General features: G+C 31.6%; 15 protein-coding genes, 1 long non-coding RNA gene and 1 other non-coding gene across 22 annotated transcripts; 8 read left to right on the top strand and 9 right to left on the bottom strand.

Moving 5' to 3' along the window:
- The first annotated feature begins 11,862 nt into the window (after positions 1-11,862).
- On the top strand, positions 11,863-23,982 carry LOC100808696 (uncharacterized). Its single transcript, XR_415839.3, has 3 exons — positions 11,863-12,756; positions 22,188-22,314; positions 22,404-23,982. It is a non-coding gene; the product is annotated as an uncharacterized lncRNA (long non-coding RNA).
- LOC100812454 (uncharacterized) lies at positions 14,491-20,515 on the bottom strand. The gene is made up of 7 exons (XM_041005358.1): positions 19,272-20,515; positions 18,928-19,125; positions 17,231-17,503; positions 16,855-16,957; positions 16,198-16,316; positions 15,737-15,913; positions 14,491-15,473 (listed from the first exon to the last, which is right to left on the bottom strand). Exons 1-7 carry the CDS (start codon positions 19,899-19,901, stop codon positions 14,724-14,726), a joined length of 2,250 nt encoding a protein of 749 aa, XP_040861292.1. The 5' UTR covers positions 19,902-20,515; the 3' UTR covers positions 14,491-14,723.
- A 4,242-nt stretch (positions 23,983-28,224) lies between the features above and the next one.
- LOC100781104 (meiotically up-regulated gene 184 protein) lies at positions 28,225-29,756 on the top strand. Its single transcript, XM_006586849.4, has 4 exons — positions 28,225-28,391; positions 28,510-28,561; positions 28,686-28,753; positions 29,029-29,756. The coding sequence occupies exons 1-4, from the start codon at positions 28,239-28,241 to the stop codon at positions 29,566-29,568; spliced, it is 813 nt and encodes a 270-aa protein (XP_006586912.1). The 5' UTR covers positions 28,225-28,238; the 3' UTR covers positions 29,569-29,756.
- A 21,712-nt stretch (positions 29,757-51,468) lies between these two features.
- LOC100806574 (probable polygalacturonase) lies at positions 51,469-54,686 on the top strand. Of its 2 annotated transcripts, none has more exons than XM_006586848.4 (6): positions 51,469-51,761; positions 52,278-52,645; positions 52,930-53,050; positions 53,148-53,322; positions 53,423-53,493; positions 53,640-54,686. In XM_006586848.4, the coding sequence occupies exons 1-6, from the start codon at positions 51,752-51,754 to the stop codon at positions 54,311-54,313; spliced, it is 1,419 nt and encodes a 472-aa protein (XP_006586911.1). In that variant the 5' UTR covers positions 51,469-51,751; the 3' UTR covers positions 54,314-54,686. The 2 variants fall into 2 exon arrangements, with proteins under 2 accessions (XP_006586911.1, XP_003533248.1); XM_003533200.5 differs by having other exon boundaries at positions 51,477-51,757; positions 52,334-52,645.
- Positions 54,687-57,013: 2,327 nt separating this feature from the next.
- LOC102664797 (major strawberry allergen Fra a 1.04) lies at positions 57,014-57,835 on the bottom strand. The gene is made up of 2 exons (XM_026123626.1): positions 57,652-57,835; positions 57,014-57,213 (listed from the first exon to the last, which is right to left on the bottom strand). Exons 1-2 carry the CDS (start codon positions 57,833-57,835, stop codon positions 57,014-57,016), a joined length of 384 nt encoding a protein of 127 aa, XP_025979411.1.
- A 2,709-nt stretch (positions 57,836-60,544) lies between these two features.
- Positions 60,545-63,356, bottom strand: LOC100306381 (SRPBCC ligand-binding domain superfamily protein). The gene is made up of 4 exons (NM_001251017.2): positions 63,095-63,356; positions 62,280-62,594; positions 61,483-61,644; positions 60,545-60,983 (listed from the first exon to the last, which is right to left on the bottom strand). Exons 1-4 carry the CDS (start codon positions 63,276-63,278, stop codon positions 60,685-60,687), a joined length of 960 nt encoding a protein of 319 aa, NP_001237946.2. The 5' UTR covers positions 63,279-63,356; the 3' UTR covers positions 60,545-60,684.
- A 1,909-nt stretch (positions 63,357-65,265) lies between these two features.
- Positions 65,266-69,608, top strand: LOC100798069 (melanoma-associated antigen F1). 4 transcript variants are annotated; one of them, XM_041005357.1, is made up of 8 exons: positions 65,266-65,402; positions 66,023-66,247; positions 66,376-66,426; positions 66,525-66,771; positions 67,862-68,014; positions 68,287-68,392; positions 68,507-68,621; positions 69,367-69,608. In XM_041005357.1, exons 3-8 carry the CDS (start codon positions 66,379-66,381, stop codon positions 69,400-69,402), a joined length of 705 nt encoding a protein of 234 aa, XP_040861291.1. In that variant the 5' UTR covers positions 65,266-65,402; positions 66,023-66,247; positions 66,376-66,378; the 3' UTR covers positions 69,403-69,608. The 4 variants fall into 4 exon arrangements, with proteins under 4 accessions (XP_040861291.1, XP_040861290.1, XP_003533239.1 ...); XM_041005356.1 differs by having other exon boundaries at positions 66,023-66,251; positions 66,375-66,426; XM_003533191.4 differs by having other exon boundaries at positions 66,023-66,252; positions 66,378-66,426.
- Positions 69,609-71,988: 2,380 nt separating this feature from the next.
- Positions 71,989-74,469, bottom strand: LOC100305867 (SRPBCC ligand-binding domain-containing protein). The gene is made up of 2 exons (NM_001250982.2): positions 74,139-74,469; positions 71,989-72,593 (listed from the first exon to the last, which is right to left on the bottom strand). Exons 1-2 carry the CDS (start codon positions 74,317-74,319, stop codon positions 72,298-72,300), a joined length of 477 nt encoding a protein of 158 aa, NP_001237911.1. The 5' UTR covers positions 74,320-74,469; the 3' UTR covers positions 71,989-72,297.
- Positions 74,470-88,724: 14,255 nt separating this feature from the next.
- Positions 88,725-89,973, bottom strand: PR10 (pathogenesis-related protein 10). Its single transcript, NM_001251351.2, has 2 exons — positions 89,659-89,973; positions 88,725-89,230 (listed from the first exon to the last, which is right to left on the bottom strand). Exons 1-2 carry the CDS (start codon positions 89,837-89,839, stop codon positions 88,938-88,940), a joined length of 474 nt encoding a protein of 157 aa, NP_001238280.2. The 5' UTR covers positions 89,840-89,973; the 3' UTR covers positions 88,725-88,937.
- A 3,880-nt stretch (positions 89,974-93,853) lies between these two features.
- Positions 93,854-95,181, bottom strand: LOC100500525 (putative pathogenesis-related protein). Its single transcript, NM_001248674.2, has 2 exons — positions 94,923-95,181; positions 93,854-94,346 (listed from the first exon to the last, which is right to left on the bottom strand). Exons 1-2 carry the CDS (start codon positions 95,101-95,103, stop codon positions 94,051-94,053), a joined length of 477 nt encoding a protein of 158 aa, NP_001235603.2. The 5' UTR covers positions 95,104-95,181; the 3' UTR covers positions 93,854-94,050.
- Positions 95,182-99,585: 4,404 nt separating this feature from the next.
- On the top strand, positions 99,586-102,882 carry LOC100779494 (uncharacterized). The gene is made up of 6 exons (XM_006586845.4): positions 99,586-99,983; positions 100,614-100,822; positions 101,220-101,496; positions 101,582-101,667; positions 101,781-101,875; positions 101,961-102,882. The coding sequence occupies exons 1-6, from the start codon at positions 99,708-99,710 to the stop codon at positions 102,200-102,202; spliced, it is 1,185 nt and encodes a 394-aa protein (XP_006586908.1). The 5' UTR covers positions 99,586-99,707; the 3' UTR covers positions 102,203-102,882.
- A 921-nt stretch (positions 102,883-103,803) lies between these two features.
- On the bottom strand, positions 103,804-106,440 carry LOC100499917 (uncharacterized). The gene is made up of 5 exons (NM_001251009.2): positions 106,291-106,440; positions 106,057-106,193; positions 105,567-105,644; positions 104,443-104,699; positions 103,804-104,130 (listed from the first exon to the last, which is right to left on the bottom strand). The coding sequence occupies exons 1-5, from the start codon at positions 106,355-106,357 to the stop codon at positions 104,022-104,024; spliced, it is 648 nt and encodes a 215-aa protein (NP_001237938.1). The 5' UTR covers positions 106,358-106,440; the 3' UTR covers positions 103,804-104,021.
- A 102-nt stretch (positions 106,441-106,542) lies between these two features.
- On the top strand, positions 106,543-106,616 carry TRNAT-AGU (transfer RNA threonine (anticodon AGU)). The gene has a single exon. It is a non-coding gene; the product is annotated as a tRNA-Thr (tRNA).
- Positions 106,617-110,477: 3,861 nt separating this feature from the next.
- Positions 110,478-113,117, bottom strand: COX2 (cytochrome c oxidase subunit 2, mitochondrial). The gene is made up of 3 exons (NM_001289280.2): positions 112,982-113,117; positions 112,116-112,487; positions 110,478-111,493 (listed from the first exon to the last, which is right to left on the bottom strand). Exons 2-3 carry the CDS (start codon positions 112,484-112,486, stop codon positions 110,734-110,736), a joined length of 1,131 nt encoding a protein of 376 aa, NP_001276209.2. The 5' UTR covers position 112,487; positions 112,982-113,117; the 3' UTR covers positions 110,478-110,733.
- Positions 113,118-120,011: 6,894 nt separating this feature from the next.
- On the top strand, positions 120,012-124,061 carry LOC100781087 (two-component response regulator ARR2). 2 transcript variants are annotated; one of them, XM_006586844.4, is made up of 7 exons: positions 120,012-120,481; positions 120,951-121,103; positions 121,189-121,563; positions 122,078-122,154; positions 122,310-123,204; positions 123,316-123,491; positions 123,578-124,061. In XM_006586844.4, exons 1-7 carry the CDS (start codon positions 120,319-120,321, stop codon positions 123,647-123,649), a joined length of 1,911 nt encoding a protein of 636 aa, XP_006586907.1. In that variant the 5' UTR covers positions 120,012-120,318; the 3' UTR covers positions 123,650-124,061. The 2 variants fall into 2 exon arrangements, with proteins under 2 accessions (XP_006586907.1, XP_003533222.1); XM_003533174.5 differs by having other exon boundaries at positions 122,310-123,491.
- Positions 124,062-125,626: 1,565 nt separating this feature from the next.
- LOC100778971 (COBRA-like protein 7) lies at positions 125,627-128,572 on the bottom strand. The gene is made up of 2 exons (XM_003534780.5): positions 127,826-128,572; positions 125,627-127,306 (listed from the first exon to the last, which is right to left on the bottom strand). Exons 1-2 carry the CDS (start codon positions 128,361-128,363, stop codon positions 125,892-125,894), a joined length of 1,953 nt encoding a protein of 650 aa, XP_003534828.1. The 5' UTR covers positions 128,364-128,572; the 3' UTR covers positions 125,627-125,891.
- A 7,234-nt stretch (positions 128,573-135,806) lies between these two features.
- On the top strand, positions 135,807-136,304 carry LOC102664553 (extensin-2). Its single transcript, XM_006587932.1, has one exon. The coding sequence runs from the start codon at positions 135,807-135,809 to the stop codon at positions 136,302-136,304; it is 498 nt and encodes a 165-aa protein (XP_006587995.1).
- The last annotated feature ends 7,261 nt before the right edge of the window (positions 136,305-143,565 follow it).

Below are 143,565 nucleotides of genomic sequence, written 5' to 3'. Positions count from 1 at the left end.
GCTTTGGTGATCAAAGGGGCACTACTTGATTTCCAATCTTTGTATTTCCACTAGAAAAGAAACATAATAATGACCCAATTTTGTGGCTGTGTATAATCTACAACTGTGATTGGAATGTAGTGGCAATGGTTCTTTTTCCATCTCTTGTCAATGGATTGGCAAGAACTGTGTCCTTGAAGAAAGACAAGAATTGTAGAAAGGATGGTGGAAGGAAAGTTTTGGAAGCATTGGCAAAGGAAGCAAGGAAAAATGAACTATTACTGACTTCATCTGGAATTGTTAAGTCTTCCAAGGCCAACAATGTTGCCTCTGTGTTCACTAAGAAGGGCCACAAAAGATTCAATCAAGATGGCTTTATTGTTTGGGAGGTATGCCATGCATATTTCCAACATAATAATATCATAGCTAGACTTATATGCAATAACCTTTGGCTATACATAATTTCTGTAACTAGGTACTTTAGGTACCATTTAATTAATATTTTTTTTGTTGATTTAAAAAAAATCATACATGATGTTTTGTGGTTTGATGATAAAGTAAAATTGTTTTACACTTTCTAAATAATATTTTTTTAAATGATTTCTAGATACGTATAACAAAGTCTCTTTATTTTTAGAACGCGAGCATCAAGGAGCTCTCATTAAGAAGAAACAAACAAGTTGAATATGTTTCATATATTTGACCATTTGGGACAATTAATAATAGTTATCAACTTGCATTGAACAAAAACAGTCAAATCATGCAAATTGAGCAACCCCAAATATATTTTAGTTAATTTTTAATTTTTTTATTATATGAAAAGTTTATTTGATTTTGGTAAACAATTTTTTTTAGTAACTTCTTAATAGTTTCTAACGATTTTTGAAACATTACTTGAAATGATATTTTTTAAAACGCTATCTTCTAGTTTTTAACTTTTTATATTTTTTTTTATTTTTATCCTCAATATATTTATCAAATTTCTTGATTATCTTTCGTATGTAGAATCATTGATACACAAAGAGCCAAAAGACACTTGTCTTATTGGAATCTAGGGCATGGCCGATAATGACAAGACAACCCTTGCAGAAGAAGTATTTAAGAAACTACAATCTGAATATGATGGTTGCTATTTTCTAGCCAATTGTTTACGCTGAAATTTGGTAAACAATCGCTAGTCTAAGTTAATTGCTTGCGAGATCAACTAGTGAATCTCAGGAGCATGTCATTTGTATGTTTGCATTTAAATGTAAAGCTTTGAATGTTCATCATTGCAACAAACATTCACTGGTTCTGAGGTTTACAGAAAGCAAAATTCTTTGAAAGAATCGAAATGCTGGAAGTAAATTGACAAGGGAAAGGTAAATTGCAGAATTAAAAGGCTCAACGAGTTCATTCGATCGAATGAACCATTTAAAAGACAGGAATTATAAAGTGAAGCGTAAATTGCATTGCATTCGAAATGTAAAGTTTACAGAAACTTAAAATGGTTCACAATCATACATTTTCCTTGCGTACTCGTTTCTCTCTGCGCTGGGTACTTTGAGTATATAAGGATTTTGTAGAAATGATTTGCGACCCCGAAATCTGACTAAAAACTGCTATATATAGACATTCGAAAATAAACTGTCCTAACGGTCGAACATTATCCTAATGCCAAGTGTCTTGCTACGTACACCTTGCATGCATATAACTGCTCTTTAGAACGGTTATCCACATTGCTCGAAGTCGAACTGATTTTGTGAAGTTTTGTCAGAAATTGTGCTAAGTCCAGAAATCTTGCTGCCTTGACTTCGACTCGACCATACACCAGTTCGAATCGCCCAATGGTTCGAAGCCCTCTTTCTTGTCTTAGCCTTATACTTCATAAATACTTCTTTGATCCCGTGAATCCCTTTCAATAAACTCTTCTTTCTTTTCGATTCGAACAGGATCTGACAAGACTCTTGCTCTTTAATACGCTTCGAAATTCAAGACGACATCTAATGCGTATTTAGAGCATATTTTAGCTCATCAAAAATATGGGCTAACACCAATGAAAGAGAAAAATCAAGTAAACATGGAATAGATTCTTTGCAGAAAGAAATTTTTTCTAGACTTTTAGAAAATGTTGTGAAAATAGACAATCCAAATGCATTTCCTATTGATGTTGATAGAAGAATTGGTAGTATGAAAGTTCTTATTGTTCTCGATGATGTTAATGATTCAGATCACCTACAAAAATTACTGAGAACTCCTTATAAGTTTGGATTAGGTAGTAGAATAATTGTAACAACCAGATACGTGCAAGTGCTTAACGCTAACAAAGCTAACGAGACAAACCAGCTTGGAGAGTTCAGTTTAGATAAAGCCCTTGAACTTTTCAATTTGAATGCCTTTAAGCAAAGTGATCATCAATGGGAGTACGATGAACTATCAAAAAGGGTGGTCAATTATGCCAAAGGCAATCCATTAGTTCTTAAAGTCTTGGCTCAACTTCTTTGTGGAAAAAATAAGGAAGAATGGGAAGGTATGCTAGACACGCTTAAAAGAATGCCTCCTGCAGATGTTTATAAAGTAATGAAACTGAGTTACGATGAACTAGATCGCAAAAAGCAATAGATATTTCTAGATTTTTTGGCATGTTTCTTTCTTAGAACACATACAATGGTAGATGTGAGCGATCTAAAATCTTTATTGAAAGATTATGAAAGCGAGGAATCAGTGACTTATTGGTTAGGAAGGTTGAAAGACAAAGCTCTTATAACTTACTCCGATGATAATATTATAGCTATGCATGAAAGTTTACAAGAAATGGCTTTGGAGATTGTTCGTCGAGAGTCTAGCGAAGACCCTGGAAGTTGCAGTCGGTTGTGGGATCCAAATGACATTTTTGAAGCATTGAAAAATGACAAGGTTAGAAAGCCTAACTAAATATAAACATCTTTTGAATAACATTTGATTTTTTTTTTTGGTGTGAGAAATGAGAATTTTGATGATATTTAAATTTTTTCTTCTTCACTGATGGCAGAGTCCTGAGGCCATTAGAAACATACTAATTCACTTGCCAACATTCATGAAGCAAAAGCTATGCCCTCATATTTGAAAAGATGAACAGACTACAATTTCTGGAAATTTCTGGGAAATGTGAAAAAGATTGCTTTGATAAACATAGTATTCTTGCAGAAGGGCTTCAAATTTCGGCAAATGAACTAAGATTTCTTTGTTGGTATCATTATCCTCTAAAATCCTTGCCAGAGAATTTTTCTGCTGAAAAACTTGTTATATTGAAATTGCCAAAGGGAGAAATAAAAAATCTTTGGCATGGAGTGAAGAAGGTAAATATGTCTCTCACTGTTATAATATTCTGTTAATTCAAGACATATGAAATTAACTAGTTTAGCTCATGTGATATATTCATTCTGCTTCATTTTGTTACAGAATCTGGTGAATTTAAAAGAACTTAACCTCACTGACTCCAAGATGTTAGAGGAGCTGCCAGATTTATCGAATGCCAGAAATCTTGAAGTACTGGTTCTTGAGGGTTGTTCTATGTTAACTACGGTGCATTCATCTATTTTCTCTCTAGGCAAACTTGAGAAATTGAACCTTCAAGACTGCACGTCCCTCACAACACTCGCAAGCGATTCCTGTTTATGCAGCCTGAGTTATCTCAACCTTGATAAATGCAAGAAACTTAGGAAACTCTCACTGATAACAGAATATTAAAGAGCTGAGATTAAGATGGACGAAAGTCAAAGCATTTTCCTTTACATTTGAAGTTGCAAGCAAGCTTCAATTACTACTTCTCGAAGGAAGTGTCTTTAAGAAATTACCTTCATCTATAAAGGATCTAATGCAACTGTCACATCTAAACGTTAGCTATTGCTCGAAGCTCCAAGAAATACCAAAGCTTCCCCCATCCCTTCAAATTCTAGATGCCAGAAATTGCTCTTCACTTCAGACTCTAGAGGAGCTTCCCTCTTCCCTAAAATTCTAAAAGTGGGAAACTGCAAATCACTTTACACACTGCCAAAGTTTCCCCGTTTCCTTAAAGTTCTAATAGCCCAAGACTGCACATCATTGAAGACTGTATTGTTCCCTTCAACGGCTAATGAACAACTAAGGGAAAACAGGAAAGAGGTTCTGTTCTGGAATTGCTTAAAGTTGAATCAACGATCTCTTGAGGCCATTGCGTTGAATGCACGGATCAATGTGATGAAATTTGCAAACTGAAACCTCTCTGCACCAAATCACGATGATGTTGAAAATTACAATGATTATGATAAAATAAATATAATTTTTATCAAGTTGTTTACGTGTAAGACAAGAAATAATTGTATAATTATTGATTTGTCTTCAGCTCCACCTTCTCCCCTGGAGGGCTTCATTTTCTGCTTCGCCCTTGGATAGTATGGAGACACAACCTTGGAAAGAATTGAAGCAAACAATACTATAAGTGATGGTGAGGGTGAAGGTAAAAAGGATAGTGTCGAAATGTACATAGCTCTTCGGAATGGCACAATTGAATCAGATCACCTATGTGTGATGTACGACCATAGATGTTCTGCCTTCCTAAATAGCAGAGCCAAAAATAAAAAAAGAGTTCAAAATCGAGGTTACAATGGTGTTACGATCTTCATCCAAAGAAATTTCTACACTGCCGCAGCAGATGTTTAAAGGATTTGGGATCAGCCTAATGAACACCTTGAGATGTAGCAGTTGCAAACAACAAATGGAATTGCATGACTCCATGTATTGATTTCATTAAACAAATGGAATTGGGTTGTGCTTCGTATCATCCCAGGTATTCCCTTTCCGTGTGGTTTACAACAAAATCTTTAGATTAGTAGAATGTGTATTATTTCATGCTATAAAAACCTAATTTGTTACAACATTCAAGTTACTAACGCAAGTTCTTATAATTTTGAAGTTATCAGATGGACCTACTAAGTTCTTAAACAAACAGCTGAGTAATGATTACTCAAAAGAAAATAGTATGCAAGCGTACCCCAAAACTACCAAAGAAGATACTTGTATGCATGTACTGTCAAAGCAGAAAGCTCTTACCTTCAGCATCACCTTTACCACTTACTGAAACACTTATAATAGCTTAAGCTGTGGCACTGGCATTCTTTTGAATATGGATTGATACATTACCTTGTAATGTTAATGTGTCTTCATGTCATAAATTCTTGTAAGTGGTAAAATATCCAGGAGACAAGTGCTCTCCTACCTTCCTCAAACCCACACTACAAAAGAAAAGTTTTGTTTTTACGTTTTAGGAGTACTATATTTCTTTCGTTGTTTATGCATTCAGAAAAAGGTATGATAAAAATATGATGATAAATGAGATATAAACAATTCAACATATATAACTACCTGCACCAGTTGTATTTTTTTTTATTTCTCTGTTGTTTATTCAAAATTCAAAGACTCTCCAGATGAAGCCATTGACTAATCTGATTTGGCAGGATACTGTGGTCACCATATTATTTCATCATCTCTTTCTCCTTTCTTGTCAATAGAGGACAGAATGGATTGTATATAATATATATTTTATAAACTAGCGTACCTCATTGCCCAGAGGCTCTTCGCTATGCGAAGGTATGAGGGAGGGATGTTGTACGCAGCCTTACCCTTGCATATAATATATATTTTATATAAAAGTAAATTTCGTTCCTAAAGATTTTGTTTTATTTGTTCATCTTATCATTTTCTTACTTTTAAGGATGGCTGTCAAAGTAGATCATGTGATATGGTCAAGTATACAGATTTAGCAGAAGACTTACGTAAGGCATTCAAACTCATCTATTCAATAGTTCCCATTTTTTCTTATCAGGTCAAAAGGTCCTTTTCAGGGAGTTCTAAAACATAATAAAGATTGTGCACCAGATTTTGGTTGTCAGAGTCCAGAGCCATTCCGAAAGATCAATAAAAGAAACAATAAATTTAGAATATGGGTTTGTTTGCTACACAGACCATAGCCAAATTCTTGCATGTACTAGTGCATAGAAAAATAATGGACAATAAACTGTAGTCGTAGGGTGATGGGAGAAAATAGTTGTATTTGATGGCCACCAAGTTACTTGGCAAAACCTTTTATAATTGCACCAAGACACACCCTCACTAATAATACAAGAAAGAAAAAGAATAGAACCAATTACAGATTATTATCCATATTTTCCCTAGTCTTGAATTAATAATGAAACAATTACGTGTTTGTTGATGACATAATTTGGAATGAGCAGAATATTTTGTTGGTCAACCTCTAAATTTGAAGAGATATACTAGATCTTAACCAGATGTATTGATCAGAAGTAGCCTAATGAAACAATTACGTGTTTGTTGATGACATAATTTGGAATGAGCAGAATATTTTGTTGGTCAACCTCTAAATTTGAAGAGATATACTAGATCTTAACCAGATGTATTGATCAGAAGTAGCCTAATTAAAATTCTTGTCACTAAAGTTTCAGGATGAACATCTCACTAAAGCAAATATTGACGACTCTAGGGCTGTTTTGCCAACAACTTCAGAAGATGGCACCTTGACTCCTCTTCAGCTTACCACTGACTTGAAGCCATATTTACCAAGTCTACGTTCTCTCTTACACACTCACAACATAAGAAGTGTTTGTCTTTATTGCAGAAATTTTAGTCTTGTTTTTGTTAATCTCTGAGGAGGCAGAGTGTATAATGCAAGGTAGATGGTGAGTATTTTGTTTGGAAGATGAACCAGAAGTGTGCAGGGTTTGGATGCCAAATGGTAACACCCCAGGACTACAAGTATCTAGAGCTTTTAGTGACTACTGTGTAAAGGATTAGCCAAATCTCTTTGCCAGATGTGAGATAAAGAAATTTTCATCTTTGCAGCAGATGGGTATGCACCTTATTTATTTCTTTTCCACATGTCTCTTTAATCATACAATAGTTCCTTTTATGGACAGTTTTTTACCAAAGCCAAAATGCAAAAGTGTATAAAAATATGTAATTGTTTCATGAACAGACCAGCTCATTGAATAGAGATCATGCTTAACTAGCAATAATATGTGGATCCGGCAGACCTGAAGTGAGAAACTCACTTTAGAGATTAAAGTAAATAATCTAATTAAGTCATTGATGAAAAAGTGAACAATTAGTATTACACGCATATGCATAATTAACAAATCTTGAATGTATTGAAATATCAATCGTTGTTTTTCTCAACGACTTGGATGGCTTTATTCTTCCTCACTTTAGAGGAGTCAAATCTAAATGATATTATAGTGAGCATGTCACTTGTTCATGTGATAAATTGGAATTTATTATTTATGACTATGATATAAGTGTGGAGTAATGTAATTACTTCTGTTTTTCATCTCAGGTATGGGATGCTATTTCCAACCAAGAAGCAGTGAAAATTGTAGGTTTGACGCCACATAAGGAAAAAAGCAACTCAAAGGATGGTGAAATGCGCCATGGGTGAATGGAAACGCTAAGAGAAGAGGCATTGCTATTGATGATATATCAGCTATTTGCCTCTTCTTTCACTCTCACCCCTCTCATCCACTCCACACCACTAAAATTGTCCAATAAGAATGGTGGGTGATTCAACTGTTCATGCATGTACACTTGGGATTTGTTGGAATAATGGCATTAAAGTGGTAATTAGTTTTTGTTTTTACCGTTCTAAAATTGTGCCATAACCTTTATACCATTCTGTCAAAAAAAAAAAACCTTTATACCAATTCAAAATGATTGAATGCATGGTTTCCTTGGTATATATATACGTGTTGGTTTCCTTATGGATTTAATTAGCCATTTATTTTCTTCATAAGTTTTAGTTTTAAAAGGCAATTAAAACTTTGCCAACAGACTGATCAGTTTGCATTATATAGGATAGCAACGTGACACTTAATAGAAAAAGAGAATTTCCTCAGCTTTCCATCTTTTCTCCATTTCTTATCTGTGTATTTTTCTGGGCATTGTTTGGCCTCGAGTGCAAGGGTTCATACACAATGTTGTGTAAACCTTGTGGAGCAAACCAGATATTGGGTTGCACCTGCGGTCCATCGGAATTTGCTTTTAGGGCAGTGGTTAGTGTCACGGCACAAACATTTCCTTGTTTCTTTCAACAGTTTTTTCCTCCTATTATTCTAATAGAGTTCTCTACCCTTTAATCTTTTATTGTTCTCCGGTGAAACATTTTGAAGGATGAATTCGTCTCCAACAAAAGTTCAGGCTTTTTCTGATTGTATGTACCAAGAATGAAACTTCGAGTTTAATATTGATTTACATTTAATATGTTAACAGTGTAAATTTTTTATACTATTAATTAATTATAAATCATAATAGATATATTTTTTAAAATTATTATTATAAAAATTAATAATCTTATCATATATAACAATGATTAAATGATATAATATATATAATATGAGAAAATTCATAGTGTGAGTATATTGTAATTAAATTCTGAAACTTTATATTAAAATATTGGATGATGGCTTAAACATTAATAAGGAGGAACACATGTGATAAGAAGGATGAGTGTTAATTAATAAGTTATCTCAAATCCCTGTAAGTTGTGTTTTTGCTCATGCTTTCAGAAACCATAATAAGGTTGAAGTGCTTTTTCTATTCAAAATGCCTTTTCTGTATTGTTTGTAGTTCCAGACTGCATTGCTCCCTTGTTGGCAGCTGATGCAGCTAATTCTGTTGCACCCTAGTGCTCCTTTCTTTGTTTCTTTCTCGGGCTTTAGCCCCTTATATCCAGAAAAAAAAAAAAAAAGATCTCATTTTTTCATCTCAAAAAATATAATCTCTACCAAAAAAGTCACAAGGTTGCACCGTTTTTACTCTACTAGCATTGCTGGCTTCTCAACTCTAACATGAGCAGAATCCTTGTATCTATACTGCTCAATTTTGTTAGTTAATGTGATTTTTAAGCTTTCGTTGCAGCAAAGTCTTGTCATGTCAGGAGCTACTTCCTCAATCTATTTCTTCAAGAAACATGCTTCAGTTTTGATCTCAATATGAGTATCAAAAATAGCCCTTGGATTGTAATTCTCATCAGATAGTCCATGCATCCAACACAAGGGTTGATAAGGTTGATACAGCTGAACTCACTTGATGTGGAAATTCCAACTGATGATTCTTTAGTTGTTTCTTCTCGCTTTACTGACCCCACATGCACAGTATTAGTGTAGAACCTAAAGTTCTATTACTAGCTACAGATTTCATGGGCATATCCATGAGATCTACAAATACACCGGTGCAATAAAATTTCAAAACTTTTGATTCTCTCTCTATTCATTCACATTGTGCAGGTATGTCTACTTTTATATCCTCCAGTGATGAATTCTTGCCTTACATTTCTGGTTTGTGAAATCTTGGAAACTTCCTTTGGCTCCAACTCCACCGTAGTGTTATCAACCACATAATCCTCAAGACGATCTTGCTTTTTGAAACAGTGAAACGATATCATATGTATTATATGAACTAAGGAATAGTACAATGTAGTAATTGTTTGTTTGGATTTTTATGATATTGAGATAGAAATAAAAATATGGAAAATTGGAATTCTGAATCAACGTCACTGGCAGTTCAATCGAGTCAACCTGGTTCAGAGAGAAGATGAATAATCAAAATTAATAGAAGGGGTCAGAGAATGAAGATGAGCTCAGGAAGAAGATGGGATCAGAAGAGAGAGAATCATACCAACAGCATGCCCTTCCTCAATGAGCATAACCCCTTAAATGCACTTCTCCCTGCGGGCCCTTGTGAACCTTCTCGTAGTCAAGTTTTGCGGATCACCTTTCATGTGTCCATCATTCCTAACAGAATTTCCCGCACAATTGTCACCCACGGAATTACTCCTTACATTTTTCCTTTGTTTCCTGCAAAACTCCAACCTCAGAACTCTTGGGTTTATCTTCAAGGGACTGATAAAGATTACCACCTTCCAAACTAACCATATCTCTAGTAGACGTGAGATTTTCCACCACTCATAATTCCTATTGCCTATCAAAAATATCCCTGGTATGAGTGATACATTATTCAGAATTTCACATAAATTATGTAATTTTAGTGCCCGATTGATTACATCTCATAATCAATTTTATATACTACGACACATATTCCGCTGTTAATATTTTTACCAAGATTAATTTAGACATACATTTGACATATCAATTACATTCAACAGTTCAAAATTAATTTTATAGTCAATGGTATATGTTAATCTTTTTTAAAACTGTCAATCAGGCAGTTAGATTTTGACTACAAGCTTTTTTTGTAAACTTATGATGCCATGGACTGCAAAAAGCATTCAAAGGTACTCTAATTGAAATATTTGAAAACTGATAGCACAGTGTTTGTTAGACTTTATGCAGCCATAGACTGGAAAGGCTGCTTTCACAACTTGAACTTGTAACCACAAAGTTACTACTTACTAGGCACCAACCTTTTTATCATTAGAACCAACTATAGATGATTATCAATATTTTCCTTAATCTTGAATTAACCACGAAACAATTACATATTTGTTGATGACATAATTTGGAATGAGCAGAAAATTTGTTGGTCAAGCTCAAATTATGAGCTATACTAGTAGATCTTAGCTTGATGTAATAATCAGAAGTAGCCTTAAAGTTCTTGTCTCTAATGTTTCAGGGTGAACATCCTTGGTGACTCTCTGTCTTGGTAGCCACTTCAGAGAATGGCACCTTGACTTCTGCTCATCTTACCATTGTCTTGAAGCCAAATTTACCAAGTATACTCTCTCTCTCTTACACACTAACAAGTCACAACATAATGTATTTGTCTTCATTGTCAAAATTTAAGTCTTGTTTTTGTTAATCTCAGAGGAGGAACCAGGAGTGTACAGGGTTTGGATGCCAAATTGGAAGACCACAGAACTAGCAATCTCCAAAGCATTAGGTGACTACTGTGTGAAGGATTTTGAACTAATCTCTTCAATCATACAATAACTCCTTTTTGGTCAGTTTTCTACCAAAGCCAAAAAGCACAAGTGTATATAAAGCGCAATGCAATTGTTTCATGAATAGTATGTTAGACCTACTTGCTGAATGAAGATCATCATGCTTGATTGGTCTAGTAACAATGATATGCATCCATCTAACTGAAGTTCACTTTCGAGAGTAAAATAAATAATCTAGTTGCTGATGAGAAATTAACAGTTAATATTATGTGCATATATGCATAACAAATCGTAAATGTGTACGTGTTGATATCACATTGATTTCCTCATCGGTAACTGATAGTATTACTTTATCATTCCTCAGTTTAGAGGAGTCAAATCCCAAAGATATTATAGTGAGTATGTCACTTGCGCATGTGATGAAATAGAATTATGAATATGTTGCAAGTGTAGAGTTTATGTAATTGCTTCTGTTTCGATCTCAGGTATGAGATGTTATTTTCAACCAATAAGCTGTCAAAATTGTTGCTCCTATGCCATATAAAGAAAAAGAAGCCCAAAGGCCGGTGAAATGCGCCATGCATGAATGGAAACGCAAGAGAAAGGTGAATGTTATAGTTTCTATAACTTCATAAAATCTACAGAACAAAAATTCATCTAAGAACAAGTTGGTGTGATCACACTTGTATTTTGCTTTTACATTTCTTTGTCTAAAATAGCATGAAATCTTAATTGCATACAAAAATTTGTTCTGATGCAGAATATTTTTAGTGAGATTATTAATTTTTATAATAATTATTTAAAATGTCATATCTAAAGTCATTCTTAATTGGTTGAGGATGTAAAATTAGATTAAAATATATTTTTTATTCTTTAACATTTTACTAAAATTTATTTTTCTCCTTTATCTCTTAAAAATTAATTTTGGTCATTTAACTCTCAAATTTTAGTTAATGTTGTCCTTCCATAATAATGATAATTTTGTTATTTTAAGTCGTTATTTGAATTTTTTTTAATAACTTAAAAATATGAAATTTGTCTTATTAGATTTACCTACTTTAAAACCATAAAACTTAACTAATATTTTTAAAAAAAAATATCATAATAAAAAAATCACATGAAAATGAGTAATATAAAAAAAATAGAATACAAATGATTGTACATAAAAAAAAGATTGATGTAACACTAATCGGAAAAAAATTATAAAAATAAAAATTTGACTTTAGTGATTTAAGCATCTACAAAGAATACATGATGTGAATTAGAAGTATAAATTACATGATATTTAATATTAATCCTATGAAACGGTAAAGATGAAGACCAAAAAGGACATTATGGAGATATCAGGCCAAACAAAATTACTAAAGCTTAGATTTTTAACTTTGTGGAGTCATATGATTTATGTAACCAGCCGCACTTAATCACATTAAGGAGATAAGGTTTTGTTGTTATTCTTGTATTACTTACAATTAATTATTTTAACTACTTTTATTTGTTTTTTTTCATATTTAAGATCAGGAACAATACATTCTAATAAATTTTAATTAGTAAAGAAAGTATGTTTTGAAAAATATATCAGAGACTAACTCCTTGGAGTAGTAATACTTATCGCTGCGTCTCGAATCCGCAATGAGCAGCAGCCACCAACACTACCTCCATAAGCATCCCCTTCCAACTCTCACCACTCGCCTCTCGCGCGTGTCATCCACGCGTCACTCTCTCCACTTTCTCCCTCCAAACCCGCCATGTCCTCCGCCGCTCTCCGATCATCACCACCCACTCCGGTCACCGAACTCAGCGATGAGTCCAACGCAAATCTCTCTTCTCTCACGACGGCCACATCTCCATCTGCGGCTTCGGCTCTCTCCTCTCCGGTAACTAATTTTTTTTTATCCACAAATATTAGTTGGTTTGAATGTTAATTTTGTTAGTAGAGGGATGGAACTGGACCTTTTCCTCTTCTGTTCTCGTTTAATCATCCAACTCATCTTATATCTCCTCGAATAACTAACTTAACTACCACCTTCACTTTCCCCACTATTCCTCATAATCGATGTAAAGGTATCGGATTCTTGGTTCCTTAACTAGTTGTATTGAGGAAGAGTATTGTAACACTTTCCCTCAAAAATACTCTATTTTTAGTTCCTTAACTGTTGCCCTAATAAGAACACTTCTTAGCATTTTCTGAAGTATAAAATCACCAAATTTCATCTAGAAGATTTCCAGTTGGCTATTGTTTTCTTGGTCAAATGGTCGTCACTGTCAGATGCAGAATACAGAATCATATAATCAACTGACAGCAATTTTCTTCCTAGTGGTAGTGGCATTTCCAATTGTGTGAATTGGATTTCTTCTTCACATAGTTCACAAATTCATGGGCAACATTGTTCCTCTTTCTAGCTTATGTCTACTTTTCCTCTTTTAAATGTTTCCACATATTCCTTCTCAATTTGATTTCAATGTGGGAAACAACAGAGGTTCTCAGTTTTGTGGAAACCAAACAGTACCAGCTTCAGCTACTGCCTAATTCCCAGTAAATTAACAGAATTAGTGAAATTTTTACTGCTATGAATATGTCTATGTAAAGTGATGGCAGATGGGATAAATGGTTTGATTCTGCAAATATATAAACAATACATTCTTTAATAATACAGTCACGATATTTATTCTTCCGATTTGGTGTAAGTTAATATCAAGCCTAAGAACAGCATCAACACAACTGACCTAATCATGTGTGTAAAAGAATTATATATTGCATGTGTGTAAGTTAATATCAACTCATGGCACACCATTAGTCACGTGTCCAATAACAAACATTAGTTTACTGTGGGACCAAAGGTGCAATATTCTGGAGCAATATAGGACTAGAAGCAGTGAACAGGGACTAAAAATGGGAGGAAAAGGTAGGGACTAAAATGTTATTCAAGTCATTTATAAATTGCTTTTATATTAATATAGATATATTGACAAATTGCTTTCCCATAATGATCATATTAATCCTTAATCTCTTGAAAATTGATTGAAAAGGCAAAATCGTTATCAAATTTTAATAAAAATGTTATATTCAAGTAAAGATGATGCTCCTCAAAAAGAAAAAATAAATAAAGATAACGAGATCCCTTCATTGTCCAATGAAGAAAAAAGTGCATCAAGTATTTTGATGATAAGAGATTGTCAAGCTTTTGAGCCTTTAATACGAAGGTGACTACATAATTCGTGTATCAGTAATCAGTATAAACTATATGGATATTCGTAAATTTCGAATATTCGAGAATCATAGTCAAACAATAATCACTCGTCGTATTCAGATCTCTCGCATTTATCAGCTCTATGCTCAAGGCCTGATAGAAGAATTCACAAGGAATATAAACGAGCGTTACGATTAATAAATATATTAATCTCTCAAATTTAGTAATGCACAAACTGCTACAGGGCAAACGTAAGTTGTTGCTGATTTATGTTAACTCATGAATTACATAAATGTATCTTAATTGCAACACCCAACCCCTAGTGATTTAGGAGTGTTGATTGCATATGAACCATTCATGAACAGCGCAATTAAATTAATGTAGTACTAATACTAATTGACTCTAAAAAGAGAAAATGTGTTAGAAAAAAAATGCATTTCCCGTTGATTTGAAATGAAGTACCTTGTAGTACACCTTGTAATCTTAACCTTTTTAAATCAACAGTAAATACATCATTACTTTCTCATTCTATACATTTACCTACCTTAAAAGAATCAAATCCGTACAATCAAAATTTTTTACAACAGAGGGAAAAAGAAGAGAACTGAAATCTGTATTCACTAACAATTCTGCAATTGCTAATTCGTTTTCTGTTAATCCAAAACATTACAGCTGCCTTCTTTCTCTAGTTCTCGGATTAATAGTTCCATCATCTTCTTATACATTGGCATGTAATGATCATTGATCATGGTTCTTGAAAGTCTGAGTTTGCTGTACAGCTCTCTAGGTGTTTCATATAAGCCGACATGTTCTTCTAAAGGGTCATCAGGATTTGAATTTGACTCATCCGACAAAGGTACGGAGACAATGTGCATGATCCTGCCAGGGGGATAAAATCGATGGCTGTCCAAGTTGTCTGATGTTGTGATTGAACTGCAACTGCATTCTGCAGCAGCATCAACCAGTTGATTCTCTTCTTCTGTGATCTCTTTTGCTGCTGCAGCCTCTTCTTGAGCATCAATGTTCATAGTATTATCCTGTCTCTGAAGCTCCTTCTCCAGTTCATACCATAACTGGCCTTCTGTGAAGTCGTCAACGGCAGACGCAGTAATGTCTTCATTAGCAGGAATGAGTTGTTCCTCTTCATCAGTGTCATCATGGCCAGATCCTCCACTTGAGGAAGTACTTTCGTCCTTAAGCATAGGTTCTCTTACTACCTCTTCAGTCATGTGAGAATCAGTGCTTCTCTCGGATATTAGAGAGGTTTCAGTTAAGTCCTCAGTTTTAGAGTTTACTGATGGACCCACATTTCGACGCCGGGCACTCATGCAAGACCATGATGACAATGATGAGCGAGTTCTGACAACAGCTTCAGCAACACTTTGTGCACGCTTCATCACAACCTGCAAGTATAAAATGGGATCTCCATCAGATTAAGGACGCATTATTATATATGAGAAATCCTGAACAAAATGAACATCTAGTCATATAAGTGTCAAGGTCAACAGATACAACAAAACATCCCTTCATGTTAAGCACAGATAATAACTACAACTTAGACAATTTCTGATCAACTCCTAACTGAAAACTACATCCCAAAGAGCACTATGTACTTACTGCATACTGTGAAATAATGTCAATTGGAGATCAAAGAGCTTGAAGTTACCTGAGTGCCACTGGTTACTGGCCACAGAATAGCACCAGCACCAGCTACCCTAGCTTTTGCACTAGATATAGATGGTAAGCGAGACCCAAGTGCAGTTGCAGAGCGGTAAACAACATTCAGGACCTTTGTATGTTCAACCTGATCCCGTAGATCATTCAACCAAGAGGATGCAGTGACCTGATAGAAACCAACTTAAGTAAGAAGAACAAGATCACATCACAAACTGTCTATCACTCTATTGCAACTCCAATGTGGTCCATTTTCCCTCTTATTTAATTAATTTTTACGTAAGTTTTCTAAATTATTGGTCTGATTAACAAAGAAAAAAGGCACTTTAGATTAAAACTAGTCTAACAGTAATGGCTCCACGAATTATGTAATGAACATCAATGTTTGTCAAAACCATCTGAAGTCCTAGCATCAATGTTTGTCAAAACCATCTGAAGTCCTAGCTAGCGCACCTCAGAACGGAGATCATCAATAGATGAAGTTGAGAATGTTGGCACCAAGTCAGAACCATTGATGATGGTAGTGATAAAGTGTTTTCCTGATTCTGCTAACTCCCATGTCATGCAAGCAGCTGCAAAAGAAACAATTATGATACAAAAAATTAGCAATGTTTGTATGATAAGGCTGGAAAGGATCCCATTTTAAAGAAAATTCAATGTCATAAAGCAAATTGTGCAAGAAAAATAATCAAACCATCAAGGACAACAATCACAGTAAACAAGAATTTCAAAACAAATAAATATATCATTAAATTTTGCATTTTTCACTCATCTCTCCTTTAGTGTTAAAAGTAACTAGACACTATTTAAATTTTACATTATAGGCAAAAATAGGCATCCAGCCATGCTTCAATTGAGTGCTAAAACTATAACAGAAAATTATTACTTTTGCCATCAAACAAATACCAAGGTACAAGCTACATTGATATAGTACATCCTTGACAATAATAATATGCTGAAGTAGAGTAATTGGAAATCTCATATCACCACCAAGAAAGTTCAGTGAACTTGCATGCACATTCACACAATCCATCCAAGACAATGAGATGGAGTTATAAAAATGCAAAAACTAATAAATAATCGAATTCATTAAGTAGTAAAACTACATGCCTGGGGCAAATGTGACGCACGTGCTTGAAGAGAACTCTTTCTGCTCTCTAAGAATATATGTTAACAGTGCAGCAGTACCACCACCAAGTGAGTGCCCAACAATCTACAGAAAGATAAAATAGGATAACTGTTTAGTAAACATACTTATACAGGCATGTATGCAACAGTCACAAGATAGAATAAAATTTGAAATACAATTTTAAAATGAAGAAATAAATTATGAAAAAGGGAATCTAGAGTGCTAAGGCATGATGTAAGAAACAAAGAAATGAAAGAGAACTTGTGATACTAGAATATGTCAATTACTGGTGAGTTATCAACTCAGTAGACATTGATGTAATGATACAGTTTCCCAAATAAAATAATAGAGCAATACCTTGACTTTGAAGTGTGGACATTCACCAAGAGCCTTAAGTAGGGTAGGAGTGCAGAGCTTTGCAATCCAACGAGCTGCAGCAACCATACCGCAGTGTGCATATCCTAAAACCAAGTTGCTTATCCCACCATCATTTAACACTGAATGGTGGAAGGGGACAACAGCACCAGTTGCAGCTGTCAGTGTGTCTTTTATGCTATGAGTACCCCGGATCAATAGAAGTAAACATTTTGATTGTGTATCACGTATAATGGTAAATGCAGGCTTCAGAAGCTGCAAAAAAATATCATGCCATAGAATCAAATTGAGGAAAAAATAGAAAAGCGTGTGGAAATTCTTCAGAAGATGAAAGTAAGATAGGAAAAAAAAGAGAGAGAGAGAGAAAAGTAGCAGATGCATACTTTTCCATGACTAAGTAGAACAAAGAACATATTTTGTAAAAGACTACCATAGGAGATAGAGTCATAAATAGTTTTGGAATTAAAACAAAAGTCCAAACCTGTGTATGTGTGCATGCACATGCGAGTGTAGTAACCAATTACCATCATCTCATACTAACATAAACAATCATACCTACCTCACTTTTCTATTTTTCGCATTCCTTCCTTCAAGAGCATTTTTCATCAAGTCATAGAATCCTCAAATGGTGATAAAATAAAATGAACAACCCAAATTATAATCTTATAGGGAATTTATAACATCTCAGTTTTGTACAACATAAGTCTTCCTTATGGGTTATTTTTTGGTCATTAATAGCAAGCCTCTGATTGCTTGAACAGATTAGTCCATATGCTAAGCCAACATTCCAGACTTCTCTAGATACTGATGGTTCACAACAGGGTAGCTGACAAAAAAATTTAGTTGTGGTAAAGCTATTTGCTATAGGGTAAGATAAAAGTAAAACTGGCAGAATTTAAGGGCAAAAATGTAAGCCTTGCTTTATATACTCATTTTGTCTTAAATCTCTTGTGGATTTAAATCTGTTAAAATACACCTTGTTTTATCTCATTAAAAACTCAGACCCCTTGAGTTATATCAGAGCATACACACTTCCAGTACAAAACATAAGTTTTACATACAAATACAATACTACAAGCGGGAGAGGATTCTCTAATGTGACATGATGAGTGGTGTTAATTTTGTGTCTATCTCTCTCCTTATTAAAACCACAAGGGGTCTCTTAATGTTAACAAAAATATAGAATAGAAAAAAAAATAGGAGTCACTTTCAAAATGCCTAATACACCACAGGTAGTACCACAAACTATAGCTCCCCCTTATCTCAAAGAGTCAACAAAGCTTTTCCATATATAACCAAATCTGGGGAGCATGATGAAGTGGGAAAAGTAAGAGCACTTCACGTCACACACAAAAGGACCTGAATAAAAACTTGTGTTTTTGTGGTAATGGTTTTCTTTCAGTATATAAAAATATTCACACAGAGAGGATCAAGACAAATACAATGACCTTTGGATTCAATTCATTGGCATTTTTTTCCTTCTAAACATTGGTGAGAATGATGCCACTATCTCTAAACCCAACTGGTTGGCTGAGTCAGACTCTCAGTGAGAGCGTGTGATTTGTCCTACTTCTCTCCACCACTCACCCCCAAAATATATAAAGTACACAAATAAAAATAAAAAAAGTAAAAGAGCATAGAGAGAAAGAGAGTGAATAAGGACAAAACAATAAGCATACCCCAGCTTTTGGCTTCTGAATGAGCACATCATCAAGGGAAAACCCAGCAGAATCTAAAAACACAGGAAATGGCTTCTTGGAGAAAAGCATACACAAAGTTAAAAGCCTCAACAACTCATAGAGCTCCACAATTATCTCATCCCCTTTGAGCTGCACACAATCACTCCCAGCATACACACTTGCAACAGCTAAATTACCCTGCAAAGTGCAAAACCAAACACACCCATTACTCCAAATGTCACAATCATTCCAAAGCTTGCATCTTTCCACATACCCAGAAACAGAAAAACACTGAATTTCACTAAAAAAACTTTCAATTTGAATAAGAATTTGAGAAAATTCACCTGCTTGCGCATGAAGTAGTTGATGCCGAAGGCCAAATCGCCGATGGGCCACTTCCCGAGAGTCTCGGAATAAGTGAACCTTAAAGTCTCTGACAGCGTCACGATTGATTCCAGCAGCGTCGCCGGAGCCTGCGCCGGCCGCCGTGAAATCCTTCTCCGGCGAACCGATCTGCTCGATTTCGACACCTCGCCGCCGTGATCCTCGCCTTCGTCCTCCTCCTTCCGCGCCAGCCGCCGGCTCAACACGTAGTAGAGCATCACCGCCGCGCCGGCCGCCGTCGCCATTGTCCCCGCCGCCATGCGCCGCCAGAGATCGGCCACGCGCCTCAAGAATCGAAAAAATAACGCGACGAATGAAGAAAACGGGAACGAGTTTTTTGGAGGAGGAAATAATAATGGGGTTTGGAAAAATATGATAAATTTTGGGCTTAAGAAGTGAAATCTGAAACGTAACAGAGAAAAACAGAAAATGGGGTGTTCTTTCTCTTTATGGGGAAGGTTACCCACTTGGAAACACATCATCAGAAACAAGAAGCTGGGTGTTACTGTTTTGACATGATTACCATAATGCCCTTGGTTATTTGGGATATTTGGGGATAATGTAAGGGTAAATTGGGAAGGGTGAGGCATGTATAATGAGTGGGAGAGTGGGCACGTTGGGGATGAAAATGGAATAACAAAAACATAAAGTAGATTACTATTATGGTGACATTTGTTTAATTGGAAAAGACTTTAAAACTGTTGGGTTTTAGATTTTTGTCAAAGTCTATTTTGAAAGAATTAATGCTAGGAAGAATTCGATTTGAAATAATTAACATTAAAAGTTATTTATCTTTAGAATAATATGTTTAAACGGTGGTTAAAAAAATTATTATACTAAAATAAGAAAATAAAATTATTTTTAATTATGAACATGAGTATTTTTTAATAAATACGTGAATTTAATTAATTGTAATATATAATCACTGTAATAAAAAAATATGATTCTAAATTTATTAGAAATTACATTAAGAAAGTGTGAATGTAATGTTAAGGGTAATTTTCATAAAAAAATAAGAAGGTAGAGTGTAATTTGCTCTAGATATGATTTTAAATTTTATTATATAAAAGTCAATAATTTCATTATAGAAATTTTTTACATAATTAATATATTCTAATTGAAATCTTGATTTTTCACCATTAAATCTTAAATATTCACTTTTTTCCAAATCAGATATGTTAACTACAAAATTAATTTTGAAAAAAAAAACATTAACTTACCAAAACAGTATGGGTTATTTTTGTTGTTGAAACACATGGGTTATTGTGTTGCCCCATTTTTTTCCAACACAAATCATGGGTCTACTTAAAGAGATACAAAAATAAAAAAAAATATAATATTTATACATTTAACTCAACAGATTGTTTAAAAATTTTCTTTTAAATTAGTTTTACTTATATATATAAAAAATGTTGTTCTTAGATAAACCAGTTAGACACTTATAAATTAATCTCGATAACGAAGAAGTAAAAACTTACTTATTTTGATTTATCTTAAATATATTTTTTATTCTTAATAAATACCTGATTTTTATGTTAATTTTTTATTATTTTGTGATGAAATACTAATAAAATAAAACTTTTATTTTTTGTCCTTAATAATTTATTTTAGCTCATAATAAATTAACAAAATAAAAAATTGTTGAGAAACAAAGAAAAAACTCAGATATTTAATAAAGATCAAAATATATTTAAGGCTTTTATTTTTATAAAGTAACATAAATCTTAAGTGTCTAATTAAGAGTGTATTTAATTAATTATTTATGTTAAAATAAATTTCAATCCATGATAATTTATTAACATAACAAAACTTGAATTATAGTAATAATATTTTAGAACGTATAAGTGTAAGACAAAGACCATGACAATGAGGGGTGGGTCCGCGGTTAGGGGCACAGGGGCACAGGGACTCGAGGGATACGGTGCAATAAGATTGGTTGGTGGCTGGATCCAACCCAACATTCACCGCGGGATCCATAGTTGATGTATAATTTTTTTCTGTGGGGTACACTTTGTTCTTTAATGGTGTACTTTCTAGGAAATAAAATATTGGATGCATGCATAGTAGATATATGTTTTGCTGCTTAATGTATGGTATTTTGTCTATCGTGTGGCTATTAGGATAAGATTAAACAAATTAGAAGGTGGAGGTGTCTCATTATTATGTGGTTGGAAATAGTCCCACGGAAAAACCGAGTGCTGTTTTGATGTGTCTGTCGTAAATAATTGATCCACAAACATTTACATGTGTATGGCCATTCCACGTTTAAAAGTGAATTTAATGTCATATTTTTATTTAAAATTTTATATATGATATTTAATTTTTTTTATTAGTATTTGATATAAAACTTCAATTCATACTTGTATTTTAATCATTTTTCTCTCAAGTATGAATTTTGTTTTTTTTTATAAATTTAAAAATAAAATTGTTAGTTGAATTAAATATGATATTCTTTCAACACTATTATCTAAAATTATATATTCACTTTTGTAATAATTAATTTAAAAGTATATATAACATAATTTTTAATGGTTTGACTTACGATGAGATTATATCAAATCTTTAACCCTTCTAAACATGCCCTAATATAATCTAATCAGAAAAATGAGTAACAGGAAAGATGAGTAGTGAGAAACCAACTTGTATCTTATTAAAGTTAAACACATGTCCTAATATAATCTAATCAATGAATCAAACGTTGGAACAAATCATACTATCACCTGTTCATATATCACATCACAATCTCCTGCGTATGAAGAACTAAGAAGAAAGACTACCTATATGATATTATTGACAAATTTGTTAACATCAGAATTCATTTTTAAAGGAATAATTAAGGATCATTTTAATTTGACCCCGGGAAAATATATAATTAGGGAAATCAACTTGAGCATGGCTGAGAGGGAGACATTACCATACCTCCTTAATTGGATTGGTTGGTTGGCTACATCCAATATAAAATCATTCTTGGAGAAATGGAATATGAAGTCCCCACCATTATAGGTAAATGTATGACTATAGTTTTGTGTTAATTCAACCGTTATTTTGGCCAAGGTCTAACTTGTGTTTTCATACTCTTTTCTTTGTACTAGAGCATAGGTCTAAAGACAATGCCTTACTAACCTGGATAAAAGGAAAGCTAAGTACGTGCACTGCCACTGTTACTATTGGTGAGGTTCTACCCTTACTAAGAGGATAAAATAGTTTGGTGGTAAAATATACAATTAAGCCTTGGATATAAGGATCACTCCAAGTGCTTTTAATCTGTTCTCCAGTTTCTACAAGCAAAAGGTTTGATAGACAAGAAAGCTAGCTTATTTACACTGTTTATAATTTAGGAGAAGATGCTCATGCAGAAGTTTGTGAAATGTTTTGAGGAGGATGAAACATCTTACCCTATTATAGCTATATTACGCAAGAATAATATTCAAGATAATATGGAGGATGGCAGCCTCCACTTTTTATCAAAAGGTTAACTGATGACTGTTGTGCAATTTTTGTGGACTTCAACCTTGTAGTTTGTGTCCCATTCTAGTGCAGTAGTGCTTATCCTACTATTGTCTAAACCTGGATTATTAATTTTTAATTTGATTGAACAGTTCATTTGGTCTCTTGGAACCTTTAATTTGAAGATATCATCATGGAAATGATGATATTTTTTTATTTTTCATGGAAATGATGATATGTGTGGCCTTAAGTAATTAACTTATGACTCAAAATCCTGGAAATTTGATGTTATTATTTTACTGGAGCTTATTGAGGTAATTGTCTTGTTCAAACTTTGATGCAGATAAGAGTGCTCCTTTGCTTGCTGATATAAACTTTCTGATCAATAATATGATATCTAGTTAATGCTTTAATTTTCAATGCCTCATTTGGTCTTTTTACTCTTTAGTTTTTACAAGCAATATTGATTCATCACCATCCTTGCCTGTTTGTTTCATTCCAAATGTTATGTTTTTATTTTCATGGCAGTGTGTGGATTCATGTTAACATGTTATTAGGAATTACGGGATTGGCAAACTTTCTGATATAAGATAATCTTGGCTCTTGGGGAGCAAGGTATAAATCAAAAAGTTCAGATATCCTTTTAACTTTGTTCATGATTCAGTTTCAGCCGAAGTAGAATTGATAAGCTATCTGAAAATCATTGTCAAACCTAGGATAAATCTGAGTGTTGGAATAATTGTTGAGTTGTTTTGTGAGAATTGCAAGTGAAAGCAGTAGCTTATTTTCTGCTTCACTTAGTTTTACTTCTCATTTCATTGAAAGATTTTAAAAAAAGTTAGCTTGCTTAAAAAGAAAATTATGCTTAAATGGTGTCCCTAAAGAAGCTTGACATACAAGGAAGAAGCTTCTCTGAAATTCAAGTGTATATGATGAAAAGCCACGTCCAAATTTTAGCAAAGTGGTCAATCAGAGGCCAACATTATAGACACATTCTTTTCATTTGAGAAAGATGAGGAAAGTAAGGGACTGCTAAGCCCTAAGGATTTATAACTTCACTCACCACCAGGGTTGAATAATTTATTCACGTTCAACTCTTTCCTCTACTATGGGGTCTTAATAATCTAAATTGCATTCTTATTGTGTTGTTTCAGAATTCAAAATTTCCTATTCGAAGGTTGAGGTGTAAATTTTTATGTAACTTTGTAAGTGAAAGTGCTTTGACTAAACATACTTTTAATTTACATTCAAGTGGTGCAGCCGGTTTCCTGACAAATTTTGCAGTTGCAGCTTTACTACTCATTCTGCTTTTACAATTTCAAAATATAAATGACTGGGTTTACTATCTTTCAAATCATAGCCTAACAAGATTTAAAGTAACGACCAAATAAAAATTAAGGACTAAAATGAAATCTTAATAAGTTTAGAGATTAAAAAGAGAGGAAATTCTAAATATTTTTACTAAAAATAGGTTGTTAATAGAACCTAGGTGCAATCTACGTATCCAATGTCCATGTAGTAGTCCTACAACGTTTGCTTTTTTTAAAAAAAAAATCCACATGGTTTGGTTGTTGTGTTGGAGTTTTTTATTTCAATCATTAATGTAGACTAATATTATAAGATAATAATATTAATTATTTTTTATTAGTGAGTTTTATTTTATATTATCAAATTAAGTGAGTCGTTAGACAAACAAATCAAATGATGATATGAAATTAAATTAGTATATGTCAGTATTTGCCCATTAGAGGATAATAAAACTGTATTAGGTAATATACTAAAAAAATTATGTTTTTCAATATACGGAACCGTTACATATAATTTATAGTTTCATGTGAAAAGTTACGAAGATCCTATGTATTCCTAGTATTTATTTATATTTTATAAGAATCTTCTAAATTTTGAATTACTATGAAAAGATAATTCCTGTTTTTCACTTTATTGGTAATTTATAAAGGGATATTGATATTGGTTTAATGATATTATATGTAAGTTTGGTGTGAAGGTAAAGTTTGGCCCAATAGAAAAATGAGCAAGCCTTGAAAACCTTTATTTGCTGGCCTTTTTCTTTTGCCCAAGGTTCCTTGTATGGCTCTTATAATTTTCATTGTTTGTACATTGAGTTGGAGCAGTGTTTATTGGTATACTAATTGTTTTGCAAGCATTTCAAGTTAAAATTACATAAAGATGTTATACAGATTTTTTTTTTTTTTTTACACACACATATATTAAAAAGCTTGGGTTATGGACAGCTGAATGCTCCCACACTCCTTAACCCGGATGTGTCATGGAACCTTATGTCATATGGTGATGATAGATGAACAAAAAAAAAAATACGGTGATGAGAGAAGAGAGTGAAGCTAATGACTATTGTCAAATATCAGTCTAAATTAATGACATTGAAATTATGGGAGTTTACTTCTGTACTCCCTGCACAAAAGGGAGTATTGTTCTATCGAGTTACAAAATGAGTAATGAAAATTATGGGCTGAGTAATGAAATTATGAAATTTGATCAAAAACTTAATCGTGTATCAAAAAAGAGTGTTGTACTTAGAAGTTAGAAGCAATCGTGATTGTGATTATTGATATCAACAGTGTCCGTGGACACATGAAAGCAGGATTCCACCAATGATTGTTGAATTATTAATAGACATGACTTACATGTCTCATGTAAAGACATGAACTTCTTGTTTTTAGAAAAGTTGGGGTAAGCCCTGAAATTTATCAATATCAAGTAGTTCCAGTTAGTTTATTTAAAGAGAAATGTCCACCAAATTAATAAGTAGATTCAAGAAGATCTGGATTCACCCTCATAAAAGAAATATAAATTTATATTAAATCCCAAATCACATATATCACTTCGCATTAGCTCAATGTGAACACATGTCTTCATTCACAACAACAAATGTACATAAAAATTAGGCAAAAAATATGTTTATAATCCTAAATATATATCCGTTTTTTAAAAAACATTATACAGTAAATGGGGATATAAACTTGTGTCCTAATTGAAATACAGTTTCAATTTTTACCAACTAAGCCAAACTTTATCTGAAACATTTTTTTGTCTCTTTTCATTAAATTCACCTTGGATACGGATATCAAATTTTAAAAAAGTCATAGAGGAATAACCCATGCTTAATGCATTCAAAGTATAGGTCAAACTTTTCCTCTTTCTTATTTTCAAAGTTGTTTAAATAGGTAGCGGCAAATTACTTCTCTTTTCCCTCGGGATGCCATGAACTTGGAGATCTCATATAATTAGCAAATGAGTGGCACAGTTGCTTAGACTTTGGTATTCCAACCCTTACCCCAACTCTGCAAAAATTGTTTTCATCCACTTTTTTTTAGTTTTGAATTCAATCATATTCTATTGACCCTTATATTGGGTTATGAGAGCAACATCAACAAATTAATTATTCGTATTTTCCTACTCTTCCTGGCATTGGTTCTATGCAAAAGAAAACCTATCGTGGATGTTGTTGCTTCCTGCTTGGTCCAAAACAAAACTTCAATTACCAATGCATTATAAAATACTTCTACTTAATCAGTCGTTCTTTGTTTCAAATTTGTACAACTTCATGTGAAGAAAATATCTAGATTATGAGTCCCCATATATACGCTCAGAGCATTTTGTGTATGTTAGTTTTATACAGGTGAATAATGTGAATAATTAAATATTGGTGATCGATCAATATCCACATTTATTATATTGTACATAGTACATCTTATACATTCGTCATTTACACGTTGTTCATCGGTACAAATTAGTGTAAGGTTAAAAAATGGTGTGATCGGTTCATTTTGTAATAAACTACTTGAACAGTTTAATAATATAAGTACCTCTGTCCTTGAATAGTATAGTGATCTAACAAAAAAATGGTGTTCGTGAAAGCCCTTTTGTCCCTACTTGAAAAATTGGAAAGGGTTTGGAGCAATTGAGAGATTTCAATACCAAAATCATATTGAACCAGGAGAAACTAAATTTTCTAGAGAAATATTACTCCTTGAATATGGCTTTTATTTTTCATTTAGTAAGTCTCATTCCCAAATTAATCAAATTCCATCATATATGATTCAACCAATAAAAATTATAGAAAAAATGTTGCTACTTCTTATTTCATGCTAATGAAGGCTTTGCAATGCTAGTTGTCACATTGCACCTAATACTTAACAACAACTTTCATATGATGAATTCCAAGAAGATGGAAAAATGATACGCTCATTGAACTAAGGGTGCAAGATGGAAGAGAATTAGATAATTATGTTTTCACCACCCACCCCCCAGGGTACCTTCTTATTTATGCCTAAGATTCAAGTATTCAACCTTCGTGTGTATTGGCATCTACCTACTACCGTAAGTCTGCATCATTGAAGTGTAACGGGTCTCAAATTAAGAGTTTTCCTGTACCCTGAAAATGGAGGGGTCTTCCTTTTCATCAATACTAACTAGTATATGATTTCTAATTTTTCACTATAGCCTCAGGCTATAGCCTATGGTTTCTATTTTTTTTTTGTTTTGTTTACTATAGCCTGATATAATGAATTGAAAGATCAAAACAGAATCTTTGAAAAGTCCAAATATTAGACTCATAAGAATTCACAATTGATGATAAAATTTCTGGTAGTAATTAATGTTTTAGCAGTTGAGATCTCATCTAAACATAGGCAATGTTTGACTTGCTTTTTTTAATTAAAAATTATTTCAAATTAAAGCTTTTTTTAGAGGAAAATTACTTTAAAATTAAAACTTAAAAAATAAACTGTGCCTGTTAGCTTTAAAATTAAATAAAATTAATTCATTATATGTAATCGAAATTTATAATATTTAAATAAGTTTCAACTACAAATTTAGCATTATATTTAGAGCACGTGTGTCATGATGAAACAATCAAGCCTTTAAATAATATGTCCAGTTATATTGCATCATGTGCTGTATATTTAGTGACTTAAATATATTCAGCAAAAAAAAAAGTAACCTAAATATAGCATATATTATATGAAAAACTCAACAGGAATTGTTAAATGGCATAATCAAACTTTAACAAATATCAGTTGCCTAAGAGATGTTAATCTATTTCCAGCGGCAGGGTGTGTTATTGGTTGCAACTTGCAAGAAATATAGGGAGGTCAAAGAGCATGTTAGTTTCATTTTAAATTAATTTGAATATCAAAAGGTTATTAAAGCATATAAAAGAAAAAAACGTTACAGCTAAATGTCTCAACTGGTGCCATTTGGAGAAAATAACGTTAATCTCTCCATCTCTCTCTACTTGTTTGTTCCCACCAACTGACCCACTTCAAAAACAAAAGATCCTACTTCGCAATGCTTGCTCTTTATTATTCCAAAACCGCTCCACCTCCGTTATTAGTTTTATTTATTACTGCCTCTGAAAAAACAAACACCACCTTAACCTTTTCACTATTTGTAACCCCCCCCCCCCCCCCCCCCCCTTCTGTATTCCTTTCCCATCAGATATGGGGAGAAGAATGGGACAAGATCAATCAGATTACAAGACCCAGTTGGTGTTGGAGGTTTGCTCCATTTCCACACGTTCAGTTGTGTGTGTTCATAGACATGTCTCAAACCATGCTAAGCCATCTTTCATAGATTGGTATTGCATTCTTGGAGTAAGTGTTTTTTTATCCTTAATTTTCTTGTTGATGCAATTGTAAACTTGGTACTACCACTTTTTTTTTTGTGTGTTCTTTTTTATGATGCAAATTTCTCCTTATTGGGTTCTCATAGGTGGAAGAAAATGCAGGGATGAACACCATTCGCAAGCAATACCATAAACTTGGTAGGCTTAACTCTTCTTTTTTATATTCATAGAAAGGAAAAAAAAACTCATTTTTTTATGGTTTTATGCAATATTTGTTTCCTCTTTCTCCTGCATAATAACAAGGACTGTTATTTTGGTTCAGCCTTGCAACTTCATCCGGACAAGAATACACACCCAAAGGCTGAAATTGCATTCAAGCTTGTCTCTGAGGTTAGTTTCTGATATAATGTTTTAACTAATACTGATGTTACAGTGTCATCTAATCATATATTGTGGTGAGGGATAAATTTGTTTTTTTATAGTAATAACTATCTGAAATGTCATGTTAGCATGATTTTTTATTGGAAATGTAAAGTGTTTGTATATCGTGACAGTGCATAAAATTTAAAGTATAATGTTTTCCCGTGATTGGGAATTAATACTTTAATAAAAAAAGCACAAATCATGCCATGGCTTCACTTTTTTTGTTGTTGTGCTTTCTGTAGGCACATATATGTCTGTCTGATGCTGCAAAAAGGAAAGCTTTTGACTTAAAGAGACATAAGAATTTCTGCTTTGAGTGCAATAGAATCCCTTATAGTACATCCAAACATGTCCCTGGCAATTCCAATTGTTCAACTTTCAAGACATGGAATATCATTAGGGACTCAAGATCTTACAAAGTTTTGAGAAATATTAGAGACATGAGAGAAAGACTGAAGGAGGAGACCAAGGTGATAGAGAACTGTCTGCGAAAAAATTCAATGTCAAAGAAAGAATCTCCCCTCTACAATCCAGATGACTATAGACATGGAAGCAGCTTCAAGCATAAAGTTGAGAAAGAAATCCCTATTTTCAATCCATTGAAATACTTGTACAAAGGATACCCTCATCTGAGGTGCAATGTTTACAAGAATTCTGAGGCGTGTTGGTACTTGCACACTCAAAATCTTGTGGACACTGACAAGGGGGAAGCCAAGTATGCATCCCCGGTTTTTGAGGTCAGATCACAAAGGAGCATGCTCACAAGAAGTAAATTTGCTTAAGTCCCATCAAAATGCTAGCTTACATTTTTACTTTCAATTGGGGCAATGGGATTGACATGTTTTGGTCTCTTTTTTCATTGAGAATTTGTATGAGCTATGGAGCTTTTTAGAACCTCCGATGGCAGGCTATTATATAGTGAATTTGGCTTGGTGATAAAAAATCATAGAGAATACAAAATCATAGCAGAATCACCACAAAAGCAATTATTTGTTGCTTCAAAAAATCACGCTGAGTTGACTGAGTTCAACCTTGCTACCAAACATACACTTAAAATGAAACAGCTAAGTAGTAAGTACTAATACATGGGTATGTACCGAAATGCAGCAATGAGTGCAATCTAAAGCATGCATGTGTACATTACTACTAAGGTTTTAAAAAATGTTTTGTCATTGCAATTTTGACCGCAACTCAGGGTTTTGGGGTTTATGCAATCGGATTGCAACTGCAATTAGGGCTGCATTAGTTACATTTGTCCGTAATATCAAACCTTGGTTCTTACTAAAAGTAATGTCAATGTGCTTGCATTAGTAATCTTTTGCTTGTTAACTAGAGCGACAGAAAACCATTTCTCAACGTCATATATGCAGTACTAGCGGTAGCTAGTTCCCTGGCTTTGCATTATGGGAATTCCTTTCACAATTTCTTTGTAAAATATGTAAACAAACATTTCTTTGTAAATACAAAAGCAATTTAATTTAATACGGTATTTTGAACAAATTACACTCTAATGTGTTTAATGTTTACAGCAACTCCTTTAGGATACATTGTAATGTGTTTCAAATAATTAAAGTGGAAGAACTGTTCATTAACTATAAGCTCATTATTTGTGCCTCTAAGCATACTTCCATTCCTTTGATATTCTTCTTTATTTCCTAAAGAGGGGTGCAAAATAGAAGAAAGAAAATCATGTCAAATTTAATAGTTGCTGAAAGAACTAAAATGGGGACTCAATTGGTTAATAGTTTCTAAATTACTAAAGATTTTCTTCATTTCCATATCATTTTTTTGTTAACAAGGCCGCAGAAAACGTTTCTCTGCCCCAGTCCAAGAGCAGAGTATACCACATTTTCTTTCTCCCCAGCTTAACAAAAAAAATCTTCATTTATGCAAATTTGGTAGAGTAACCCAGATCAAAAGCCACAATTAATGTTCTCAATTCCTTATAAATTACATTTGCAAGTACGAAGTCCTCAATGACTATGAAGCACCGACACGGACACCATACACAACACGGACACATAGACACCTGTAATGTTCAAAATATAGAACGCAGTACGGGTGTTGTGTCAGTGTCCAACACTGACACGGACGCGTGTCGAACACCGGACACGGTAAGAGGCTGGAGTGTCTGTACTTCATGGTCAACGATTAGGAAAGACAAAGAGATTACAATGAAACCATACTTTTTATTTCCCTCCAATTAGTTTGGTTGATTCTTCAAGAGTATTTTCCTTTTGTAGTGAATCTTTGGTTGTGCTATTTTATTTGAGGCTTCCGAACAAATATAAGATTCGGCTCAGGTATGACATGTGTCCTTTCTTATGCTATAGCACTTGTAATAAAGGTTATTTGTGTCTTGCATCAAATGGAAAAGTACATATTTAATGATCATTTCTTTCTCTTTTCTAGTTCTGCTACTGGCTTAGTAGCAACCACATGACAATTCAGTTTGAGCCTCTCTGCATGAGGGATAAAAAATTTCTTATAGGGCTTCAAGTATTTAATGCATTTGTATGTTTAAGATTTAAACTCGAAATTATTTGTAGCTTATCTTTTGGCACATTGACACGTGGGAAAAGAAGAAATCAGTGTCAATCCAAATACCAACAGGAAATGTAGTTGGTGATACTAGAGTTCAGTTCCACATTGATCAAGTGAACTTGCTGGTATGCCATGAGACACAACTAGCAATATATGATGCTTCAAAAATATAATTGATTTGGCAGGTAAATAACTTTCCCCCTTTCCTCTCTTTCCAAGAAATGAAATCCGCAAAGTAGAACTTTTCTATCCCTTTTTAAATTAAGAAAACATTTTTCTTTTTTTGTTACAAAGGATAAGAAACAAAAGGAAGAAACAAAGACAAAAAAATTACAAACGTAGAAACTGCACACCTGCAGTATCAGTAGGAAGAAAAACCACTCTTTGATACAAGAAACATGTTTTTAAAATTTTGTGAAAATTAAGTTTCCTATATTTGAGTTCCTTGTAAATGAGTTATATGGTAACATCTTCATGTTTGGATTATAGTGGGTGCCCCAAGATGGGCCAACTAGTTTATGCTACTTTTATTGATGGAAAATTGGAAATATTGGAGTATTTGATGCTGACATCATTAAATTAAGATGTCGTATAGCTTCATCAGCATATCTACATAAGACCACATTAAACTGGTTTTCTGATACAGAATTGTACCAGAGGTGCTGCAAAACAGCAGTAAAAAGAAGAGAAGAAGCAATTTGAGAAAATGGGAGCGAACTCCCCCAAGTCAGAGATGACACTTCTGACTCCAATTTCAATATTCCAAATCTTTCATGATGATTACCATTGTTTTCCCCTCCCCACTTCTTCTCTCTCATCTAACTAGCTTGCATGCAAAGTCTCATTTGCCCTTTTGGGCCTACGGGAGTAATAGAGCCTAAAGGGCTTGACAATTTCTATCATTTTCTAACATTTTCTTTATCTATGAGACGTAGCAGATGAGAGGATATACAACGTCATGTGATTTTTTTTATACAACACATGACTTTTTAAGATAATCACGTAACATTAATTTTTTTTTTTTAGTAAAATACACTGACATCTCTTGAGATTTTTTCATATTACACATGACATGATTGATATTTCTTTTTTTTTTTCTATTCTTACACTATATTATTTGAAAAATATTACACACACTCCGTGTATATTAAACTAACTTTGTTAAATGCATGAAAAATTTTAAAATATTACTTTTTCCAAAATTTCTTAAGAATGCTGCAACAGCATCTCGTTCTTTCTCAGACAAATGGTTAGAACTTCATCTAGGTTCAAGAGGTCTACTAGAGATAATAAAAAAATTGTTGAAGAAAAGGGGTGTTGTATAAAAGTTAAAAATAGTAGGGAGATTCCGATATAATCTAAAAAATCTCATTTAATTTTATTCTATTTTTCAAAGAGTTAATTATATGTTTTTGTCTCTCAACTTTTTGAAGTTTTTATTTTTAGTCCCAAAAAAAATTTGATTGGTCCTGGACCTTAATCTTTTATTCCATTAATGATTTTGATCCTTACCGTCAAATTGATGGCATGTCGATAAATTTATCATTATTTAATTATATTTTACAATGTTTAATATTCTGGAAGTTACAAACTACAAGAAAATAGTTGGCTAAATTGATTAAATTGTATCAAGCAATTTCTAGTGGCCTAATCAAAAAATTGATTCTCACCTTTTACAGCAAACCCATATTCAACACAAATTCCATAGACCAAATCAAAAAAATTGAAATGCATTCCAACTTCCACAAATAAAAAAACTTATATTTGTTGAAACCCAAAACTTGTTGCGGTGGTATGGGTTGAGAAACAATTTAAATTTATAATTTTAAATATCTAGGATATTGTTTAAATTTAAAAAAAAAGAATATTATTTTATTTTTAGGATGTTGTTTAGAATTAAAGATATATTTTACAAATTAGAGATTTATTTTCTCTTTTAAGATTATGATGTTAAGTCTATATATAGAGATTCTTAAGATGAGAAGAATTATCCAACCTAACGAATGGGTTATTATCCTAGATGAGAGTTTACAAGTTTGTTCTGCTTGTCCTAAGAATATGTTGTGAGGAGATCGCGGATGTAGAGATGAGAGTCTGAGCCACGTTAAATAAATTGAGATTGTGAATGTAGGGGTGGGAGTCCAAATCACGTTAAACAAATTTTTGATTTTTTTTCTATTATTGTCTCTTGTTCTTGTTTTTGATGTTGTGAGGTGAAGTCTCACATCGTGTAAGAATAAGAAGATTGAACATCATATAAGTGAAGACAAGACACATAAATATGAGCCTTAAGATATTAGGTTAAAGTATGATTTTAAGTTATAAATCTCCCCAGTTTGTCTAAATACTAAAAGGAATTTGGGGAAACTTGCATTTGATTTTGATTCTATTGGTTTTTTGATGGAGCAATATTGTTTATGTTGATTTCACAATGCCAAAAAGTGGTTTAATTTTTAATATGTTATAAAACTTTACTTTTCAGATGACTTTGTAACGGTTAGAAAATTAACCGTCATAAAATAGAATTAAATGATAATAAAATTACCATTGAATCATCACTTAATGGTAAGATTTAATAAAAAGATTAAAATCATTAATGGAATAAAAGATTAGGAACCAAGATTAATCAATTTTCTGTTCAAGGACTAAAAATAAAAACTCAAAAATTCAGCAACCAAAAGCATAGTAACCTTTTTTTTATTCTTGATCATTCATGCATAATTTTATCATTCATATTTAATATTCTCACTCACGTAAAAATGTTTTTCACTCACAAAAATGGTCCTCTCATATATATTAGGCTTCTTTTTCGAATTCCCAATTAGGGACTTGGAGGGAAGAGAATTGTCCAAGTTATATAAAGAGTATTTTCCTGTGGGACATATTAACAGTTGACACTAATGATAGTTATTTGTTTGTTGTTACGAGAATTCAAAGTTTGCATTTTTTTTGGACCCATGCTTAGAATATTGTGGCTGAAATATGCTTTAGAAAGTTTAATTCATGTTTCATTTTGATGAAACTTTGCTAGTTGGGGAGGTTAAGATCGAGTTTGTTTACGTTCAACCAAGCTAGCTTAATTTTCTTACATGATCCCCGTCCATTTTCTCCAAAATAATTAACTAATCCTAAACCTTTGTTTTTGTGCAGGCTTTTTGTATATCCTAATGTTTTTGCAGCACATCCATAGGAGCCCAATCAATTTAGAATTGGATTGTCTGATGGTTCAATTAAGGTTATTGAGCCCAGAGAGTGTGGTGGGAGATGGGGGATTTAAGCCCATGTTGGTAGTACAATGCAGAAGCACAAAATAATTTGACTCTGACTTCAATTAAAGATGATATGATTCATGTGCATCGTTCTAGACTTCTAGTTTCTTAGTTTGTTTTTTATTTACTATGAATGAATACAGTAACTTATGGTAAAACTAAAACTGTTAAGGTTGAATTTTTCTTATTGTGCGACATTGTTTTCCTGCTCACATGGATGTGTTATTTTCTCAATTAAAGTTGATAATAGATTATTAATTGCTTCAAATATCCAATGGCATCTCATGTTCAAAAAATATAATTAAAACCCAATTAATGCCGTGTTTTAGTATCGCTTAGGCTTATTTGATAGTAGCCAACAGTACCCTATTTTTGAACGGAATAATTTATCAATTATTCAAAACTAGAATGTATCTTTAACTTTTCTTTTCCCTTTTGGGCATTAATTGCCTTTTTTTGTCTACCAAATTTTCCCTTTGCCTTGAATGATTTGAAAATAATGTGTTGGATTAGAGTGACATGGATCTTGTTACCAAAAGGAAAAAAAAAGTGACATGGATCTGATGTGGCCAGGGTTGGTAGTTGGCACTATCATATCGTGAATGTTCCAATATCATTAGGTGCATGCACAATGTTTCAAACGAGGTCTCGTGTAGAGCATAGAGCTTGGAGATTCCACTTGCTAAGTTGCTTCTCTCAAATTTTGTGGAGTAATCAGCGGTAACCAACCAGATCCAGTGAAGAGCTAGCTAGTGAATTAGGGTCCTAATAAATCAAACAAAATTGTGGATATATTTGCTTTGGTTGCGTTGAAAAGTTGTGGGCATGGCACATGTACGAATATATTTGTTTTTGGTTGGCCAAAAAGTGTCAGCAGATTTTGGCGAGATCCGCGGCAGATATTGCAATTTTGTTGCCATCTTACGGCTCTCAATTCTCCCTCCTAGGTCTTATCATTGATGGGAATATGGAATGTGAGGATTTATAATCTCCAACAAACTAGTTAAATGTGTCTTATAGTAATAAAGTGGTTGACACAGTTTGTTTGATATTTGAGTCTTATAATTAAAGTTTCAGATTTGATGTTAAATTGGGATATGAAGTTGTAATCAAAGGTACCTCAAAATGAATCAATTTATTAGGAAAATAGTTAATCTGATGTTAAATAAGAAATCTTAAATAACTCTTGGTTAAAATTAAAATGAAACCCTGGTAAATTTTACTTCATCATTTTTACATGGTGATTAACTTAGTAGGTTCTATTTATCTTTTATTATGCTTTGTTTCTAATAGATCCAAATTTTTTTAACCACCACAATTAAAGCATTCTCTTCAATAAAATCCTGACATATTCACATAAATTTTGATCCTATAAATTAATTATGAAACTTCTTAAATTGAAGTTTAGTCACACACTCACACTTAAAGTTAATTTTTTATCTCTCCCCAATAATTAATATATATATATATATATATATATATATATATATATATATATATATATATATATATATATATATATATATATATATATATATATATATATATATATATATATATATATATATATATATATATATATATATATATATATATATATATATATATATATATATATATATATATATATATATATATATATATATATATATATATATATATATATATATATATATATATATATATATATATATATATATATATATATATATATATATATATATAATACACGAGAATCAAACTTTTCTCACAAATTTCGTGTATTATCAACTAAGTGACACTCATTAAGTATAAATTCAAGTTACATAGGACTATTAATGGTGATGAGTGACTAACCAATACCCTTATATGAATAAGAAAATTAAGTTTTTAGTTGATAATTGCTTAATTTTTTTTTCTACTAGTGAATCATATCTCTATTCTCTAGTTTTATATACATAAAATTAATGATAATACTTTTTGTTAAATTTATTATATATTAGAAGTTAGCTATTTAAATAATTGTGTAAGAAAATCCCCCCCTCCTAATACAGTCCTAGATCCGTCCATGAAGATAACACAATCTACTACTAATTATTTAAAATGATTACATACAAAATAATGGGCATGTATACTCATATTAATACCGATGCTTTAAATTAATTATCATTTTTTTATATAACCAGTTCATTCATGTAACACTTGCAACATATCAATATAATGTTACTTACATCACTCTTCATTAATATTGCCTATGTATATAGAGTTTTGCAATTAAATCTATAAAAAAGGATTAATTGCAATTCTCGTCCCCTTTTATGATATTTATGTGTTCATGGTGAAACTGGAAAAGAACTAGTACCTAAATTAATGTTAAAACAAGTTTTCAACAAGAATAAGTATGCTCTGACTAGAAGATTCATTTTGATAGGAGCAAATACAACATTAGACTATTAATAAGTCATTGGTATGAGTAGTATATTAGGTTTTGTTCTCTTAAATAAGATATTTGGGTTCAAATTTTATGAATAAAAAAAATTTAACTAAATTTTTTTTACTAAAATTAATCAATCAGATCTTTTGACACATATTAATTAACAGTAAAAGTGGTAAATATTTTGTATTAATCTCATGCCTAAAAAAAATTGATACAACGTCTGGACTAGCAAACGGTCACAAATTGCTAATTTAAGTATATCTATCCTTGAGTATAATTTGAATCAGTTTCAATGGTTTTGGCCAAACTTCTACATGTGTAGTAATTAGTTTCGCTAGCTAGTTTGTCGTCCATGGTGAAGTTAAAGAGTTAAGTATGTACATTGAGCATGTGTGGTCCTTGACATGACCAAAGTATAAGAAGTCAGTACTAGTCAAATAACCTGTTCGGCCCAAAACGCACTTGAGGGTGCAGTATTTGTTGGTTTTGTGATTGTAGTGTGTTACATATTTGAATTCATGTGCTGTAGAGTTAGGTACTTGAAACGTGTCACTATTTTTACTTATGAATAATATTTATATGAATACTTCTTTTGTCCTGATTAGAGACTACGAGTGTTTTTAATCAGGTAAGTCAGAGATTAATTCTACACACAATAAATAATTATCATTTGTTTAAGAGAATTCTACTAGAGAATCAAACATAAATTATCTCGATAAATTAATTATTCTTACTTATATGAACAGTTAGAATTTATATAAGTTGGATAATAACACCCTTTCATTATGTTCCTCTGTATGTCTCTCATCCATTGACACCATAAGACATGGGTTTAACATAATTATTTAATCCCCCAAAATCCAACCAGCTTAATCCTTTGTTGGGTAACCAAAAAATAAGTTTTATACATCAAAGCCTTTATAATGATTTTACATTTTATATATTTAGAAAAAAAATTATTAAAATATATTTTTTATCATGTAAAAAATATATAATAAAGAATTTATAGATCCCATTCAGAGCGTGTCATATTTTTTGTGGACCAAGATAGTACAGCATGCTTAGACACAACACATTCTGTCTATTGATTTTCCTTAGAATGTAATCCACGCATCATATATAGTACCATATATAAATTATAAAGAGTGTAAATATATTCCATGTTTACTACTGCTGCAATATATTATTACCTGTTTATCCAAAAAAAAAAGGTGCCTCATATATCATTATCATGCATATAGAAAGGAATCAAAGGACACGCTTGACCATAGTTTTACCCATGAAACTGGTCCTTTAACAAAACATCAAAACTCTAATGAGATGCGCCAGAAAAGCAGAGAACAAAGATTCTAATCGGATCTTGTAGTACTTGAAAAATGTGACATCATGATGCCTGTTCTGCTCCTTCTTCGAAATCAGTACTAGAATTAGAAATTTTTCAGGGATGAAATCATCAATTTTACAATGACGACGGCTTCTAGCATGCCTATGGCAAAGTGACTTTCGTAGGTGCGAAAGTCACCAATACCATTTGATTGAGTAATTTTTAATCCAACGATAATTTTTCATTGGTTATCTTGCACCGTCCGATTCAGCTAATTTTCGAACGCAGCGAACCCCCCATCACCATCGAACGACAATTGGAGGCTAGGAGTTCCGCACACTTCTCATGGCTCCCTCTCCCGCTCCACATTCCACTTTTTGAGTGGATCAGTTTCGTTGTAATTATTTGTGCTGTTTAGGAATATTGTAGCAAGTCTTTTCTATTTATTTTTTTATGAATTTCAAGTTCGTGCCTATTTTACTGAGGTTGAACTAGTTTGGGACTAGTTTTGTTGAAGATTATCTGATGTCTGGTTATTCCATTGACTTATACTAATCCAATATTTTGTTTCCATTCCAAAGTTTTCTTGAGTGTGTGCTATACCGAAACCTTGCCCTATTTGGAATGGTCTTTCCTTCTCGTATTAAGAGTGTATCGGCTAACGAAGATATGACTGTTGTAGATTACGATGTTATGACCATTATGGGTAATAGTTGGATTAAGATCTGGTGGGTAAATGATTAAACTTTTGAGTAAAAGAGAGGCCGATCAAGTTCAGGAGCTGAAGGATATTTAGTGAGGTTAAATAAGAGAGAGAGGAGGTAATAGTAGGTATGGTCCTTACTCTCCCACCTTAGAACTTATATGAGCACGTGAGCAAGGTTTTAAATTTATGTGTTGCCATGGGCAAAATATATGATTAGGCAGTCTGGGTGAGGCATTCAGTGGTCAGCCATGGCTGTTACTAGTCTTTGTTACAAGCTGCATGCCATAGCAGTAGCTCTATTTCACACATTGTTGAATGTTGAATTATATATTGTTGGTTAGATAATTTAGAATTGTGTGTGTTTTTTATAGCCCTTATGCCACATTGCAGCTGAACATTATTTATGAAACATATTGAGCGAGGGATTGAATTTAGTGAAGTTGTAGTAGGGTGAGCTAGTGAAGTTCAAGAATATTTATCCATGGAGTCAAAATGTCAAATAATCCACCACATATTTACTAATGAACACATAACATACTTTATGGGCAAAAGTAGAAAATTGTTTGTTACAATTTTTTATTAACACATCAAACTCCAAAATGTTGATGTCACAATTATAAGTTACAAGTCACAAATAATTTTTCTTCCTTACAATTATTTTATGACTATTGCTCCCGTTACAATTGTTAGTGTAATTAAGCCATAACAATTTAGCCTTTAACATCATATTGTATTACAACATCTCGTAACAAGTCAATATCAATTCTATAATATTTAGTCTCTATTTTGTCCATATACCCAAAACCTTAGAATTTCAACTAACTATGTATATTAATAGTGTAATACTAATCAGAAAACACATAGTAGACAGTCATTTGAATGTCACATAAAAGGAGAAAATTTGTAGCACTAACAAGGTGAGTGATGCTACAAAGGTACATTCTAAACCCTTACTCATTATTGTGTAATGTGTGATCCATGGGATAAGGTTCTTTCTCCTCATAGTCTCTTACAAAATTTAAAAATTATAGACCATGAAACCCCAAAATGAAATGTTAGGAAATACTTAGGAAACAACAAAAAATTACAGTTTTCTAAGAGGATATAGTACAAACTACATCCTCTTAAAGCATCGTTGACTGAAAGTAACCATAACCTTACCAAATTGTTGGCTCTGGATTATATTTATGCGCCTCATAATTACAACTTCATCAAATTGACCACAACCAGTACCCATAACCTATATCAAATGGAACACCTTCTGGACCAACAAAATACATATCATGTATAGTTACAGTCCATACAACGATTTCAAATTATATACATCATTGATCCCACATTCCACGCATTTATTAACATGAGCTATAGATGCAAACCTTTCCAGGATTGAAAAAACATCTTTCTCTGAATTTCAAAGTTCATGTAACTTCTCAATTTGGTGGCATGACAATGTCAACATAAACACCTTGCAAAACAAACACAAATACAATCGGTAAACAAAATAAAAGTTTACTTCAGTGATATTGATAATAAATCATGACAAATAATTATACACAAAAAATAAAGGTTTAGTTTGAAGATCCTATGATGATTTTTGTACCATGCAATGGATTAGTAATAAAAATAGCATACTTGATTCAACTCTCCTCCAACATCTTCCGCTAGAGTTCCAAAAATCTTGGACCAGCTTATTATCATCCAAAAATCTTCATAGAATGCCCATAACAACATTATCAAATTGTTCATAGCCTTTAGGATGCCCAATACCCTAAGACACATTTTGTTTGTAGCCTTTATTATCAACAAAATTAACATCAGTTAAAAGTTATATAAAATAAAAGTAATAAAAATTTCAACTCTGTAATTAGCAAACCTACAGTATTAGAATAACAAAATCGTGAAAATTGTTGATATTTAAGCACTGCAAAAGCATATGCTCAAGCCATTGTTAACCAATAGAATCACAATAGCAAACTCTTCACTCAACTTGACAGAGGTAAAAGGTCCAAATGCAATAAACCAATCAATGTTAATCAACTATGTTAAAAAATGCTGCAAGCAAACCATTGTTCTCACACAAGCATATTCATGCCATGTTTTCATCACTACTAAACACAACCACATCCTTCAACATCCAAGGTCTATAACAAAAAAAAAACTCAACTTTTTATTCATTCCTCTGCTCATAAATCATGGTGTTGAGGATAATGTTGATGGATTGGAAAGTGCACCAATTCGTCCCAAGTAGTAAAATTAAAATGGAATTTCGAGTGACGAATCTATAAGAACTTTGTTTGTACGTAGGTAGATGAATATTTTTTAATAAAAGAAGTTAAAGAAAATTGACTTGAAAAGGTTAAGAGAAAAATAATAATTTAAATTGGCAAAAAATTAAATCAAATAGGAGAAGATATTAAACAAGAATTTAAATTGATTTATCAAAGACAGAAAAATTAGAGAAACCAATAATATTGTAAAAGTAAATTCAAATGATGAGAATGCTTGAAACTTAGCCTACCAAAGTTACTCTTTGATGTAATGTTAATAATTTTTTTCTATTTATAATTATTCTAATTTACACATGCATCTACTAATATACTTTAACTTTGGTCCCCCACATGAAAGAGCCTAATTTATCTATTTTCTCTCCCAAATCCTTTTGCAGAGTTAAAATAGTAAATTACATTAAGAATAAAAATATATAACAAACTAAACAAATATCAACATATCCCTAGTGATGACTTTATTTAGTTACTCTTTCTCAGTTCTATTAGAAAATAGCATCTCCCAACGCTACCCCTAAAACTTACCATGCAAATGAGTGATCAAGCCACAAGCATGAACATTAAGCACAAGAAAAGATAATGTAAATGTAATATTCATAAATAGATAAGAAGAGAAATTACATCAAGAGTAGTTAGTTATCAAATTTCCAACAAAGGGGGTTTAGATTCTCATAGTTATAGGAGACTTTATAATTGTAAGAGGGAAATATTTAGTGAAGGGAAATAAGATAAGAAAAAGGGATCGAAGGAATGAATGACTCTTAATGATTACTTTTCCTTCTTCTAGCCTTTGTCTTCTATAAAGAATTGTATTTTCTTAGAATTGTTGTATGTTTTTTCCTTCTTCTCTCTTCTTCTTTTATAGGTGTAGATTAGCTTAGTGCTAAGCGGGCTTCTCGAGTTAAGTCCGTCTTTACTTTCCTGAATTAACATGTTTTCCTTAATTGACCTGTTTTCCCTAATTAGCCATGATTTTCTTAATTAGTTTTATTTTCCATAATTAGCCTTGGCTTCCTTAATTATCTTGCTTTTTGGAGCTTTATTTTACTCACTATGCATCATAAATTCATCATTTTTAATATTCTCTACGCAAAAACTTAAATGATTTTAATTTAACAATTATTTTCTCAAAAAGGAAGAATTAGGATATAGAAATTACAAATTCCTATATAATTTAATTAAAAAATATATTCATAATTAGCCGTTATCAGATAGCATAAAGCATTCTCAATTACTATATTATCCATGCATAACAAAAAATTTCAACAAAATAGCACATCTACACTCAATTGGAAAAAAACTTTTAAAATACTAACAAATGCAAATTCAACATAAAAGTTCATTGTTAACAAAATAGGTATATTGCATACATCTCATATCTAACATTATACAAATTAAACAAAACCCATGCATACATCTAGCATGGGAAGGGTGCAACCAATCACTACGAAAATCATTTGAAAAAAATAATTGTGGATTGAGACAGATGACAACTATGTGTACCTTAAAGGGAACCATTGAATGAGAGGGTACAAACAAAATTAAAGGTGCGAAACTCCTAGACTCCAACTGGGATTCTTCCTGCAAGTGTCGTTCGAAGTGAAACCGCAGAAGAAGCTATGGCTAGCGATGGGGGGTTGTTCCATTTGAAAATTAGGGCACAAATTTGAGACTCAGGACAAATATTTTTGGGTCAGCACGGGCAACAAAAATACACCATTGGATTATGGATAACTCAATCTGAACGTTGTAGGACAACCAACCAAAAATGACAATTGGATTTCAAAACACTCAATCGAACAATATTGGTCATTTTCCCACTTACGAAAGTTAGTTTCGCTTAGCCACCCTTGTCTACTATGACTCTTGGTTCCTATTAAAACTTGAACATCGTGGATACTTTTCCTTTTTAGTGTCTCTCTTCTTGCTTTCTTATCCTTATAGTACATCTTTTCCCCCATAATTCCTTTGTCGATATCTATTGCAATAGCCAATAAGACAACAACTAATACATTTTCCTTTTTTAAACTTCTACAAGATTATTTTTTTTCATATAAAAAAGAAAGTATATAAATAATATAAATACTAATAGTGTAAAGAATTGTCAATTAGTCACAAATTGCCAACTATATAATAAGTTTTTTTTTTTCCTTTAATAAAAATGATCATCCTAAAAGTTATATTTATTATTGCTCACGTTAGGAGGATGAAGAACCCCAAGGTTCAATAGCTACGCTCTATCCTAATCATGAATTTGAGATGTAGCATGGAGGTCACATCTACTTATATAAAGTGTCTCCCGACAACTCTTTATATATGTTCTCATAACTCTTTATACTTAGTATAGATGCATTGTTGTGCATTTTTTACATGTCAAAGACGTGATGTATCACTTGGTTTGTCATCAAGCTCGTCCTAGGTCGATCGGTCCTTAAGGATGAGTCGAGCATGCTTTTGTGACTCTATTCCGATCTTAACCATTAGAGATGGATTGAACATGTCTCTATAGACTTGTCTTGGTTGGACAATCCAATTATAATTTTTAATTAATTGACAAGTTGCAAAAAATAATTTTTAAGAAAAAAAATCAAGAATATATAGATGAGGTATGAAATAACATTCTAAAATATTTTTACAACATCACTTAATCATTAACTGTCATATTTAAAATGTTTATCAACTTTTATATTAATTATTTTAAAAATTATATAAAATACAACTTTTGATGATTTCATGGTATAAATAAATGCTTTTACGTTAAGAAAACATGTCTATTAAACTAATTAAAAAATTAAATGCATATATTAAAAAAAGAAGGATTGAAGAAATCGATCAATTGGAAAATTAAAAAATAAGGATGTAAATTATATGAGATTGAAATAATAGAACCGGAAAACATACAACGTGAGTTGCCAGGTAGTGTACTTGTACTTGAGTGTGAGACGCCGACTTTGGCTTCATGCAAGGTCCTCTTTCATTATTGCATTAGCAGAATAAGGTTTAACTCTTATCATGGCATGTGGTTAATTTGGACAGAAAGCTCAGTTTTGCAGTGTTTGTCTATTGGTTTTTTACGCGAGATGACTCCGCACACACGAATAATAATTTGTTACAGAAAATGACCTATGGAATTGTCAAAAATTATTTTAGTCCTTATAGGATTCACATGTCTTGTGCTTATGTGGAACTTTTCGTGTTGGCCCCACCTTTTCACTATTCTGCCATAATGAGAGTTACTCATCTTCAGCTTTTTGCTTTCCCTACCTGTCTTGGCACGTAGCTCAAATAACGTGCTTTCTTTGGCATGTTCATTTTCACAACTCATAACAAATGTGATACGTTGAGATTTTTGCTTTGAGTTTCCTCTTTCACTAAAATAGTTGCGCCAGGACGTACGTTCTGTTGGTAAATTTAATAGTGTGACATTGGCACATGCACTTATCATCAAATTAGGCCACATTTATTTTTTAAGTAGCCTAAAATTAATTTTGATTTAGTTAATTTTTAAATGAATGAATACAATTATGAAAATTTAGGGAGAGAAAATAACACCTCAGTCCAAGAAGGAAAAAATCTCTGAACTCAAAAAATATTTACAGAAATATTTATATTTATCAAATAAGTAGAGATTTCGAACATACAGTTGATCAGATGAGTGATAATCTGTTTTGTTTCATTCTGTCATTCCCTTCAGAGTTATGAATGAATACGATTAAGATGTGTATTTTTTGTTGAAATTATGATACTTAATTTGTTAGTGCTAAAATAAAACGTGGACTTTATACTTATATTAAGGATATGAACAATTTTGTATGAAAAGGGTTATGTCTTATTGATATGTGATCTGAAGTCTGAACCTTTGACCAAGGGGAGAAAAAAGAAAAGGGCAAAGGCTAGTTGTGCAATTATGACAAATGAGATTGGGACTTTTCACTATCACAAGAACTTTGAGTTTCTTCTTTATAAAGAAATTGAACAGAGAAGTTAGGGTTGTCTCTCTCAATTTATTAATTTTCTTTTTCATACACAGCAACTAAGCACAGACCTCACAATTGCCATGAAGGATACAGCTGGTTGATCAATAGAGATGCAAATAAGCTGTACGAAGCCAGGTAACAACATTGAATTGCAAATTAAAGAATTAATAATGCTTGAACGCTAGGAACGGAAGATATCAATGATTTTAGCTAATAGTCATTTTGGATTAATGTTTTGCAAAATCTTTCTTGATACTATTATATATCCCTTAGGAACTAAGTATCCTTGGAACTACATTGTACCCATTATATCATTATCACAGAAAAACATCATCACACACAGGAATTGAAGGATAGCAAACATACAAAAAACCTAGTTAGCTTTAATCATATATCGTTCTCTGCCAAAAAAAAATGAAAATAAAAATAAGCAAATTCATTTGACCACTGTGGGGGAGGATTTTCGTACCTTAATTAGAAGAATTCACATGTAGCATTAACACCCAATCTACAGGTTAATGAGGACTTTAATTTGGTGCATTAAATACTAATTTATTGAGATATATATAGCAATTGGTTCGATCAGGTGTTGTGTTGTTCAAACACTGCCCCCACATGGGTAAGGGAAACCATATTGAAATTAAAGCAAACATCACCTCTATGTATGTATTTTGAATTGCCTATACCTTTTGGTGCGATCTAAAAAGTCATCAGGAATAGTATATAGTTAGTTGTAGGGAATGGAAATTTTGAACGTGAGAAGTTTCTGATAGGAATTAATTATGCTTTAGCTAGCTATTTGTCTTTATTTTGTTTTGGTTTTGCTTTTATTTTTCGTCACTTTCATTGAAGAAGATGTGTGAATATTAATAATAGGTAGGCTTAAAAAGTCTTGGGTTCCTGTAGTAAAGATGCCCGTTATAAAGTTGTGGGACAGACAGAAGTGGATGTTGTTGTTGAGAGGTGTGGATTCTGTTCTGAAGACTAACCAAAAGAAAGGAACAAAGTAGGGCTCGCCCACACTTCTCTAAGTTCTTCTCATCTTAGAGTACTAATTTCCAACTCTAGTTACTGAATTGCTTATTTTAAGATATTAAGATATTGTTGTTTAATTTTTTTAAATATGGGAGAAAATTTACTTATCATGTTGGATTGTTTAAATGAAACATTAGTTGCAACAGTTATTTATGATTAAAAAATATTTTCATCATTAATTAATTTAAAGATTATCTAAAGAGAGTTGTTTCAAAGTTATTTAATTTTTTTACATTATAAGACTAATTAACATGAGATAAATAATTTAAAATAAATTGCTCTTACTCATATTTATTGACAATGCATAAGGATAAGTATAAATATATACTTACACTCATTATAATTTTTTTTTTTCTTTCAATCTCTTTTTTATTTTTTATATTATACATCATTTGTTACATTTATCACTTTCTTCTAACTATTTCTCTTTTCTCTCCACCCAATAATACCATACGATTACATATTTCCAATGCATAGTAATTGACCATACTTGATCTCCCGATCTTCTTCTCCTAAAAATATAATTTATATATTTTAAAATTATTTATTTATTATAATTTTTTCTTATATAAAACAAACATTTACCCTATACATTGTATAAGTAAAAATACTAGTTTTATTTTCAATTATAATAAGTAAAGAAATAATAAACTGAAAATTATTATCCAGTGAGTGATTTTATTTAAATTTTAAAGTATATTATTTTTATATTTAATCTTTTTTTTATTTTTAAAAAATAATAAAATGTGAAAGTTGTTCATATATTATGAGTTCAAATACCACCATATAATAAAAGGTGTATTTCTGAATTAAATTTATTTATTTGTTATGAATTTTAATTATAATATAATTCATATATTTAAAAGTACTTATTTATTATAAATTTTATTTATGTGATAATATGATAAACTAATAAAGAGTTACATCATGGGTTAAGTGACTATCAATAGAGTGCCAGGTTATCACTTAATGGACCCTACCTAATGACAAATATTAAAATCAAACAAAAAAATAGGTTGTAAAATAAAATAAAAATGAAGTTTAAGCAGTAGAATAAACATAACTTATATTACATATATAAAAAATATATTTAATTTTTTTTATTTAGGAACCAAATTTATAAATTAAATAAAATAAAAAATTAAAATTATATTTTAACCTTTCTCTCAGAGGAGATGGAGTTTGTTAGGATTTTAATCTTATCTTTCTATTCTATTTAGGGGTGTATTGAATTAAAATCTTAAAAAATTATTTTAGCATAATTTTTTTTTGTAAATTTTAAAGATTATGTAACAATATTATGAATTATCAAATTTTTTATGATAGTTTATATTTTAATAAATTTATATCATAAGAATTCAAAGGATTTAAAAGAAGTTTATAGATTTATAAGATTTAAAAAAAATTGCGAATTTTTAAAAATACATTTAAAATTACAAGAGTTAGTAAAAAAAGTAATAAAAAATGATGGTATTTGGATAAAAAAAGGTAAAATCATATATATATATATATATATATATATATATATATATATATATATATTAATCTTTTAATAATTAAATTGATTCTAACTTTAGGTCCTCTTATACTAATTCTTCATGTAATAGTATCTTCTCATTATTATTTTTGGATTTAAACAATAGATATAATTATACAGTGATTTCTTCATTTTTTTTCAATTACTAAAATTATTTTATGATAAATCCAATGACATGTTTAAATGAAATGCAACTAAAAGGGAGTGATTGGAGTGGACAATTTATAGAAGGATTACTAAGTTATGGGAAGAGAACAAAATTAAAGGTGTTAAAAAATATTACGTCCAGCAAGTTATGGACATAATCGGTCTAAGTGCAAAGAAGAGAAATATATTTGATATTTTTTTGTTTCAAAAGAATAAGAGAAACATATATAATACACATTTTCAAGAAAATTATTTTTTACCATTTTCTACTTAGTAGACCTTATTTTTCAGGTGAGTTTTGAAGAGAGAAGAGGATGTATGAGATGAGAGAGAAAAAAGAAAGCTTGATAATCAATAGAAAAAGAAAACAAAATCTAGCAAAATTAAAGATATAGGTGCAATTATTTTATAGATATTTTATATTAAAAAGTCATAAAATATGTCAAAATCTATCTTAAAATACAATGCATCAAAATTTATATATTTTTTAATATCAATTTTTTTAAGTTATAAAAATCTTAATTAAATGTCATCAGATTTTATACACTTTTTAAAAAATTCTAACAATTTTAATTAAATATCATAAAATTTATTTATATTATTTAAAATATTGATCTAATATCAAAAGACTTTTTTATTAAAAAAATCTCTTAAATTTTTTTAAAATCCTAATCTACTGCTGTCTCCTAAGTTGAATTGACGTGACTAGACTAAGGAGCAACCGACAACATGGTTATGGATTTATGATTTTTTTTAGGGAAGTCATGGATTTATGATTTTTTTTAGGGAAGTCATGGATTTATGATTTTTTTTAGGGAAGTCATTGATGTATACAGTAAACATTATGCCGTTTTTTCTTTCTTTTTTTGAAAAAAAAACTGCATGTGATATATATAAAAAATAAAATAAAAATTACTCATAAGAGTGTAGATGAAAAATGTCAGAGACAGATATTTCATTAGCAAATATCAAGTGTCAATACTCAAGAGACGCATTTTCTTTTTTTTGAGTGACGATATATCTACTACCGATAAGTATAAAAAAAATTATCATCTGAAAAATTCAAGATAAAAAAATATACGGTCTATGACTTTATTAAGAAAAATAAAATAAATATTTTTTTCTATAAAAAAAGGTGTTTTCCATATAAATTAATAGTAACAGATTTTGTTCAATATTTATTTTTCCATGTATTAAGAAGTAAATTTTATTTATGCGTATTTATGTTTATTTTAGAGATAACAAATTAGGCACAAATAATATGAAATAATTTGTTTTGTCATCTAATAATAAATTATTATATTAATAATTTTTTTTATTTTTATAATAATTATGTTAAATATCATGTCGATAATTTTTTTATTAGTTAAGTGCCTTTTTAGTAAATAAAATATTTTTCAATCATAAAATTATTTTAAACACTCACTTTAATAATTTTAATGTAGGATTTTTTTTTTGTTGTAAAGTGCTTAATTTCAAATCTACATGCCGAATGTCATTAGAAGGAAACTGGGTTATGGTCTAAATGAAAGTGACAAAGTACCTCCATAAAGGCTTTAGGGAATGTCATTCGCCATTGTAAGTTTGGCAAACCCCTATCAAGATTGTACAAACATCCATGTCGATCTATCTTGAGGAACGTCTTATTGAAATCGCCTATGAGAAGCCAGGAATCGTTGTTTGAAGCTCATAGCATATGACATAAATATTGCTAGAAAATGGTATGGGTTATAAGGGGTGAGTCAGAATATACCCCCAAAAATAAAATTAATGCAAAATTTAGAGGAATAGTTCTCCACATTACCTTAACTAGTGAGTTAAATTATAGTAATGAATAATATATAATATAAGCATGATCTTAATATTGCCAAATTTAGTATATATATTGACAATTTTAATTAAAACAATTTTTTTACACGAATTAGAATAGCTATTATAATAGTAATAAGTCATTCCACCAACCTTTTATTTAACCTAATAAAACTACAAACCAAAACTCCTATCTGAAGAAAAAAAAAGAAAAAGAAGCTGTGATGTGATGCCTCTAATCTAACTCATTACATTTACATAGTATGATACACATTTCACACATAAAATCACTTGTATATATCATTAACATTAACATACTCCTACTAATTTAGACTAAAATTGCAGAATACTCTATTGTGAGTGGGTGTGGGTGTTTTTTTTGATACTTATGCTGAATGTTCTGTCAAGTGAGTGAAGCCAGGCTAGCATCTTTGCCATGATTGATGTGGGTCCCACCATCCCCCAATTCTGCTCTGTCAATCCACATGCGCCCTCTAATCTCTGTGCCCCATGCACTCCCCAAACTTATTATATTCCCCTCTCTCATTTCCTCACCCACTCCTCCCTCCTACCACCCTCCACGTGTCACCCAGGGGAGCCTCCTCTCCCTCTCCACACCCTCCCATTTTTCTCCACGTGGCACCCCTGCTACAACAACCTGGTCGAACCCTATCATTTCCCATCTTACTAGTCCCACTTAATCAGCGCTAACACTCACACTAACCCAACAATAACGTTGTTGGTTCTAAAACACATAGGTACAAAAACAAAAACACTTCAATTTGCCTAGTAAAACTCTGACATGTAAAAAACACCACACACACACACACTCACTACTGTTCTTTCTCTCTGCCACTGCAGCCACAATCTATGAGGGCCGTTTCAAAACGATTTTGTCGGCGAGAGACGTTATTAATCATGTTCATTAACAGGGGCAATCACCAATTATTACAATTAATTTACTTGTTTTCCTGCTTTTATATTTTTTCTCCCCTTTTTTCCTCTTCAACATTATTCTATTCATTTCTATATTTAATTAAATAAAATACTATTCCTCCATCTCAAAATATTATGTATAAGGTTTTTTCACATAAATTAAGAAAATTAATATTTAAAGAAAATTAACATTTATTAGAGAATAATTTTATTAAAATATTTTTATCCTCTCTTAATTTTAATAAATATATATTATTAAGTCTTTTAAGATAATAATATTTATTATAGAATAAAATTAAAATAAATGTTTAAATATCTCATTAAAAAATGAGAACATTAATTAATTTTATTTTTTTTTCAAAAGTTAAAACTTCGGTCATTTTTTGGGATAGAGGAAGTATTAGTATAAAATAAGTAAGAATCTAACTAAATATTTTTAAAAATATTTATTAAAAAATTAAAATTAGATTTTTTTTTATGTGCCACAAGAAAATGTAAAAAACTCATGAGAATTGAAATTTAGAGCTTTTTAATAATTTTTTTTACTCTTAGTTTCTTAACCAGTACTCTTAAAGTACTTGTTAGCATTTTCCAATAATTAATTAATACATGCATGGAAATGGAAAAACTGTCATTATAGCGTAAATTGTGATTTGCTATTTACATACAAAGAAATTTCTTACCAAATATTTGTATATACATGTCCATGTATGAAAGGACTATTAAACTTCTCCTTTTCTGTGCGTCGATTAATGCTTATAATAATACTCACAAAACTGCATAAAGCTGCTTCTGTCGCCGTGGCTGGTTCTTCTTCCTCTTTTCTCTCTCTCTCTCTTCTCTCAGCTTCTGCTGCAATTTCTTTCTCTTTTTTTTTCTTTTTTATTTTCTTTTGGTTACTTGTTTCTGCTTTGGCACTAGCACCGGTTCTTGTCTCCCTTGGACTCTGACCCTGTTGTTGCCAGCTTTGACTCAAGAAGATGCTTGTAAGTACGTTTTCGTGGTTCATTTTGTTCTGGTTTTTTGTTAGTTTTTGTTTTTGCTATGTTGTCTTTGCCCTTTTGACCTTAGGCCTCCTTTCAAATCTGGGACTCATTGATAACTAAGAGGGCATTCTCAAATTTCAATCTTTGGTTTGGTTTTAGATGTTAAGTCAAAGTATGTGCGATGGGTCAAAGTTGGGTCTTGTTTTGGTGTTGCTTTTTTGTTAAACATGTGGCAATGGTGATTGATGTCAATGATGGGGGATTCAATTGGATCAAATTTCATTCCATTTGATCTGATATACTTGCATTCTCCTTTCAGATTGGAATTCTCTTTCAACTTCTTTGTCATCTGATGTGTATTATCTGAAGTGAATTACTTGGTCAATGATGATATTGTTTATCTGTTTCATTTTCTATTCCAATTAAATTGTGCTTGGATTTTTTTTTTTTTTTTTGTGTGTGTGTGGCTCTTGAGTCCTAATCTTGGGTATAATCCTGTGGTTAATTATTGTATTTGTAGGATATCATCTTCTGAGAATCAATGGGTTGCATTTTGCTTTTTCTACCCTCTTTCAGGTGGCATTGCTCTTGCTGGTGGCATTGAGCAATGCCGTTAGAGTTAATGGAGATGGAGGGCAATGTGGTTCCAACCCAACACTAGACCCTAGACCACACAGTGTCTCCATTTTGGAGTTTGGTGCAGTTGGAGATGGTAAAACACTCAACACCATTGCTTTCCAGAATGCCATCTTCTATCTCAAGTCATTTGCTGATAAGGGTGGGGCTCAGCTCTATGTTCCTCCGGGAAAATGGCTCACTGGAAGCTTCAATCTCACCAGCCATCTCACCCTCTTTTTGGAAAAAGGTGCTGTCCTTATTGGAACTCAGGTATTGCTTCTTCTTTTCACTAGCTTTTGATTGCTGTCTTTTTTTTTTTGTTGATCCTTTGTATGTAGAGATGGTTCATGCTTTAACATTGAGAGTGTGGAGATATAAGATTGACCCAGTGATTGGGAAAGGGTGAAGAGAGGGGGGAGAGGTTGCGGGTTCGAAGCCCCTGACTGACATTTCTAACAAAACTAACAAACTAACATTTGTCGATAAAAAAAACCATTTGAGAGTGTTTTATTATAAGGCTTTTGGTTTTCACATGTTGTTATTACTTGTTTTAGGATCCATCTCATTGGGATGTTGTTGAACCCTTGCCTTCTTATGGCCGAGGGCTTGAAGTTCCTGGGGGAAGATATCAGAGTTTGATAAATGGATACATGTTACATGATGTGGTCGTAACAGGTTTTGTCATCTCCCAAGTTTTTTTTATTTCTCTCTTTTCAAGCAAGCCTTTCAGGGCCCGTTGATTGAATTTTCATGTCTTTGTGTGATTCCTTAGGTAATAATGGAACCATTGATGGCATGGGAATGGTTTGGTGGGATTGGTATAGCACCCATTCCTTGAACCACAGTCGTCCTCATTTGGTTGAATTTGTGGCATCTGATTATGTGGTAGTTTCAAATCTTACATTCTTGAATGCTCCAGCTTATAGCATACACCCAGTTTATTGCAGGTACATGCTCTGTGCTTCTTATAGATATTAAATGAAATTATGCTTATTTTGCCAGAAAATAAAAGGTCAAACTGATTTTGTTATATGTAATTTGATGCAGCCATGTACATATTCAAAATGTTTCAATCTCTACTCCTCCTGAATCCCCTTATACTGTTGGCATAGTGCCAGGTTTGTAACAAACATATTATAATTATTATGCACTCTAGTTTTAGTCCTTGTTGTGAAAACGACATTGCTTCTAAAATATCGTTAGCTTACCAAACTTTGGTTAGGAGGGTCACTTTGGTAATGTTTGTGCACTTCATGTTTTGCAGATTCTTCTGATAATGTGTGTATAGAAGATTGTATTGTTGCCATGGGATTTGATGCAATTTCTCTCAAAAGTGGCTGGGATGAGTATGGCATTGCTTATGGAAGGCCTACTGAGAATGTACACATCAGAAGGGTGCAACTTCATGCATTTTCTGGCTCTGCTCTTGCATTTGGCAGTGACATGTCTGGTGGCATTTCAAATGTTCTAGTGGAGCATGCTCATCTTTTCAACTCAAATAGTGGCATTGAGTTCAGAACCACCAAGGGAAGAGGTGGTTATATGAAAGAAATTGTTATGTCAGACATACAAATGGAGAATGTCCACACAGCAATTGCTGCCACAGGTAATTGTGGCTCTCATCCTGATGACAAGTTTGATCCAAATGCACTCCCACATTTGGATCACATTACCTTGAAGGATGTCATAGGTACAAACATTACCATTGCTGGAAACTTAGCTGGAATAGATGAATCTCCTTTCACAAACATTTGCCTCTCCAACATAACCTTGTCCACAAATTCTGTTTCTCCTATTACTTGGGCATGCTCAAATGTGTCTGGTTTTTCTGACTCAGTTCTTCCAGAACCTTGTCCTGAACTTGGCAACACCTCATATGATTCTTCCTCATCATGTTTCTATCTGCTGAGTGTCAGTGGCAAAACTGCACTGCAGTGATAACAATCCTTTCTCAACAGAAGATTCTTATTCTTGAGTACCTTGCTGCTTGAAGTTGATGAAAAAGTGAATGGCGATTTGCCATCCAAAGATTTAAGCCACATTCTTTTCCAATAAGAGACGGTTGTGAGGATTATTCATTTTTTCATCCCTTTATAGATTTCCATTCTTGCATGTTCCTACCAGCACATTATTTGTACAGCTTCTTCATTTCTTCATTCATGTGTAAGGAAATTTTGGTAGTGCCGCCACAGGAGGACTCAAAAGAAGTTTGATAGTTTTTTGCATTAGTTCCATTGTGATTTCACTGTAAAGCATGTAGTGGATTTGGTGATACTTCAATTAAAGAAAGTTCAACTTTTTGTTATCGTTATCCATTGTCTTAGTAGTGATGTCATATGCCTGCAATCTTTAATCACTATAGTTTTCAATGAGTCAGAGAAAATATATGAAGATCTTTAGAACCTCTCGATTCTCCACTTGACATACCACATTTTTATGCTTTAATTTGTTGATTAACAAATCAATCTGTTTCGATTCAATTGGATCAGATAAGTGATTATAACAGTTTAATTTGTATTGAAATTTGAAGACAATGACAAGATTATTTTCAAATGTGACAGTCAACAAAAGTGACATGACATCAAATAATGAAGTGGGTGACTTTACATTTTGCCACATAGCATAAATATATCATATCTTTTGGCAAGCACGTTACCTCACTTTCCTCACTATTGCATTTGTCTGGCGTCATCTCACATTTGCACTCTTTTTTATATATGCAGCTCATTGCTTATGTGTCTGGAGAGTCCACAAACATTGATAGAAAATCTATAGTCTCCTTTTCAATAGCTAGAAGGATATTTTTTTTTTCACATTTTGAATTTTTGTTACATTATTTACGATCATATTTTTTTTATTGTGGTATCAGTACGAAGTTAATTCCATCAAAATTAGTGAAAAATCTTTATTGGAAATGTGATTGTACACAAAGTGAATATTTTTTTTTCAACATAATTTATTTCATATCCAAAAATTAATCAAAATTCAAACCTTGAACCACTTGGTTAAAAATCACAAATTGCTACTATTTACTATTTATATCAACCGTTAACCGTTGTTGATATTTACAATCCTATTTATAGTTTTATGTTGAAAGAAAAAAGACAAACTCATATAGGTCGAATATATGGATAATGTAAAAAAAATTGAAGGTACTAAATATTGTTAATTTTTACCCTTAGTCAAAGATAAACTTTGGTTATTTTATTTCATTTTTTTACTCTCAGGTATTTAAAAAAATTGATTTTTTTTTTTTTATGAAACCCAACTTCACAAAAGGCAGATACGAATGCTCCCACTTCAAGAAAACAAGATAGGAGGGTTCCTTTCAGACTTTTAGACCCAGGTTATTTGCTTTTGTTGTTGTTGATACTTGATATCTTTGCAATTGGGGTGAAGGGTTATAATTGGCTAGATTTTCCGTACCAGGCATTTATAAAGGAGATAGTGTTGGGCCAAATTATTGAATCCAATTTTGGGAGATCCACAAACTGATTATAGCCAATTCAATGCTCAGTTTTCCCTCATTGATAACTCAGGGGGTTGTGTTAGATCCCTGCATTTCATGATCCTACCCTACCATCATCCCCCATCACTCAACCTCAACCACCCATGGCTAAAAAGAAATTAGCATCTTTACGTTGTAGAATTTTGTATTGAGTTTTTTCATCCATATTTATATTTAATACTTACAGGCAGTTAAGATTTTTGTTAAGTTAGTTAAATAATACAAGGATATTTTTAATTAGTATTTTGGGATGTATATGGCATAAGATAAATGTTTGTTTTTACTTTATAATATCTTTGAATGTATAAATTATTTTTAAATATGAGTTTAATTACTGTTTTAATTCTTTAGTTTGGGATGTGTGTTTTTTTCACTGAATTTTGACAAATTAGTTTTTAATTCCTCATATAATAAATTGATACTTTATAACGATTTTTAGTTGTTACAAATTAATTTTTATATTTTAGTCGCTTGAATTTACATTTTAAAACAGTCGTAATGCTAGAAACCTCCACAAAGTATCAAAAATTGTCATAAAATGTAATTTATCATGTCAAACACTAAAAAAATCAATTTGTCATATTTTAAAATTTTAGGAACTAAAAAAATACACCCCCAAATTTAAAGACTAAAACAGTAATTAAACCTTAAATATATAATAAAATAATTTAAATTGTGATATTAAGTAATTTTTAATTATTCTCAAATTCTTTTAATTTTTTTTATTGAACTACAATTAAAGATGAGGATAAAAGACCATAAGTTAAAAGAGATAAATAGTTGAAAAGAAATATAAAGAAAAGTAACGTAATTTGAGATAGTGAAAAGAGAAACTTTTTGGGTGGTATATTCAGAATCACTCTATCGTGATAAGTCTAAACATCAAAGATAATATTAGTTTAACATTAACATTTTGAAAAATGTTAGAGTGACACTTGTTATCACAATTTTTTAATTTTTATAGGTTAAAATTTATTAAGAGTAATAAAAATTTATGGGTGTCACTTTAAATTTAGCGATTCTTTCTTAATTTTTTTAGTTTTCAAATAATTTTAATTAATTAGATGTGTTTGAAAGAGTGTATTTAAAGACCTTCTCCTTGCTAACCTTAATGTGTCCTCTTCATTAATCTAGACATCACCTTTAAGATAATACTTGTTTGTTACTTTACTCACGCTACCACCATCAGGTGCTGCTTCAAACTTAATCTCATGAGCAATGGATGCAAACTTATCCTTCAATGCTTGACCTTCAATCAATGAGTAATTGTAAGTAAATGTGTCCTCGTCTATCTCGTTAATCCGGTTCTTAACACTTTTCACTTGGCTGCCTACAAGAAAAAGGAAGGTCATGTTAAAGGTTAAAACTTCAAACTCACTTGAGGGTAAATTAACATATATATCTCAGTTGTTGATGAGAAAACCAATTTGACTCTTCTAAAGAATTGGTATTACTTTATTCATGCTCACTTTAGAGGAATCAAATTCTTTACCAACAAATTTGACTCTTCTAAAGAGAACAACTCACTCTAGAAGATAAAGTAACAAATCTCGTTGTCCATGAGAAAATCCATAGTTGATATCACGTGTACATGCATAAGAAATCATGAATACGTTGTATCAACAGTTTTTTTTTTCTCTTCTAATCAACGGTTGATATGACTTACTTTATTCAACCTCGCTTTAGAGTAGCCAAATCCTTTATACCAACAAATGTGATGCTAGTAAGTATAAATTTTACTATAAGTCTGTGCTAGAAAGTTATATGCCTTCAACAAAGTTAAACTGTTTGATGCTTCCTGGCCCCCCATTTCCTTGTATGATTTCAATGCTCTTCACAGCATGTGGCAGAAGTTTTGGAATGAGGTCGTGAGCATCAACAACCAAGGCCTTGAACAACCTTGATGGAGAGATTGGAGAGGGGTACTCATTTGTGTCAGTGTAAACACCCATGCTAGAAAGTGATATTAGGACACCACACCACTGCTAAGGAACTATTAAGTGCTTGGTGAACTTGGAATGAATAAGATGTTGAGGGACTCTTATAAAAGTTATTTATGATGCCTAAGTTATCCCCCTTTGTCTTTCTTTGTCACAAGGTGCTATATTACTTTGTTTTTGAGATTTGTTTCATTGAATTAAAAACTTTAAAATATGTTTGTGATACCTAATAAATATCTAAATTTTTTAATATTTTTTTTTTGTTTTTCTCTATGATAAAACAATAATTTTACTTTTGATTCTTGAAGTCCCTATAAGTTAGAAATTTTTTTATTTACACCCTCATAAAAAATTTATTTGTTATCGGTCCCTTTAAAAAATTTATCAGAACCAAACATAAAATTTAAATATTTATTAATAATCGAAAACATATTTTAGCCCATTTAAAAAAATAAAACAATTTCAAGATTGGCCAGAAAAGGGTGAAACTGTTTCTTGGTACAAACTTTGTAGCTTTCGTTTGCCAAGTCAAAACCTGACTCAACAGAACAACATGATGGTGCTCAATAGCTTAGAATATCTCAATAGCTTGGCATCTCTATCATATGATAGGGGCTCAATTAAATATAGTTATCCGTATGTCCCAATAAACTGATTCATGATTGATGGAATGTTAATAGGAAAAAGAAATCGAAGCCTCTGAAAAGAAATCGAAGTTTCTAATTGGTCTATATAGTTATTCCAGTTAAATGATTTGGCGTAACCAAGATACATTGTGGAAGCACGAGGTTGTAGGATACGATGATCCTTTGCATTTGGACAATTCACAATTGCTATCAAGTCAGTTTTTGTGTCGGAACTTTCAAGGAAGGATTTGCCATTTTTTTGTGTGGAAGTTTATCCTAAAATTCTTCTTTGAGGATTAAATTGTTTCATATTATATTTAGGAATCAGTAATACTTTGTCATGTGATATAATGTCACAATATCAATAATATAATTAAATATTCCTTAAAAATCCTTGGCAGTTTGTTTAGTTCTTGCCTAGAAGAAATCGGAAATGGAAATGGAAATGGTTTTAGTAGACGTTGCTTTTTAGTTCCAAAATGCACCATCACTCTGCTCAGATCAGCTGCTTTTAAGATTAGAAAAAAAAAAAAAAAACTGAGACATAGGTAATGGTCCAAGTTCCCACAATTCAAATGTTAACTACTGTGGATGGATGATGATTGAGGTTTCCTCATGAGGGATTATGTTTATCTTGAAGGACCAATCAATATACACTATAAAATTCATTTTTATGACTTGTAGAACATACGTGGTTTGATTACTTAAGATTTGTTGTGGTGTAGAGCAACAACAACAACAACAACAACGCCTTATCCCACTAGGTGGGGTCGGCTACATGGATCAACTTCCGCCATAATGTTCTATCAAGTACCATACTTCTATCCAAACCATTAATTTCGAGATCCTTTTTTATAACCTCTCTTATAGTCTTTTTGGGTCTTCCTCTGCCTCGAATTGTTTGTCTTCTCTCCATCTGGTCTACTCTCCTCACTACAGAGTCTACCGGTCTTCTCTCTACATGCCCAAACCACCTAAGTCTATTTTCCACCATCTTCTCTACAATAGGCGCTACTCCAACCCTCTCTCTAATAGCTTCGTTTCTAATTTTATCCTGTCGAGTCTTACCACACATCCACCGCAACATCCTCATCTCCGCTACACCGACTTTATTCTCATGTTGGCTCTTGACCGCCCAGCATTCTGTTCCGTACAAAATCGCCGGTCTTACCGCAGTCCGATAAAACTTTCCCTTTAGCTTGATCGGTACCTTTGCATCACATAACACCCCCGATGCTTTTCTCCATTTCATCCATCCTGCTTGAATGCGATGATTCACATCCCCTTCAATTTCCCCATCATCCTGTATTACAGACCCAAGATATTTAAACCGTGTGACTTGAGGGATAATATGGTCTCCTATTTTCACCTCTGAGTTAGAAACTCTCCTTCTTTTGTTGAACTTACATTCCATATACTCCGATTTGCTTCTGCTTAGGCGAAAGCCATGTGTTTCTAGAGCTCGTCTCCAAGTTTCCAACCTCTCATTCAATTCCTCCCTCGACTCTCCAAGGAGGACTATGTCATCTGCAAAAAGCATGCATCTCGGCGCTATCTCTTGGATTTGTTCCGTGAGGACATCCAGAATTAAGGTAAAAAGGTAGGGGCTAAGGGTTGACCCTTGATGTAAACCAATTGTGATGGGAAAATCGTCTGACTCTCCACCCTGTGTCCTAACACTAGTCGATACCCTATCATACATATCTTGGATAGCTCGAATATATGCAACCCTAACCCCTTTCTTCTCTAGAGCTTTCCACAAAATCTCTCTAGGCACTCTATCATACGCTTTCTCCAAGTCAATAAAAATCAAGTGCAAGTCTTGTTGGGCCATGCGATATTGCTCCATCACCCGCCGTAATAAATAAATCGCTTCCATGGTCGACCTTCCCGGCATGAAACCAAATTGATTCTCAGTAACTTGAGTCTCCTTTCTTAATCTCCGTTCGATCACTCTTTCCCATAATTTCATGGTATGACTCATGAGCTTGATTCCCCTATAATTTTGTTGTGGTGTAGAGCATTGATTCTTTTCTGTCCATGATTTTACAATATAAACTCTGATTTACCACTGGTATGACTGACAACATTAACATAGAGCCTCATGAAAATAACTCAAATTTTATTATAAGCCATATCATATTTGGTTTCAAAGTAGACTATATAGGCTGAGTTTAGAGAACATCAAAATATAATGTAATGCATAGGTGCCCTATAATATATCCCTTCAATGCTTCAAGCATAGGCCTCAGGGTTTGCCACAAGATAGGCATCCACTACCTTGAGGAGAGCCAAACCTTCCTCAGTTGCAGCCTTGAAATCTTCCTCTTTGACATCAACCCCTACTTTGGGATGATACTTGCTGACATTCTTGATCTTGCAACCTCCCTCTTCGGTGGCCTCGAACTTAACCTCATGTGCAATTGAATCCACTTTTTCCAGTGCACCATCCCCCTCGATCACTGCATAGCTGTATGTCAACTTCTCTTGGTCTATTACATCAATTCTATGCTTCAAGTGTTTGATCTTATCACCTGCATTGAAGGCATTACCAATAATGATCTCTTTGTTAGTCATTTCAGTTTGAAACCTACCAAAAGATATATGGCATTATGGTTAGAATATATTTAGAAAACCAAATCTTTAGGACTTAAAGGTGAAAACTAATGACTGGTGAGCTTTACCTCACATGGTATGAGAAATTATTATATGATCTAGAACAATCACGTGCTTATAATCTCAGTTAATCTGCACATGACATGTAACCAAGTTTTTCAATTTACGAAAAAGAGTTAATAAAACTCGTGTCATGTGGAGATTATCTGAAACCATAATAGACTCGGTTCATCCAATAATTTCTCCACATAGTGCATTCCCTGGCCTTCAAGGTCAGGGTTTGCAATTGGGTGGGTATTTTGAGCTCTCATATGCCAATTTCCCCACACCACCTTGGATCCCAATTCTTGGTCACAAAAAATATCAACAAAGAAATAAATGATAAAGTGAAAATTAGTGTGGAATGGTACAACTGGCCTTCAACAATTGTTATCTCCTGAATGCTTCCAGGGCCTCCATTCCCTTCAACCAGTTGAATATTCTTAATGGCCTCGGGCATCAGCTTGGGAATGAGGTTTGGAGCATCAAGGACCAAAGCCTTGAACAACCTTCCTGGCTGGACAGTGCTAGTAAACTCATCTGTGAAAGTGAAAAAACCTACATGTTGAGTTTGAAGTGAAATACAAGATATGGCTAGAAAATTAAGTATAGAGAGCACTTCGAAATACTGTGGTGTGAGATATCAGAGATGTGTGTACTTATGATTGAAGAGGATAAATAAGCAATTAATGTTACATTTGACAATATTTCAACAAACAACCACTATTTTAAAATGGACCATCCCCTTGCATGCCTTATTAATTCCAAATTTCCAATGAAAGTCTTTGTTTCCTTTACCTACGTAAAAATCTAATCAAACAATGCAACCTCTGAGCCTTTTACTCCTAATCTATGCAGTGATAACACAAATCACACACATTGTAGGCTAATTAATAATATACTCTGGTCTGTTTTTTTCAACTACTTAGGAAGCTTTGAAGTCTATAATTAATTTTACTTTGTCAGTACTAAAACCTTAGAGTCTAGCTAATCACAACAATGTGTATTTATGAGATTTTTTTTAATGAAAACTTTCAAATTTTTATTTCGTAACCTTAGGACACTGGACAAAACCTTAACATTTGTAAATATTAAGGCCAGTCCAAGCTGTAATGGATGCCTCAAATTTCCAATATTTCCTTCAGCATGACATGAATAAATGGTCACTGACTCACCGCTATTTATAGTTCCTTCAGCATAGGCCTCAGGGTTTGCCACAAGATAGGCATCCACTACCTTGAGGAGAGCCAAACCTTCCTCTCTTGCAGCCTTGAAATCCTCCTCTTTAACATCAACTCCTTCTTTGGGATGATACTTGCTAACATTCTTGGTCTTGCAACCTCCCTCTTCAGTGGCCTCGAACTTAATCTCATGTGAAATTGAATCCACTTTTTCCAGTGCAGCATCCCCATCAATCACTGCGTAGCTGTAAGTCAATTTCTCAAGGTCTATTGCATCAATTCTATGCTTCAACTGTTTGATGTTACCACCTGCATTGAAGGCATTACCAGTAATGATCTTTGTTAGTCATTTCATTTTGAAACCTACCAAAAGATAAACGATAGTACTATATTATGGTTAGAATATATTTAGAAAACCAATTCTTTAGGACATAAAGGTGAGAACTAATGACTGGTGAGCTTTAGCTCACCTGGTACGAGAAATTATTATATGGTCTAAAACTATCAGATGCTTATGATCTTAGTTAATTTTCACATGACACGTAATCAAGTTTTTCAATTTGTGAAAGGAGTTAATAAAACTCAATTCCAAGTAATGTGGAGATGATCCAAAACCATATTAGACTTGAATCATGTAATAATTTCTCCACATTGTCAATTCTCTAGCCATTAAGTTCAGAGTTTGCAATTGGGTTGGAATTTTGAGTCCCATATGCCAATTTCTCCACTCCCACTTGGATCCATATTCGTAGTCACAAACAACAACAAAAATGGTAAAGTGAAAATTAGTGTGAAATGGTGCAACTTGCCTTCAGCAATAGTTATCTCCTGAATGCTTCCAGGGCCTCCATTCCCTTCAGCCAGTTGAACATTCTTAATGGCCTCAGGCATCAGCTTGGGGATGAGGTTAGGAGCATCAAGGATCAAAGCCTTGAACAATCTTCTTGGCTGGACACTGCTAGTGAACTCATCTGTGAAAGTGAGGACCACCATGTTGCTTAGAAGTTTGAAGTAAACTACAAGTTATGGCTAGATAGAAACTCAAGTATAGGCTGCACTTGAAAATGCAGTGATGTGAGATATCAGCTGAGATGTGAGTATTTATAGATGAATAGGATAGATGACCAATTAATGTTACATTTGACAATCTTCCAACATACTACCAAGGTGCATGTCCCACTGTTAATGTAAAATGGACCGTCCCCTTGCATGCCTTATTAATTCCAATGAAAGTCTTTGTTTCCTTTACCTACGTAAACATCTAATCAAACAATGCAAACTGTAGGCTAATTAATAAAATACTCTTGTATGTTTTTCTTCAATAACTTAGAAAGCTTTTCTTTTTTGTTACCATCTTATTGATATGGAGTATCCATTGACTTTTCGGATAACTAATCTCTATGAGAGAACTTAGTTGATCACCTATAGTAAGATTCTTTCCTCCCAATCACGTTTTTTTCATTCACAAAACTCAAACTCGAAATCTTGTTTAAGGAAACAAATTCAATACGACTCAAGTCAACGACTTGTTGGTAACTACTTAAAAAGTTTTGAATTCTATATAATGAAATTAAGTCCTGTTTGTTAGTATTAAACTTCAATATTTTTAAAGATTAAGGCCAGTCCAAGCTGTAATTGATGCCTCAAATTTCCAATATTTCCTTCAGCATGACTTGAATATATGGCCACCGACTCACCGCTATTTTAAGTTAAGAGAATCACAGCCAAACATAAATGAGGGGGTTGGATTTCTATTTTAGTGTCTAATTCAGTTGAGAATTTATTGGCTGCAATTCATGCACCCACAAGGATCTCAACTCAACTTTAATTAAGAAGCAAATAGAAAACATCTTACAAAGTGAAAATGATGTAGAAATGGCTCTAGCATATCATAATACAAGAGCAAATTACATTTTATTAACACAATAAAGATTCATTTCCTATTGTCTATTGTTCTCCCTATTATCATGCATGTTGATAGCCATCAGTGATCATAGACATAGTTGCTATTTTTACACACCATAGATCACAACCACCTAGTGTGTCTTCTTGTTTAAGGCAACAAATTAATATCGTACTCATTGATTAGTTCCCATTCCCTGCCCTACCTTGTAGCAGATTGCTTTGAAGTTTTAATTAATTGTTTGACTATGTACGGAGAAAAAAATAAAATCTACGTAGAAAAATAGAAGTTGATCGAAGCTTGTGCTATTTAATGGCCGAAATAGGTAGTTGTGGTCGTTATATTTGTTATCTCTCAGTTCAGCATCAACATGTTCTTTCTCTCTGATAAGGAAAAATAATTCTAAAGAACGAAAAAAGTAATGCTAATCTAAAGGTTAATTTTTTTTAAAAAAATAATACTCAATTTATTTTGAAGAAAAATATTTTAAATTACCTAATAATATTTTCCATTTCTTCCTGTGTTTTTAGTTTTTATTTGTTTTGACTTAAAAAAATAATTCTCCTATATTTAATAAAAAAATTACATTAGATTTTATTTTTGATCCTCACAAGTATTCCATTCCAAAGCAATTATACTTCAGACATCATCAAACACAAAAATATGAATATCTCTTGATAAATATTTCAATCTTGATCTACCACCTTATAAAAAACTAATCATATCTATTAAATTGAAATACTAACAATCAAACTAATTTAAATACACATTATATGTAATAGTTTTTTTTAGAGAGTTATATGAAATAGTTAAAAAAGTAATAAAATTTTACTATCGAAAACTATGTTAGAAATACATTAAAAATAACAATAAAAATTATATTAATATCACTTTTTAAAAATAAATAAATAAATTAATAATATATGTAATGTTCATGAAAATATTTTTTTATATATTGTGGTTTAATTACAAACGGTTATGTTAAGTATATTTTATTTATATTATTATTTAGTTTATTACATTTATTATATTATATGTTATTCTTTTTTAAAAAAATAAATAAAAAGAGAAATTAAACCCAATGCAAAAGAGAGTCACCGGACTGGAAAAAAAGGAAATACTAAAACATTTAAAATAACGTTGGATCAGTCTCGAAGAAAACCATCAGAAACGCAGTGAATCTCCAGAAATCATTTTCTCTACCTCTGAAAAAGGTTCGCACCCTTCTGTGCTATGCTCTGTTGAACCCTTTTGTGCTCTGTTCGAATCCCTTTGTTGAATACTTCTGTTTGGTGCACTTTGAATCGTAATTAATTATTGTATGTTACTGTCCTTTTCGAATCCATGGTGCTGAAGTGGTTCTATTCTTCTTGATAATTGATATTCTATTATTTGAATTTATGAATTGATTTTCAGAAAATTTCAGTTTGAGATTGCTAGTGGCTCTGAACTTCTGAGTAATATTGATGTGCGAAAACAAAAATGAAAGTTCTATCATCTATGGATTCTATGTTCTACTTACTCTGTGCTTGTGTTTCCAGAATATAGAACATCTCTATTATTTTTGTTTGTTAGTAAGGTTTTACATTGTAAGAACATAACAAGTTCATTTATTATGTATAGAACTTTATGTGTGACTTTCTTTTGTATGAATTATTTCTTTAATTATGACTTATGTCTTGGCAATGGACTAGTGGATTAGCATGATTTGAGTAATTTTTTTAGATTTTCTAAGGTATGGTTTAATTTTTTATGATTTTCTTAAGTATAAAAATTTACTAGTGGATTAGCATGATTTGAGTAATATTTTTTAGTATTGGATTTTAAAAAACAGATTTTTGGTAGCCCATGAAAGTTGAAACACAAAAAGGATCGCAGATCAAACACCATAAAACGTAGTAGCATACGATTCTATGAGGTGAAGTGTGATTCTGAAAACCTTGAACATCGCTCCTCTCCTGCCAGTGTAAGCTAGATTGTTTGATTTTCTAGTCCGTGGAAGACATCCCTAATTTGTTTCGCACCGAGCAAAATACAATTCGAAAGACAAAAAAAAAAAAAAAGGTTTCGACTTTCCACCCGATTACGATTCCTTCACCCTTCTTAAGGTTTTTCATTCCTTTTTTCACCACGCGCTTTTCCAATTTAAAAACCAATGCATCATCATTCTCTGCTACAATTGCTTGCAGGATGGCAAATGCTGCAGAAGATTTCTCCCAATTCGGGATTTCAAAAGAGGTACTTTGCTTGCTATTCCTTTACTTTCATTGCACAAACACTTAAAAATGCACACTTTTAGGGAAGTAGGGCATGTTTTTATTTGATTTTTTTTTCAGGAAAAAGATAAGCTTGTTGGGGAATTGATTAGGTACATGCTTTTCAAAACCCATCAAAATTCTGGGTGCCCCATTAAGAGAGAGGAACTCACTCAACTCGTTACGAAGAACTATCATCAGCGTAACCTTCCTACCTTTGTGATCAATGAGGCTAAGGAGAAGCTTTCCTTTGTATTTGGCTATGAAATGAGGGAGCTTCAAAGGACCCAACCTTCTTCCAAAGCCCGGACACAGTCCTCCCAACAAAGTGAGCATTTTGCTTCTTCTTTTTTTATTTTTTTTTATTTTCCTTCTTGGCTCATATAATGGCTCTGAGTGATTGGATATAACTTTTCAATAAGTGTTTGTATGAGAAGAAAATAAGAAGTTAAAATGAATTGAGTTACTCTCGTGAGTTAAAATTAGCTTATATATAAGTTAACATCAGTATTTGGAGAATTGTTAATGAGAGAACTTCTGTTGAAGTTGAAGTACAGATGTTGATTTAGTTTATATGAGAAGCTTAATTCATTTTACCTTCTTATTTTTCTTATTCTATAATTGACATGTTCTAGAATTTTTTGTGTGTGTGTGAATTTTTAACAACAATTTGAGCATGGCCTTGTGGGTGATGGGTGGTTGTCTGCAGAAAACAGCGGATTGTTGATGTGTTTTCATGTTGGCTGGATTGTGTTTTCAGTTATTTGTCATTATGAATATTTTAATGGGCTGTTGCTGGGGTGTTATGAGTCATGTAGTGTTATGAACACGGATTGTTGTATTTTTTATCCATGGTTTGAATTCAGGACCTGTTACTGCCTTCTTGAATTGTAAGCAAATATGGATGTACTACTTTTATATTAATTGATTAGCAATATACTACTTCCTTTCAAGGTTTTGAATTGCAGGTGTGGTTTCGTTTTGTTTGGTGATATTGCAGACAAATGCAGCCACAATTGCAGTCAAATTGCAGTTTTGGACACCCCAAAAACCTTGATGTTGCAGCCAAAATCACGGTTGCAGACCTTTTTTAAAACCTTTCTTCCTTCCTTTAAAATCATCCTACACACTAGTATATTCATTGAGATAATAATTGATGATTGGTCTGCCTTTGTGGTTGCTTTGGCTGTATGTTTAGTATCATTTGAATTTTGAAGAACTCTGCCCTTGACTCGTTATAATACTTTTTACCTAGTAACTGGTAGAGACTAGAGAATCCTCGGGGTTCATTTAACATTGTTTCTATCGTTAAAAGTGTTGTGCCGATACATTTAGAGGAAATGAGACTTGCTCTTTTCTTGTTCAAATTGTTTGTATTTCCAGGATTTTTCCAACAATGTTTTAGTTGTTTTTTTCAGGTGTTGCAGATTCGAAATCATATATTCTCATAAGTCAACTTCCTCCTAATGTATATGAAAAATATGTTGTGGATGTTAATACTGCGCATCTATCCGGATTCACTTTTGTCATAATTAGTATTGTATATCTTGCCGGTGGTAAAATTCCAGAAGGTATGATTGCTAATTTAATCTCATGATGCTAAAATTATGTATGTACATATGCATATGTACCCGGTATACTTATGCAAGTCAATGCTACTTCTTTAAGGTCTCTTGGCAAATGTCATAAATACAAAGCTTCTGCTTTTTACATTTTGCTTGTTATTGGCTTAAACTCCACTGAAATTTCACGTGCAATTTATTTATTTATTTTTATCAGTTTTCAAGTGCAATTCTGATACTGTTATTTTAACACAATGGAAATCCTGGTGAGAGTATTGCAGAAAATCTATGGAGCCAAATGAGGAGGATGGGTTTGGGTGAAACTGAATCAAGTCATCCAGTCCTTGGAAATGTTAAGCAAGCATTTGAACTTCTTGTTCAGCAAAGGTGAGACTTGTTAATCTGATGGGTTTGAATTACAAGGTTCGTTGCATTTTTTGGCACCTCTGATTTCTAGCAAAAAGCAATGAAGAATTACTTCATTCATCTTTTTCTTTGTAGGTATTTACAGAAAGACAAAGTTAATGGTCCTGAAGGCAATACTGTATATTATGAGCTTGCTGAGAGAGCTTTAGATGGACCCATGAATGACAGGATTAAAGAATATATCTCTCAGGTAATTTTGGGAAAGTAAATTATATTAGTTTGTGGTTAGTTCTTTCTTTTTTTGATTCATTTAACTCAATTTAATGTTAGGCAATAGGGGTGCAATTCAATATACAGTTTAATTATGAGCTTACTCAATGCTCATATCACAGACAAGGGTTTATGCCATTTGATATCGAAAGTTAATTGGAATCAGTTTAAAAAAACATTTTGATAAGCTGCACTAAGAAGCTTATTGAAATAAGTTAAAAAGATCTTATGGAAGTTTATAAGCTATTTTTATAAGTTCAAACAAGTTCTTCATAAGCTCCTTCAAATGCTTCATAAATGTCTTGTGAAATTCTTTTATGGGACCTTCAGCCAAATGTTGATCCATGTTGCTATTTATATTATTAAATTGTCGCTGAATGAAGTAGTCAACATTGAAAAAAACAGCTGAAGCAAATAGAGCAGATTGTGTTGAGGATTGTTCAGATATGTTTCACTGCAGACCAAGGAGGTCTAAAATTTTGTGGCCTGTCTCTGTGTAGCACCAGTGTTACCTATAAGCAAACAGAGAACAAGTGATAACTCAAATATTCGATTTATTTAAAAATAAAATCAAGGAAATATAGTTTTTTTTTTGTTTCAAGTGATGTAGGGATTGCTGTTTCTGATAACAACCATTGCTTTGTCAAATAAATATCATCTAATGTTGGTTTTGAATAATCCTATTATTTTACTTGTGCCTTTCTGAAACATCGTTTCTCTTGCAGATTGTGCAGGACAATACTTCAGTGGGTGCTGCCTAAGAGTTGCTAGCTCATCAGTGTCTAAATGGTTCCGATTGATTATTGATTTTAAGCCCGAAAACTCTTCAAGAATCTCAATCTAAATTTTGTCTTCAGCGAATTCTGCTGATTGGATGTTTTGATGTTTTCAAAGATTTAGGTTCAGATTTGCCAAAGTTATGTAAATTTGAATTTGAGTTGTGTATATAGTTACTTAATTAGGTTAAGTCCAATCTTAATTTTATGTATGTTAGAAAGTAACTAATTGTTACTTTTTTGTTTAGATGCTTGGAAATTAATGCAGATGACAAACCAAATGAACCTAATCGAGTTTCATTTTGAGTTTGAATTGGTCACAAATTTTTCTTCTTATTTACACCCTTGAAACGTTAATGTGGTGAACAACTGGTTGAATTGGTAAAATGTGATTCATACAATTGTTTCTTGTCTAGAGAGGAATGTGTTCGTAATGTATGGACAGAAGGAAACAATTGTTTGTGGGGATCTATTTACAGGGGAGTTAGAAGTTGGCCCAAGAAACATACACAACATTATAAAGAATTAATTTAATTATTTAATAATTTCCAACATATCAATAATTATAAAATGTAACTTAATTGACAACACCGTAATTATAATTAAAATCAAGATGAATTCATAACATTATTAAAACATAAGCAATAATCACTTATCATGTCACATAAATTTTAATTTAAATTATTCATTATATTTTACGGATTAGTTCTACAATATGATGTACACACAAATAATTCCTAGTTAGTCCTAAATAATCTCACTTCTCACTCAAATCAAGTAATTGAAGCTAAATGCATGATAGCAAAAAAAAAAAAAAACAGATGAGTACCACAATCAACATGTTTTAGTTGTAATCAGGATTAGCTACAATATAATCCACAAGAGCATGGGTGAACGCCTCAGATTTTTCCTTGTTATCCTTCAAAAACTCTTCTGTGAGTTGTGCATTGTCTTTAGTGTAGTATTTGACTGTAGACTAGATGATGCATCATTCATCAAGGACTTTGCCACCAATTTGTACTCATAACACATCTTCTCCAACGGGTCCAGCAATACAAGTACACGTAGTTTTCTTCATCGACCACATCTACCTTTTGTTTACATATCCTATTCCAATTCATAAAATTAAGGTAGATATAAACCATGAATTATAAAAAAAGAAAAATATCAAGAAAAAATTGTATTTTTTTATTAAAAAAAATGCTTCACATGTTATATAACAATTTAATAGTGAATAACAGTATATAAAAATATATTAATTGTCAATATGTATTCTAATTAACATCTTATTAATTTAATTTAAAAGTATGATGACAAAAATATAAGAAACTTACTATAAATTTAATTTCAGAGTTAAACTTAATTTATCATCAGCAAAAATGAGCTTCTTTAATGGATTTAGGCCCTCCGTCTCCAACGATTTCAGCACCCTTAACGAAATTTGGTATAGCTTTTGGCATAACCTTGTCAAAATCGAAGGCCATGGCTTTGTATAGCCTTGCAGGAGCCACGGCACAAACCTGCTTGCGTTCAGTAGTGACAATTCCCATTATTTTTCAGACAGAAAGGATTAATATGAAAGTAGAATATATATATATATATATATATATATATATATATATATATATATATATATATATATATGAGGGTTTGTTAATTGCTTTGCTCTGAATTATGAGTGTAAATTTGTGGATTGTGGTCGTGGATATGGCATTTTATATAGGCGTTACTGGGAAGTGGGAAGTTCCCCTAATACGCAAACTCAATGTTCAGTTAGTTTGAATACTTTTAACAATAATCTGCCTATATAAATAATGAATTAATTAATGAAATAGTCAAATTCAACGAAGGGACTTTAGAAGGAACCAGGCCCTTCTTGATGACTTGTCATATTGTTTAATGTATCTACGAATCAAAATTCTTAGAAAATGTATAGGTTTTATTGATCTTTTATTATCATTAGTGTTTATACATAGTAATGTATATACTGATCTAATCGGACTTATATTCAGTGCTAAGCCGAGTAGATTATTCAAATTTTGAATATTTAATTAATTTAAATAACATAAGAGAAAAAATTTATATCTTATTCATAAGATAATATAAATGTATGATCTTAATATCAGAAAATATTTTTATCAGTAGAAAGATAAAATAATTATTTTATTTTTTTCTATTTATATGATTTGAAAGAAAAAAAAATTAAAATCAAATAATTTAATCTCTAGCTCACTATATAAAAGACCGTCAAAATTAAATAAAATATTCTGATTCCAACTCACCTATTATTGCATACATATTTTTATGCCTCTAACGAAATATCTCTAACTAGTATCATTGTAGATTGATGTTCTAGTTTCAAATTATCTAATAATTTCTTGACAAATAATAAGGGAGAGATTGAAGAAAATAATAGATATAATTTTGGATGATATGTATACAATTTAGCTAGGTAGTTGAATTGAGTAGCTGTTTGCACAGTTGGGAACAATTTAGCTAGGTAGTTGAATTGCTAAATTTGTGGAGCAAATTAAACGCTTAATATGCCTGGCCCGAAATATAGTACGTATTAGTAGCAGAAAGAGATAATGCAATATTACTAATTAAGATTCCTCTCCATTATAGTAATATATTTACTGCAGAATACAAATGACCAAACACGTCAACACCAACACACGCACATTTTCATACGTATACTCAACCAAATTCACCGAATTATAATAGTAACACTTTAAAAATGTTACATAAATAAAACCGACACTTGCTCACAAAGGAAATTAATTAAACCAAACAAAGCCACATGATACAAATTAACTCCAACAACCAGATCATAAGCTTATATAATTATTATTGCATGCATGCAAGTGGTTTGAAGGATAATCATTGAGCAGGATTTGCCAAAACGTAGCCCTCAATGGCCTTGAAAATTCCAGCACCCCTGGCCTTTGTTTCATCACGCACTGCATCTGAGAGTGGTGCATCGTCTTTGGTGTGGAATGTGAGAGTGGCCTTGGCGATAGAGCCATTACCATCAGTGCCAGGAACCACCTTTGTTTGGAATGTAACCTTCTCCAAACTTTCATGCAACCCCGTCCCTCCCACTATGCTGTAGTCGTATACCAAGTTAGCCTCGTCAATTGCATCCACTTTTTGCAGCACGAAACTGGTTTGGTCACCTGAAACCATCATATATAAATTGTACATACACACACAAATGAATAACGAATCAGCTAGCTAGGAGAAGCCAAATCAATTGTCACTTAAAATTAGAGATAGAAAAAAAATAATCTATACATAAGGGTGACAATTAAAGTGGGTCTACTTGCCTCGCCCTACAATCAACCTGGCCTTAAGCAGGGTCCGACGGGTTGACCATTTAAGAAAAACAAGTTAGAAAACATAACTCATTTTGTTTAGATGTGTGTTGGCATGTTAGTCTACCAAAAAATAAAATGATGGATTGATGGATCATAAAAATTGTGGATTATTGAACTACCATGGTGGGTTTACTCACCAAAATCCACCCAAAAATAAAATAAAAAAATATTTTAATATTTCAATTCTTATAATTTAATTTCATTCAAAGAGTCATGTATGATTTATTAAGTAATTATGTAATTCATTATAGACAATCCTCTTGAGCGTGTGTGTGTGATATATGAGAAAATTTCTACAAGGAAAAACTTATTTCATATTTTTTTATTTTATTTTACTATAATATTTGTGGGAAAGCTTATTTAAACAAACCTAAATAAAATTTGAAAATTTCTAATAACGTAAGTTAATTTTTTTTTAAAAAAAATCCAAAAAAATTAAATCTAACATAACAAATAGTTCGAATAATTGATTTTTAAAATAGTTTTGATTGAAAATCGGTTTAAAATTCAATTTATCTTTGACAAAATTTAATTTTACAAACAGTTTCAAAATTGGATATTTAAAAATAATTTTTATTTATAAGCAAGTTTGAAGCTAGTTTTGACAAAAAAAAAAAAAAAAAGCTGAATTTTGAATTTAATCTATATATTAGGTTTAGGACTAAATTTATTTTGATATTATGTAAAATTAATAAATCATGTATTTCCATTCACGGGAATTAATTTTGATCATATTATTACAATAAAATATTTGAATTCATGTATATTATCAAAATAAACTCCTCTCACTCAAATATACAACTATTAAGCTAAAAGTAAATATGGTCAAGAAACAAGTTAACACAAAATTAAAACAAATGATTAATATTATTTATAACTATTAATAAAGTCCATTCTTTTTTATGTACATGTTTTTTATTTATAAATTACCCTTTAATATGCATTACTGTTTTTATGTCATTTGTAAACCTTTAAGATGTAACTCACGTCACTTTTTTTTTTTTAAATCTGTTATTACTATTTTCTTTAACCACTTTTTAATTTCTTTTTTTTTCTTTTCTTTTTTTAAAATAACGATAGCAATACGAAGTGTCTCTTTTTGAACCAGTATTAATAAAATCATTTTAGTGTGACTGCATAATTAAAATTAACTGAGAAGCTCTTCCTAGGACCAAATATTATGCCTCTAATATATATACATGTATAGTATATACTGACCTAATTAACTTCCTAAGGTCAGTCTAATAATAAGTGATTGGAATAATATGCATAGATCATAAATTTAAATTTTAATTAGTTCGATCACTATATACAACAACAAAAAAAAAGTATATGTACACTAACCTTCACTAGCTGTTATCTTCTTGACGGTTCCGGGTCCTCCATTTCCTTCAACGATTTCAATAGTTTGGATGGCCCCAATAATCTTTGGGATGATAGTGTCAGCATCTTTTGTCAGAGCTTTGTAGAGTGTTGCCGGAGCCACGGTGGAGGAGTTTTCCTCATCAAAAGCAAAAGCACCCATGACCGATAGAGATAGAGAAAGACAAATTAACACTATTAGATGGAGATTAGTATATAGTTTGTGATGCGATTTATGGCATGGGGAGGGATGGTATTTATAGCCACACACAGGCTACAATTCTTACTCATAAATGCTACTTAGTTAGCTGAACAAGTTCACTGTGGTGTGGTTGATCATCCATGATCGTGATGTTTAATTATAAACTAACGTGTCGATCCTTGGTGTCGTATTTGGCAATTTTTTTAATGGGATTGGCCGGGAAATTATGAGTAAGAATTAGTCAAAAAGAGACGAATAAATGAGTACATTTGATTTGTGTTATAAATAATAAAATTTATCTAAAGTAAAGGCTAACAATAATGTAGCTTTTTTAATACTTTAAAACTAACCATAGGTTCCACGTATAATTTTTCATCTATAAATTAACTATAATGCGTTGATGACACGTTTGTGTTGCATAAAGATAAAGTTTACTATATACTCCACATGGTGTAAGTGTAAGATACCCTAACTCATCAAGTTTAAGGAGAATTCACCAAACTAGGTTTAGCGGAGTTCGATGAAATCAAAAGCGCCCAACGGGACAACAATCTAATGCAAGTAGTTGAGACAAATCAAATGTCTGATGGAATACTTAGATGTAATTTTTTGTGTGCTTTTGAAATTATTTCTAATTAAAATTAAAATTTTATTTTTCGTAATTTATATTAATCTTTAATATAAATATTTATTATGTAGATTAATGAAATAGACTTTTATTCAGATTAAAGAGCAACACTAAAACTTTAAACTGGAAAATGGATTTTAAGATTCAAACAGCTTAAAGACAACAGTTAATAGATTAATTGAAGTGATTGATCCACTAAATGATAGGTATATTTAGAATTACTTTTAATATCCAGAATGATTCAAAAAGTTCGATGTCACCAACGCTTAATTAAAATAATAAAAATATCCCAAGAATTATTCTCTCTTTATAAAAGTAGTTGCATTTTTTTATAGATGATATAAAAGTATAGTTGCATTAGTTAACCAATCTAAATTAATTTAAATAAATAAAACTTACTTAAATTAATATTTGAAATATGAAAATACATATATATATATATATATATATATATATATATATGTGTGTGTGTGTGTTGAATTGTGACTAAAATCCATATGAAAGTTTATTATGTTATTTTTTTGTTTTGTCCTTTGCTTATGTAAGGCAAAGATGTCCTGTATATTTTGAATAAGCTTCCACTTGTATATTGCATCAGTAATAAAAGGTTTTCTGTTTTCCCTCCCGTGGATGTAGCTTTACTCAAAGGTGAATCACGTAAAATTTTGTGTGTGTTCTTTCTCTTTTTTCTCTCTTTCACCTTGCTGCAAAACTCTGTGTGTGTGACATAGCTTTCTGCTGTTTCTGTTGCTGTTGTTCTTCATCACTTCCATAACAAACTAGTATCAAGAGCTCAAGTTGCGATCAAGGGAATTCAAGATTCTCGTCTAAATATAAAGATCAAGCTGTGGGAGTCTTATTTCTGGTTCTTTCGTTGCTTCATTGTGATCAAGAACACTCAAGAAATTATGTAAAATATAATCAGGATTGAGAAATTCAATGGAAAGAACAACTTTAATTTGTGGCGCATCAAGATGCGTGCTTTGTTGAAGGAACAACGTGTTTGGGCTCCTATTGCTTCTACATCTGTGAAGAAAGAAGTGGCTTCTGAATCAAAAAGAAAAGGCCTCTGTTTCAAAGACTAAAGAACTTGTAGAACAAGAAGAAAATATTCACTCACTAATCTTGCTTTCCTTGTCTGATGAAGTTTTATATGAAGTTGCAAATGAAGAAACTGCAAGTGGCTTATGGCTCAAGTTGGAAAAGATATATATGACTAAGTCAATCTGCAACAAGCTCTTCTTGAAGAGGCGTCTATTTGGTTTACACATGAAAGAAGGTACATCTCTTAAGGATCATCTTGATGAATTAAATTCTATTAGATGTTAAGATAGAGGATGAAGATGCTGCCATGATTTTGTTAGCCTCTCCACCACCATCATATGTGAGCTTTGTCAATTCTCTTAGTGTTGGTAAGGAATGTGTCACCATGGAGGAGGTGAAATCCAGCTTATACTCAAGGGAACTTCGATCTAAAGCACCTAGAAATTCTGAAGAATCAAATGGATCTAGTCTTGTTGTCTCTAACTCTAACAAGAACATCAAGAAAAAGGTGTTTGAAGGAAAGAAGAAGACTCATGTCAATCCAAAGGATATTTGTAACTACTGCAAGGAGCCAGGTCATTAGAAGAAAGATTGTCCTAATAAAGGGGGCAAACCATCTGCTGTTGTTGCCAAGGAAGGCTCCACATCTGAAAATGAGCTTGTTCTCTCAGTTGCTGATCATCACCAACATTCTGAAAATCAGTGGATATTAAACTCTAGTTGTTCCTTTCATATGTGTCCTAACAAAACCTGGTTTGACACCTATGAAGAGAAATCGGGTGGAAATGTCTTCATGGGAAATGATGTCTCATGCAAGACAATTGGAATTGGCACAGTAAAAATCAAGATGCATGATGGAATTATCCGAACACTCACTGAAGTTAGGCATGTTCCAGAGCTGAAGAAGAATCTAATCTCCATAGGTATTATGGATGGAAAGGGGTTCAAATGAAAATGGGGTCATGAAAATTCAAAAAGGCTCTACAATGGTGATGAAGGGTATAAAGAGGGGTAATCTCTATATACTTCAAGGTACAACATGTGTTGAGGATGGTCTAGTAGCTGTTGCATCAAGATCCAATAAGAGCATACCTGACTTAACTCAATTGTGGCACATAAGGCTAGGTCATATGAGTGAAAAAGGTATGATGATACTTCAAAAATAACAGCTGTTGGGAAATCAGAAACTGGATGAACTGAAATTTTGTGAGCACTGTGTTTTCGGCAAGCAACATAGGATTAAATTTCCTAAAGCAATTCACGCCACCAAAGGAAATCTTGATTACATTCATGCTGACTATTGGGGGCCTGCAAGAGTACCTTCTCTAGGTGGTGGAAGGTATTTTCTGTCCATAATTGATGACTAATCAAGAATGACATGGATCTACATCATGAGTCAGAAGAATCAAGCTTTCAAATGCTTCAAAGAATGGAAAACACTGATTGAAAAACAAACTTAAAGGAAAGTTAAAAGACTCAGAACTGATAATGGGTTGGAGTTTTGCTCAACAGAATTTAACAAATTCTGCAGAGATGAAGGGATTGCTAGATAGCTTACTGTTTGGAACTCTCCTCAGCAAAATGGAGTTGCTGAACGAATGAACAGAACACTCTTGGAAAGAACAAGATGTGTATTGTTTAATGTTGGTCTCAACAGAAGTTTTTGGGGAGAAGCTATCAATATAACTTGTTTTCTGATCAATAGAATACCCTCTACTGCTATAGGACTTAAAACTCCTATTGAAATCTGGAATGGCAAAACAGCAAACTACTCAAACCTAAGAGTATTTGGCTACAATGCTTATTATCATGTCAATGAAGGAAAGATGGTACCTAGATCAAGAAAGGGTTTGTTCATGGGTTATGGTGATGGGGTGAAAGACTATAGGATCTGGTCACCCTCGGAAAAGAAAGTTCTTCTCAGCAGAGATGTAATTTTTGATGAATCTCGTTTGTTTCATCCCAAGCTTGAGGTTCCAATTGCTGGAACACAGAGCTGCCACTCTCCTCAAGAAAAGGAAGTAAAATCTATAACCAAAGACTCAGAAAAAAGGGGTCATTCCGAAACATCTCCTGTGGTTCTTCAAGAAGGTGAGAAATCAAAAGATTCTAGTGCAAATGAGTCTCACTTGGCTGCTGAACCTGATCCTCCATAGCTCAATTCTGGAATCAATCAGAGACCAAAAAGGGTCACTAAACCTCCTTAAAGATACGGATTTTAAGACATGGTTGCCTATGTGATAACTGCTAAATATGAGTTATTTTGATAATAAAAATATATTAAAAATATCTTTAAAAATATTTATTTAGCAGTTATATTTGGCTTAAATATTAAGATTTAATATTTTTCTTATTTATGACTTGCAGATATGAAAATGAGAAAATAAAAGAGAAAAAGATCGAGAAAATATTCAAAATATCAGGAAGTCTCAAGAAGATATGATTAAAAGTAAAACAAATCCAAAAGATATCAAAAATATCAAAAAGGAAGATTTCTAGGCCCAAGTCCACTCCAACAACTATAAAAAGAAAGTCAAGCCAAAGAGGAAAAAAAGACCACATAACCCCCTTTAGTAAGGGTTTCATTTACTCCCTTACTTTCTTTCACCCCTCTTATCTCATCAGTTCTTATACCCCATCCATTGTAAAGCTCTCAATGGCCATGAGTGGCTAAACCTCTAGTTAGGGTCTGACAGGCCTAAAAGCCAAACGATATATGATGTACTCATTATTTATCAATGCAAAGGTGTTTTTTATTCTATTATCTTTTCTGCTTTTATCTTGCATTATTCATCTTTATATTCTGTTAGGGGTTAGACGCTCGAGAGAGGGTAACTTTTAAAGAAGATTTAAAGAAGGTATGCATGCATTGGTTTTAGGAGTTACACACTCGTCGGAAGAGGGTAACTTCTAATAGAACAAAAAGGAAGGATTTCATAAGAACGTCATTGCTAGGAATAGAATGATAATTTTATGCCCATGCATTCTTGCAAACATCTAGAATTCATACTTCATGCATTTTATTTTTTGATTCTTTGCAAAGGAATTTGGAAGATACATAAATAAAATAGGCTTGTCATCGTGAGGAATTAGGGGCAAGTAAATGAACAGATGTTGGTAGAATAGAATCACCTAAATTGATAAAGAAAAATCATAAACTCATACATCCTAAGTAAACAAGACAGGCCAGGTCCCAACATTATCACGTTCTTGATTTTATTTCTTTTATCTTCTATTTTTATATTTTATTTTTTATCTTATATTATCTTATCTTTTCTTATCTTTATCTTAATCTTTTATTTTTCTTATCTTTTACTTTTATTTTCTTTATCTTCTATATTTATCATCTTTTAATTTAAATCTTTTATTTTCATCTTTAAATCTTTATCTTATCTATTATATTTTCTTATCTTTATTTTAAATTATCTATCTATTGCTTTTAAATTGGGTTTGCATTAATCTAAATACAAACAAAGTCCATGTGGATTCGACACTCGGACTTCCGAGTACTTTACTACTTGCGACAAATTTGGTACACTTACCAACGAGTTAACACTATGCATTACATGTTGTAGAAGCAAGCTTCATGATGAATCAAGATTGATTCAAAGAAGTTTTGATGATGACAAAGGTGATGACAAAAATCTCAAAGATCAAGAACACTTCATGATAACAAAGATGATGATCTCAAGAATCAAAGAATGAGTTCAAGATTGATTCAAGTACACTTCAAGGATCAAGAGGAAAGTTGAATTCAAGAATCAAGAATCAAGTTTCAAGATTCAAGTTCCAAGAATCAAGATCAAGATTCAAGACTAAAGATTCAAGAATCAAGAGAAGACTCAATCATGATAAGTATTAAAAAGTTTTTTTTCAAAAACTGAGTAGCACATGAATTTTTCTCAAAAACCTTTTACCAAAGAGTTTTTACTCTCTGGTAATCGATTACCAGATTATTGTAATCGATTACCAGTAGCAAAATGGTTTTCAAAAAGCTTTCAACTGAATTTACAACGTTTCAATTGATTTCAAAATGTTGTAATCGATTACAATGTTTTGGTAATCGATTACCAGTGTGTTTGAACGTTGAAATTCAAATTCAAATGTGAAGAGTCTATAAAAGCAAGACTTTGTTTTACATTTCACAATCAATCTAATCTTTTCCAATTCTTTCTTTACACAAGCAATTTTTCCACATTAATTTTTTAGTATCTTTGAACTTCTTCTTCTTCTTTCTTTGTCAAAAGCTTTCTAAAGTTTTCTGGTTTTCTAAACCTTGAAAACTTGTGCTATTCATCTTTTTCATTCTCTTCTCCCTTTGCCAAAAAGAATTCGCCAAGGACTAACCGCCTAAATTCTTTTTGTGTTTCTCTTCTCCCTTTTCCAAAAGAACAAAGGACTAACCGACTGAATTCTTTTATGTCCCCCTTCTCCATTGTCAAAGAATTCAAAACGACACAGTCTGAGAATTCTGTTGATTCTTACCTTTCCCATATACAAAAGAATTCAAGGGACTAACCGCCTGAGAATTATTTTGTATCCCCATTCACAAAGTTTCAAAGGTTTAACAGCCTGAGAACTTTGTCTTAACACATTGGAGGGTACATCCTTTGTGATACAAGTAGAGGGTACATCTACTTGGGTTGTTGACTGAGAACAAGAGAAGGTACATCTCTTGTGGATCAGTTCTAGTGGAGGGTACATCCACTAGGTTGTTCAAAGAGAACAAGGGAGGGTACATCCCTTGTGGATCTTTGCTTGTAAAAGGATTTTTACAAGGTTGAAAAGAAATCTCAAGGACCGCAGGTCGCTTGGGGACTGGATGTAGGCACGGGTTGTTGCCGAACCAGTATAAAACTCTTGTGTGTTTGTCTCCTTCTTCCCTACTCTTTTAATTTCCGCTGTGAACTTTAATTCCCGCTTTTACTTTTGGTTAAGTTTCTTTTCTATTCTTTATTTTCTTAACAACATAGTAAAAGTCTTAGAAGAGTAAATTTTTAATTAGTAAAGGTTTAGGAATAATTAATTCAACCCCTCATTCTTAATTATTCTGAGGCCACTCGATCCAACACATGCAGCTGAAGAAATAGATTCATATGAACCAGCCACCTACAAAGAAGCTATCAATCATCCTGAAGCTGAAAATTGGTTGTTAACTATGAAAGAGGAAATGGAATCTTTATATAAGAATCAGACCTGGAAACTTGTTGAACTACCTAAAGGAAGACATGTGGTAGGCTGCAAGTGGATATTCAAGAGGAAACCTAGTCTTTCAGAAAAGGAAGGGATAAGATACAAGGCTAGGTTAGTTGCCAAGGGATTCAGCCAAAAAGAAGGAATAGATTTCAACGAAATCTTTTCACCTGTGGTCAAACCAAGATCTGGAACTTGAACAACTTGATGTCAAGACTGCTTTTCTCCATGGAAGATTGGAAGAAAATATTCTAATGAAACAACCTGAAGGATTTGAAGTTCAAGGAAAAGAAAGGTATGTTTGTCAACTACAGAGGTCCTTGTATGGTTTGAAACAATCTCCAAGGCAATGATACATGAGGTTTGACAGCTTTATCACCAGCCAAGGATTCAAGAGAAGTCTCTATGACTGTTGTGTTTATCACAACAAGGTGGAGGATGGATCAATGATCTATCTTCTACTCTATGTAGATGACATGCTTATTGCAACAAAAAGCATGTGTGATATACAAAATCTGAATATCCTCCTGAATGGTGAATTTGATATGAAAGATGTAGGGGCTGCATAGAAAATCTTAGGAATGGAGATCTATAGGGACAGAACTCAGAAAAGACTATTTTTGTCTCAAAAGGACTACATTCAAAAGATACTTGTGAGGTTTGGAATGGCTGATTCTAAACCTATCAGTACTCCCCTTTCAGAAAAAGAGAAGTTGTCTGCTGTGATAATGGTTCAAGCTCAGGCTGATCAAGACTATATGTCAAAGGTTCCATACTCAAGTGTTGTTGGCAGTCTCATGTATGTCATGGTCTGCACCAGACCTGACCTTGCTTATGCTGTTAGCATGGTCAATAGGTTCTTAAACCAACCTCAGAAGGAACATTGGAAGGCTGTGAAGAGAATTTTCAGATATCTTAAAGGGACTGCAGATGTAGGTTTGATCTATGGATCTCACTCAGATTGCTGCCTCACTGGCTATTCTGATGCAGATTTTGCTGCTGATCTAGTCAAGAGAAAGTCTCTAACAAGGTATGCTTACACCCTTAGTGGCTGCTTGGTGAGTTGGAAGGCAACACTTCAACCTTCTGTTGCCCTATCAACTACTGAGGCTAAATATATGGCTCTTACTGAAGCTGCAAAGGAAGGAATTTGGCTAAGAGGTCTGATAAATGATCTCGGAATTAATCAAGAATATGCTAACATCTATTGTGATAGCCTTAGTGCTATATGCTTGGCCAAGGATCAGGTTCATCATGATAGAACCAAGCATATAGATGTTAGATATCACTTCATTCGGTCAGAAAGAAGAATCAAAGTTCATAAGATTAGCCCTATGCACAATCCTGTTGATATGTTCACAAAGTCAGTTCCAAATAGCAAGTTTGATCACTGCTTAAGCTTGCTCGATGTTGATTGTTGGGGTTAAAATCATGTGTGGTTGAAGGGTGCAGTTTGTGTTTTACATGGATGTTAGTTCAAGGTGGTGAATTATTGAGTTGTGACTAAAATTCATATGGAAGTTTATTCTGTTATTTTTCTGTTTTGTCCTCTACTTATATAAGGCAAGGGTGCCCTGTATTTTTTGAATAAGCTTCCACTTGTATATTGCATCAGTAATAAAAGGCTTTCTGTTTCCGCTCCCGTGGATGTAGCCTTACTCAAAGGTGAACCACGTAAAATTCTGCGTGTGTTCTCTTTTTTTTTTCTCTCTTTCACCTTACTGTAAAACTGTGTGTGATATAACTTTCTGTTGTTTTTGTTCTTGTTTGTTCTTCATCACTTCCATAACTATATATATATATATATAATAATGGGTTCGTTTGTTTCAATTTTTTATCTAAAAAAAGTGTTTTTTATGAAAATAAGGGGTCTAGACTTTCATCGAACTTTGACTTAGTCATCGCCAAATTTGAAATGTGAATATATAATAAAGTATTTTTTTTAAAATAAACATTCCACGTGTAGACAATAAACTTTTGTATTTATTTTCTTAGGCCAAATTACTAGTATATTCACCGACAACGAAATCATACTATATAAAATTAGATGTCTATGCTCGCTCCTAAAATCATCCAGATTATGCACAGTTTGTTACTTTGTTTAAGCTCTTTTTTTTATATAAAAAAATAAGTTCTTATTTTTATAAAATAATTTTTTTTGTATTTTTATATGTTTATTTATTTAGAAAAAAAAAGATTCATTTTTTGTTTTTTTTTAAATCCAATCTGTTTTTTATATAAAAAATGATTTATAAAAAAATTTAAACAAACTGACCCTATGGTAGATTACAAGTTACGTGAAATTTTCCACACACACACAAAAAAAAACAACGTGAAATTGATTATTGTGTATGACTGATCGACTGCTAAGGTTACTCTAAAGCTTACTAGTTTTTCTTAGAGATACATAATCACATTCTTTTATCACTAGTTTTTATTTTAAAGAAAAAAAACATTTTGCATCGATCTGTTATTACATTAATTAATATAAGTGTATAATGCACCGAGTTACTACTATTCTATTTAAGTTAGCCACATGGAAGAGTAATATTTAAAAAACCATTTTATTGTACTAATAATCATAGTAATTTTATCCAATAGATTACAACAAAACTTTGAGCATCTCCAATTAAAAATTTTTAAGTGAATTTTTTAAGTAATTTTTTTATAATTTCTATATTATTTTTTATGGTTTCCACAGTATCATGTTATATAGTATCATGTTACTGTAAAAAATTCATATACAATTTTATTTCATTAGTAAAAAATTCTAAGAAACTTAAATTTTTATTTTTTTTATTTTTACTTAATTATAATTTAATTATGATGTTTTTATGTGTTAGATAAATATTATTTTTTTATTGTTTGCTCCAATAGAGAAGAAATTATAAGGAATAATTTTTTCACTTAAGAAACTTTTTTAAAAAAACCTCATTGAAGATGTTCTTAGCTTCAATATTTTAGAAAGTATTAATTTTAATTAAAATTAGAGTTTTATCTCAATAATAAAGACCGGCCATTAATGTTAAATTTTACTACATGAATTATTGAAATAAATTATTTTACTCTAATTAAAACAAAAAACGGTAAATAAAATACTTAAAAAATAGCTAAATTTTGTCCTTAGCACATTAACCTTATTCATAAAGGGCTTTAATGGATCAAATTCAGATTCCCGGTTCACGTCTGTTTTCTTATCCTTTTAATTAAAAAATAACGCATCAATAAAAAATATTCTCCATGTTGTTAATTTTTCTGAAATATTAATTTTTAATAAGGGAAAAAACAAAACTGATGTATATAAATCGATTTTAATATGTTTTGAACTTGATGTGGCATGCATGTTACATTAAGAAGTTGTGACCTATGAAGATAAGGACAGAAAAAGTTGAAAAGCTTGACTGAAGCAAATGCACAAAGAGTTCCAAGGACGGCAAAGTTTCAGAATTGGCAACCTAAAGCATGTTTGTTCTTTTTCGTTGATTTCACATTCGCAATTCATATGACTCTGATTATTGAATTTGTCTCTTAGCTTATCCAACGGCATGAGAATGTTAATTGAAGTCCATTCTCACATGGTGATTCACTCATTCTAAGCAGGAACTACGACCTGTATTTAAGTTGAACTTTTTGCATGTTTGAAAATTCAATGTAAAATGATTTTTGAGATAAAATGATTTTTGAGATAAAAGTTATTCAGTCAAAGAATCAATGATAAAAAAACTTAAGTCTCACTTGACTAAAAATAAAATTAAGTTAAAATATATAAGTGAGGAACAATCCTTATATTTTAAATTTGAATTTGAATTAAGTCTAAATTCATTTTTAAGATTTTAAGATGATAATTTTTGTTTTTGTTAAACAGTAAATTAAACATTTACTTTATTATTCATTATGGAGTATTATTTTGAAGGATGTACTAAACTAATTGTATTTTATTTGTACTAAAATTTTATCTAAATTAAAAATAGAAGATATTTTTATTCAATAAATAAGCAAAACTAGATGAAGAAAATAGTAAAACAAACAAAATTAAAAAAAAAAGTATATTGTAGAAACAAGTTGCATGCCTTGATGACACATAACACATGCAAGAAAGTTGATTATGATGTTACCACATGTGAGTGTAATTTTTTTTACTAAGTCCAACGTGACATGTCATGTGGACTCACTATCTTTCGTATGGATTCAAAGTCATCCCTCAGTGGTGTAAGAAGTCCTACTTGTGCTCTTTCTTTGTGGTACAGGCCAAACACTCCATATGTGTTTTAGTATTGATAGAGCACGCGTGTAACGACTAATAAAGCTCAAAGAACTTTTCTTTCTGAGGACCACCGATGTTACTTCTCTTCATGTTCTTGCGAACACAAACACCACAATCATCATAGTCAAACACACGCAGACAATTAGTGCACTTACTTAATAACCTAGGAGTGCTACAAAATGAATGTAATTCAAAACATGACATACTAAGCATGCATACTACACTTAAATAAAGCATATCATATTATAACATTCATAATATTCCCAAGGCACAACATTCATAAATATGCATATAGTTTCACCATAATGTTTTCAAGATAATTAAATTATCACACAATACAAGCATCATAAGGCATTCAAGCAATTATATATATTTATATATGGAGTTTGCTAATGCACACACATCCATTTTTTCGTTATTATGTATTAGCAAGCTTCACCAAAAGTTTTTTTTTTTAAAAAAAAAAAACTCTCCCTCATTTATTCTAATTCGTTAATTTTTATATGGGTTGTCCCTTTTCCTTGTTTTCTTTTATATGGGTTGTGGTACCCTTGTACCTAGGTTTCCCATGGATCCTACGCCTTTCAAACATCGAAAAAAGGATTCTAGAACACTTTTGCTACCTTCCTAATCATTCAGTTGATTATATAACTCCATACCCACACACAACCCTTCATAACCTATCAAAATTCCTAATTGGCACAAAAGGATAAAATCACAACCACAACCAAACATTCATATAATTAAATCACAATAGTAATAAAAAGTGTTTTGGGATATTCACTATTGTCCAATTGAATTAAAACATAATATACAAATCAAAACCTAAACATACACAACTAAATTGAGGTCTATAGCTAGCCCTCTATTTGCCACCATAGTCATACCCAAGAGCCAGACAATCTCACTTATTATTAGTAATGTCTTGGTCATAAAAATGTTAGGTGTAGCAGTTCCTAAACTTTAATAAAACTTTTTAGTCATAAAATCCGCACACCTAGGCCCAACAACATTTCCCAAATTATTTATTTAATTAAAACTAACAAAGTAAAATATTTAATATATATTTATATATATATATATCAAGTGTAAGATATTAGACTTACATCAAATCTTAACCTTTGAATTAAGATAATCTAATGGTCCAAAATTTTCCAATTGAAAATTAAAGAATAACTCACGTGACCCTAAAATCCTAAGATTATTTTTTTATCAGCGACCCAAAATCCCAAAATTGACTTAACTACGTCATCTCTCCTATCGTCTGGGAAATTACGTGACTCGATTGATTTACCCCAGAATGCAACTGAATAATTGGATAATTGGTGAATAACATTGTTTTTATCCATTTGATGTGCAAGAAGCCAAGAATTACTATTTTAAAGAATTTATATTTTAGTTTCACATAATTGTTATTGAATCCAATTACGCATGTATTTTAGTTTATTGAGTCACGTTGATCCAAGCCAATTGGAATTGAATCATGAAATCATATAATTTATGAATCAGTCGATGTTTTGGTAATTTGCAGGATTGAAATTATTCAATTTTTTGCAATTCTCACCACTAAAAAATTATGTTACCACACCTTTTGTGCATGAGTTCCTTCAAGCTTGAGGAGAACTAGTACTTGAGCGGAGAGATGGAGTACCAAAGCCAAGTTTTGAGTTTTAGGGTCACGTGAGTTTTTCTTTCTTAATTTTTATTCGGAAATTTCGGACCATTATATTAACTTAATTCAATGGTTGATCTAGACATAGACATAGATAGATAGAAACCGGAATGTTACACACCTCATTACTCATTATAGTGCTCCATAGTGTATAAGCAAATTTTCACCAACTCTTAATCAAGGTTCAACACTCTTAAAAATTTTCGCTGTCACTTTTCTTTCCAAAATTTTAAAAATCGTTTCTGATATATAATTATCATTTTACCCTTAATAGAAGTCAAACACTAGAATATGAATATTAAATTCAAATAATTCTAATAACTCTTAATTCTAGAAAATTTTATAATTAACATTCAAATATATTATCTTAGCTTTAAAAATGAGTGCTATTTTATTTCCAAAAATTTCTAAAAATACTAAATAAATTCTAAAATTTTATTTCATCGAATTTAATTAAAAATAATATATTTTAAATTTTAAATTTTAAAACATCATAAATACACCTCTTAGAATTTATTTATGATTTTTTTTAGTTAAAACTGTCTTCATTTAAGTTACATTTTGCATATTCTTTTTTGTGAAATTCATTATAAATTATCTAAAAACCTTTTAATTACAAAACAACCGTTAACCCAGTGTCATTGGATGAAAAATTACTAATTAATCATTTTTTGGATTTTTCTTAATTAAAACCAGTTATTTGTGTTCCTAATTATTATTTAGTGCTTAAGTCTTCAAGCGTTTACCAACATGTTGCTAGTTTGGGTTCAATTAGTGGCATTTAATTTCTTGAGCAAAGTTTTAGGTTTCTCATGGGGATGAAAAAAATGTAATTAAGAGAAAATCCTACTTAAGGAGATATGTAAACTACTTTTAGTTAGTTAATGTAATTTTGTGTAATGAAAAAAATACAACACTTCCCATCTTATGCCTTAACAAGCAAATATACTACTTGCAGTGTTTGTTGATTATTGAGTGTAATCCTATATATGTTGCATGTGACAATTGTGTCTTCACTCTCACTCCCTCAAAATTGACCCACCTATTCCGTTGGTCAACTATGTATGAAACTGGAAGTTCAAACTTCAAATATCTTTGATCAACTTGATCGATACAGATACTGACCAAAAACCTCTTGGTCAACTGGTGTCCGAATTCCATTCGCACATACACACATACATTGGATTTGTCCAATATTCTGTCACTGTGAGAGAGAGAAAAAATTCCAAGCCAACGACGACACTTCCAAAGTGTGATCATTTTGGTTTAGAGTTGACTTTTCTTTCTTTTTTTTTACAAATGGATCGTATTCAGCCTATGGTTACACGCCAAGTTCTACGCATATACTTTATTTCTCTCACAAGTAAATTTTATTTTGTAAGTTTCTCATTAAAGCATTACCAAATACCAATAACCAAATACCAATAACTTGAAATGCATATTTTTCTTCTTCTTCTTCTTCAGTTCTTTCATTATTTCTTTTTGTTTGTGTTCTACCCGCAGGGGAATATGTTCTAGTTTATCTTATACGGTTATACCCAATCGCGCAAGCTGCAACACATCAATTTTCAGCAATGCAAAGGGCATGTATATTAGACAAACTAAAGAAAGTTTACAAAACCACACTATTAATTTATGATTGATTAATCTCCCAATTCATAACAAAGAAAAATTTAGAAAATATCATAGAAGAAAGCCTTGGTGCTGAGCCTGCAAATCCATCAAGGCTTATTAATTTGCACCATAGTCAAACTCTTATTAATTAACTACAAAGACCTTCAATAATCAGGATTTGCCAAAAGGTACCCTTCAACTAGCTTTACAAGCCCTTGGATCTTGGCTTTGTTGGCAGTGAGCTCCTCCTCACTAAGCGTAGCATCGCCTTTGGTGAAAAATTGGACACTTACCTTCCTAATGGATCCTCCATTTGGAGCTTCCACCAATTGGCTCTCGAATGAGACCTTCTCCAATGTGTCAGCCAAGGCAGTGCCCTCAGTTATGCTGAAGTTATATACAAAGTTAGCCTCATCAATTGCATCAACTCTGTGCAGCACATACTTGGTTTTGTCACCTGCATGCACCCCCATTATTCATTCATTTCATATTCCTCTAATAAGACTATATATTAATTTGTACTTATTATAACTATAATATATACTACTCTCCTTTAAACTCATATATAAGCAATAAAGTTACTCTATCTAACACTCAAATATAAATATAAGTAAATTTAAGTAACTTCATTCCTATTTAATGATATTATTATTAAAATATCATTTATTTAATTATAACTCTGTGTGAAAATAGTTATTTTTGTTTATATATAAGTTCAAGAAAATATCTTGTATTGAATTAATTAATGATAATATTAATCAAAGCATCTAACTCAATTAGCTGAACAATATATAAGTACATGAGTTGGTGTAAATTTTGGTACATGTTTTTTATTCTTTTATTCTTACAAATAAAAAAAATTAAAGGTAACATTAATTAACTGACCTTCAATGGTGGTGATCTTCTTGATGGTGCCAGGACCACCATTTCCTTGGGTGAAAACAATGCTGTGGATGCTATCCACAAGCTTTGGGAAGAGGTTATGGAAATCTAATGTCATGGCTTTGAAAAGCCTAGTAGGAGGCACAGCAGCAGGGGTATCATAAATCTGAGTAACAACACCCATATTAATGGAAGATGGAAAATAAACACAAAGGAAAAGGATTAGTGATGCTGTTGTGAGAAGATGTTAGTGTTGATTGTTGTTGTTGTGTGTCTCTAAGATGTGAAAAGGGTAGGCTTTATAAGGCACTGGCCTGCATGCACTGGTCTAGTCTACTCTGCTGGTTAGGTAAAGAAGTACTTATTTGAGTTGCCGGGGTCTTTCCTCAATAGACTATTATTATTTGGTGGCGTCAAAATTGTTTTGAAGAATAAAAGTATTTGTAAAATACTCTTCGATAGAAAATAGGTTTGCGTTAAAAAAAAAAAAAAAAAAAAGTCCGTGGCATTCATGATTTTTTGGTGTGACTGTCTTTACTTGTAATTGGACAAGAGTCATTCGAACATTTTTTAATTCAAATTATATGAGATGCTAATTACGTATAGCTACAGTTTTTTTAGAGTATTTTAAGTAGTTAAGGTTATTTTCACAACCAAACAAAAAAAATAGTTAGATTATCTTCTTCTTTTTTACCGTAAGAAATTTTTTAGATCAGTTTTATCCTAAACCTTTAGCTAGATAAGTTTTGTCCTAAACCTAAATATCGTCTTCCCAAATTTTGTGACCATGCGTTCTATGTTAGGACCTTAAATTTTTGTATCGGGTTCCTTTAATTAACTTTCTTAGAGTCTTTTTTTTTTTACAGAAACAAACCCAAGCCATATCATTCATATTTAACTGGTAAATCCATGAGGAATTAGATTATATATAAAATTTGGTACTATAAGAAAAGTGAGAAAAGATACAAGTAACACCTAATTTGATGTAGCCACACGTCATAGAGCTCAAAAAAGAGGAATGGAGTACCAACAAAGTAACTCGTTGTATTCGAATAAAATGATAAAAGATACAATCAACAGTACAGTCTCGAGTGCTCTATAGATAGAACTAAGTTTTAACTATCTTAACAGGTACTAGCATAATTAGTATAGCCCCTTGCAAGGAGCAATTACGTTTATTTATCTGTCATAAAATTCACTGCTTCAAACAAAGGCATTGCAATACATTGGCCTAATCTTCTACATTAAGTACCTCCGCTAATCTATCATATATTTTCTATTATTTCATGTTTAGTTTCACTTTGTACTAATTTAGTTCATATATTTGGTACTTATTCATGTTTATTATACTTATTTTGTATAGATTTTTATATTAGTATTAGTATCGATATAACATTACATAATTCTTAAGGAGTGCTATATTAATAATTGATATTGTTTGTGTTGTTAATTAATATTAATATTGGTTACGGATAAAAGAAAAAAAAAGGAACGATTGTAATTCGAAAACATAACAAAAACATTTATTAGTTGGTATTTTGAAAATATGTTTCCCGTGTATTAATTCAAAACACACAACAAAATGTGTATTTACTCAGAGTCATCCCCCAGTCTACCAACAAAGTCAATCGGACTCCGTTGGAAAACTATAATTAGAAATTCTTTCACTCCTAGAAGCTCTTACAATCCATTTCAGAACTCAAACATATGTTTTACTTGGACTCAATAACCACCATCACGTTGGTCAAGTAGGTTATTTAGATTTCGAATATTTAGGATATTTAATAAAGTAAGAGAGAAACTTTATTTCTTACTCTTAAGATAAAGATATAATCCTAATAGGAGAAAGTATCTTCTATTAGAGGAAAAATAAGATGATTATCTTATCTTTTCTTATTTACATTATTTGAAAGGAGAAGATTGAGATTAGATAATTCAATTTCTCCCTATATAAGAAATCATTAAGACTCAAGTAAAACATTCTGATTCCAACTCACATATTATTGCTTGCATATCTCTATGTCTCTAAATTGAGTATTAAAGTGTTTTTGCAGGTAATCCCCACCACAGTTGGTGGAGAGACTCACGAAGGAACACCACTCTGAACAAGTCTTGTCAAATTTGGTAAGAACAATTTTCTTTATGAATTAAGGGACTAAATTAATTATGAGCATTAAAAATGTGTTTTTTTGTGTATCTTGGCCAACACAAACATATTTTGTCAGATATTTTGGTAAAAAAATCCGTTATAAGATTGGGGTGAACTTAGCAAAACAGAGTGTGAAATAATTAAGCCACTTCTCTATTTAGTTTTCAACATAATTGGGCTCTAGCCCCACCTACATTCTTTCTCTACCTAAATTTCGGCAATTACTTCCTGCTGTCCATATTGCACCCTCATAATCTTTAATATCCCCAAGTTGCCCTTCTCTTATTATTACTTCCTTTCTTTTTTCTTTCCCCTTTCTCCTTCATGGATGCACTCTTCAGGTGCCAAAGGCATGGTTCACGGCGTGGTTTGCATATATTCCCGACGAAGTAGGCATGTTTTCTTTTTCGATTTTCATATATTTAAGGATAGCTTAATCCATAAGGAAAAAAACACTTTTTTCGAAAATGTATTTATGGAATTATGCAAGTTGAGCTGAGTTTAAAAAAATTGGGGCTAAACGAGGACCCATCAAGTCGACCCAGATTTATCTGATTTTTATGTTTTTTTAGGCCTAAATTAAAATAAATTTAAAATAATAAATAATACCAAGTCAAATAGGTCAAGTTATTTTCGGGCCAACATTTTATGGATCCAGTTCCGCTCATTGGATCAGGCTGAACTCACCAAATTTTTTTTCCAACCTAAAATTCAAGGGAACTGCTTGGAGCATTTTTTTTAAAATACCAAAAATATTCTTATGGGTATTTTTTGTTACAAATAGCATATTAGTTTTTTTCATTTCTGCAGCATTTATTTTTTGTAAAATCGCACTCCCTTAATGTAACTTGCTTCCGTTAGTGTCCTTTTGTGAGTGTTTATTATTGTCGGTGGTGCACGTGCGTTGTTTACAGATATACGGTGAAGTTCGGTGGTTTTTCGTCGCTGGAGAAAAAGAAATGCATATTAAAAAAATTCAAAACATACGAATTGATAATCCGTATGTTTTGAATTTTTTTAAAAATTATAATTTTTTTATACATTATTTTATTTAAAAAATTTGATAATTAAACAAATTTGATATTTAACTAGATGTTGTATTTAGATATTTTTTACAGTAATTAATAGTTAAATAAATTTATATTTAATTGAATGATGTATTTGAATGTTTATTACAGTGATTGAAAATTAAACAAATATGATATTTAATGGAATGATGTATTTAAATGTTTATTACAAAAATTGATAATTAGACAAATTTGGTATTTTTTTACATATGTAAATTTTTATTAAACCTATGATTTTTATTTGCAATTTATATATGTAAACAAATTAATCATCACAAAATTTATTATGTAAATTTACATGTGCATTAAATATACATTAGAAATTTTAGTATTATATATAGCGACATTAATTATTTTATAACATAATTAGTCTATTAGTTTAGTTGATTAGAGTGTTGTGCTAATAACGCGAAAGTCACAAGTTTAATTCCTGCTTAGACCATTAATTTTAAATTAATTCCAAAATTATATTTTTGAAACAAAATAAAAAAAATCTTATGGGCCTCCCTATGAAGTATCAATCCGTAAGTCTCATATGAATTAACAATCCCTTATGAAAGGGTAAAATCGATATTTCACACGTTATGCTGGGTGTACCAACAAAAATGTTAGGTGCCCCTAGCGGTTTCCAAAATTCAAGAGTCTAGTTTGTCTTTTTTTGTGAAATATTCAAACCGGCCTATTGAAGCAGATTCAATTTGCCACCTCTATCTACAATAAATATGAATATTTCTTTTCTTTTATTTTTCACATATGCCACAATATTATTATGAAGAATTATATGACCTTCAAGAGATAGCTAGGGCAAAGGGATAGATAGTTTAGTTCTATGACTTCAGCATCTTTCCGTGACCCTTTCTCAGCATGTAACTGTATTTATAAACTCCCTGATTACAAAGTGAATATTAAATGATCAGAGATTTTTTTTTTTGTTTTACTGTTTTGAAGATTGTGCAACGACTACTTGTATAGATTAAACACCTTGGTCCTTAAACATAAAACTTATTTTAGATGATACTGATAACATGTTTTGTCATCATAATTTATTGATGAAGTGAGATACACATGTAATGGAATCTCACACTTCCTCTATAAAAGGAAAAGGAGCATTATTACATTGGCAACCAAATTAAGCACACTGGATAATAAGCAAGCACTTGGTTTGGCTATAGTCTTTATTTAGTTGTAATCAGGATTGGCCAAAACATAGCCCTCAAGTGCCTTGAAAAGAGCATCACCCTTGGCTTTGCCACTCTTGAGTTCCTCTTCACTGGGATTAGCATCGCCTTTGGTCTGGTATTTGACAGTGATTTTTGCAATGGACCCTCCATTGGGATCTGCAACCAATTTGGCCTCAAATGAGATCTTCTCCACTGTGTCTGGCAACCCCACACCCCCAACAACGCTGTAGTTGTATCCCCAATTAGCCTCATCAATTGCTTCAACTTTGTGCAACACGTACTTGGTTTGCCCATCTACACATAATATCATCACCATTAATTTTCTTGTTTGTTGATCAATTATTTCATCTAAATTAATAAATATATTATAGCGTATGTATATCTAAATAAATTACTGTATACATATTGTTAATTTGTATTAGCAGTATAACGTACCATACTAAGAGTATAATAATGTAACAATGATTTATATCATTTTCATATATCAGTAAAAACTGTGTAACAGGAAAATACTCCTAATATTGTTGGATAATATATTAATAACACGTTGGAACTGTAATTAGAGGTCCACTAAAACAATTACTACATAAGATTAAATTTCAAGCAGTTTAACTTAGTTGTAGCTACTTAATCAATCCCTCGGCATCAAGGAATCTTCTTGAGAAAGATTGTTTATCAAACAGGATTTTAGTGACATAAGGAGGAATCTACGTTATTGTTAATGTATATTTATAATATCTATACCCAGTTAGATAAAGTTTACAGATATTAATGAAGGCAAGCCTAATAATTAATCATTGGTATATGATTTTATCTTATTTTTGGTTTATAGAGAAAGCATATTAAAGTAACCTGTGTATATGCACTAACCCTCAACAAAAGTGAGCTTTTTAATGGTTCCGGGGCCACCATTTCCTTCAACGATTTCAACACTCTTGATGGCCTCAACTGCCTTTGGGACGAGGTTATCAGCATCCTTAACCAAAGCTTTGTAAAGCCTAGCTGGAGCTACAGTAGAGGTGGTCTCATCCTCGAAAGTAAAAACACCCATGATGGTGATGATAAGGGGAAATTAACACAAGGATAGTGAAATTGCTTGTGTGAAACTAAGAGGATTTTTGCCTTGTGTGGTTTAGGAGCAGAGTTGAGCCTAGTATTTATAGGAGTTGGAAGATGGTACGTACCCCCATTGCTTATACCATTTAGGTGTGAAGATGCTGACTAGTGACTAATACGAGGTTGGTTGTTGGACCCTTTTTGTTTTCTTTAATGCAAAATTTAAGTTAAATTTAGATAATACGAAAAGAGATCATTTTCAGAGGATCATATATAGATAATTATTTCATATGTTTTCTTATATCAGTGATATGATTTTTAAAAGAAAAGAAAAAAAAAACTTCAACTCGTGGAACTCTCTACTCTGCTGTTATTTTTTATTTTTCTCTTCTTTCTCTCCTCCAACAAATCTCCATTCGAGCATAATTTCGGTGTTTTTGTTACATTATTTTTTATATTACTCTTTCACTCATGGTTTTGCACAAGACTACAGACGCACCCAGATTATGTAGCCAGTTAGCTAGTTTAGTGCCCAAGAATTGGATAAATTATTATTTGCAGAAATTGGATAAATTATGTAGCTACATTATTATTATTATTATTTTACTCAGCAAAAAAAAAATCATCACTCATTTGCTTGTAATTGATTAATTAATGGATTTGTGGTAGTGATGTTACTTATAAGTAATAAGTGGCTAGTACTGTTTTGAGATTATTTGAGAGAGTGAGCTTTTAAAATTAGCAATTTCTCATCCTTTAAAATTTTCAAACAAATTGTTGCTATACAAACAAAAATATAATCTTGAAGATTAATATGTGCATTTTCACACTTAAAATATTAAGTATATGCTATTATTAACTTATTATTCTGAGTTTATTGACAAGAAAGTGATATATACTTAACGATGTATTTATTTAATCATCATAATTAGGATTTTTAATTATTTGCTTATAATAAAATTAGTGAGAGCAATTATATAATAATAAAATAGTAATAACAAAATATAACATAAGCCATATATACTTTTTTGTTTAATATGTTTTGTGAAGATCCGTCTCTTCATTTTTATTACTGATGTGATAATCAACAATCTTGATGTACTATTCATGAAAAGTTAACAAGAATAGAAGATTTTAAGTTGAATCTTAGGGGAAAAAAATATGCAACTAGTCAAAGATTGTGAACTGGAAGCATTCAAAGAACATGAACATCTATTCAAAAACTGTGTACTGCTTTTATTGAATGTTGTAGCTTAATTTCCGCTACACATTACTCCTCACGTTGAAACTGTAAAGTGAAAACTTAAGAATAGGAAATTCAGGGTTACTGCAACCAGTCTTTCAGCATGGAGGAAATATTGTATTTGTGGACGCACTTCTAGAACTCGGGGCCAAATACAGGGTTGCGATTAAAAACAAACAAAAAAAAAACAATTTATAGTTTTTATAATTCTACACATTGTACTTTTTGTCTCTACACTTAATTTATTCATTTCAATCTCCATATAAATAATTATAATTCCATTTTGGTCTTTGTTATTAAAAAAAAAAAAAAACTTAACGGCTAAGAGTAAATAATGTGACATTGATGTGTATTATGTTTTACGTTTAGTTCATATACTTACATTTTAGTTCTTATACCTGCACAATTTCTATAAAGTCCTACACTTAAAAATTATTTGTTTTGGTTTTTTACAAATAAATTTTGTATGTTTTAGTTTCTATCAATTCATCTTCCTTTCCTTCTTCCTCCTCCTTTCTCTTCTCTCCTCTTTGTTTCCTTCTTTTCTTTTCTTTTTCTTATCAAACCTCCTTCCTCCTTTTATTTTTCAGGTTTTATTTCTTTTAAATCATCTTACATCAACTATGCATTGACCCTGCTAAATGGAAAAGTATTGGGATATTGCATAGTTCATACGTGCTTTAGTTTTCAGACAAGATGAGGTAGCTTACGAGTAGCAATTTGTTGGCACTCATTGTAGTGACAAGAACTTGTTGCAATTTATTTTGCTACATAAAATGCTTAAAATATGGGAGTTTTTGTTTAATTCATTTTCTAGATCACAATGTTTTTGTGTCACCAAAAATCGTATCTGGCAACGATACATGGCAAAAACATTTTCATTTTCCAATTTCTAGAAGTTTAACAATTGTCAAAAAATATTGATTGTCTTACACCATCAATTTTTTTTGTGGTTGTGTTAGAGAATCTAAAACTAACGAAGTTCATGACTCAGAATATTCAAGTTTTGATGTAACAAGACTAAAATTACAAATGATACGACAAGAGTTTGGCACATTATATATCTCCAAGCATTTCATCATTCAACATCGTATATCTTTAGGCATTTTATGTATCAAGATTAAAATGATGCAACAAGTCTCCACCACTATAAGGAGTGCAATGCAAATCGCTACTTGCAGGATTATCTCATTTTGTCCAAGAAGTGTGTTTAATTTGAACACTACAATTTCAAGACTCTCTAATTTAGAATCAAAGAGAATTAGAAGATATAAGAGGATTTAAAAGAACCCTAAAAATAAAAGGAGGAGGGAGGTGTTGATGAGAAAAAAGAAAAGAAGGAAACAAATAAGTAGGTGGAAAAGGAGGAGAAGGAACAAGGGAACAGAGAGGTGTTGATAAGAAATAAAATATAAAAAAAAAATATTATATAGAGACTAAAATGAGTTATTTCTAGGTGAAGACTAAAACATAAATATTATAAAGTGGAAAATGAGTTATTTCTAAGTCAACATTAAAAATAATGGAAGTATAGGACCTAAAACATATAGTGCAACACATGACAACATCATAATATCATCTATTGTTAAGGGTGTTAAGTTTTTTTTTTTTAGCTAAGACAAAAAACAGAACAGAAAAGTATTTATGTAGGAACCAAAATAAATGATTAAATATAAAGAGTAAAATGTAAAGATTGTGTAATTATAAGATAAAATGAGTAATTAAACTTAAACAAACCAAATTAGTATGTGTAGGATCTAAATTATATTATAATTGTAAACTACAGCAATTAATTATTTTTAATATATAAATTTTATTATAATTAACATTTAAAATAAATAAATATCTTGAAAATATATAAATTATATTTTAAATTTATAATAAATAATTTAAGCTGCGACATAAAGTGATTTTTAAGTGTTGATAATTTTTTTAAACAATTATTAAAATTTAATTTAGAGATGAAAAATACAAGAAGGTAAACTAGAAGAGATAGGAAATTAAAAAATACGATACAAATAAGTCTAAGGAGAATATGATAGTTTGAGAAGGTTGAGACAGAAACGCAGGAATAAGGAGAATCATGTATTTTTTTTATAAAAAAAATGACAATCTTTTTTAAAACATGCACAACATGAACAGACAAATGGGTTACCGTATGGTGTAAAACAATATTTTTTAAAAAACTTAGTAAATGAAGCAAATCATTTAAGGCAAAAGTTAAAGTCTAGCATTAGCAAAGATAAAAAGTAAGGGAAAAACGAGAAATAAACACAAAATTATATTGATTAATCTCACTATTCGAAATTTCATCTAGACTATTACAAATATTCTTGTTCCAAGTATATTCAGACTTCAAATAAATAATCTTTCAAGTATATCTATATACACTCAACACAAGTATTCTTTCTTAGCAAGTCTCTCAGGACTCAACTCAAGTACTGTTTCAAATTATGATTCTATTTCAATGAGAATAAAATCAATTCTATTCATTTGAAAATTAACAATCCTTCTATCTTTAAAACTAATTTAATTCACTTTCAAATTCGTCCTAGGAAATTAAACTAGTTACCGAAAAAAATTGACCTACTATTGAATTCAATTAATTTGGCAGGAAACGTGATTTTAGAGCTAACCAAACTGGGTAGAAATCCATATTAGGGTTAGCAAGCTAGTTTGATCTGCCTAACTATTGCGATATAGAGTGGGAGCAGAGGCGTTCCCTTCATCATTGGCAACCCACAAAACTAACCTATATAAGTGTCCAAAATATTGTTCAACATCTTCATTCTCCATACTATACACTACGCACACCAAGCATGTTGTTTAATAAACACTTCCATTCCTTGCTGGGTTACTTGATTACTAATTTTCTTACTCAATTTCACAAGCAACTTATATTATTATAGTATTAATAAATTATTACTACTATAATATTAAACCTAGCTAGAAACATTCGAAATTTCATTATTTACGTATTTATTTCATCACGGCAGTTTCAGTAGTTAGTATTTTTCCTTATTTTCTGGAAATTTCTAGAAAGTCCTTAAGATTTGCAAAGTGTTGTTCACTTTTTGCGTGTCACTTGGAAAACCAGCTAAATACGTGAACGTGGTACACTTTTTTATAGGCTCTGTAATTTCTGTTTTTTCTTCTAGACTCTTCCAGTACCGTCTCTGAAGAAATAAAAATGAAAATCAAAACCAAAAAAAATGAATAAACAAATAAATAAATAATAAAAGCCTTGTTTTTTTAATTCGCAGTGTCGTTAGTTAGTTGTAACCTGGTATCCCGACACGTCGTCGTTTCCTAGTTCTAACTTCTAACTAACTTTCAACGCCGGAACTCAGTTGTCAATGTCGGTCTCCGGTGGCGCCGTCGTCGCCGGCGGGAATGTGAGGAGGAACCACCGTTACCTCGGCGAGAACCGTTTCTACTACTACCCACCACCGTTGCGGAAATACAGAGAAGAACAGGATCATGAGAAGGAGCAGAAATCAACGTTGTCGGAGAACAGACCCGGTTCCTCTTCGGATTGCTCTTTTTCTTCGAGTGGAACAACGTGTGATGTCTCCAACTTGCGTCGGTTCTTGGAGCACACCACACCACATGTTCCCGCCCAATATTTTCAGGTAAAGTAATTCAGTGCCTTTCAATTTTCAAATGATACTTTTTATTTTGCTTTCAACAGTTTAATTTTCTTAATTTGGAGTGGAAAATTAGTTTGTTATTTTTTTTTTTTTTTAAAGAAATATCTGTTTCATTGATCACTTTAAGAATGCCCCTTGGATTTTAGTATTTATAATGCTAATGGTAGTATGGTAGAGTTGAACCCATAGGATTGGCATAGTTGTGTAAGGTCTCGTGAGACTCTTTCATTTTCATCGTGTGTAAAATTTTCTTGGCGCATAGGGAGCGGAATTAGTCTTTGACCCAATGGGTTAGGAGACAACACTATGATCTCTAACATAGGACCATATAAAAAAGTATGGTAGAGTTGGGGTTGCAGTTTGGACAAAATTTAGATGTACTTCCTTAGGTGTTGTTGGTGGTGTTCTCTTATCAGAGTTGGCGTTTGACATCTTAATTCACGTAATAAAGGTTTGTATTAAAGGATTAACGAGCTAAAATTTTAATTATGATTGAGAATAATAAGAAAAACACCAATGAAGCTGTATGTAAGTATTGTTCTTACAGTTTTGTGGTTTGTTTTAAAGGGAATTATTGTTCTTATTAAGTTGGGTTTGGGTGGGAATGAACAGAGAATTAAGAGATGGAAAACGATGGAGGGAGAGTTGCATGCGTACTTTGTGCTTGGGGACTTATGGGAATCTTTCAAGGAATGGAGTGCATATGGGGCCGGTGTTCCGTTGGTGTTGGATGGAAGTGAATGCGTCACACAGTATTACAATGTCTCCTTGTCTGCCATTCAGCTTTATGTTCATCCATCAAAACCTTCCCCACGGTTAAGGTCAGTGTTTCATTCTTAAAACATTTTAGTTCTACATTTGTCTTTCCAATATTGATTATTGTGTGTGTTTGTTTGGCAATTTGTGGTTGTTATATCAATTTAGATTGGTTTCATGTTGTGAATCATGACTTAAGTCTTGAGGATATTTTAGTGAAAGAGAGAGGGAGAGAGGAATTAGTGATATTCATTAGAATTGTTTTAGTGACAACCACAATCATTTAGATGTTTGGAATGTAAAATAAGGAGACTGATTTATTATTTTTCAAACGATAGGCACCTATCTCCTACCCTTTTCACTCATCAGTTTATCACTTTGGCTGAATTACAAGACATAGGATACTACTACTATTTTTTGTATCTATGAAATGGTATCATTCTATTTTCTGTTATATTACAGGAGACCCAGTCAGAGAGACTCTGAATCTGCTACAGAGACAAGCAGTGACAGCAGCAGTGGCTATTGTCATGAAAAAGGGGCAAAGAGTGTGCATGGCACTTGGAACCAGGATAACTCGTCAGATGCAAGATATCAATGTTCAAAAAGAGTTTCACTAAGTAAACCTTTAACAAGTTCATCAAGTGATGAGAATGAGAGCTGCAACCCACCCAGTCAGCTTATATTCGAATACTTTGAGCATGAAAATCCTTATAATCGCGAGCCTTTAGCAGATAAGGCAAGATCATTATCCTTTGGTTCAATTCCACCTTGATAGATTATCTTTTCCAATCCTAATATAGATTCATATTTCTTGCCCCCAGATTTCCGACCTTACACGTCAATTTCCCGAGTTGAAGACATACCGGAGCTGCGATCTTTCCTCAGCAAGTTGGGTTTCTTTGGCTTGGTAAATATTCTATCTTATCCTTTTGGTTAATCGGATTGTTAGGGTTGTATAAAGCACATGATAATTAATCAATTACTAATTTAAAATGATTTTTTCCTGCATATATTATAAAGGTATCCAATATACAGAATACCCACTGGTCCAACACTAGAGAGCATGAGTGCCTGCTTCCTGACTTTCCATTCCCTATCAACAGCAGCTTTGCAAAGTATGTATTGATGTCTTTGTTTAGTTTCTGTATGTGCTTATATTCAAGGGTCATCAATCAACTATAACTTTGTTGTCTGAATCAGGTTTAAGTAATGATGGATTCCATCTTTGTTCAAGAGGTATGAACTTGTCATCCAAGCTATCATTACCAATATTTGGGCTTGCCTTTCACAAGTTGAAAGCTTCTGTCTGGGATCCTGATGAGGTTTCTGAAGGTCAGAAAGCCAATTCTTTGTTGCGAGCCGCTGATAACTGGATTAGGCTATTGCAAGTTAACCATCCTGATTACAATTACTTCATGTCACATTATCCATATTGGAGATGAACAGAGTTTTCTTTAAACTGAAGCAGCCTATGCAGTTCTGTCAGGAATCAGGATCACTTGAGTTTAAAAATAGAATAGCAAGGTTACTACTTAAGTAGTAAAGAATAGTCGTATTGAAATGTTTCATATTAGAAGTTTTGGTCTTCTGTGTTAAGAACCAACAGCTTCTGCTTCTTTTCTGTGACTTGCCTAATACTAGTGAAGAAAACTAGAAAAGGTCCTAGTCCAAATGTGTATTTAAAATACGCATTTCACTAGGCATTGTCTGGTTTTGTACAGACGATTGGATATCATCTTAATCTTCAATATACTACATACAGTTATACACATCCTTACTGTGAGATGCATAAATCAATGTCTTTGATTAAACTGATTTCGCTATGCAGGATTCATATATTTTGATAACCTAGACCTCTTTTAGAAATTCCATGAAGTTCAACAAAAACTCACGTGGACCAAGTAATCCTTCCCAATGCGCACTTGTGGGAATTGATTAATTTTTTCTAAAGCTGTTTCTCTAAAAAGTAGTAAAACAATAGCTTTAGCTGTGTTAGTAGTTGGTAGTTGGTTGATATTAGCTATGTTAGTGGTTGGTAGTTCATTATGGTTGTTAGTAGTTAGTTAGTCTTGTAACTGACCTCTAATTATGGTTGTTAATAGTTAGTTAGGCTTGTAACCAACTTCCTCCGTGTATAAAAGCTACGTCATTAACCAAACCAGTAAGTGGCAATAATTCATTAAAAATTGTTTTCCAAATTCACTTCTACTTCTGTTCTTCTTCCTTTATGCTTCCATTTGAATTTATGATGGTATCATATTTAAACTTTAAAGTAAACTATTTTAAAGGCTTAAATTTTTTTTTTTTAATTTCATAATTTTAGTTCTTCAATTTTAAATAAAAATATTTAATTTTATTTTTTAAAATCCATAATTTTAATCTTTTTATTTTAAAATAAAGATATTTAATTTTTTACTTTTATAAAATCCACGACTATCAAACAAGAGTAACAGATCCCATCAGATTAATTTGGTACCTGTTAACACTTTTCAAATTTCATGAAAGAATTAAAATTATAAATTCTACAAAACTAAAGTATTAAGTATCTTTATTTTAAAATAAAAAGACTAAAATTAAGTATCTTTAAAACTAATTCAAACTCAATGATACCTATTGTTTGGTTTAAATCGTCTTTTTCTGAAGATTAAGAAGCTTTGCAACCCCCCTCCTTGTAATTACATGGGAACATATTAGTAAAATATAATATTTTAAATATTATTATATTACGAATAAGACTTTAATAAATACATTTATAATCTTCAGTATATAAATATATTTAATAGTTTGCGTACCCATTATGCAATGTATATAATCAGATATTTTGAAACATTTAACTAATAACGAACTTATACTTGGTCCCAACAACAACTCTTCTCGTCAAGCTCCATACGAAAATTCAACCAATTGGTGCAGAAGACTAGCTCAAATTGACAACACTCGAGCACTCTCACACTTTTTATATACATGGGTCATCGACTAAATTCTAGAAGACAAACCTAAAAAAAACAGAAAAATGGTCTACGAATTCTGCTGTTCCCATGCTCGTGAAACGAATTTTATTTCCATTGATTATTTGGAACTAACATAGAACACAAGCAGGATATAAAAAAAGGTTGCATTTTATGAACATAACTATAGACAAATTGCATATTTTATCCGATGCAGCTACTACCACTTCGTATCATTTTGCATAACTCTCTCTTTCTCTTGCTTATAGCTCCAGCTCCTAATACAATAATGGCATATGAGCTACAGATGCAGTCATAACATATCATCAAGAATGGTGGACATCAGAAGTCCTTGCACGAATTCAAACCTCCGAGCCTTCTCTACTTGATCTTCTTCTGACAGCTGTAACTGTTGAGGTTTTCTGTATCCATACACAATAGTCAAACCAGAAGTTCTCAAATCGTTTGAGTAACAAAAATAAAAATGATTTTGAAGCAGTATGACACAATGCTAAAATAGTTATATAACAATTCAGGTATGAAATCAAGGCATCACTCCAGATGGCACTCACAATGTTTCATCAGTTACTTATGGCCACAAATTTAACCACATATAGAGTAAAAGACCTATAGCACCAGAGCATGCATCATATACTAAAACTATTACCTGAAATTCCCATTCATTTCTCAAACAAAACAAAGCTAGATCAAACAGCAGTATCAACATTCCTTACCTTTCCAAGAAATCGTCTTTTGAACTTTCTTTTACTAGAGCATCTTCAACAGAAGGAGGTTTTGCACTCGCAGAATCATCAGTTACAGCTGGGTTAAACATAAAAGATGATAACAGAGGATCAGGCTCAGAATTGCAGGAAGCTAAGTATGAAGAACCTCCAAGAAGGGAGTGCAAGGCTCCTTCTCGTAACTCTTTTCTCAATATAGACATTGTTGAACCAGAGCCTACTTTCCTGACCCTCCTTTTACGCTGCACGTATATTCTGGTTACGGAAAAACTTTAAAGTCTTAATCCATAACATTTGACCATAAGAATAGTACTTGAAATGAAGTAGTTATATGAGGCCATGCAAATATGAAATAAGAGCCGGATTCATCTCTTAGAGATACTTCTTCTACATACATAGACATAGGACAGAGACAACCGACAATATTATCACTTAAAAATGCTAAAATCACTAGAATAACTACACTAAACAATTAGCCGCATTGAAAAAATTCAAATTTGTCAGATAAAGCATACTTATGAGGCTAGTAACCACTGTTCCTCATTTCAAATAAACTAGACAAATGCTTGCTAAACATACTCAAGTTGGCTCATTGAAATCTATCACACATTCACTCTTTAAACAGCTAACCATTCATAATGATGGGTGGGCACGTACAATACAAACTCTTGGCATAAACATTTTGCTTTCCAGAGGTACTTTTTTTTTTCTTTTTTTGGTTGAAGGCAATAAATGTGCAAATTGAAATTTTATCTACCAACAAATCTTGGCCTGGCAGAGATGAGCTTCTTAACAAGTATGGTAAAAGAAAGTATGAAGGCAAACTTCTTCTGCAGGTTAAAATTGATTTCTGTGTTTCAAATTTTTCAAAAGTTGTCACATCGAACTTTTTCAAAAACTAAAATACACAAGTCAATTTCAATTTTTCAGAAAGAAAGAAAAAAAATCATTTATTTCACTTCCTATTTCTTCTATCATGTGCACAAGTTTTCAAACTTCATGAGCATTAAACAACTGAAATGCCAATTTAAAATTTATCAAATAACTGAAGTAGACAGGAATAGAAACACCAAGAACAAAAACATGAGAAACAGACCAACTTGCAAAAAGGATATCCTCAAGAAGTTCCCATGTTGCGTAGTAATATGTCCAACGAGATCCAATCCCACCTTCTTCCCACAAATGGGACACACCTAAAGATACAATAAAAATATATAAGTTTAGGCACAAAACAAAAAATGGTTAAAAAAATGTTGTGAGCAAAGAAAACCCATATTGTTGTTCAAGTACCATGCAGACCTACTCTACTCACTCACTCGCTCACTCAACCTCAATAAAACACTTGGAGGAATTGAAAATAGTAATAAAAATACACAATCTATTTATTTTTTTTACTCTGATTGTTAACTTTGATTATTTTAAAAGGTTGTGCTGGTAGTTGGGTATAGGAAAGAAGAAACAGAAACATGGGAAATAAGTTGGTACTTCGAAAGCACCACATGCCTATACCACATATGTCTGTAGTTCCAACTAAACAGTACATAAGGTAAAAAGTTTTGCTATGTAAGAACCAATTGAAGTTAATTTGCGGAGAAACGAACGAACCCCGTTTTTGGCTTGGATAGGGTGGTGGTCGTCAATGTGGCAACAGAGGGAAACGACGTCGTAATCCTCGGCGCAGAAAGGGCACAGAAACTCCGCCCTGAAATCATCGCTCCCTTCACTCTCCTCCACGTACAGATCTGCAGCACCAAGAATACCAATAATAAAAATAATATATTTCTTGAAAAAAAAAGAAAGAAAGGGGAATTAAATTTCGTGAATGTTAAAGAGACAAACCAGATCGCGAATGATAGCGGCGTGAAGAGGACGACATGCGCGTGGAAATCCAAGAATCGGAATCCATGGAAAGAAACCCTAATAAGATGGAAATGTACGTCGGAGAGAGAGAGAAGGGAAGTGAAGTGAAGTGATGTGTTTTGATTTGATGACAACGTGATCGTGTCTGAATCCCTCTCAAATGCGGGAAAAGGAATTATCAACCATATAATTATTTTTTAAATATATTTTGGAGATTTCAAATTACATGCAGCTCTCGTAGCTCAGTTGGTTAGAGCACCCGTTTAGTAAGCGGGAGGTCTTGAGTTCGACTCTCAACGAGAGCAAGATTATTTAATTATGTGTTTTGTCCAGTCTGCTCTAATTTAACCCTTTTATCCGATCAAAAAACTAAAATGAATATCTGTGTTTCGTTTTTTTTTTTAATTTAAAAAAGGTATTTTTTGTACATTTAATTTTTAAAAAAAAGTTACTGTAAATTGTTTTAAGAGTACTACATCTAAATTCTAAACATAAAATGGCTTTTACTTCGAACTGGAATTAGGGAAATGAAAATAAACTAAATGACGTCTATGTACTCAATAATTCATGACTAGTCAATTATTTTTATAGGCTTTTTTTTTCTGAGTATTCTTTTTATAGGAATTCATGACTAATTAATTAAAACAGAGTATTCCAATTTATATATGTGTCGAGCTTTTCTAGTCTCGATATACTTTTCAGCAAATTTCATATTTATAAAAGTACATAGCCTATTTCATTTCTTCTTCCACTAATATCCCAAGTCACTCAAGAGCATCTCTCATACTCTTCGGTTATAAAATTCAATTTTTATTACTTTAATCTTAAATAATTTAATTAATTTTTAAAGAAATTTTTTATTAACAAGTTTTTTAACTCACAATTATTTGCTCTCTCTCTTATTTTAATACAAAGTTAAGTAACTCATGAACAACAATTATTTATATAAAGTTATAACTCACATATGACACACTAAAAAAATATTTTTTATAAGAAATTTTGATTAAATACGGATGTTCTAATAGATTATTAATTACTTTGGTTAAAAATAATTATTATCTATCAATACATCATTTGGTTCAAGTGAAATTGCTTTGAATTCTTTACACAAGGTCTTCTATTCGAGTCCTATGAATGAAAATAATGTAATTAAGAAAAAAGATTCTTTAAAAAGTGGTCAGTTTTTGACAAAGATTATTAAACAGCAAAATCAATAGATACTCCACCTCATAATGGGTCAATTAATTGTAGGCCGGACCGATGATAGACCAGTGTTGTAATAAAGTTATAAGTATGGTTGGATCAGTTTTGGCCAAATTTAGAACTTAACCCAATCAAATTTGATTGGTTCAGTTCGGTTCAATTCGATTTTCATAATAAAACTTAACTCAACCCATTAATGAACGATTTGGTTCGGTTCAGGCTAATGGATTACCCATTTAAATTTGATATTTTTTCTTTCTTAAAACTACTATTTTATATCATGATTCATCGAAACATTCAATACAATTAACATAATATTATCAAATGTTTGAAAGTAGTAAAATTGATTTATTTAATATCATCAACATAATATTCTAAAATAGACTAATACAAATTAAAACAAAATATTTTCAACAAAATTTACTATAATAGTCTGAATCATAATTATTTTCTTCAAACTAATTTCTTGCAATAAGCTTTGCTCCAACCAGATTTGCTACAACCAAATTTATTGCAATCAAATTTGCTGAAACAAATGAACAAAATATGATCTATTAATATTATAAACATGGAAGAAAAAATAAATATGAAAAAAAGGTAAAACAAATAATAATGTACCTCAAAGTAATACCTTAAGTTCTAACACTAGTGGTCTTAACATTTGCAATTTCAATACTTGGAGTCCCAATATTAGTAATATTTAAAGTCAAATCAAACAACTCTAAAAAATTTAATCAATTTTGATCGGTTTGGTTTGATTTTGATCGAATTTATAAATTTAAACCTGTGACCCAACTCATGCATGAACGATTTTGATCGATTCAGTTTGATTTTAATACATAAATGATCAAACTCAAACTATTTGGATCGATTTGGGTTAATTTGAAGTCACAAATGACCCGTGACCATGAACATCCCTAATTATAAGATTGATTTGGTGATAAAAGAAAAAAAAGGGAAAAAATATTATAATGGTTGGTATTGCTGGGAGAACTATGACACAATTCAAAGATATGTGGAGTTGTGAACTAGTGTAAAATTGAGATAACCTTGTCAAGCAATAATGACTAACTTGATTTGTTTGCTTAATGACAAACTAAATAGAGCAGTTTTGTATTAATCTACGTTTCTCGTGACATTGTCTCAAAACTTCACCAAACTCATTATTCTGGAATTTTCCTTGCACCATATTATCTACCATATGCTTGCAATCAGGTTCAATAATAATATCTTGAAAGTGTTATTAGAAATGTTTTTTTTTTTTAGAGTTTCTCTACTAAAAAAAAAAACTATACATTTCCAATAAAGAAACTAACTAAAGTACTTATGACTTGTATCTAATCATATCCTTATGTTTCTGCTTCATGAGGCAATGGATAACTCCCTAAAATAAGACGTGAGTGTCGGATAAAATGTCCATTATGGTATCTTACAATGGACGAAACTCCATAAACGCCAGCATCATTGAATACTGAAGTGTCAACCTTTCACTTCAAGTAACCAATAGTAGGCTTGGAGCATCGTATTTGAGGACTTCGGTTGTCTGTGCACCGATTAATTTGCATGAGGTGCATTTTCGAACTTGAGTTGCCTTCCATTCTTGAAGATACTGTAATGACATATTTACTGAGAGACTACAGGCTTTAGAATGTTCTCCCATAGATTTTCATTTCTTCTTCGCCATAATAAACACTGGAAAAGGGTTGTCACTTTTGACAATTGATCATCATTTTTAGTTTTGTGAGGATAAGGAACAGGAAACTCGTTAAAACTTCTGAGCTAACTACTGGTTCTTGAATGATGGACCAAAGTTCAGCTTCTCTCCACACATCTTATGCATGTCTGGAACCAATAAACTCCTGCCAATTCGTTTCAATTTTCACAAGAGAAGTGCTAACAAGATAAGTGCTAACACACTCCTCTTAACACATTTTTATTGGTTAAAACTTATTAAAAATTACAAAATTGGAAGAGTTATGAAATGAGAGATAAGACACAAAAATTTGTAATTTTCAATAATTTTTAATCAATAAAAAAAAATGTATGTATGAAAAAATGTGTTAAAGAATATCTTAGTAGCACTTCTCATTTTCACAATGATGGCAAGTGAAGTCTAATATTGGCGGATTACTTGAAGTGAAACAATTAATTCATATTCTAGGGTTAAAACAATTAAATCTAATTATTGTTTTAGTTCTTGAATTTAAAAGTATTTTTTTTAATCTCTAAAATTTAAAATTACTTTTTTTAATCAATGAATTTTGAAATTATTTTTTTAGTCCAATATAATAAATTGACACTTTATGATATTTTTTAATATTTTGTGACAATTTTTTAACACTTTGTGCAAATTTTAAAATGCAAATCAGCTAAAAGCCATCACAAAATGTCTATTTATTATGTCAGAAACTAAAAAGAATAATTTATCAAAAATTTAAGGAAAAAAAAAAAGCAATTTTAAATTTTAGAGGCTAAAAACACACCCCAAATTCAAGGTCAAAAACCATAATTAAGCCAAAAAAAATTATACCTTAGATTATGAGTAGTGTCATGATATCTAACTACTTGATCTACTTGATTTTGTATCAAAGGATCTAGCTCAGTTAAATAGGATTCATGACTTATTATAAATCTTCTAACACTATCTTCAATTTCCATGAATAGAAAGAAAAACAATTATTTCTGTAAGTATTTTTGGAATAAAATTTGAATTCATGACAGTATTAGTTAAAATAAACTAATTTAACTACTTTTATTAGTCATTTTGAAATAGGTATTTGTTTCTTATAAGATATTACTCATTTTGTATTAGTCCCTTTGGTAGGGACTAATAACAAATTATCTACATATTTTTGGGACAAAAACAAAAAATAGATATATTAGAATGACTAAAACAAAATAATTAATAAGGACCAAAAACAAAAATTTTGTTCAAGTAAGAACACAACGCAAAGAAGAAAACTATTAGAAACCCAAAACAACATTCACTAATTTACCTGGGATCCAAAGCATATTATGGGTGCATTTGACTTTAAAAAACACAATGCCAGATAACACAAATATTATTGTTTGAGTTTGATCTCAAGACACAAATATTGTCGTTTGAGTTTGATCTCAAGAATGATTATGGAACAACACAAACCAAATATTCAAAAGTAAGAAACACCTATTTTTATTTCACCTTACTTGCCACTACTGCCACCACACAGCCAGCAGGGATTAGTTGACTTGACTGGAAACCCAAGAACCATAATCTTTAGTAGAAACTGCTTCTATGACAATAGGCATAAAGGCATGGTTAGTTCCACAAATCTCACTGCATTGACCATAGTAAACCCCTTCTCTTTGTATAAAAGTAGAGATCTGATTCAAACGACCAGGCACAGCATCACATTTGACACCCAGGGAAGGTACTGCCCAACTATGAAGTACATCAGCTGATGTTATAATAACACGCAGATGAGTTTTAGCTGGCACTACCACTCTATTGTCCACTTCTAGTAAACGTAATTGCCCTAATTCTAGATCATCTTCTGGAATCATATAACTATCAAAAGCAAGTGATTGTTCATCAGAGTTGTTATAGTCTGAATACTCATAAGTCCAATACCATTGATGTCCAATAGCTTTGATAGTAATGGCTGGATCCACTACAATATCATCCATTGAGTATAACAAAGCAAACGATGGTATAGCAATGAACATTAGTATGACACTAGGAAATATGGTCCAAAGAATCTCGATTGTTGTTCCATGAACAATTCTTTGAGGGATTGGATTCATTTTAGACCTGAAATGCCATAAAGCACGAAGCAAGACCCATGATACAAAAACTCCAATCTGAATGACGAAGAAAAAGATATCGTGATGTAAGTCTATTATTCCTTGCATTATAGGTGTTGCTGCATCTTGAAACCCTAGTTGCCATGGTTCTGCTGCATCACAAGGGGCTATTGTAGGGATGACTTGATCCATCCATCTATTAGTAATAAAAAAAACAATAACAATTATAGAATTATTTTAATGCTAGAAACAATCAAATTTATTTATTTAAAAAAAAAATACATAAGTATAATTAGTACTTACAAGTCATGGTATTAATTTATATATCCTGATACCAACTACGGTTTGTTCATATGATTGACTCTTATCTCTCATACCTTGATAAACATAGAACTAAATGGAAACTGTGTTACAAGCTAGTTTATTAAAACATTACCTATGCCTTACCTTAATCTTCCTTAATTATTATATAGTCTGAGTCAATTTAAAAATGACCAACACAACACTTGGATTTCATCAAGGTGAGGCAGAAATTGAGGAAAACCCACCAAGAGAATCCTCAACCTACACACATACTCACACACATTTTACATTCTACCCTATTGCATTTTGTTACAACAACAAAAAAAAAATGAGTCATTTTCATTCTAAATTTATGATTTTCTCACTTTCCAATCACAAGATTGATTGATAAATAGTTGTATAATTTTCTTTTTTTACAGCATTTTACATGGCTAAAAAACTTTGGAAATCATATACATCAATTAATTGTATACAACACAAATATTATCGTACATATGGTAGTGAAGAAAACAAACCTTGAGACCTCTGGTGTCTTCACCATCTCAGTAGTTATATTCTGAATTTCAGAATTTGGAACAATCTTGCTAGTAGAATGGATCAATCTTGAATTTCTTTGAGTGATTGACAGATGACTTGAGCACATGAATCCTTCACATCCTACATTTGGCACCCTGATTCTAGCACTTGTAATCCCACCCACAGTTCCAGTTCCCATATAAAGTGAAGTGTATGATCTCCTGTTAAAATACCCATAATACGATTCATTGCCACCAGACGAAATCAAGTTTCGTTGAAAATTGTTCGTATACAGGAATCTTGACATGCCAGAGCTTCCTTTGGAACATTTTCTCAGGACGGTAGACCTAAAACAAGATAGCAGGCCCATGCTGAAATAAAAATAACAAATTCTTGGTAAATTAATGCCCAAAAGCATTATTCAGTGACATCAAATGAAAAATACTCATTAAATACACCTAACAGTACATGCCGTTGAGATCAGTAACAAAAAAAACTCATGATCGAACCAGCTATAACTTGAATCCTTATTTGTTGGTTCTATAATTTAATTTGTATTATCTAATAATTAGCTAAAAGCTTTCCCACTACTAAAAAATGCCATTTTCACACGAATCTTCAGACAAATTTCAAACCCTTTTCAGATGAGTTTCGGACGAAAAACATTTCGTCTGAAAATCCTCGTTGCAAATTAAAAATTCTGTCCAAAATTTTGTCAAAAAATTTCACAGATTTGAGACAAATTTTAGACGGACAACAAGAATTCCCACAAATTTAAACGGAAAAGGGATTTACAATTGAGTAAAAAGGAGGGGGAGGGGGTAAATGAGATTAGGGTTCAAAGAAAATAAGAAGATTTGCTTACACTGAGATGGTGAGAATATGTTGAACGATGAAAGCTTCGAGAGGACAGAGGATCGGATACTAGTCTGCCAGATCTGGATGAAGGAAAACGTATGGACCCGTGAGTTTAGTCTTTTAGGTTTGAGCAACCCTAGATCCAACGCTCAGGATACACCAAGCCTGTTAAATCCAATGGTTCAGATAGTTTCTAAGATTTAATTAATGAATTAATAAAATGAATTCAAATCAAATAAATAAATTATTTAAGAAAGCTCATATCAATTGTTTCATATTCAAGAGTATTAAAAAAAACTCTTATTAACAATTAAAACTTTTAGCAAAATCACAAAACTCTACACTGAATAAACCTAATTAAAAAAATAACCCAATACACATCAACACGAACTTAATGGTATGCAATGCAATGGTTCAGTATTTCAGTCCTATTGTACACCCCCCTTGATTCTACCATTTTTTTAACAATCAAAATATACTATTTTCTAATCTCACGTCAAGTTTTGTTTTATATTTATGCATTTTATATTAGAATAAATATGTATTTATTTAGTCATATATTTTTAGTCAAATTTAATTTTGATTCCTATAATTTTAATTCGATCATTTTGATCCTTATATTTTTTTAAAAATAGATAAATTTAATCTATGCATTGAAATTACAATCAAATAAAGACTAACTTTATATTTTTTTAAGTATAGAAATCAAATTAATTGATTTAAATAAAACTATAAGAACTAAAACTAAATTTGATTGAATGCCCAAGAAACAAAAACATATTTTGTCCTTATATTATGTTTTGTACGTACATGTTTATAAAATACTTCCACGAAATGAAGAAGCGTTATGGTTAACCTTTCTACTCCACAAAGAGAAAGAAAAAAAAAACACCCTTGTACCTGGTACCATTCAAAGAGATGTAGAATAATAGCAGTAGTTATGAGATATAACAAGTTTATATTAGAGTAAGATTAGTTATGAGCTATGCCTCATAAATTGGAATACATATCCTTGTGCGAGGGTACGTGGCGTTAGAAGAAGTCAAATTGTTGGACTTGCATCATTAATTGTGGCCATATTTTGAGGCTTGTGCGTTTCTTTCGCCTTTTTTTTCAATTTTTATTGATCCACAAGAATCAATATATACATGTGACCTCGTCAAAGAAAAAATGTATGCATATGAGTAACATGTTTAACAAAGTTACTTTTTAGTTTATTTATTTAGTTTAAAAGTTTGTTTGAATAAAATAAAATTGTTTGGTAAAAAACTTGTTTTGTTAGTTTAAAGTGTTTTCTGAAACATGCATTTGGATAGAGAATTTTAACTGAAAAAAATAATTTATAAAAGGATTTGAATTTCTGTAATTTATAATTCATTGTTTAGATGTTTTTTTTTGAAAAATTTAAAATTTTAAAAATCTAAAGATCTGGAATTTCAATTTTCTTCTAAAAAGTGTGAGAAATTGAAATTTTTTCTTACCGTTCAAGAAATACCGTTTGAGCTCGAGCTCGTATAACATTGATCGGGTGTGAGCGTAGAAGAACACCTATGACTAGCACATCAACCATATCTTCTATTTTTTCATTCATTTTTTTCATCCTCATAATTTTAATTTTTTTTATCCAAACACAAAATTTTAAAAATAAAAAAATTTCAATTGAAATATTTAAAATTTTTAAAATTTAAAATTTATCAGAATTTTAAATTCTCCCTCTAAACAGACTCTTAGTGTTCTCTAAGCATGTTTTTAGGATTCTTTTTGTCCACGGCATCTGGATTTTAAAACCTTTCCTAACAACTACTTTTCTTCCTGTAAAAAAAATAACTACTTTTCTATTCGTTTCTTTATCAAATAACAAATGGAGGATTAATTTAAAAATTAAATATAAGTATAATGATTGAAAGCCATAAAGAAAATGAATTATTTAATTAAGAATGGATAGAGATCATCAAATCAGAATGTTTTCATTGAAGGGATGAAAATTTGAAAGCTTAAAAACTGCTGGTTGATTGAGTCCATAGATTTTTTGGTGTAAAATTTATTATTGTAATATTGGAAAGAGCGAAAAGAATCATCTCAACAAACACACTTCTCCGCTCATGAACATTCATAGTGCTCACCGGAGATACAATTATATTTAGGGGTTTTCATAAACTAATATAATCCTATAAAAACTGATAAAGCCAATCCGTAAAAAAACCAAAAATCGAATAGACCGAAAATTAAATGGATCAAAATTTTGAAAAATCAGAAATTTTTATTGGATCCAATGGGATTTTAGATTTGATTTTTAAATTTCATCCAAACTAAACTTGTACATATGTATACTTTTATTCATAATTTGATAATATCACCCCTGTTTAAATTTTATTTTTTATATATTTACAAAATTATATATCGCATAACTTTTAGCTAATTATAAAAAATATATTTAATTAAGGATAACTTTTCATTAACTATTTGAGCTAACATGTATAAATAAAATTACCAATGTAATTGTTTTAATATACAGTGTATATTTAAAAATTAAAATTTTGCCAGTTAAATAATGACATATAAATGAAATATTTAATATTTTAAGTTATTATTTATTATATATTATTTTTTATTTAATATTTTATAAAAAAATAAAAATAAGATTAAAACTGAAAATTGATCCAAACCAATTTAATTTGGATTGATTCAAATCAGATCAAATTAACATATTAAAGAAAATTGATTGGATAATGAATTGAAAAAATCAAAGTGATTGTATCATTTTTTTTCTAATATTTGGAAGCGAATGTGATTAAATGCATCTCTTCATTTCAATAAAATTGCTAGTATTTATTTTAAAATTATATATTTTATATCCCTAATTTTATATGTTTGAACCCTTGACCTTTCACATGCGAGAGTAACTACATGCACATATTTATTTTAATAAAATCACTAATATTTATCTTAAAACTTTATATTTTGTACCTCTTAATTTTGTGTTTGAACCCAACTATCTCATATTATCTCTCTTCATTTTATATCTTTATTCATTTCTTCATCTTCATATATATGATAATTATTTTTTTTATATAGTGTATATTTAAAAATTAAACTATTACCATTTAAATAATGACATATAAATGAAATGTTTAATATTTTAAATTATTATTTATTCAATATTTTCTAAGAAATAGAAGTAACATCAAAATTAAAAATTAATTCAGTCCAAACCAATTTAAATTAGATCAATTCAAATCATATCGAAATAACATTTTAAGAAAATCGAATGGATAATGAATTGAAAAAACCAATTGTATCAATTTTTTTTCCTCTAATCCAATTCGCCAAGACCCTACATACATTGCCCTTAATCACACCATACCAGTATTAGGGCCTCAATATCCAAAGTCCACCAATACCCTCAGTCTTCCCCTTACATACGCATCACTCAAAGCTAATGTAAATTGTGTTATGATACAGTGGATAGGAGTGAGAAAGAGACTAGTAATTTCAAGAAGAAAAAATTCAAAGAGAAAGAAAGGAGAATGTATAAGTAAAAAAGAGAGTGCAATTGGTAAAAATCATTTTAGCCTAATCCAATCATAGTATGATCCAGGTTTACCCATTTCATGATCCATACTTAAGCCTCATTTTATAATTGCACATTAAATTTGAGCTTCTTTTAGCCTATAGATCATGACTCACATAAAACTAAATCCTAGCTCATTTTGTCACTTCTACAAAGATTAGTACCTCAAAAGCCTACCTTTTGAAAAAGAATAAACGGCTAATGAAATCGTTAAATGAACGAAATATTTAAACACATTCAGTAAAAATGTCTCTACATCATCAAATGTGAAATGATAAAGAAAAAATAAATATGTTATAACATTTCAAAAAATGAGATTTTTCTCGAATAAAATGTGTTAAATTACATTTATGTCTTTCTACTATATACCATCTAATCTTTTTTACCATTTATTTTGATATGTTTACCTTACAAAATTACTAAATTCATAATTAACATACCTAGTTGCATATGCATCTTAATAAAAGACACATGTTTATACAATTCATATAGTGATATTTATTTAGACACGGTCTCACGTAAAATTAAAATATGTTATCATAAGAAATGTTTTCGATAAAATTTTAAGATAAACATTCTTTATATGGATTAAGAAACCAATAAAATTTAGAATATATATATTTTTACATTATCAACCAATTAAAAATATATTTATTACAACTTTCAAGTTAATTATTATAAAATCAACAAATTTATTATATATTACCGTTTATAAAGGTCTCTTACACTTTCATTTGCATATATTATTTATTTAAAATTTATATAGAAAAATTATATTATAGAATTAATAATATTTGTGGATGATTATATAAATAAGCATGTTAATAGTTTTTTACTTTTGGCTGTGTATAAAAAATCAATTAAACAATCTTATATGAATTAAACTAAGTCTATAATTTTTCACAATTAAAAGTTTCAAAGATATATATATATATATATATATATATATATATATATTAGAAAAATATAAAATATTTCATGAAAAAGAAAACATTTAGTAGATCGAATATAAAAAACATTTAGTACTGTTTATTGTTTTCCTATAGTTATTCTTTTTTCATATAGATATTCTTATTTGAAATACTCTTGATTATTAAATGTAGAAACCTTTCCAAGGGACATTTTTTTAGTTAATGCATTGACTAACTATCTTTTATTATTACTCTCTTGGTTTTACTTTATATAATGTTTAAGGATTTTTTTTAAAATCTAATGATCTGCATTGAGGATGCAAAATAGTTTTACATTATCATAAATCATATTTGATATGATTTTCAAAATAATTATCATAAAAATTAATAATCTTATCATAGATAGTAGATTATGATTAAATGATAATGTAAGACTTTTTATACCCTTAATATATATATATATATATATATATATATATATATATATATATATATATATATATATTATGGGGTGAAGTTTAAAATTATGACACAAATATTAAGAAATGAATTAATATTTTTAATTTTATAAAATATATTGTGTAACTTCTTAATATATCGTTTATTTATAATTAATTAGATATTTTCTCATTTATTATACAATAATAACTCTACTAAGTGTACTCCGTGAAAAAATATTCAATGTTTCATATGAATTTTGTAAAACGATAACTAATTTAGAATATATTTTTGTTTTTTATCTTGCTTGTAAAGTGGAACATAGGAAGTAATAAAGTCATTCTTTTTACATATTATTAATTACTACATCTCTGTTCCTTTTAATTGTTGGATTTTTGGAATTTGTTTGTAAGATCACTTAATTACTTCTTTTTTTATCGATTATACCTCCAATCATTTTTAAATTTTTAATTAATATGCACATGCATTTATTGTGGAGTGAAAAGAAAAAAAGAATAACATAGGAATATTGATAAATATTTTTATTTTTTTTATTGCACTCTTGATTTTTACATAACAACATTAAAAGACAAATAAAAAAGAAAGTAATTTATAATTTTTAGGGTCTGGTTAACCAGCCTTAGAACATTAGTGGTTAATGAACTAAAAAAAATATTTATTATGAAATTCATACCAGATCGTAAAAAAAGTTATATGGAATAGAATTTTGCATATTTCAAATAAAAAAAATCTTCTTTTAATTCTTTAATCAATGTCTCAAAAGACCGATTAACATGTACTTAATTTTTATGTTCTACCTATAATTATGAGCATGTGTTTATAACATGTTTTAAATATGGATATTGTTAATAATTGTTTTAGATAATTGATTTAAGAACTAAAAGAAAAAAAATATTGTGAAGATCATACGAGAAAATTATGAACAATACAATTTTGTACATTTCAATAAAAATATTTCTCCTTATAATTCTTTAACCAATATCACAAATACATATGTTAACATTTTTCTTCAAATATTAAATGATTTACCTTCGAAACAAGGAAAAAACATGGAAAAACAAAGTTAAATATTAATTATTTTACCTTCAGATCAGAGTAAACGTTTAGGAAAAAGAAAGTGAAAGTGAATTAGAGTGATAACAGTGAAGATGTTTTGAGGGTTGCATTGTAGATTAGAGATTGCAATCAGTAATATTTATGGATACTCATAAAAATTATTCCCAGTAAATAAGCAAATTACTCGTTTAATAATAGGTAATGATGCAAGTAATTATTCCAAAAAAAAATGATGGGGGATAGGTTGTGGTTATAAGTATCTTGTAATAGTACACACCTGATCCCATATATATACTAGATAAAATACTAGTTATATAAAAAAATGATTAAGCAATTCTATATCAATTAAACTGACTATCTAAATTTTTACAAATTTAAACTTTCAAAGATTTATACAGATTAGGAAAAAAAACGTCACAAACAATAAAAACATTATTAGGTCAAAATAAAAAACACCATTTAAATCTTTACTCTTTTAAATAATTAAAATATTCAATGAAACATATTCATTCTCTTTAGTTAATTCAATTCGATACATTGATGAACAATATCTTTTTATTAATAATAGAATAATCATTTTAAATAACACTTAATTTATACCTTTGATATCCAACCCATAATTAGGAGCATGTTTTGCTCCCCGTTTTAAATATTAATTAATTTACCATTATAACAGAAGAAAAACTTGGGAGAAAAAAAAAAAAGTGAGAACATTGAACATGTTCTTTGCTGAGTTTACTACTTTAGAAGTGTTGTTGTGACCTTTGTGACAGCGTTGGAAGTGGTTTTGAGATCCGAGGTGGAGGGTTAGTTAATCCAATCCAACCAATGAGCTGGATCCACTATTTCAGGAGTGAACACCCCAACCTTCAAATATAATATTAAAAAATTGTCAAAAATAATTACACAACACTATCATTTTAATATTATTTTTTAGGGGTCTAACTGATTGAATAAATTTGTCAATTTTTAATATTATTTTTAATTTTTATGGATAAAAAAATATATTTTAGTAATAACATATTTTTTTTTGATATCTTAATTAATAGTATCATTTTATGGAAAGTAATAAAATATGCCAGAAACTGAGCATGAGCTTCAAACGGAGGAGAAGGCTTTCAGAATCAGACCCACAATCATTTCCATTATTTATATGCTATATTATCTGCAGCCAAATATAAATTCCATTACCCTTTTCTCAGTTTCTTCCCCTGAACTCCATAAATAACTCACTCTTGTATTATTTTTATGTTTTTCACTTCCATGATGCCAGTTTCAACCATGTGAAGTTGTTGTGTGTGTGCTGTGTTTGTTGTTGTGTACTGTTTTGGATCTTCAGAACCAACCATGAATCTCAGCCACGGCAAGGGATCCACTTCGAGTTCTCCTCTGAAAGCCGGAGACACCGTCTCCGACCAGTTCCCGGCGGGTCTCCGGGTACTGGTTGTGGATGATGACCCCACTTGCCTTATGATCCTTGAGAGGATGCTGCGTGCTTGTCTCTATGAAGGTGCTTATTCACTTTCTCTCTCTAAGATTAATTGGTGATACAAAAAAAATGTAATTTACTTTGTTTTTTCAATGTTTATGTGTTGTTATGGATATTACTTGTCAATCACCAAGTGTGTCTTGTATGGAGTTTTTTACTCTGAACATGTTGTTTGATGCAGTGTTTATTGTAAATTTGGATTCTTGCAGCCATCTATCTATCTTTTCAAGTTGATGCTTTTTGGTATGGTTGAATACTGAATAGCATGGTATGAAGTGATTGATGTTGTTTCTTTTGAACTGCTTATGACTGATTTGTTTGTTAATTGTTTGTTTCAAACCTTTGGAATTGGTTCTAAAGGGAAGTTTGAGTTGTTATGAAGATGTGTCTGTCTGTCCTCTTATTTTTCTTCTTTCTTTTTTTGAATTTGATTTGTAGGATTTGTGATTTGATTTGATTTGATTTGCTTGTTGTGTTTATTTCATTTCAGTGACGAAATGCAAGCGAGCGGAGGTTGCATTGTCGCTTCTGAGAGAGAACAAAAATGGGTTTGATATCGTTTTAAGTGATGTGCATATGCCAGATATGGATGGATTTAAGCTTTTGGAGCATATTGGGTTGGAGATGGACCTTCCAGTTATTAGTAAGCATTGTTTTGATTGGTTTGTGTCTATTGAGAGACACTGCATTTGATATGAACTTACAAGTTGTGTGAATGATTTCTATAGTGATGTCAGCTGATGATGGAAAACAAGTTGTGATGAAAGGGGTGACACATGGTGCCTGTGATTACCTGATTAAACCTGTTCGGATTGAGGCTTTGAAGAATATATGGCAGCATGTGGTTCGGATGAGAAAGAATGGTTTGAGAGATGTGGAGCAATCTGGTAGCATGGAAGAAGGAGATCGGCCTCCAAAGGGATCAGATGACGGAAATTACTCGTCTTCGGTGAATGAAGCCAAAAGCTCAAAGAAGAGGAGGGATGAGGACGAGGAAGGAGATGAGAGGGATGATTCCTCCACGTTGAAGAAGCCGCGAGTTGTTTGGTCTGTTGAGCTTCATCAACAGTTTATGGCTGTTGTGAATCAACTTGGAATTGATAGTATGTGTCTCTCAATTACCTCCTTGCAAAACAAAAATGTTCTGTTTCATCTTTGTTCTGTTGCTTTTCCATGCTGTCTTATCTGACACATCAAACAATGCCTCCCACTACTTTTGATCTTTGGATTCTTTATGTCTGTCTAATCCTGAATTGTCAAACAAGAATCATGAAAGCATCAAATCCACACTTTTACTACTTGCATCTTCTATATCCGATTGCAATATTTTGGGATGACTCCTTTTAGGATTTCCTGACTGTTCACAAATAGGCAAGTCAGTTTTCCAACTATAAATTATGCTGTAATATTAATACACACTCAAGATCCAATGGTGAGTTTAGCATTACAAAATTGTTTTTATCTCTAAATTAGTATTTTTATTTTTTACCCCACACAAAATTCCTGAATATCTTATATATGAAGAATTATGGTGATATCTTCTTGCCTGATTCATTAGATATTTATTGAAAATTTAAATGCCGCATCTTATGTTTTAAATTTGATATTCATATGCAGAGGCTGTTCCTAAAAAGATTTTGGAATTGATGAATGTTCCTGGGCTTACTAGAGAAAATGTTGCTAGCCATCTTCAGGTATCATACTATTATGCTTCATGTTATATGTACTTCGGGAGAGATTCAGCAATTGATGTTAACCATATGTCCATATTTCTCTCTTTGTTGTGGTCAACTATGGTATTAGTTGATTTGAAGGAGTCAACTCATTTTCCATCTGGTTTTTGGTACAGAAATACCGTTTGTATCTTAGAAGGCTGAGTGGAGTTTCACAGCAGCAGGGTAACTTGAGCAACTCCTTCATGAGCTCACAAGAAGCAACATTTGGGGGAACCTCAATCAATGGAATTGATCTTCAAACCCTTTCAGCTGCTGGCCAGTTCCCATCACAAAGTCTAGCCAAGTTTCAAGCTGCTGGACTTGGCAGGACAACTGCCAAAGCAGGTATGCCTATGTCTCTATCCGATCAAAAGAACCTTTTCAGTTTTGAGAACCCAAGATTAAGATTTGGAGAAGGGTCACTACAACATTTAAGCAACAGTAAGCCAATAAACTTGCTTCATGGAATTCTTACCAACATGGAGCCAAAGCAACTTGCCAATTTGCACCAATCTACCCAACCCCTTGGTAGCTTGAATATGCGAGTCAATTCTCCTGCCACGCAGAACAAACCCTTGCTGATGCAGATGACTCAGTCTCAACCAAGAGGTCAGTTGCTAAGTGAAAATGCCAGTTCTCATGTAACCAGGTATCCGTCATCTTTGGTGCAGCCTACAGTACCAAATGGTATTTCTAGTGGTGTTTTGGGAAATGCAATTGCTGGAACCAGCAACATAACTACTACTTATAACCCTGTTCAACAAAACTCTTCATTGTTGAGTTTTCCCATGAACCAAACCAATGAAATGTCTGCCAGTAATTTCCATCTTAGAAGCACTCCAGGTATAACTAGTATCCCAAATAAAGGTATGTTTCATGAAGAAGGTACCTCTGGTGTTAAAGGATCTGGTGGATTTGTTCAAGGTTATGACATGTTTAATGACCTTCACCATCAGAAGTCCCATGATTGGGACTTAACAAACACAGGCATGACATATGATGCTTCTCAGCATGCAAATCCTTTACAAGGTAACATTGATGTCTCACCATCAGTTTTGGTTCATCAGAGTTTTCCCTCTATGCAACAGACTGTACAAAATAGAGATACTACTTCAATTGGAAAAGCTATGTTCTCCACAGGTGAAGGCATGCATCAGAGTAGTCTCCAAAATATTGGTCAACACCACAATAACCTTCTTCTTGACAATTCAGTAAGGGTTAAGGCTGAAAGAATTCCTGATCCTAGCTGTCAGATTAATAACCTCTTCTCTGACCAATATGGTCAGGAGGATCTTGTCAGTGCATTTCTGAAACAGGTTGGTCCTTTCTTCCTTTTCTGCATACATATGCTTTCACATAGTTTTCCTTTATAAACAAATCAAAATTCTGTTTTTTCTTGCAGCAAGAAGGCGTTGGAACAGCTGAAAATGAGTTTGACTTTGATGGATATTCCTTAGACAACATTCCAGTTTAGAACAGATTCTGCCCGTTCTCTTCCTAATTGCAGTCGCCAATGCAAATAGTTGGCGTTCCATTTGAACCAAATCGCACTGCAATTAGTTTGTTTGGATCTTAGTTTAAATTTTTCAACAAATAGAATTTAATTGATGTAAAAAATTCAGGCTTCAGGGAGTAGTATGTTATTATGATTTAGTCTGGATGCTTAAAAGATGAATAACAACAAACTTTAAATGCATGTGTGCAAAAGGCATATTTGCAATTTTTTGGCTGCTTTCGTTTGCCAAGGTTCTAGCAAGCTTATGTTGTTAAGGTGTACATGAAGACACTGGTTTAGGGAAAAACTGTAGAGGGCAAGGCTTTGATACACCTGCAGACTTGTAGGAGCATTTTAACTTAATAACACATTATGAAATATTTTTTCCCTTGCTCCTTTTTCCTATTTATTTATGTTCTTCTAATTGAGCAAAGGACTGCTGTAAGTATGTAAATATTCCAATTGGTTTCTCATGACATTGCCCATTCTTTTGTGGTCGCTTCTTTACTTGGACAATACTAGTTTGGTTCAAACTTCAAAATCTCTAAACTTTTTTGGAAATTTGTAATTAGGTCCTTGAACTAAAAACAATTTTAATTGGATCCTTAGTCTTCTATAATTTTAGAAATTGGGTTTTTGGTATTAGTAAAACTGAAACAAATTATAATTTTTGTGGTGGTTTTAAGCGGTCATATATTAACTTCAGAAGTTCAGATACCCAATTACAAAAATTGTAGAAAACCAACGACCCAATTACAAATTACAAATATATTAAATTTAGAGACCTAATTAAAAATTCTTAAAAAGTTTATATGGACTTACTGATATATTAAACCTACTTGTTCAGTTATGTTTTTTCTGCAGATGACCCTGATTGTTCAGTTATGCTTTTGCAGTAGGTGACCTGCTCCGTTCATTATGATATGCACACCATGCCCATGAAACTGATTAGGTTCTCATTGGGTTTTTGGCCAACACTATTAATACTAAACATCTGAAAAAAAAAACTGATTGGCAGAGTTGGCTAAATCTTAAGTGACCATCCACGGTCTGAATCTCCTCAGAAGAAGTGTTCATATTTTATGAAGCTTGAAATTAGTATTTCTCTATAAATACTAAAATAGTTAGTACCCCAAGGAGGACTTTGTAACTTGTATCAGTATGGGTGTGTGAAAATATGATAAAGGAGAAGGGGGAGAAAATACTTATTTTATGAATTTTTGAAAATATATTGTGAGTTCAATTTTTGTATATTATTAGTGTACTATTTACTCGTAATAATAAAGCAAATTACGAAAGTGATTATTAGTTAGAAAAGAAGCCTAATGAAAAGGACGATAGTTGAAGCACACTGAAATTTCAAAATTGATCGAGCTGCTGCTTGTCAAGTTCGATTAATTTTAGTACATTAATCAGAAAAAAAAAGATAAATCAATAAATCCCAAGTTTTAATTTTCTAAAATTTCCTTCCGTTAGTATTATTGTAAACCTTTGACTTATAATTTTTTAGTCATTTAAAAATGGATATAAAATCTTAGAAATCCGTTAGTATTCATATTCTTGATTCTGCTCCGACCTTGCAGCCCAATCATTACCTGTGGGCTGTGGGTAGTCTCTAAAATTAGTTGTGCTAAGGAGTAATGAGTTTCAATATTGATAGCAGGTAAGGATAGGCTCTTGAAAAGGTTCCAGAAATCTAGGGTCTGGGTTATAAATTTCTAAGTTACAGGTAGTAATTAAAAAAAAAATAGCGAAATTATAGGAATTTAGAGAATAATTTAGTCCATATTTTTTGTCTCTGGCTCTTGGCATCCGAGAGTCATAGAGTCCTCACTATTCCAAGTTGAAATAGGCAAAGTTCAATTAAGGGAGTAAAGCTCTTTCTCCATTTACAAAATTGAGACTTTCTTAAAAGGATAACAAGTTTTTTGCTACCTAAACCACCAAGTGGTATAATTTTTCTTTATCTTAATTCAATCTCAAAAGGAGAAAAGTTCTGATAATAGAAGTCATAAATGTTAACTGCACAAAAAGAAAAACAGTGAACACTGTCAAAAAATTAGACAAAAAATCTCTATAATCAACATAATTCTACACCCTTCTGTATTAATACCCTGTAAAGACTAAAGAATCATACAAAATGGATATACAACGCATGATGTTTAATGATGTGGCTACATAAATCCTGTGTCTCAGAACAACACAATCAAACAAAATGTCACTATTGCCGCATGAAGAGAATCCACAAAAACAGAACCAAGAACATCATAGTAGCCAATGAAACCTCCATTCTAGTACCACTGCTTGGAACCACTGAAGGAAGAGAACATTCCTCCCCATTGAAGAAAACCTTACTAGGAAAACCATCACCACCAACCACATCGATTCCAGGAGTATTCTTCTTTGTAAAAGAGATCACCGATTGCTGTTTCCCGGGCACCCTGGGATCTCTCCGAGGGTTAGATCCATCCGTCTCCGCCACAAGAAAGTTCAACCCTTTCTTCCCTTGCATGAATATCGTGCCATCCACACCATCCAAAAGGCTTCCATTAAAAGAATACACCTCCTCAAACCCCTTTGCAGCCTTCTCCATTCGCACCGCGGCGAACCAATCAGCAAAACTGGCTTCACCCCAGTTGAAGAGTGTGATCCTTGCACTCCAACCGCTCCGGTGATCCGTCACCAAGTGCCAGTTTATGCTCACACCACAGTTATCACCACAAGGAAAAGGGTTAGGGACATTCAAGTGTTGTATCTCAGCCCAAGCACGTGCCTTCTCGGTTCTGTTCTGGAAAGGTACAAGAAGTGCCTCTGGTGGAAGCAACATTGCTTGTGAGGTTGCACTACACGTTCTCTCAGGGTTACTACATCCACATGCACACGTGTTGCATGGAACAACCGATTCATTGTAATAAGCTGAGAAAGAAACACAGCATTTACGTGCTTCTCGTTTTGTGTTTGTGATGTTACAAACCACTTGCCAGCTTGCAATCGCGGATTTGTTCGATGGTGGGTGTGTTGGATCAGGAGATTCACTAGGACTAACCCTAATAGGGTTCCCACATGCATAATCAGGGTTAAGGGTACCCTTTATCTCCCAATTATGAGGTGGTGAAAGCTTGGAACGGTTAAGGTTCGGTGGCATTTTGAAAACCTGAATTTGGAACCTTGAAGATGACAAACTAGGGTCCATTGTCGGTGGCAAGATAGTACCATTCCTACAACAAAACGGGATTTTACCGAAGTCTGTGTTGTTGAACATTGTGGGAGGAAGATCAACTATGGTTGGTCTTCTTTCGCAGTTTAACACGTTGGAGAAGTCGAGTTCCTTGTAGAACAGGCCTTGTGGACCGAAGACACAGTCAGAGGAATCCACGTTTAAGGGATATGCACCTTTGATTGTGTGGATGAACTCGTTGTTGTTCCAGTCCCAGCTTAGTCTCCAGTTATCAAGACGACCTAAGGGGTTGTGGTTTGCAATTGTGACCTCTGCCCAGTAATCGGAGTCATAGGTTCTGATGATGTCGTATGTGATGCTAAGGTCACCCTTTTGCCTGGGTAGGAACTCTTCTTCTGTGGTTATGTTTGTTTTGAAATTGGGGTCGCTTGTGCAACACACATGAGTTTCATTGCTCCCTGAAGATTAACCATCAAAAAATAAACATCTCAAAACAGCACTTCCTCCCCCAAATCCATAATTAATCACACTTTTTTTTCTCTCCCAGAATTAATCAATGCCACATTCCCCAAAAGTAAATAAATAAAAACTACTCCATATTTGATCAATTTGGTTCCAAGAATTTTAGGGATGTGCATTAAAAAATTATTTTGACAATTTTAAAAGATTTTATATGAATGTAATAACTTTTAAGATTTTTATAATTAAAATTTTGTAATGGAATGAACATTTATTTTGAAACAATTTTTTTTGCTTCTCTAAAACATTATTTAATCTGAAGTGGAGGGAGTAATTAGTAAACTCCATTAGGTGTGATATGAAAATCTTGGAGAAATCATAATAATAGTCCAGAATCATGTAATGATTTATTTTCCCTTTGATGCCTACTAACTCCGAAGCACATGTTATAGTGTTGAAACCTAAAATTAGTAAGAATCCACGTTTGTTGTTTACTACATAGGAATGAATGTAGGTACCTTGACCAGAGGGTTGACCACACAAGAATCCATCGTTAGCCAAGGTAACAGAAGAAGGCATTGGCACAGAGGGTGGCGCCACTCCAAGCAAGGTCCCCACCATGTCTACCCTCACCTGCATCTGATTCAAGTCCCCGGCGGTCGCCACCGCAGTCTTCAGATCCCTCACGGTTTCACCACTCAAAACGGTGCCGTTTTCCACCGAACCGGGGAGGCTCGTGCCGTCGGCGAGCACCGCGTTCGAGGCGGACACCAGCCACTCGCCGTGCTGAAACCCCACGAACACCCTCCACGACCTCAGCTCCTCCAGCCCGTTGTTCAGCACCGTCAATGTCGAGGAGAACCGGTACGGCTGCTCCGCCGGGTCCGAGACATTCGGAGGCAGCTGCAAGCCGCCGGTATACGCGTACGACAGGAGTATCCCGTTGCAGGACCCGGTGGCTTGCGGCTGAGACACCGACGGTGCCGTGAAAAATACGACGACGAAGATCATGACGACGAACCAAAAATAGAAGAAGCTGTGGACATGCAAGGCCATGGACACGGCTACGTGTTGTGAAGAAAGTGAATGATAAGAAAGAATAAATCTTATTATGTGTATGTTGTTGGTATTAGTAAGAATTTCGAAGCTAGAACATGGTATGAATATAAGAATATTGTTTAACGTTGTTGTGGTCTTTAATTTGAGTTGAGTGATTCAAGGGACAGAGCGCGTTAGGTGTTGGTGAATATGATTGCTATTACCATTTCCATGCCCTATCAAAGTTTTATTATATATATAGTTTTGGATTGTTAAATTGGCAGGCTCGAATTAATTATTACTCAAAGAATTATTTGTTTTTTTTGTTACGAATCAAAAGAATTAAAAATTGTTTTATTATATATTGATTTTTAATATATTTATTATAAACACTTCCTATTTTAAATACTTAATCATTATTATACTGATTGAAATCATAAACACACAGTGATCGTATATATATATATATATATAATGTTGGGATGTGGACATGGTCAAGGACAAGGGTGGCTTGGCCAAATGGCCAATAAAGTTGAAACGGTATTTGTGAGTAGGTTGGAATTTGGATATTTTGTTTTCGGATTAATTCCTGAATCCTGAGGGTGACTTGTTTGTTTAGGAAGTGTTTATTATTATTGTTTACAGATTCTTATATTATGACCAAGTGCAGAAAAAGAAAGGGTAGTTGTTGTGACTTGTGTGTGATCATATTGAATATTGTGTGATCGCATTTCATGCGGAACTCACCAAACACACGGTCCAAACTTTTAATTTGGTTTATAAATTGTGCATCAGGAGCTTTTAATTTAATTAATAACTAATATTAACAACATTTAAATTAAAAATTTATGTGGTTTTGAAATGATTTTCACGAGACAAGTTTTTTTTTTTCATTTGTGGAATCGATGACAGGGTCCCTTTACTTTCATGATACGCGTTTAAAAAATGGTCCATATATAGATCAAATTGTTTTTAACATAATTAATTTAATTACTATTCAAATATAAATTTTTAAAGAAAGTAACTTGCATATAGAATTAATTATAAAAGAAAAATACATTTTCGTTGTGTATGTTAATAATGTTTGTTGAGATATACAATAGAAAAAAATTTCCGTAAAAATTATTGTTGTACAAAAATTAAAAAAATTGTAGGTAGACTTAACAAACATGAGAATGATAATAACAAAGTCTAAAAGGGAATGTCCAAGAGAGCAAGCCCACTGCTTAAATTATCATAGTACGAAAACAGCCCAACCCAGTAACTATTGAAGTTATATAATGTCCAGTTTATTGTTATTATTTTTTTTTTTTTGTGGTGGAATGTATTTGTTTGTAAACCATCTAAATTTGCGTAAATTTTATGTTACTTACTAAATTATGCAAAAAATTTATAAAAGGAGATACATATTTTAAAGAATTTTTTTTTTGAAATATACCATTTTTCAATTAATTGAAAAATTAAGATTATATATACTCAATTAATTGAGAACATTTTCTTTTACAAAAATTGAAAAGATTCTTAAAGGCATTTTGACTTGAAAATTGAAATTCTTATAATATCATTACATTGCAGTGGTATTTTCTACGGTTCTCTAACAGTGAAAAGATAATTTTGTCCTTAGATTTAATTAAATTGACTTGCATTTTTATAATTAACTTAAACTGAGTGTAAAACCAATTTTCCCTTCAAATCTGACTTAGCCAAGTTAATTATGATAAAAAATTACTTTAATTATAATTATGGTGAATTTAAAGTTTTATCTCTAATTAGCCAATTTTTAATATAAAACTTGTAAATAACCTAAAATACCGTACAAATTAACTAATGAAAAATAGATCTATTTAATTACAATTATGTTGTTTAACACTTTTCAACCTAAGTCTTATTATTTTCTTTTTTTTGGTCTAGAGTACAAATAACTTGAGATAATTCTATTCAAATTGAATAATTAATATTATTGTGAACGAAATTAGTATTTTACATAATTGTATATTGAAAATTTGAATTGGAAACCACTTCTTAAACTAGAATAACCAACCAACGCGCTTGTGTTAATAACTGAATAGGTATCATCACTTGTGTTCTATATTATTTTGCATTTTTGAAACGTGTAAAAGGTTACTAAATCTATCTATTTAAGTACTTGGATGAATGCCACACAATGTGATATAGCTAGCTAATGAATTTTCTGACTTTGTCAGAATATTCTGGCCCATCATCCAATGTCCCTAGCATGCATGAGGCCATGAACTCTCTAAACAATATTGCTTTCATGGCCTCAACTTGAATCCCTAGCTGTGAACATCTAAAAATGATAGGGCAACAACTCTGGGTGACCACCATATTAAAAAAATACCACATTCAATTCTCCCTTTGCTCTTTCACATGGAGCTGGAATACTCAGATCACATCAACATTGACATGACTCTCAATTTTTACTTGCTTAATTTTAGTTTTCATATTTTTCAAACATTGATTAATTATTCAATTGGAATATATTGTTATTTTTATTTATTTAGTCAATACCTAAAATTTTGGAAATAAAATTACGCTTTTATAAGTTAACATTGAAACAATATTATTGAATAAAAATGTTATTTATGATAAATAAAACAATAACATAAGGTGTATTGGTGTTTGCATTCTAGAGCTCCTTTATTAGTACGTATGAAAAGCTTATGCAAATGGCACGTGGGACGAGAATAACGTGCACTGGAAAATTCAATTGGGGAAGAAGATGATATGAGGGACCCATGGATAATTTGGGTGGTTTCTTTGATGAAGGACCCAATTGAGGCAGTGCTGGTGACCCAGCCCCTATGAGATATGTTTTTCCAAATTCATGTTACTTAACGTCTTAACCATTCATTGAGCTAATTTGTTGGTAATTTAGCTTCCAAAAAGTCATCTTCTCATTTATTGATGAAAAAGCATTCTTTTCCCGTTATTATTGTTGTAAAGTGTATGACTTAGATATTTGAGGTCAGCATCGATTCAGCATATAACTTCACACAACACGGACCCCGCCACCATTAAGTGTGCAATTGCATGATCTTTCTCTTATAGGCTTAAAAAAATACGAATAATGACATATATATATATATATCATTATCGAAATGGTTCTGGACGAATAGCAATCAACATGAATAACTTTTCAGTTTGCAATTGACAAATGATACATATCGCATTTGTTGAGGCTCCTTTTTCAAGCTATATGGTGAGCTGCAAAAATAATGAGAGTTCATTACTAGATCAATTTAGTATGTTAGAGAAAGATAAAAAGATTGATATTTTGTAAATAATAATTTGTTGTAATTTGTTAAGTAAAAAGTAGGATGTTAATCGGTGCATATTGACTAATTTTATAATCCAAATTGAATGAATTAAATTACTTCATATATATTTTTTTTAATTGGATCCGAACAAAACCAATTAAAATCTATTATTGATTGTTTCAGATATTAAATTTATACATTTTCTGTATCGGAATCAACATGAAACAAATCAACTATATATTTATTATTATTATTTTATTTTTTTAATATTTAACTTACCTACTATTGTGTTTGTATTCTTAATCTTTTCACTTTGGTTTACTTGAGTTTGCCTTATCAATCAAGAATTATGTTAGATAATTTATTTTAATTATTATATATAGACAGAATTTTGGTATTTAATCAATTAATTACGTGTTATTATTTTTTATAATATGTTATTATTTAGTTGGCTATTGGTTATACGCCAATCACATTTAAATATGTTACTTATATTATATTATATTATGACACCATTATTTAAAAAAAAAGAATAAAATCATGTTATTTTTATTTTTTTCAAAATTATTTTTAAAAAAATTGATCAAATATTCAATGACTCAAATCCAACAAGCAAGTTTATTGTCTTTATTATCAGGTTGATTTGGTTTGGGTTAGACAAAAATAACTCTAAAATCCTAATCAAACCAAATCATTTAATATCAATTGATTTGGAAATTTTATTTTTTCAAAACCAAATCCGCCCATAAACACCCATAGTAAAAAGCTACAAATTGCATAATTATTTTGTAATAAGCAAAATTAGACATACAACTTAATTTGTAAATTAGCTCATGATTAAGTTATTGTCAAAAGATCAATTATAATGTCTGGCAAGGAAGCATACATTTAGGCTCGGTTGAGACAGGATGAGCATTAATCGATGCAACTTTTCAAATTAAAATCTTGCGGGGTAAATGCAAAATATGCATGTTTATATGTTCTTCAAGAGTAGAAAACGAACTGCTCCAATATTATTCTCACTTGAATATTCTGCATGTGGATCCAATTGAAGTGACCTCAAAGGCAATTATGAGGATTAGTCATTGTTGGCAAAATTCTGCTCAGAATGTGCCCCAGCCCCAATATCTTTGGCAGACTGTAGACAGTGGTTTAGACTTTAGAGAGTTTTTCCGCGAGCTAATACATGAAAAATTAACGCTTGGAAAGTAAAACACAAGTTTGCATTATCATTATATCTCAAAAAGGGTAGAAATTCCCATAGACAAGGACGACAGCCATTGAAAAAGCATAAAAGTAATTGAAAGTGTGACCAATGCATCTCTTGTCCATGCTGGCTAAGATTAAGGAATATATCTATATTTTGAGCCACATGAGAGAAAGAAGAGATTCAAAGAAAGAAAAGAAAATTAAGAGAGAGATGTGAACTGTGAGGAGTGATTGAAAGAAAGGTTATAATATTTGGACACGTTACAATCAAAAATCATTTTTTAGAAAGAAATAGATATATAGATACTTGTGCTATTTCATATATTGAGAGAATAAAAAAGAAAGATACGATAGAAAGAAGTGAAGATATCATATGTGATAGGATATTATAAGAATAAAAAAGTTAGGAGAAATAGGAGATATTAAATGAGTGTTTGTGATGCATGAGTATTCATATATCACACAAAAATAATCCTTAGACAGTCTATGTTAATCTACACTCAAAGAGAGAAAGAGATAGAAGATAGACCAAGATACAGCACTGTAAATGTGAGTGATAAATGATACATTGTGACAAAAAGAAAAAGAATAGAAAAATAAGAGATATGAATAGGGTATCCATATTTTATTCCTCTACAAAAATGCGAAAGCAATGAGTAGGTGTATGATGCTGTAAGACTAATGCTCTCACCACAAGAGCAATCTAGAGAAAATGTTAAAGTGGGGACCATCAAATTGAACCTTCATTAGTCCAGTAATTTAGGATATATTTTCCAGCTGTAACACTTCTTGATTGAACCTCACAATAACAGAACCTCCCTTCAATTATTAAACCAGGACTCAATTCTCAGGTAGTACTATTTGTTTTCTAAGTGGATTCCACATATCCCTACAAATAGTAATTGTCTTGCATTCTTTTTGTAATGTTCGCTCTTAATAACTATGTTGTTTTATTATGCTTTATAAAGACGATTTTCAATTTGTTAGTGTTAGTATTTGACAAATTTAGGTTCAGTTGGAGCTTTCTACGCCCTTGAACAAGCACAAACAAAGCGCAAGATATGCATCATACATAACAATATATACAACACAATGTTAATTTTCTTTTCTTTTTGGTCTATGATGTTCGGAACGATCACCTCATTTTCTGTTAAATAATGCTAAACTACACACAGGGTAATGTTAAGAAATACACCATGCGGAATAAAAAATTAAACTTGTACAATGGGCATGAGATATATGTAGACCAATATATTAATTCAATGCAAATTATGAGTGCATTATTTTGTTGTGACACTATTTGTGAACTGCGATAAAATAGCATTATTTTTCAGAGAGAACTTATAAACTGACCACACATTTGTTTTAAAAAAATGTGAAGTATCAAGTTAGTAAATAAAAGTGTACTAGTATTAAACAGGAAATTAAAGAACTTGGATTGTCTGAAATCTGAATGAACTAGAAAAAAATGTTAAAGAAAAAAAAATTCATTCTTGGGTGGTGGAGCCTACGGCTGAAGCAGATGGATGAGTGTGCAACTTTATGGTTTATTTATTCACCAAAAAAAAAACTTTATGGTTTATTTAATTAAGGCGAACCAGGCTGGAAAGGCACCATGGACGGCCATTTGTGGTGGAAAATTGCCTTTCTAACACCGTTTGCCGTTGACAAATGGTTAATAATTTTACCACAAACTAGCAAACTTTGGGATTAGTGAATTTGGTGTAGGGGTGCTTTGCCTTTCTCTATTGTTTTTTAATTTATCCTTGGATTGTTATTTGAAAATGGTTACATGCGCATTATGACTTTCAAACCAGTCACCTTATTGCCGTTTGAACAAAGGAAACATGGATCTTTAATACTAATTAAAAAGGGATGGCGGGGTGAAAAGGAACTAATGTTCAATTGAACCAGTTTTTATAGTAATTCAGATTGAGTTCATCAAATGGCATTAGAAAATAAAATAAAATTGAATGTACAATTGAAAAGTGTTTCTTTTCACTTTCGTATTTTGATTGTAAAAAGCGTACGTAAAAGTTTTTCCAAAATAATAAAATAGACATCATCAAAAAGTATTCTCGCCACAAATTTATCTAACATATAACATATTAGTATAGTAGTATCAAAATTTCAAATTTAATTAATTTGATGCCACCCCAGAGGACTCTTGTTATTTAATTTAAACGTTCAACCAGGTGTTACAAATGTGTCTGTGTGGCGGGCGAGGAAGATGACAAGAGGCAACATATATATATATACATCTTTTTTATCGAAAAAAATTATGAATAGTAGTTCAATAAACATAAATAGGCACAAAGGGGCAGAAGAAGCAATTTGTATAGCACAGATCCAAGGCATTTCCTCCCCAAAGAAATAAACAATCACATGAATCCAAGTCCAACTAGCTTCTTCCCATTCTACACCTCAATCACTTCTTGCATGCGTTTCCTTTACGTCTCTCTCTCCTTTATTTACCTCCTTCCTATACACATTTTAACCTAATTTAACCTTACTCACCTAAATAAACAACTATGTTAGTGTCAGAGTGAGACACTCTGGCTGACTCATCTAATCTTAACTAAAATAGTAAAAAAATGAAACCAAAAAACTACCACCTAACTAACTATGTATGATAGTTAAATTAACCTTAACCGTGTTCAAAGTTCAAAGTTCAAAGATGGCTGCTTTCTGTTAAAGTAAAAACGTGTCGGTGTCCACCATTGTTTTCTGTCTTCCGATAATATCCCTTTTTACTTTCTTTTCTCCTTTTTATTGTAATTTAAATACGAAAGGGGTGCAACAAGTTGAAGAAAAGAGTACTACTACTGTTACTACACTCCACACCACACACCTCAAATAGCAACACCCTTCTCTACTCTTCACTTTTCGCTCTCTTTCTCTACATAGTTTCTTTTTCACTCTCCCATTCTTCTTTTTTAAGCAACAACAACCTCATTCCTCGGATCCTAAGAAAATGGGAACCAGAGTGTGGTGTTGTTTCATGATGTTCTTCCTCTCTCTCAATGCTCTTGCAATAGCATTGGAAGATCACAACCTCAAAACGACGTCCAGGGATGACATCAAGTGCACCCCATGTGGCCAAGTTCCCTCCCCGCCGCCACCCTCTCCGCCGCCGCCAGCAGCTCCAACCACCACCTACTGCCCTCCGCCTCCGTCGCCTCCAAGCTCCGGCGGTGGTGGTGCTTACTATTACTCTCCGCCGCCACCCTCTCAATATATCTACTCTTCTCCCCCGCCGCCGGCGTCCACCGGCGGCGGTGGTGGCGGCGTTTACTACTACCCACCGCCGAGAGGGTACTACCCAACGCCGCCGCCTCCCAACCCAATTGTGCCTTATTTCCCGTTTTACTACCATACCCCTCCGCCGCCTTCCACGGCGGCGCCTCCGCCGGTGAAAGGCTCGTTGGTCTGTGCAATTTCGTTCTTAACTCTTTTTATTGCATTTCTTTAATAGGAAGAAAAAAAAAAAAAAGGGGAAATTGTGGAAATAAGTGCACAAATTAGCAGATCTTGGGAAGTGAAAGTGAGGTGAGTCCAAGCAAGGACAGTGTGCTTATTTCCCATTTTGCCCCTGAACTTGTTACAATTTCTTTCAAGTATCATATGATAATGATAAGAATCACTTCTTAGTGGTGACTTTAATGTAGGTTGATCTGCAATTTGTTGACAATTTGTAATTGTATCTAGTCTTTTGATTTTGGTTAGTATGAAAAAAGTTACTATAAATTGAAGAATGTTCTAAATTCATTTCCATTTATTTACTTTGTGATGGTTAATTTTGGGGTGTGTATTTATTGGGGGAAATAATAATTGTATGTTGGGCTAGGTGGCTAAAGGAAATAAGTAGGGCACGTTGTGAAGCAGGAAATTGAAGGTGTTGGCATGTGATAGTAATGATGGATATGGTGACTGTTGGAAGAGTCACTCAAAGGAATTTGATTCCAATTCCGGGTTGGTTGAATTCAATGGTGTCCATTACTATAAGTTTACAACTAAGTCAGGTTCTTAGTAATTTAATTCCAGAGAAGGGTTCTTGTTCATTGATCCGTTGGGGAATGTTCTTTTATTTTGTACATTAGTTAACTAATTAATAAACTTTTAGGCCACGAATTAAATTAAAAAAATAAATGAAAAATGTTGTTAACGTATTATTTTCTTTTTTATTAAAAAATATGTATTCTTTTTCTTATTTTTAATGAAAATTGTTTAATATGTATCCGTTGGGGAGTAATTCTTTGATTAGTATTTTTTATAAAATACTTGTTAACAAGACTCAATTAATAATTACTTAATAAACGTTGTTTGCTTTATTTCTAATTTATTTTTTCTTATCTCGACCCGGTCAATGTGGGAGCGTCTTACCGGAGTCTCTTCGAGATAACGGAACTTTATTTCTATTACTTGAAAATATAAAATAAGATAAAACATTTACAAATGCACAATAGTTGTTCTGGATTATTCGAATGAAATATTTAATGAGAGGAAGAGACACGAATGGATTTACTTCATGCAGATTGAATTTTGCATAAATGTAAAGACATTTAATAATAACAATACGAACAGTATTGATAGTTTAATTTTATATATTACTAATTAAAAATTATGATCGATATAATTTTTTAAGTAATTATTAAAAAGTCAAAAATATTTTTATTGGGTGATTATATAAATTTTTTACACTACTAACTATTATTATTATTATTATTATTATTAATAAACGTGTAGATAATGAAGGTAATTGGTGAAGAAATATATTATTCATAAAGTTATTTAAAATATTTTTAAAACACTTCTATTTTTTTTGGTTTTACTCATGTTATCATATTTTTCTTTTCTCTTTTTTTACATACAAAATTTTATGCAACACGTTTTTCTTAGGTTAATGTTATGGTAGGCTATCTAGAATTATTGATAACTTAGTTACCTAACCGATAAGGGATCATGTGCAAGACAAGTTGCAGTGTCTCACCATATGCTTAACTAGAACAATTAATGTGTCCATCAAATGAGTGTGGCAGCTCAATTTTCTGATACCAATGATTCTTAGTGGATTCATGGGCTAAGCAAGTTTCTGAGAATCGTTGGCCAACACTAAATTTAAAGTTAATATTAGGTTAAATAAAATTCTCCTACCTTGGGACTTTGTGCTTCATTTAGCATTTTTCATGAGTGTAACCAACATTGTACTACTAAATTATTTTTTGAAGAAAAAATATCATTAAACTAATGAAGATTGAAGAGAATGGCTGATCATCAACCTTGTACTACATTATTAGCAACTAGTGGAGTTTAGATCCTCTTCATTTCCCTTTGGAAATGGAGATCTTCATTCCTTGAAAACAATAAGAGACACTTGTATTAAAATTTATCAACGGTTCAGATTTAATTTTAGTTAATCAATTAATTTAACTTTAAAAAACTGAAACAGGGGTCTCGCATTGCGTTCGGATAGCTTCATCAATGTGTTTTGAAGATTGATGATGGTTTCAACTGTGCAAAGTTATTAAAAACACTGCTAAAATGTTAACCTCGAAACCATTGAAAATAAGGACACATTGAAATCTGACTTACTTTTTGAGAATAAGGTAATGTGACTTGCTTTTTTCACAGACAGTACCTAATATACTTACCATATGCTATCAGTTATGCTATATATATATATATGTTGTTAACCACACACTATCAGTTATGCTACATACCAATGCTTTTCAAAACACAAAGCATAATCCTTTGCACTAATTCTATGATCTACTACATATTGCAGATTTTGTTCTCATCCTTTTTATGAATTGACTACACTTAAGAACACAAAAAAAAAAAATGTGTACAGCCCAAAAAAATCCATATCCAAAAAATTTGATCAACAAGACTAATTGAAGTTGTGCAGCTACAGTGTATATAGTTTTCAACTTGACTTCCATTGTGAGCTTCACCTATACTCAGAACTTGGCTTCCACTTGTACTTGCAATCGAAAATTGACTTTCACTCCCACATTGTCTTTCATTCAAGATTGGATTACCCAAAGATACAGAAACTGAATTGTAATCCAATGGTTGCTGCATATTATTGTAAGGAAAGTTAGACAAACTTTTATAAAAGATAGGTTGAAAATCAGCTTGTACACATGAATGTTCCTTACAGTTAACAACTCAGTTAAAGTATGACTTCTACTAAATGTATGTACACCATCAGTTGTTGCTGTAGATTGTTCCTGCATGATTAATAATGCAAGTAACATGTATTCTAAGTATGAGTAAATTACCAATGTTTCTTGAGGCTTTCTCTTTTTTCGTGATAAACTTGCCTTTCTTTTTCTAGCCAATTTCTCAACCCAAGTGTGGTGTATAGCTGACAATACTCTCTTGGTCATCTCGTACAATGTTTTCATGGATATTGTTGACCCATTTCCCTATACCTTCTATAGTTGGAATTGTTGACACATTCATGTTTTCTGAAATAGAATACAATCAATATACTTTATAAAGATTAGAAACTAACAGATTTAAAAGATATAGTGGGTGGATATTATACTTTTAAAAAACTGATTCTGAAAAGAAAATATATTTTATTTCAAATTTTAAATTATAATCAAAATATTTTCCAACAAGTTCAAATGCATTTTGTATTTGTTTCACTTTTAAATGTCATCAAATTTTATCCGTTGACAAGTTTTAATACACGTGTCTCTCATAGCTTTCAAGGAATGGAGATCTCCATTTCTAAGTAGTGTTGCTGCTGTCTGTGATTGCTCACTCTTTTTCCTCTATGAAGTCACCACTGTTATTCGATCTCAAAACAAGCTTTATCTTTAAACTTGCACCAAAAAGAAAGTTTAAATCTAAATTATAATAATTTTAGTATTTTCACATTCCTTTTTTTAACATTCTATTTATAATAATAACTTTTTTTCATTTCTATCTCTCTTAAAGCTATAACACATCTGATTTAAAAAAAAGAAACAAAGATAAATGGAGTGGTTTTGAAGAGATAAATTCTTCTAACATAATTTTACTTATAGGAAGAAATTATTTTTAAAGACAAAGTTCCCATTGAAAAATTATTTATTTTTATTTTTTTCCTCAGTGTTACTTGAAATGGACATTTGCTTAACAATAACAAGAGACATGATTTTACACGTACAAACAGAGAAAGAAACACACACTATATTTTCAGTAAAAGAAAAGAAGTAGAGACATGTGTGTGATGGGAGCAATTAGCTGGAATGCACTATTTAAGTATTCATGATGGTGAACTGGGCCTCCTTGTGTTTCACACTAGCCACTCACATCCGAATCCAAACCATCTGTCTCGGTCCTTCTTTGTGTTTCCAATGGGGACTGATAGGCTAGTTTCTATCAGGTTTAATTGTAATTTTAATTTTTTAAGTATTGTAATTATACCATTTTAGTTTTTCAATTTTTTTTGTTAATTGAGTGTCTCAATTTTTGTAAATATAGAATTATTTGGACTGAAATATAAGAAACAAAAATTTAGTGTGATGGACAAAAATATAAATAAATTTTAACTAACTCTTCCCTATTTAATAGTATCATTTTTATCATACTTTCTTCATTCTTATATATAAGACAGAGTTATCTAATTCATTAAGATTAAGAAAAATAATTAATTTAGTTGATAATTATAAATTTATCTTAAATTTATAATTGTTTGCTAATGCATTCTCTCTTATTTAAATAAGGATATCTTTTGTCTAAAAATAATTAATGCAAAAAAATTTATAAATTAAGTCATATAAAAGTGAACAAGTATTATTTTAAATTTGGGTCTTATAAATAAGAATGGTGGGAGTACTTTTTATTTAATTAAAGTTTTATTTTAACAATGTTTTTTTGTCATATGCAATTAAATGTAAACGGTATTTTAAGAAATGAATTATTTTTTTATTGAAACACTATCAACATTAAATGATGTTGATTAATTTTCTTAATGTGTGTGAACTACTATTTTTTTCTTATATTTTAGTCAAACTTTATGAGTCTACCGAGTTGACTTGTATGTAAATTTTCTTTTTAGTAAACTCTACGTAAACTCAATAGACTCTCAAATTTATCATCAAGTCAACGAGTGTAAGTTAACAAAAAAGGACCAAAATGTAAGTTATTTTCTATTTATTTAGTGTTTAACATACATACATTTAGTGTGTTGTTCCCGAATAAAAAATTATCACCTTTAATATCATCAAACTCTTGTTGTCTAATAACATAAAATTCTCGATGGGAATAATTTATCACTACTATAACATTTGTAGGTTATTATCTAGTAATGATGCATTACTAAACTTGGTTATTTAAGTATTGTAAAATTTATGATTTATTATTTTGTGTTTATTATATTGTTGAAATGTTTAATTGATATATTATTTATAAATATTTTTTTATTATTTTTATATGAAGTGGATTTTAACCGAGTTCACGAGTTGAGTTTATGAAACTCTCACGAGTTTACGTCTTGAGTTTGATAATCTTGATTTTAGTACGAAAGAAATATTATATTTCACACGCGTAATATATGTTGCAATAAAGTAATCCCACCATACCTAAATATAAGCAACAACAAAATGTTTTTTGATTTAAATATAATTTTTTAACTACTTTAATTGTATTTAATGATATTATTCCAAAATATCTTTAAATTAATTATTATTCTAGTTCCAATAATTTCTTTTTATTTTTTATATCAAATTTTTATGAAGGTCATTTTAGAAAAAAAAAGTTCATTTTTTGAATATGGTTAGTAAAATAAAATGATATCAATCAATTTTTTTAATCAATATAAAATTAATTATTTTCTTATATTTAGATCTAAAATAGTGGTATATTTTTATTTGTGAGAGTGTGAGATTTTTTTTTTTTTAAATAATAGATATGATAAAAACAGGCTGCAGAACCACATCGTAAGATGTGAAAATTTGCAGTCCCTCATTTAGAAATTGCATAGCCATCGTCCTCCTCAAATCTCAGACCCAAGAAAGCCCCTGCCTATCAACATGGCCCGGAGGAACCTTGGAAGGGATGTTGCTCTTCCATAAATCCTTTTACAGATCCGAATTCTGAGACACAGGGTGGTCTTGGAGAGCGTTGTAGGTGTGTTTAACCGTATACAGCTTATTCACTCTTAGGCAGAGCTGGTTGTATAAGAACCAAGGGTTCCCTAAGGAAAGTTGTTTCCCTCCCTCTCAGTTGTCTATTCCAACTTCCAAAGAAGATTCCAGGACCATACATTGATCCAAGTGCTAGATTATATGTTCGAGGATTTTGTTTACTTTGATCAAATTCTAGTTAATATTGATTGAAATGTGTTTTTACATTGATCGAAGTTTTAGATCTCTTATGATTGAGATACCATAACCAAAACATAAGTTAGTGACTGTTTTACTAGAATGACAAAATATATTAAATGCTTATTTACAATAATTACTTTTGTTGGATTTATAGAAGTTTGAGACAAAAGGTTCTTAGAACATCTTTAATAAGAAATTTTGAACTGATTTTTTTTTAGCATCTTGAATAGGAGTTTTCTATGTTGGAGGTTGAGTTTCAGAAAAAAAAATCTTAAAAATTTTACTTTTTTTCAAAAAAATTATTTTTTAATGTCATTTGAAAGAAAATAGGTGTTTTTTTTTTTTTTTCCTTCTCTGCAAATAAACTTTAAGAAATCAAATTGAGTTCTACAATTAAAGCAAACAATAACAAATTCTTGCATCTTATGTGGAATCATAGACTCACAAAAAGTAATCCAAAAATTCAAAATGTTTTCTTCTAGTAAGTTACTCTTAGGGCATCCTATTTTAGGGGCAACAAGCTAACTTTACGTTAGCCTAGGTTAGATATATTATTCATTGGACTAAATGCATTTAATAGTAAGCCTTACGTTACCAAAGTGAACTTAGATACAAAATTCTTAAGATATGTTCATCAATACTCTTATTACCATTTTATGATAAAATAATGAATGTTTTATATTTCTAACACATTAAAATTAGGACCTAATTTATAATAAATATATGACTATTTTATTATTAATTTTCTATTTTGTCCCTAATTAACCATAAGATCTATTAATCACATGCACTCATTTTCTCATAAAAGTGAATGTATTTATTGAGCTATCAAGAAAATAAAATATATTCATGATTGAATTTGAAAAATAATCACCTTTTTAAATTATGTAATATCAAGAATAGTCTTAGAATAAAATTAAATTTCATGAAAAATTAATAAATCTAACAACCTTTATTGATATTCATGAATTAAGTAAGATGAAATTTTTCATTACTTTAATTTAATACTTTTTTTCATTTTCATCCCTGTACAAAAAAAATCATTTGTCCTTGCAAAGTTTGTTTTGTTTTTTATTCTTAAAGTACTTAAGATAACACTTAAAAAAACATTTTGAATAGTAAAAAAAAACAGTCTTTAACTCTTTAAACACAAAAAATAAAATAAACATATTTTCTAATAACTAAAACTACTTTTTTTTAAAAGCACTAGATTGTAAAAATCGAAAATATATTTAAGCCATTGAATAATTACTACTAGAACTTGTTTCTTTTGTAAATAGGAAGAGATGTAACATTTCTTTTAGACAAATACTAACCAATGTCCTTAGAAAATTAATTAAAAAACTAAAAAGAAAAAACTTTTCCTTGAGATCCGTAAAATTATGCTATTCAAAATTTTTTTATGTTCTC

The sequence above is a fragment of the Glycine max genome, chromosome 9 (genome assembly GCF_000004515.6).
Source record: "Glycine max cultivar Williams 82 chromosome 9, Glycine_max_v4.0, whole genome shotgun sequence".
NCBI lineage: Eukaryota > Viridiplantae > Streptophyta > Magnoliopsida > Fabales > Fabaceae > Glycine > Glycine max.
The sequence above is the reverse complement of the archived record's forward strand: the minus strand, read 5'-3'. Positions and strand labels throughout refer to the sequence as shown.

Bases quoted from the DNA above. Each gene is read 5' to 3' on its own strand.
- LOC100812454 (XM_041005358.1), bottom strand. From the start codon at position 19,901: ATGCCTCACCCTTCCCAATTTACCCTTACATTATCCCCAAATATCCCA. The intron at 16,958-17,230 runs GTATTGCTCTAT...ATCTTTCTGTAG, and splicing joins GTCCACACTTCAAAGTCAAG to ATTGTTGGGCACTCACTTGG. The intron at 15,474-15,736 runs GTAACTTCAAGC...TTATACTTGCAG, and splicing joins CAGTAACCAGTGGCACTCAG to GTTGTGATGAAGCGTGCACA.
- LOC100781104 (XM_006586849.4), top strand. From the start codon at position 28,239: ATGGGGAGAAGAATGGGACAAGATCAATCAGATTACAAGACCCAGTTG. The intron at 28,562-28,685 runs GTAGGCTTAACT...ATTTTGGTTCAG, and splicing joins CAAGCAATACCATAAACTTG to CCTTGCAACTTCATCCGGAC. The intron at 28,754-29,028 runs GTTAGTTTCTGA...TGCTTTCTGTAG, and splicing joins CATTCAAGCTTGTCTCTGAG to GCACATATATGTCTGTCTGA.
- LOC100806574 (XM_006586848.4), top strand. The intron at 53,051-53,147 runs GTTTTGTCATCT...GTGATTCCTTAG, and splicing joins ACATGATGTGGTCGTAACAG to GTAATAATGGAACCATTGAT. The intron at 53,494-53,639 runs GTTTGTAACAAA...CATGTTTTGCAG, and splicing joins TACTGTTGGCATAGTGCCAG to ATTCTTCTGATAATGTGTGT.
- LOC102664797 (XM_026123626.1), bottom strand. From the start codon at position 57,835: ATGGGTGTTTACACTGACACAAATGAGTACCCCTCTCCAATCTCTCCA. The intron at 57,214-57,651 runs GCATATAACTTT...TTTTTCTTGTAG, and splicing joins ACAGTTTAACTTTGTTGAAG to GCAGCCAAGTGAAAAGTGTT.
- LOC100306381 (NM_001251017.2), bottom strand. From the start codon at position 63,278: ATGGTGGTCCTCACTTTCACAGATGAGTTCACTAGCAGTGTCCAGCCA. The intron at 62,595-63,094 runs GCAAGTTGCACC...CCTTCAATGCAG, and splicing joins GGAGATAACTATTGCTGAAG to GTGGTAACATCAAACAGTTG. The intron at 61,645-62,279 runs GTGAGTCAGTGA...TCACTTTCACAG, and splicing joins TGAAGGAACTATAAATAGCG to ATGAGTTTACTAGCACTGTC.
- LOC100798069 (XM_041005357.1), top strand. From the start codon at position 66,379: ATGGCAAATGCTGCAGAAGATTTCTCCCAATTCGGGATTTCAAAAGAG. The intron at 66,427-66,524 runs GTACTTTGCTTG...TTTTTTTTTCAG, and splicing joins AATTCGGGATTTCAAAAGAG to GAAAAAGATAAGCTTGTTGG. The intron at 66,772-67,861 runs GTGAGCATTTTG...TGTTTTTTTCAG, and splicing joins GACACAGTCCTCCCAACAAA to GTGTTGCAGATTCGAAATCA.
- LOC100305867 (NM_001250982.2), bottom strand. From the start codon at position 74,319: ATGGGTGCTTTTGCTTTTGATGAGGAAAACTCCTCCACCGTGGCTCCG. The intron at 72,594-74,138 runs GTTAGTGTACAT...TGATGGTTTCAG, and splicing joins GAAGATAACAGCTAGTGAAG to GTGACCAAACCAGTTTCGTG.
- PR10 (NM_001251351.2), bottom strand. From the start codon at position 89,839: ATGGGTGTTGTTACTCAGATTTATGATACCCCTGCTGCTGTGCCTCCT. The intron at 89,231-89,658 runs GTCAGTTAATTA...GGGTGCATGCAG, and splicing joins GAAGATCACCACCATTGAAG to GTGACAAAACCAAGTATGTG.
- LOC100500525 (NM_001248674.2), bottom strand. From the start codon at position 95,103: ATGGGTGTTTTTACTTTCGAGGATGAGACCACCTCTACTGTAGCTCCA. The intron at 94,347-94,922 runs GTTAGTGCATAT...TATTATGTGTAG, and splicing joins AAAGCTCACTTTTGTTGAGG to ATGGGCAAACCAAGTACGTG.
- LOC100779494 (XM_006586845.4), top strand. From the start codon at position 99,708: ATGTCGGTCTCCGGTGGCGCCGTCGTCGCCGGCGGGAATGTGAGGAGG. The intron at 100,823-101,219 runs GTCAGTGTTTCA...GTTATATTACAG, and splicing joins AAACCTTCCCCACGGTTAAG to GAGACCCAGTCAGAGAGACT. The intron at 101,497-101,581 runs GCAAGATCATTA...TCTTGCCCCCAG, and splicing joins GCGAGCCTTTAGCAGATAAG to ATTTCCGACCTTACACGTCA.
- LOC100499917 (NM_001251009.2), bottom strand. From the start codon at position 106,357: ATGGATTCCGATTCTTGGATTTCCACGCGCATGTCGTCCTCTTCACGC. The intron at 106,194-106,290 runs GTTTGTCTCTTT...TTGGTGCTGCAG, and splicing joins CCGCTATCATTCGCGATCTG to ATCTGTACGTGGAGGAGAGT. The intron at 104,700-105,566 runs ATATCCTTTTTG...ACCAGAATATAC, and splicing joins AACATGGGAACTTCTTGAGG to GTGCAGCGTAAAAGGAGGGT.
- COX2 (NM_001289280.2), bottom strand. From the start codon at position 112,486: ATGGGCCTGCTATCTTGTTTTAGGTCTACCGTCCTGAGAAAATGTTCC. The intron at 111,494-112,115 runs GTTTGTTTTCTT...TATTACTAATAG, and splicing joins AAGACACCAGAGGTCTCAAG to ATGGATGGATCAAGTCATCC.
- LOC100781087 (XM_003533174.5), top strand. From the start codon at position 120,319: ATGAATCTCAGCCACGGCAAGGGATCCACTTCGAGTTCTCCTCTGAAA. The intron at 120,482-120,950 runs GTGCTTATTCAC...ATTTCATTTCAG, and splicing joins GCGTGCTTGTCTCTATGAAG to TGACGAAATGCAAGCGAGCG. The intron at 121,564-122,077 runs GTATGTGTCTCT...ATTCATATGCAG, and splicing joins GAATCAACTTGGAATTGATA to AGGCTGTTCCTAAAAAGATT.
- LOC100778971 (XM_003534780.5), bottom strand. From the start codon at position 128,363: ATGGCCTTGCATGTCCACAGCTTCTTCTATTTTTGGTTCGTCGTCATG. The intron at 127,307-127,825 runs GTACCTACATTC...GTTAATCTTCAG, and splicing joins TGGTCAACCCTCTGGTCAAG to GGAGCAATGAAACTCATGTG.
- LOC102664553 (XM_006587932.1), top strand. From the start codon at position 135,807: ATGGGAACCAGAGTGTGGTGTTGTTTCATGATGTTCTTCCTCTCTCTC.